The 117,972-nt window shown below is 32.4% G+C and overlaps 14 protein-coding genes, 1 long non-coding RNA gene and 1 pseudogene across 22 annotated transcripts; 10 read left to right on the top strand and 6 right to left on the bottom strand.

Annotated features, from left to right (window-relative positions):
- Positions 1 to 10,898: 10,898 nt before the first annotated feature.
- On the top strand, positions 10,899 to 12,038 carry LOC11436146 (probable 3-hydroxyisobutyrate dehydrogenase-like 2, mitochondrial). Its single transcript, XM_024771714.2, has one exon. It carries the CDS (start codon positions 10,983 to 10,985, stop codon positions 11,904 to 11,906), a length of 924 nt encoding a protein of 307 aa, XP_024627482.1. The 5' UTR covers positions 10,899 to 10,982; the 3' UTR covers positions 11,907 to 12,038.
- Positions 12,039 to 14,017: 1,979 nt separating this feature from the next.
- Positions 14,018 to 17,110, top strand: LOC11433711 (glutelin type-B 5). The gene is made up of 4 exons (XM_003629928.4): positions 14,018 to 14,308; positions 14,450 to 14,685; positions 14,916 to 15,642; positions 15,993 to 17,110. The coding sequence occupies exons 2-4, from the start codon at positions 14,574 to 14,576 to the stop codon at positions 16,102 to 16,104; spliced, it is 951 nt and encodes a 316-aa protein (XP_003629976.2). The 5' UTR covers positions 14,018 to 14,308; positions 14,450 to 14,573; the 3' UTR covers positions 16,105 to 17,110.
- A 2,139-nt stretch (positions 17,111 to 19,249) lies between these two features.
- Positions 19,250 to 21,383, bottom strand: LOC11414628 (glutelin type-A 3). The gene is made up of 3 exons (XM_003629927.4): positions 21,068 to 21,383; positions 19,821 to 20,547; positions 19,250 to 19,551 (listed from the first exon to the last, which is right to left on the bottom strand). The coding sequence occupies exons 1-3, from the start codon at positions 21,261 to 21,263 to the stop codon at positions 19,398 to 19,400; spliced, it is 1,077 nt and encodes a 358-aa protein (XP_003629975.1). The 5' UTR covers positions 21,264 to 21,383; the 3' UTR covers positions 19,250 to 19,397.
- A 5,310-nt stretch (positions 21,384 to 26,693) lies between these two features.
- LOC11414626 (11S globulin seed storage protein 2) lies at positions 26,694 to 29,214 on the bottom strand. The gene is made up of 4 exons (XM_003629925.4): positions 29,059 to 29,214; positions 28,225 to 28,434; positions 27,279 to 28,008; positions 26,694 to 27,150 (listed from the first exon to the last, which is right to left on the bottom strand). The coding sequence occupies exons 2-4, from the start codon at positions 28,418 to 28,420 to the stop codon at positions 26,997 to 26,999; spliced, it is 1,080 nt and encodes a 359-aa protein (XP_003629973.2). The 5' UTR covers positions 28,421 to 28,434; positions 29,059 to 29,214; the 3' UTR covers positions 26,694 to 26,996.
- A 10,848-nt stretch (positions 29,215 to 40,062) lies between these two features.
- Positions 40,063 to 46,818, bottom strand: LOC11413108 (kinetochore protein NUF2 homolog). The gene is made up of 11 exons (XM_003629923.4): positions 46,467 to 46,818; positions 46,166 to 46,390; positions 45,980 to 46,073; positions 45,713 to 45,892; positions 45,316 to 45,405; positions 43,781 to 43,888; positions 42,903 to 42,956; positions 42,253 to 42,367; positions 41,333 to 41,490; positions 40,998 to 41,093; positions 40,063 to 40,385 (listed from the first exon to the last, which is right to left on the bottom strand). The coding sequence occupies exons 1-11, from the start codon at positions 46,634 to 46,636 to the stop codon at positions 40,296 to 40,298; spliced, it is 1,380 nt and encodes a 459-aa protein (XP_003629971.1). The 5' UTR covers positions 46,637 to 46,818; the 3' UTR covers positions 40,063 to 40,295.
- A 600-nt stretch (positions 46,819 to 47,418) lies between these two features.
- Positions 47,419 to 50,547, bottom strand: LOC11422621 (basic blue protein). Its single transcript, XM_003629922.4, has 2 exons — positions 50,160 to 50,547; positions 47,419 to 47,982 (listed from the first exon to the last, which is right to left on the bottom strand). Exons 1-2 carry the CDS (start codon positions 50,323 to 50,325, stop codon positions 47,780 to 47,782), a joined length of 369 nt encoding a protein of 122 aa, XP_003629970.1. The 5' UTR covers positions 50,326 to 50,547; the 3' UTR covers positions 47,419 to 47,779.
- Positions 50,548 to 56,902: 6,355 nt separating this feature from the next.
- LOC11418022 (kinetochore protein NUF2 homolog) lies at positions 56,903 to 61,542 on the top strand. Of its 3 annotated transcripts, none has more exons than XM_024773363.2 (10): positions 56,903 to 56,992; positions 57,087 to 57,311; positions 57,539 to 57,632; positions 57,741 to 57,920; positions 58,342 to 58,431; positions 59,042 to 59,149; positions 59,670 to 59,723; positions 60,278 to 60,328; positions 60,588 to 60,683; positions 61,038 to 61,542. In XM_024773363.2, exons 1-7 carry the CDS (start codon positions 56,904 to 56,906, stop codon positions 59,715 to 59,717), a joined length of 834 nt encoding a protein of 277 aa, XP_024629131.1. In that variant the 5' UTR covers position 56,903; the 3' UTR covers positions 59,718 to 59,723; positions 60,278 to 60,328; positions 60,588 to 60,683; positions 61,038 to 61,542. The 3 variants fall into 3 exon arrangements, with proteins under 3 accessions (XP_024629131.1, XP_024629130.1, XP_024629129.1); XM_024773362.2 differs by having other exon boundaries at positions 59,973 to 60,328; XM_024773361.2 differs by lacking the exon at positions 60,278 to 60,328.
- Positions 61,543 to 63,432: 1,890 nt separating this feature from the next.
- Positions 63,433 to 69,742, top strand: LOC11415887 (putative transferase At1g60990, chloroplastic). 2 transcript variants are annotated; one of them, XM_024773360.2, is made up of 12 exons: positions 63,433 to 63,744; positions 64,951 to 65,046; positions 65,532 to 65,565; positions 65,785 to 65,858; positions 65,993 to 66,058; positions 66,170 to 66,234; positions 66,375 to 66,462; positions 66,537 to 66,602; positions 67,093 to 67,258; positions 68,641 to 68,724; positions 68,810 to 68,937; positions 69,324 to 69,742. In XM_024773360.2, the coding sequence occupies exons 1-12, from the start codon at positions 63,535 to 63,537 to the stop codon at positions 69,507 to 69,509; spliced, it is 1,263 nt and encodes a 420-aa protein (XP_024629128.1). In that variant the 5' UTR covers positions 63,433 to 63,534; the 3' UTR covers positions 69,510 to 69,742. The 2 variants fall into 2 exon arrangements, with proteins under 2 accessions (XP_024629128.1, XP_003629967.1); XM_003629919.4 differs by having other exon boundaries at positions 64,951 to 65,052.
- A 570-nt stretch (positions 69,743 to 70,312) lies between these two features.
- On the top strand, positions 70,313 to 72,677 carry LOC11418021 (probable receptor-like protein kinase At1g11050). The gene has a single exon (XM_003629918.4). It carries the CDS (start codon positions 70,636 to 70,638, stop codon positions 72,511 to 72,513), a length of 1,878 nt encoding a protein of 625 aa, XP_003629966.1. The 5' UTR covers positions 70,313 to 70,635; the 3' UTR covers positions 72,514 to 72,677.
- A 510-nt stretch (positions 72,678 to 73,187) lies between these two features.
- On the bottom strand, positions 73,188 to 74,275 carry LOC112417077 (uncharacterized). Its single transcript, XR_003007542.2, has 3 exons — positions 74,120 to 74,275; positions 73,931 to 74,021; positions 73,188 to 73,848 (listed from the first exon to the last, which is right to left on the bottom strand). It is a non-coding gene; the product is annotated as an uncharacterized lncRNA (long non-coding RNA).
- Positions 74,276 to 77,084: 2,809 nt separating this feature from the next.
- Positions 77,085 to 80,944, top strand: LOC11427831 (probable receptor-like protein kinase At1g11050). 2 transcript variants are annotated; one of them, XM_039829264.1, is made up of 2 exons: positions 77,085 to 79,109; positions 80,408 to 80,944. In XM_039829264.1, the coding sequence occupies exon 1, from the start codon at positions 77,237 to 77,239 to the stop codon at positions 79,106 to 79,108; it is 1,872 nt and encodes a 623-aa protein (XP_039685198.1). In that variant the 5' UTR covers positions 77,085 to 77,236; the 3' UTR covers position 79,109; positions 80,408 to 80,944. The 2 variants fall into 2 exon arrangements, with proteins under 2 accessions (XP_039685198.1, XP_039685199.1); XM_039829265.1 differs by lacking the exon at positions 80,408 to 80,944 and adding an exon at positions 79,472 to 79,911.
- Positions 80,945 to 81,899: 955 nt separating this feature from the next.
- LOC11416139 (protein BPS1, chloroplastic) lies at positions 81,900 to 83,611 on the top strand. The gene is made up of 2 exons (XM_003629916.4): positions 81,900 to 82,382; positions 82,872 to 83,611. The coding sequence occupies exons 1-2, from the start codon at positions 82,014 to 82,016 to the stop codon at positions 83,463 to 83,465; spliced, it is 963 nt and encodes a 320-aa protein (XP_003629964.1). The 5' UTR covers positions 81,900 to 82,013; the 3' UTR covers positions 83,466 to 83,611.
- Positions 83,612 to 84,719: 1,108 nt separating this feature from the next.
- On the bottom strand, positions 84,720 to 88,095 carry LOC11416138 (serine/threonine-protein kinase SRK2A-like; annotated as a pseudogene).
- A 2,269-nt stretch (positions 88,096 to 90,364) lies between these two features.
- LOC11422620 (transmembrane 9 superfamily member 1) lies at positions 90,365 to 96,815 on the top strand. Of its 2 annotated transcripts, XM_003629911.4 has the most exons (12): positions 90,367 to 90,641; positions 92,085 to 92,283; positions 92,367 to 92,471; positions 93,961 to 93,978; positions 94,074 to 94,171; positions 94,258 to 94,410; positions 94,537 to 94,671; positions 94,784 to 94,950; positions 95,144 to 95,238; positions 95,350 to 95,723; positions 95,921 to 96,194; positions 96,327 to 96,815. In XM_003629911.4, the coding sequence occupies exons 1-12, from the start codon at positions 90,558 to 90,560 to the stop codon at positions 96,392 to 96,394; spliced, it is 1,770 nt and encodes a 589-aa protein (XP_003629959.1). In that variant the 5' UTR covers positions 90,367 to 90,557; the 3' UTR covers positions 96,395 to 96,815. The 2 variants fall into 2 exon arrangements, with proteins under 2 accessions (XP_039684643.1, XP_003629959.1); XM_039828709.1 differs by lacking the exon at positions 96,327 to 96,815 and having other exon boundaries at positions 90,365 to 90,641; positions 95,350 to 95,836; positions 95,906 to 96,039.
- Positions 96,816 to 97,709: 894 nt separating this feature from the next.
- Positions 97,710 to 98,459, top strand: LOC11408737 (ferredoxin, leaf L-A). The gene has a single exon (XM_003629910.3). The coding sequence runs from the start codon at positions 97,801 to 97,803 to the stop codon at positions 98,245 to 98,247; it is 447 nt and encodes a 148-aa protein (XP_003629958.1). The 5' UTR covers positions 97,710 to 97,800; the 3' UTR covers positions 98,248 to 98,459.
- Positions 98,460 to 106,380: 7,921 nt separating this feature from the next.
- LOC11414625 (phospholipase D delta) lies at positions 106,381 to 110,490 on the top strand. Of its 3 annotated transcripts, none has more exons than XM_039829471.1 (9): positions 106,381 to 107,587; positions 107,701 to 107,817; positions 108,007 to 108,201; positions 108,347 to 108,625; positions 108,744 to 108,812; positions 108,966 to 109,113; positions 109,240 to 109,562; positions 109,800 to 109,982; positions 110,123 to 110,490. In XM_039829471.1, the coding sequence occupies exons 1-9, from the start codon at positions 106,682 to 106,684 to the stop codon at positions 110,414 to 110,416; spliced, it is 2,514 nt and encodes an 837-aa protein (XP_039685405.1). In that variant the 5' UTR covers positions 106,381 to 106,681; the 3' UTR covers positions 110,417 to 110,490. The 3 variants fall into 3 exon arrangements, with proteins under 3 accessions (XP_039685405.1, XP_003629955.1, XP_039685404.1); XM_003629907.3 differs by having other exon boundaries at positions 109,785 to 109,982; XM_039829470.1 differs by having other exon boundaries at positions 107,701 to 107,821; positions 107,978 to 108,201.
- The last annotated feature ends 7,482 nt before the right edge of the window (positions 110,491 to 117,972 follow it).

Raw genomic sequence — 117,972 nt, 5'->3', positions numbered from 1 at the left:
TTTGCTAGAGAGAGTTCGGGAATGCTCCATTTAGGGAGCTATCCATCTATTCCATTTAAGTGTTTTGATGTTCGACACGTGGCAAAAATATTGAAGGGCTGGGATTAAAAAATTATATTAAGAGATTTTTAATTAAAAAAAAAAAAAGAGCAAACACAATTGTTCCTCTTCCTCTCTTTTTCAGCAAGAGTCACGATACCTCTTCCACTGAACCGCCGCTCACCGCCATCCCGCTCTCTCCAATGCCGCCCTGCACCACCACTCTCACAGGCTGAAAATTGTGCTCTCCATTTTATGCAGAAATAAATATTGCAGCTTCTGTTTTCCTATATTTTTTAATAACGATCAATGAGAAATAAATGTACAGAAATCAATTGTGACTTTTTTTCATGCTTTTTGTTAACAATCCATGAGAAGTAAACTTTAATTTTGAAGAGAAGTAGAACTCGTGAATCAAAGGAATTGATTGGTAATGGCGGCGTGCTGGGGGTAGAAGAAGAGCCGAGGGATAACTGTTCCTTTTTCATTATTATAAAAACTTTAATTTTGATTTTTTCATCTCAGCCATTGGTTTATTTTTTACACATGTCATGCATCAAAGCATATAAATGAAGTAAATGAAGCATGCCCTAAATGGAGTATACTCGGACTCATTGCTAAAAGATAAGTATTTTTTAAAGAATAATTTATTTCAAATCAATTATTGTCGCCTGAAAATAAAAGATATATTTAACTATAATAAGGTACAAAGAAATAAAGATGGCCTTAACTTTTTAGTGAGACAAACTTCAACTTCTCTTTAAACTTTCTTTCTCCTTTATTCATTATAGAGGGGGTAGTTTTAGGTCGTTTTTTTACTATAATCACCTCCTCTAGCCTTTTTCTCATTTTCTTTCAATCTAAATAAGTGGTTTTCATATATATCAAATTTTTCCTTTTGTGTTTTTTTTTTGTTTCATCGTCTAAGTGTTGCGTTGTGTTGTTTGTCGTCCTGTGCGGCGTTTGATTTCGCGTCTTGTCGCGGTGTTTGTTTAATTCCTATTGAAAAATTGACATCAGTCAATTACAAATTCAATCAATGATTTAGGATGCAATGTTGCAAATCCGGAAGCATGAGTATTTCGGCGCTTAGATTTTATCATATTATTTCCAGACATTTATCTGTTGTAGGCTATTAACTTGGGTGTTGTGAGTTTGTTCGTAAACTAACTCTTTACATTTTTTGCAATGTTTGTATTGCATTTTTTTTTGTGGTGGTTGGGGTTCGAACCCCAAACCCTATATATATTTTGCATTGTCTATATTAAATGAGTTAAGCTCACGAGAACAACAACGTGTACTCTATCAAATTTAAATGAATGATTATCTTTTATTTAAAATAAAAAATAAAATAAAAAAAAGTACAAAGAAAACAACTAAAAAGGCATGTGTTAACTACTTTAAAATGAAATCCAATCCAAACCATGCAATGCAAGGATAGAGGGTCCTGTCCTATTATACTTTTTCACCAGCCACATGAAAAAAAGGCTACGGCGTCATTTCAAGTTTAGAATCAATAACACGTGTCAGGAGTTTTTTTCCAAATGATAAGTGGTAGGATAGGATGGAAAAGTTTCACATGTGATCTACCGTGCGTGTTGCTTCAAATTTTATCAAAATTTCAACGACCGACCGACATGTCGCTTTCATGTGCTCTCGTCCATATATAGCTGAGTCGGAGTTTACGGTATTTGTTTTGTTCGATTCAAATTGTGATTTACCTCAACGTGTTTTAGTTTGGATTCAACCTAAATCAATTTGTTTAAATTCAAACTGATTTGATTTTGAATGTTTCATATTTTTTAACATAGTTTGAAGATTTTATGTGTTGATTTAGAATCATTTCAACTAAATTTCATTATTTGTAAAAAAAAAAAAAAAAAACTAAATTTAATTATGAGAATTTAGTCTAAGTGTTTGAGTTTTCATGAAATAAAATGTCACTTAATTATAAAAAATTTCATAAAAAATAAATAATATAGTTTAAAAATATTATGTTGTTTCACCATTCCAATGAAATGAATTAACCCAACCATCATTGGATTGACTTGGTTCGAGTTTGGCAAGAAAAAATATGGATTTCTGACTCAAACTAATAAAATTTAGAGCATTGTTATTTATCTAGAGAGATTTTATCAAGAATTGATAAAAAAAAAATGTATCAATCAATTAAATTTGTTATTGGCCAAAAATGAAGGGAGGTAATGATGTATAATTAAAGAAATGTGTTAATAAATACACTGTTTTTGATACATTTTGTCACTGTATCAAGCATTTCCCTAAGATTTAATTAAGTGAGATAACAGATTTGGCCAAAGTAATTCTAACCGAACCTGTAAATCCTCAGACAACTTGAGATTGATTTGATAAAAAACAAAAGAAAATAAATTGACACCAGTAGTAACGTAAACTTCAACTTATCAAGAGTGTCATCAAGAGGGTCATTTGAGCCACATGTTGATCCTAGATGTCGATATCGACCTAGTATAACCATCATAATCCAGCACCACGACAATGGTGGTAGCTGATGCCAAAGTGCCAACAGTATCCGATACGAAAGTGATAAAGGCCGATGTTAAAGCCCCACTCCACTATTCTGTCTTTTTTCATTTTAACTCGGTCAACATAATGATGCTCATGTATTGTATCGTCGTATTTTTATATTATTAATTTTTTTTAAAATACCCAACCAAGCTTCAAATAACTAATAATAATTCTAACAAAAGAAAATTCAATTCATAATCGTAAGAACCAAATTAACCTTTGTTGAATAACGCTGAGTTACAGCTAGGAATTTGTCACTCGAATGGAGACCTGGACACATTCACATAATTTGTCTGCTAGGAAAACATTGTTAAGGTATAGGGTTTTGTAAAAATACGTAAAAATAAAAAATGAGAGTTAAGGTATAGTGTCAAATCAATTGAATATCACATGGAGCAAAGCTAAAGTTTTAAGAGCTGCTAAAAATTGGTGGGGTTATGGACTTATGGTCTGGAGCTTGTTTTTGCAATAGTAACAGTTTCTTCTTTTTTTACCTAGATTCTTGCTTTTGTTTTAGCATGGTATTATTGGTGTTTCAGTAGTCTTGGCTTGTTTGGTTTTGTGAACTGTTATTAGTCTACATTGATTTGGGGTGGATTTGTTTTTTTTGTGTTTTCTTTGTATCTTTGTCTTATTAGTTTTGGTGGATTAACCTGGTTTTATCATCTTCTAGACATGTCTTAAGCATGTGAGCCATGCTTGTATGGTTACATTGATTTGGACGGATCATTTAAGCATATACACATAAAAAAAATTACATGTCTATCAAAAATATAATTGATTCAGCTAACTTTAACTTTCTGTCTTCTTCTTTTTTTAAAGGAATTTCACTAACTTTCTTATATATCAAAGAACTTGCTTATATATTTGTAACCACAATTTTTTTTGAGGCATATATATAATCACAATAGTTTATGACCAATTATATATACATATCAATACCATTGATTATTTTAATAAGCAAAATCATATATTTTTTTGGAATCATATATTCTCTTTCCTTTCTCTTCAAGTATTCTAGTTGAAATTATATATATCTCAATGCCATTATTTTTTTAGAGGGGATCAATAATACCATCGGTTATTTTAATATATTTTTTTGGAATCATATATTTCCTTTCCTTTCTCTTCAATTATTCTAGTTGAAATTGTTATTAAAACTTTGTATGACATGTGTAGGTGTTTTCTGGAAAACTGTATCCACTTTGAAAACGCACAAAATATGGGTTTCCTTGGGCAAGCATGTCACGTGGTATATACAAACATGTCACGTGTTGTATTTCTGGCACTTGCCATCGAACTTTCTCAAAAATCATGAAATATCAGGGTAATGAATTTTAATTTGTGAGTGTTTGATTAAAGAAGTTATTATATTAGTTTCTTAATAACGATAGATGTGTGCTCATGTGTCTTTACTCAACAGTTTAACAATGGTATTAGAAAGGCGAGAGGGAGAAAGCGTCTTTTATTTTCTTGTAGTACAAATAAACAGGTGCCCTAGGGAGGGGTGGGTACCCTCATGCATGTCGGTTTGAATATCTTAGATTAGTAAATACTGTAGTTAAAAGTTGATCAAGATCAAGATCAGCCCCGCATGTTTTGAGGCCTACAACAACTTTTATTATGAGATCTTTTAAAATAAATAAAAATGACAAAACTTTATGAAAATAAAATAAAAAATCTTAATTATCTTTAGATCAAGGATTGAACCTAGGACATATGGGGCATTCCCGTTTATCGACTTAACTAGAAACATAAATAACTATATTCTCATTAACATTTTTAACCAAATTAATTAAATGATTTTTAAGTCTTTTTTAATCCTAAAATTTTGAGGCGTGGAACCTTGGCTTGGGTCGTTCCTGAAGTTGACTGATAGTTGAAATTGGAAAGGCTAATTGATTGAATTGGTAATATTTACTGTAATCAGTCATTGAACTTGTTGTAAAATATGAAATGACATAAAAATATATTTTTAATTAATATTTTATTATTTTATCAAATTTAGTATTTTATTATTTTCAATTAAGACGATAAGAGTAAAATATTAACAAAAAAAATGATATTTCATTCGGTCTCAATTAAGCAATTTTTAACTTTTTAAATTCATTCAATAAATGATGTGTGTGGTATGTATTATATATCATTTATTAAATGAAACTAAAAAGTAAAAACTTGTTAATGATTGAGACTAGAGGCAGTAACCTTTAAATTATAAGCTCAAAAGCTAATTGAATTAACTTATAAAAAATGGTATAAGCTAATAAAAAAATATTATAAACTCTTTAGAAAAATTGTTACTCCAATCATATCTATTGTTGCCCTATAAACTAATAAGTTATAATTAGTTATTCTCTATAAACTAGAAAATTGGTCTTGGTTAATAGGGCTTAAGAGAAAGAAAAAAAACTACAAATAGCCTTATTTTATTGAATACTAAAAAATGAACATTTAATAAGTAGTGACTAATTAACAAGGATGCAAAGTTGAACTATCATAGGAAATTTCATTAAGAATAATAATCTATAAACAACAATAGAAAATTGGGCAACGAAGATGGAGTGCATGGACAGAGATTCTTGTCTGAAGAGAGAGGTTAGAGGTGGAGCCCCTTACCAAACAATTGTTACAAATAATGCGGTATTTTATAATAGATTTTGTTAGAACCCCAAACTACAAGGCACATTGAAACCAAGATTTATCAGAAAAATAAAGTGGCTAACCATGTTTGAATGGCATTTTGACAACTTATATTGTCTGTATTAATTAGTTTATTGCTTGCTGATTCAGAAAGTTAGTTATCATGCACATATAATACAATAACCGCACATATAGCATCGTATTCTTCCAAAATTGACAACTTTGTTCGGTGTGTGCAAAGTTAACAAAAATCTTTAGTTAATCATGAATTAATAATTTCATAACACTTCACATATACAACTTCGATGGAATGGAAAGTAAGCAAGACTTTTAATTAATTTACTAATTATTGATACGATTAAAAAAAAAAGTTGGTAAGAATAAATGCAATTAATTAATTTTATGATTGTTTATATGGACTTTTATGGGTGTTTTATTATCTACTATCGCTGACTACTAATTAGTGACATGATTTACCTTTTCTTCTTTTGAAAACAAATATATAGTACTAGATGTCACCATGCAACTGCACTTTAGGCTGAGTGCAGAGAAACCAACTTAGGACTGGCACTCAAAATAAATAAATTAAAGTTTCAGTTGAGTGGTTTTCCTTTTCATACATATTCTGTTTATGTCATTGGATGTTATGAAAAACAAATCATAAATTAGAACTCGTTTTTAAAAATCATGGTTCTTTTAGTTGGGTTAATAACACTCCATACAGATGATACTTAAAAATTTTAGTGAATCAACTCACTTCAACCATGAACCAATAGTGTCTAAGGATTGATTATTTGAGGATTCAACCGCAATTTTGCAGCTCCAACGATAGAAAGCAGTTAAATTATGACCCAAACTCTTATTGATTTGGTGTTTGATTGAATTTTTAAAGTAAATTGTTTCGTAGGTGTTGTGAATTCGAATATTTGTTCAATACAAACAAGGACAAAATAGAGCAAAGAACAATGGGAACCAACCAAAGCAACATTTAATCAGAAACAAATCTAGCAACTTATGTGTATAGCAAATCCACGATCAGTATAAATAATAATAAAGATAAAGAGAATAGAAGAACAAACACTCCAAAATTATTTCAATGACGTGACGTGATTATGAACCAATAATTTGACTTGATGGGGAAGCAGGGATGGATTATCGTGTTGGATCAAGTATAAGAAGTCATACATTTAAGGGGAGAGTTAAGCAAACAAAAAACTTACGGTAACGAGACAAAAACTTTGTGCTTTCTATCATATAGTGTGTTTGGGACAAAGGCAAATCAACTTCACCGCACACTTGGAATTCACTGTGAAAAATTAGAAGCTACAAATTGTAGCTTTCCTCCCTTCTCACCCGTAAAATTTTACTGGTTGTTGTAACATTGAAAGAGAGTTTCTTTTTCCTCCCTTCTCACCTAGATCAGATTACAAAATATGAAATGGTGTTGGATGATATATTTAACGTGTTTTTTACACTATTTGGATTATTTGATATGATTTGATATGTTGTACAGCATGCAAGAAATTTTGAGGGTGGGAGAAAAAATCTCATCTTGAAAACGGTTGAATGGCCCATAAATTTCTACTCCTTTGCGAAGGTATCTGGGCCCAAAACTTCTCTCGCAATTTAGCAAGTTCTCTTGGCACCCCACCATGGTTTTTCTATGCCCCTGAAAAATCTAAAGAAAACAAAATGAAGAAGAAGAAAAAATACCCTTGTCCAGATCTTAAAATCCAGGTTAATAGTCATCTCAAAAAGAGACACAAGAAGGGTAGATATTATTAAGTAATCTTAGTTCATCGATCAACTAAGATGGACGTGTTTAGTTCACCCAAATGAAGCTCCATAACAACGATGATGTGAGAATCGTCTTCTTTATATTTGGTAAAGTTAGACGCTACTTTATATTTGGTAAAGTTGACGCTACGTTGGTGAGACTTGTTCATGTTATTTGAAAAAGTTTAATTTGGTCGGGACATACGAAGATATCAGAGCGTGCATGGACACACCTGGCGAAGATTTTGATTTGGTTAAACCATGATATTGTTTGTATTTAATTATGTTGTTGTAATTATTATTGTCATTGTATTATGTTGTTGAAATTGTTGTGCTTATTGTACCAAAAAAAAAAAGAAATTGTTGTGCTTGAATTATGTTGTTGAGGAGGTAGAATATGACTTGATGACAGATTTTTCTCTTTTCTCAGTTTTGAAAATTTTTATATTATATAGTCTCAAATAACCAAAAACTGTTTCGAATTATATAGTCTAAAATAGGCACACAAAAAAGATGTTTTAAATTATATAAACTAAACATGGGCAAAACAAGAATTTTTTAGGTTGCGACAGGTGTGGAGGGTGAGAAAAGAAAATCTCAAAACCTAACGTCAATGAGGAATGCCACATAAAAAATGCACAAGAATGTTGTCCAAGACTTTAATTTTATATAGAACAAAATAATGAACTAAGAGTAACAATTCTTTATATATATTTCCTAAAAAAATATATCTAAGCCTTGTATCTGTTATTCTTAATATTGTCAAGAATAACTCAAGCATTTGAAAATTTATATCAAACTTTAACTAACCCAAAACATCAAAACTTACTCAAATAAATATAAATATGGGCTACAAAATATCCACATGTATTCAAGTATTTCATTAGTAACTTAGCTAATCGATTTTGAAATTCAAAAAGTCACATAATATTCGTACATAAATTATATACTACCTCCGTCCCTAAATATAGGAGTCTTTTGTCAAAATTGCGGAGATTAAGAAAGTTGATTGTAGTATTAAATTTGTATATAATTACTATTGTTTTTACAATTTTATCCTTAAGAGAGAGAGTAGATTTATGTTTTCAATATAATATTTATTGTTGATTGAAGAAAAAATGCAAAATAAATAAGGGTATGTTGGTAAAGAAATAATTAATGTACTTGAAAATACCAAATAGATCTTATAAAAAGGGACAGATTATTTTTTCAAAAGGGTCTTATAATTAAGAAGGGAGGTAGAACACAATTCATTTTAAATTTGATAATTTAAGAGATATCGAGAGTTTAATGCTCTTTGTGGTGACATTTAGCCTGGGTAAGGCAACTTGTTTTCCACCGTGGGAAACTTTGTTTTTTACCTATGGCTGACTTATTGTAGTAATAAAAAATAATAATTAATTAAAACATATTAAAATATCAATAATTCCAATCCAATTGCATTCTTCAGAGAACAAATTACTCCTCTGTTGCCATAATTCCAATCCAATTGCACACTATTGAAACAAAAAATTAAAAGAAAACGGTTCTAATTAAAGCGAAATATTTAACTGTTCAATGATTGCATCTTTCTTATCTCCTCTTCTCCGCTTCTTCCTCCACCATATTTCACTCATCAGAATTTGGATCTGGCGGATGTTGTTTGAGGCACAATAAAATTGGGATTCTTATTTTTTTTGACACAAATTGATTCTGATACAAAAAGAATAGTGAAGTCAAGAGAAAAATAGAAAAATGCTTATGGGTACCTTTGTTATTTCTCAGTGAGTGTTGATGTTTCTCAAGAGGACATTGCTTAATATTTTTTCAACATGCAGAAAATTGTTGAATCAGAAATTTTAATGGTGGACAATTTTTAACATTCTTAAATACAAATTGAAGTTGGGTTTTAATATTTACAAATTTGGGTTCAATATTTTGGATCTTTAAATCAGCTTCTGCATCTTCTTTATCAAACTTCTTCACCGTTTTTGTTCTTGATTCAGAGTTATTTTCTTCTTCATCATTTTGAGTTTTAGATTTCTATGGTTTGTTTTGTGAATGGAGAATAAGAGGAAGAGGAGTAAGCTGGTTTTTCTGGGTTTGAGATGATGAATTATATTGAATTGGTGGGGTCAGTTTTTTTTTTACACAATAACCATATAAAAGTTACAACAATTATCAAGTAAAAGATCTCGGCCATCTAAATAAAGAACTATTAAATCTACAGCTCAGGTTAAACTTTCCCGTGGTGGAAAAGAACTTCCATTTTCCATACTGAACCCCATTGCGCTCTTTGTATCTACTTGGGTGACAAACTAAAGCCCCACAATGTAAATCTGGAAGTATATACCTCGGTCTTAGTCTTTAAAAAAAAAAAGCTTAATACATCATTTGGTCCCTTAACTTATTTTTGGTTTTCACTTTGATCCCCTAACTATAAAGTGTTTCAATTTGGTATCATAAATCTTCTGCCGTTTACTATTTTGGTCATCTCCGTTAATTTTTTAATATCTAATAATTTTGATATGGTTTCAACCATTCGATTGCAGGTCCATTGTATATAATAGTGAACCACCAACATCTGATTTTTTTTTCTTTTCTTCTCCTCATTCCCTCTTATTCCTCTTGATCTTTATCGTCTTAAATATTAAGTTCATATAAACCCAACTTTTTTTAACAAACAAGCCCATAAAAAATAAGAATTGATTGAATCCTTCACAATTAACTAAAATCTCAAATTACTTAAATCCCATTATTAATAATAAAAAAGAAAAAAAACTACAACTATTTGATCATGTAATTTTTCACGTGAGTCCATGAAAATTCTGATGGATTATCAATAGAACAAAGGTGCTTCTTGACAATCTAACAGTGAAGTCATGAAAGATCGATAAGGAGAGGATACGAAGGTGATTGAATGAGAGTGCTTGGGCAGAGCTTGAAATAAAACACAATAATTCATATACTCACTTCTTTCTAGTTCATTTTTTTTTTCCTCCATTACATTTATGTTCTCAAATTTGAAACACATATGCAGAAGACCTAAAATCACAAAACCCATGTGCAATACAACAACATTTACTCTCCTTCTCTTATTTTCACTATAATTCCGTTTTGATGTGAATGAATTGAATCCAGGTGCAGAAGAACAATCCAAATACATAAAATTGAATCCGAATCTGACAGTTTTGATGTGAATGATTTCGTTTTTTTTTCTCTAAGATAAAGGGGTTGTTCTTGATAATCTTATTCTTCCTTCGATTCTTGATGTGAATCTGATTCTTCCTTCCCTCGTTCTTGATAATCTCACTTCAAAAGGTTGATTTTTTTTGTGGGTTTTGTTCTTGGCACCACTGTTCCGGTTAAGATTGTTGTTTTTGTTTCCTGTTACTTGTTGAATTCCAGTTGAATCTGATTGTGATATTATGTGTTGTTGTTATTGATTAAGACAGTGAAAATGATTTGATTTTGATGAAGAGATTTTTTTTTCTCTGGGTTATATGAAGATTGATTAATGAGTATGAATGTGATGATGAAGGAGATGAAGGAAGAAGAACAAATAAGAAAAAAAAAATTAGGTGTTGATGATTCACCTTAAGATACAACAGACCTATATGATCCAACGGTTCTCCTTTTTAAAAAAATATCAAAGGGTTAAAATTAAATGAATTTATAAGTGTATGGTGAACCACCTTTAAATATGGTTCACTTTAGATATTTGATGTTAAAAATTAACAGAGAAGACCAAAATAGTAAACGGCAGAAGATTTATGAGACCAAAGTAAAAATCAAAAATAAGTTAAAGGACAAAATGATGTATTAAACCAAAAAAAAAAATCGTCTTACATTAAGTATAAGTTTTCATAAATAAAAAAATTATGATTTTTTAAAGGAAAATAAAAAAAAAATTATGATTGTACAATTATGGGTTTGTCATACTGCAATAATTGAATATACTGGGACACTCCCCCGCCCCGTGTAAGATTCCAACTTACGGCAGCATGGGACGCAAATACCCAAACCCAATCACCACCTCCACAACCCGAATCGGATGGATCGGAATCGGAGTAATGGGCGGCGCAATGGCCTCACGCCTCATCTCCGCCGGTTACACTCTCACCTTCTACGCTCGCAACCCATCCCACCCAAATTCCCTCTCTCTTCAATCCCTCGGTGCCAAACTCGCAAATTCACCTTCCCATCTCGCTAACTCCTCCGACGTCGTTTTCACCATGCTCGGTCACCCCTCCGACGTTAAATCAATCTACCTCGACAAAAACGGCGTCGTTTCATCTCTAAACCCGAACACCGTCACTGTAGACACCACAAGCTCACATCCAGATCTCGCTAAAGAAATCTCCGTCGCAGCACGAGCTAAATCCGCTTGGTCAATCGATGCTCCGGTATCCGGTGGAGATATTGGAGCAAGAGACGGAAAGCTAGCAATCTTCGCAGCAGGCGAAGCCGCTGTAGTTGAATGGCTACAACCGTTGTTTGAAATAATGGGAAAAGCAACATACCTGGGGCCTGCAGGGTGCGGACAGAGTTGCAAGATAGCGAATCAGATAACGATCGGAGCAAATTTGATCGGACTTAGCGAAGGATTAGTGTTTGCGAAACGAAGTGGGATTGACTTGGAGCAATTTTTGGATGCGATTAAGAATGGTGCCGCGGGTACAAAGGCATTGGAGTTGTTTGGGAAGAGGATGATAAATAAGGATTTTAGGCCTGGTGGTTATGCTGAGTATCAGGTTAAGGATTTAGGAATGGGTGTTAATTTTGTTGAAGGTGATGATGATGAAGTTGTTGTTTTGCCTGGTGCTTCTTTGGTTAAACAGATTTTTACTGGTATGGTTGCTAATGGGGATGGGAAGCTTGGTGGTCAAGGTGTTATTTCTGTTATTGATAGGATTAATGGAAGTTAACTTTGTAAGAATAACTTATGTTAAAATAATTCAAATTTACTTTATCAAGTGATGATAATAAATTGATTTTTCTAGGTTGAAACATGTTTTGCTTGTAGTTGTTGTTATGTTTTCTAAAAGTTCTTTTGATCATGGTATGGGACCAAAATGAAGCTTAGACTTAGGATCAGGAGTATTATTTTTTTTAAAAGATTGGTAGAAATTATATCAATATTTGTTCAATTTCACATTGTGCTTCTGTTTTTCTTTTTTGGAACAAACATTGCGGCGCCTCTTCTACTGCGTTTTTGTTGCTCTCTTAGCATAGGCCATCATAGTCTTGTTAACAACAAACATTGGATTAAACAGACTCATAAAATTATGATAGCTTATTCACGTTAGATTCCACACCTTTTCTCTTTATCCCAATCTTTCTCCTCTTTCTTCATCTTCATCTTTTATGATGAATAGTAGTCATGCATCTCTCCTAAGTATCAAACCATGATCACATCACTGATCACTCTTAAATTTACTAGACGATGACGTGGTTAGCTTCAACTATGGTTGAAACTGTGGGGGCTAGCTATATATGGAACCAGTGATTTGATTAATTTATACAAAGTTTTTGCCTTCAAAGGTCTAGGTTTTCTTCCTAACTAGATGTGTCAAAGCTTTGTAACTTTGCTCCGATTGAGATTTTACCAATGAGATTATTGTTTGACAAATCCATTACACTTAAACGATAAATTTGAGCTAAGCTGGAAGGAATCAAGAAACTCGAGTGTTTTCAAATTCCCAAATCCCATATATTATTTCCCTACTCAAATTGTTTCTTGAAAAATTCAAAGACACCAATCCGAATAGGAACCCTATGACTTTGTGGTGCCGTTTAATTTGGGAAAGCAAACTTTTTTCCCATCATGGGAAAGTAAATTTTAACCATTAGATTCAATAAAGAATACACTTTTATCATACTCCCTCAATACTAGATTTTTCTCCCTCTCTCTTCAACCACACAATCATCAACCATTTCTCACTTTCTCTCTACATGCTCCTCTCTCCTTTCTCTCCGTACAAGACCATCATAACCACCACCACCACCATGTTTAACACCTAGATCTCTCCTTTAGTTGGAACTGCAACAAACCCTATGACTTTGTGGTGCCGTTTAATTTGGGAAAGCAAACTTTTTTCCCATCATGGGAAAGTAAATTTTAACCATTAGATTCAATAAAGAATACACTTTTATCATACTCCCTTAATACTAGATTTTTCTCCCTCTCTCTTCAACCACACAATCATCAACCATTTCTCACTTTCTCTCTACATGCTCCTCTCTCCTTTCTCTCCGTACAAGACCATCATAACCACCACCACCACCATGTTTAACACCTAGATCTCTCCTTTAGTTGGAACTGCAACAAACCCTTTTGGAAATGGATATTTTTAAGGTCCTTCTAAAGCACCTCTTGAAGCTGCTTCAACTTGTCCTGATGTTTATGGTAAAGGTGCTTACCCTGGTTATGCTGGTGATTTGCTTGTTGGTTCTACTACTGGTGCTAGTTTCAATGCTCATGGTGATAATGGAAGGAAGTATCTTCTTCCTGCTTTGTATGATCCTTCTACATTATCTTGCTCAACCCTTGTTTGAAGAACATTGCAATTGAAATAGCTTAGTTACTCTTCCACTGTTGTTGTACAAATAAGAAATTACTTAGGATTAATTCATTTATTATTTCTATAATTTTTTGATTATGCGGATTTTGTAATGATAAACAAGCAAATGTACTTTTGTTTGATTTTTTTTTTTAAAATATATTGGTATTTTTAGTAGATTATTAACTTTTAGGGGAGAAGGGTGGTGGTGGAAGATGATGTGGAAAAAATTTGATGTTGAGAGATCATGATAAAATTGTGTACCCTATTTAATCTAATTATTAAAAATTAACTTTTTCATGGTGAAAAAAAAATTTACTTTTCCAAATTAAACAGCATCTGACTTTATAGTCTGCCTCATTAATATTTAGTTTTTAAGGTGGGAAAGTCCTCATGACTTTGTAATACCGTGACATTTTCACCTTAAAATCATCAAATCATTCAAAATCTTCTGCTTCTTAAAGTCGCCTCTAAACTCCTAAAAGAAACATATAATCATATACGGAGACAAGTATTACACACCACGGCACCATATAATTTGGGTACATTTGCCTACTTTTTAAACAGTGGCAATCTAGTTACGTAAATCTAGTTATGACCATGCTATCTTTTTATTTTATTTTTTGTTTACAAAAACTATGACATCCTAAACTCAATAAATAGCTCCCTTTTATTCCTCAGCGTGACCTGCTTTTATAATAATCACTCAAAAAAAGGGAGGAGTTATAGAAAGTCTCTTCAACATTTTTGTCTCCTAATAATCACTGGTATGCACTTGTCTTTTCTGAGTATATTTCATTTTTTACAGTGTGAGTTTGGGTTTGATGGATTTGAATTGGATCTTTAAGTGTATAGATTATTTATTGGTTTGTTTCTTACGTAACTATTAATTATTATGGGACTAACAGAAAAAATGGAGTTGGATTTAACACCGAAAACAGCAGAAACATTGTTTGAAGGAGACGGTGGTAGTTTTGTTCAAAAAAAATAAAAGGAGACGGTGGTAGTTACTACGTTTGGTCGAGTTCTCAAATGCCAGTGTTAGCCTCAACCAACGTTGGTGCTGGTCGCCTTGTGCTTAAGCCTCAAGGCTTTGCTCTTCCTCATTATGCAGATTCCTCTAAAGTTGCTTATGTCATTCAAGGTCAGTCACTCCCATCTGTATTGTTACCAAGCACTGACACTTCTTGGATTAGCCTGTCCCGTTGTCTGACACGCATCGATCGTGTCCGATATCGAAACGACGCCAACACATATAATTACAATGAATTATGTGATTTTTTCGAATTATTAGCGGTGTCGACGTGTTAGTGTCCGTGTCGTGTTTGGTGTTTGTATCCGTATCCATGCTTCATACTTTAGTAACATGTGTAGGTACTGATGGTGTAGTTGGAACTGTACTCCCCAACACTGAAAAAGAAGTTGTTTTGAAACTTAAGCAAGGAGACATCATACCTGTACCTATTGGAACCATTTCATGGTGGTACAATGAAGGTGGCTCAGACCTTATAGTTGTTTTTCTTGGGGAAACTTCTAATGCTCATGTTCCTGGTCAATTCACCTATTTCCTTCTAACTGGAGGTCAAGGAATTATAGGAAGTTTCTCCAATGAGCTCACTAGCAAAGTGTATAATTTGAACAAAGATGAGGTTAACAAGCTAACAAAAAGTCAAACTGGGCTTTTGTTAGTCAAGCTAGAAAAAGACCAACCCATGCCTAAGCCCACAATGGACCTCACTAAAAAGCTAGTCCTTGATATTGATGTTGCAAAGCCAGGAATTGAAGTACAAAATGGTGGATCAATTACAACAATAACGGAGTCAGAATTTCATTTTATTGGGGATGTTGGGTTAAGTGTGATCAAAGTGAAACTTGAATCAAATACTATTAAGGCACCATCTTATTTAGTCAATCCTCTGGTTCAGTTAATTTACATTGCTAGAGGATATGGAAAGATTGAAATTGTGGGCTTGAATGGAAAACGTGTATCAGATACTCAAGTTAAGCCTGGTCATTTGATTGTTGTACCAAAGTTCTTTGTGATTGCTCAAATTGCAGGTGAAGAAGGAATGGAGAGTTACTCTATTGTAACAACTACAAAGTAAGTTGTTGGGATTTTGATTCGATAGAGTGAAGTTAAATTGATTTTAAAGAATCTACATAGTTGCACATCATAACACAAAATAACATTAAAAATTGTTGATTAAATTATGGACAACAAATATGTTTCATACACATACGGTAATCCGGTTAATCACATGCAAAAATATGTTTAATTCAGTTGAACGGATGATTAACTCAATTTACATTGAAAATTGTGATTATGACCGATGATAAATCAAAATCAATATAACATGTTCAAAGTCAATCATGTTTAAGCTTTGTAAAGTCTAATCTATTCTCATCTTTACTAACAAAAGTGATTGTGCATTTGTTTTCATTTATTTCTAGGCCTTTGAGCGAAGAATTGGCTGGTATGGCATCAATTTGGATTTCTGCTCTTCCCCATGTACTTTTCGTTCGCGCCCTGCAGCCATTCCTAAAATACCTTTGCGCTAGTTAACTAACGCAAGTGTTAAAATCTGCGCAACTTAGGTCATGCAGCGTGAGTTAAGTCACGCCGGGGTCAAATTCATTTTCCATCTTTTTGCAGCAAATTATCCACTTGCACAAAAGTCCAAAAACCAGTGGGTCTGGATATTATAGTTATTACTATTTGATTTGGAATTTAATTGAATCGGTGGGTTTAGTAACATAGAGATTGATACATGTGAAAACACCACAAACTTCAGGCTTAATGTTTATCCTCATGGTTGGAGGGTGCACCGTATATCAAGCATTTATCATCCACTCTTTTTTAACTGCTCTTCTTTGTCGTCTTCTTCTCTGGAATGGTTAGAGGCACCGTATATCATATTTTTTGAAATGTTTAAAACCAGCGTGACTTAATTCACGCAGCGCTATTTAAATTACGCATAAAATACAATGTGCGTTAGTTAAGTCACACTGTGTGACTTAACTAATACAGGGGTAATTTGGGCAAGGCTGCAGAGCGCGAGTATTTTGTGCTGGGGGAGAGCAGAAATCATCAATTTGGGGAGCCTTATCACCTTTATTGCAACAAGTGGCGCTTAATGTGGATTCTGAATTTCAAAACCTTTTTATATCAAAAGATCAAGGAAACTACAAATGTGAGCCCCCTACCATTTAGTAGGACTGTTTCGTAATATAATATGTTCTAATGTACGCTATGTTTGTTGTTTATAATATCAAATTTTGATCATATGAGCTTGGCATGGGAACAATTAATATAGTACTAATTCTAAAACTTGATGGAGAATAGCTCAACCCGATATACTCAACAAGAGAAGAATGTGGGTGTTAATGGCTTGGTCAATATTTCCTACCAATTTGTGCCACGTGACTCAAAGTTTTGTATCTTGCATTCTTCATTTTGATAAGGTGTGATAAAGATTGGTTTGCTCATTTATTTGCATATACATTGTATTTGATTTGATATGATACGAAAGTAAAACAAAGATTGGTATAAATGGAGTATATCAATATGTGATCAATTTCACATTGTGCCTCTTTTAGTTCTCAATTGTTGCTCACACAACTCCTCTTCAAATTGCTCTGCTCAACAAATTCTTCTATTCACTCTCCTTTTTTTAGTTACAGTGATTTTGGATTGATTGGGTGCTCAAAGTTGGATTGAATTTTTTTTATATAGGAAATAAATGAAATGCTTTAATGTCACATATTAGAATAAATTAAACATCATAACAATAGCGGCAAATCATAATCATAAAATACCATGTCATGATCAATTAACCATGAATCTAATTGCATGAATTTAGAATATCATATATAAAGATAAGAAGGGACGACAAAATTTATCTTTTCAAGATATATTTTAAATTTTTTTTATGTTCTTGAGTGTCTATCTTGAATGATTATAGGAGAGGAATGATTATTTTTCAAAACGGAAATACTATTTATCGCGAGAGCATATTTCACGAGGCATTCCGACACATCTAATAGCCGACTCCTTAATATTCTGCAATTGTTGAATGGTTATTAGTGGGGCCTTTTTTTTTTGTACCATTGCAATTAACATATCAGGATAAATTCGCTATAAATTCTCTCGTGATGTTTAGCATCACTCTTTTCAAAAAGTCACTCAAGTGGTTGTCTATACATATATTTATTGAGAAAGTGTAGAGGATGTCTACCCTTTCATGTAGAGTAAAAATGGTTCTACCAACTATTTTATGTATAGTCATAGGTATCGATCAAACCATACTCTTTCATGTAAAGTTGCAATGCTTGTATCAACTATTTTATGAATATTCATAACGTATCAAACTATACCCTTCTTATTAATCATAAAAAAACTATTTTTTAATGGCAAAATGTTAATATAATAATTGTTATATTATCGTTTTTTTTTGTTGGAACTTGAACCCTATTTTTTATTTTTCAACTCCTTTATAAAGTTATGATACTTGTAAATTAAAATATTTATCCAAATATGATCTAATCTCGAATCAAATCAGATTGATATGAGACTCTTGCTTCTTTCTAATTTCATCGCACCAACGATTTCGTGTCAATAATGATGAGCATGTAAGAGAGGCATTGAAGGCCTGAGAACATTTGCTTGTTTTTTTCCCTCACTCGACATCTATGAATTGTTTACTTCTCCATCCCAAGTGATCCACTTTTTTTAAAAAATATATATATATATGTTCCAAATAAATGACATTTCTTAGTTTCAAGACATTATTAATTATTTGTTTTTTCTCTCAAAAAATTAGTTATTTGTTTTTTAATTTCATCATCTAAACAATTTTATTTTCATCACTTCAATCAAAGATAATATATTCCACTATACATGATAGTGTTGATTACACAAATCCAAAATAAAAGATAATCCCTCTGGTCTCAATTATAAACAACTTTTTACTTTTTAAAATTATTGAATAACTGATGCATTTGATCTATATTACAAACTAAATATATTAGTTATTCAATAAATTTTAAAATTGTTATTTTTTCTTTATAATTGAGATTGGATGGAGTAATTTAGTAAAAGTATCACATTTTTTTATTTATTTATACACTGTGAAGTTACTCTGCGTTGATTTTAAGCTTTACCCAAAAGAACGAGGAAAAAGAAAGTTGTTCCGAAAGATAGTTTTTTTTGTTGTTTAAATATCATTACTTGGTTGTATAATAGAGACCCGAAACTTGGTTGCCCCACACCACACAGCTATTGTTGTACCTTGTTAATGTTGTTTTCCGTCATTCAGCCATGCACGCATTGAAGGTCCAGGCATAGCAGCTATCCCATTCTTATGAAATTATTTTGATGTGAAATAATATGTTATTCGATTTTTATATGTATTTAGTTTATGGTTGTCCCACACTACACAGCTGTTTTCCTTAATGGTATCGTAGCTATCCCACTCTCATGTGTGTGTTCATTCCATTCCAAACATCATGATGCAGAAGCAATTTGTCTTGGCTAGTAAATTAGGAATATTTGCAGATCCAAAAAAAAAAAGATGGGGGCTAGCTTTTAGAAGAATTTGACTTGTCAATGCATGCTGCACTGGCGTAGCAATAGCTGGAACACACGCTCAAAGACTTTGGATTTAAGTGATTAGAGTTAAGTTGAATCAATCAATAGTTTTGCTTAGGTCCTCTTCTACAACATTCATGTTAGACACAACATTCACAAACTTTACCCACCATATAGGGAGGGTTTATTATTAATTCAAAACAAACAAGCAAATTACATAACAAATTCCACACATAAGAAATTTATTTGAATATATAAACAAGTCCAAACTAAATGGTAGGGAGAATGAGATTTGTGGTTTTTGTGCTCTTAGATATGAAAAGGTTTTGAAACTCGGAATCCACATTGAAAGACACCTGTTGCACCGTAGGTGATAAGGCTCCCCAAACTGATGTATCTCCGGCTAACTCTTCAAACAAAGGCCTGCAATAAATATACAATTATTTTTGTTAGTGCAACCCACCCCTAATAATGTTAGACTGAAAATTAACTAAACCAAATAAAAAATAGTTTTAGATTGATATGATTATCAACTTGATTCACGAATCAAATGAGTTTAAGTAGAATAAAAATTGAATTATTCGGATCAATAAATTCAATTTAAACAATATATAGTTTATCTCGTTTGATTCATTTATGTGTGATTTTGATTTCTCAAACAAGTTATGTTAATGTTTAAAACTCCAACTTACTTGGTAGTTGTCACAATAGAGTAACTCTCCATTCCTTCTTCACCTGCAATTTGAGCAATCACAAAGAACTTTGGTACAACAATCAAATGACCAGGCTTAACTTGAGAATCCAAGACACGTTTTCCATTGATTCCCACAATTTCAATTTTTCCACTTCCTCTAGCAATGTAAATTAGCTGAATCCCAGGGGTAATTAGGTTTGAAGGTGCCTTAATAGCATTAGGTTCAAGTTTAACCCTAATCACACTTAACCCAACATCCTTAATAAAAGGAAAATCTTTCTCCGTTAAGCTTGTGACTAATCCCACATTTTTTTCCTTAATTTCTGGGGCTTTAGCATCAATGTCATAAACAAGGTCTTTAGTTAGGTCCATTTGTGGCTTAGGCATAGGTTGGCCTTTTTCTAACTTGATTATTGTAACCCCAGTTTGGCTTTGTGTTAGCTTGGTCACCTCATCTTTATTAAAATTGTATACTTTGCTTATTAATTCACTAGAAAAACTTCCTAAAAGTCCTAGAACACCACCTAGGATAAAATATGTGAATTCCCCTGGAACAAGAGCATTTGAAGTTTCCCCAAGATATATAATTTTAAAGTCTGAGTCACCATCATTGAACCACCATGAAACAGCTCCAATGGGTACTGGTACAATGTCTCCTTGCTTAAGCTTCAAAACTACTTCTTTTCCGGTGCTGGGGAGTATCATTCCAACTACACCATTAGTCCCTGCATGCATTTGAGGACATTTGAATAAATAACTAAACACATTCATTATAAAAAACTTAAGGCTTAAATATGTATTTCATCGTTGCAATTAGATATCGTTTAAAAATTGGTCTATGTATTTGCTAATCCTTGCAAACTAGCCTTGCAATCATTAATCATTTAAAATTTCGTCCTTTGACCAACTTAATCACTGCCACGTCACTAATTTGATGACGTGGCAATCACTATCACACGTGAAATTCCAATTTTGCCTTTAAGAAGAGGACAAAATATTGAAGAGAGAATTGGAAGCTCAAGGGTAAAATTGAAATTTCATGTATGACAGTGATTGTCACGTCATCAAATTAGTGACGTGGCAGTGATTAAGTGGGGAGAGGGACGAAATTTTAAATGATTAAACAATGCAAGGGTAAATTGTCAGGATTAGCGATTACATAGACCAATTTTTAAACGACCCTTAATTGAAAGGAAATACATATTTAAGCCAAAACTTAATAGTTTAAGATTTCTCTAATATTACCTTCTACGACGTAACCAACTTTGGAACAATCTCCATAATGGGGAAGAGCTAAGCCTCCTGGGTGAAGCACAAGATGGGCAGCACCAACATTGGTCTTAGCCAAAACTGGAACTTGAGAACTTAACCAAATGTAGTAACAACCACCATCTCCTTCAAACAATGGTTGTGCTGCCTTAGGTGTTAGGTCCAACTCCATTGAATTTTTTCTCCCCTAAAAAAGCTTTTCAAAATTTATAAATATCAGTGTTCCTTAGTTCAAAAATATAGTGTGAACGCGCAAGCTCAGTTCATGAGTTCAAGACTGAGGGAGGTATATATATATATGAAGTAGGATACTGTTCCAAGTTGTTGATTGCTTATGATTGGCTTGGAAAATAAGAGAGATGTAAAATAGGGGATAGGTTATAATTGATAAGTTAATTAAAGGGTTGTAAAATTAGCGGTTTAATTAGAAGATGAATATAAAATAACATAAAATAATATCCTTAAATCATAATAAAATGTATATCAAATAATACTAAAGTATTTAGAAATTAGTGACTTAATTTATTAATTTGATATATCTTTTATATATTATTATTAAGTTAATTTAATTCGCTAAAATTGTATATTTATCTTCATTTCATTGTTTATACTTAGTGAAAAAACACTTAATCATTAACTTTTTGTTGATAGGTCTAAAGTGAGGGCATTGGCGGCATTACTCTTGGATCGACCTTTGGAATAAGTTATAAATTTTTAATAAAATAGAAATATCAAACAAGTTTTTTTTTTTTTTTTTTTGTCATGTGAGCTTATAAATTATAAATTAAGAGTCCATTTCAAATAACTTTTTGAAGGGAATTTTTTTTTTTTAATAATTATTTTTAAGAGTATTGCATCTATTTTACAACTTTTTAAAAAGATATAATATAAAAACAACTTTGAATTAGAAGTTGTTAGAAGTAGCTTCTAAAAACCAGATTCTTCTAGATGAGAGAAAATAAGTGTGAAAGATTGAGTTAATTTTGTAACATTTCTTTTTTAAACAAACGCAAAATAGATCTTAATTTTCCTTTTAAATCTCTAAATTATTCACTGATAAAATCACTTTTATTTTAATTTATAACAAACAAATCATAAATTATTGGTTTTACCTGATACACACAATATTCTTTAGTAAAAAAACAAATATATGCTAGAATTTAAGCCAAAATTTTTTTCGATTGATGTAATTTGGAAAGCTTGTGGTAATAATTGTAGATTTGTTTTTCTTGTTGTAAAGAAAAATGTTAGAAACACTCTGTTTTTAGCTGTCTCTTTTAACACTCAATTTCTATTGGATGAACCCATGTGTATTATCACTTTATGTGGGATCCATTTTAAATGTGTTGTATCCACATGAATTTTATCCGATAAAAGAGTAAGTGTTATAGATATTGTTAAAAAGAGAGTGTCAATACCCCTTTTCGTTTTACAAAGTGATTCAAAGATTCTTGTAGATATGATTTGAGATGAGACATAACAACATGATTAAGAGGGCTGCTCCTCTTGCTTTGATGTGTCGCATTCATTGTATGTTATTCTTGAGTTGGCATGTTTAAATTAGACATTTAACATATTTTATAGAAGGAAAATCAGAGTGTTGGTTAGCTTGTTAATTTTATCATTTCGACATAATCAAGAAACATTCATGTTATGAAAACTTTTCCTAACGAGATTTAGAATTTTTTTTTTATAATATTAAATAGGCTTATATGCTTAAAAATGTTAAATTCATGTTTTAGTTTGTTCTTTGTTTTCTTTGAACGCTAGTCCTCTTAACTCTTTTGTTAAAGAAGAAAAAGAAAACTCTTTTCCTCAATGCAAACGTACAGAGCAATAATTCAATCAAGTGAGTGGCGTCCCTGCACAACATAGGATAGGTCACTGTAGCGTCTGAAAAGAAATTTACTGTAATAGGACCATATTACCTAGTTTTGTTTTGTATGTAACAGGACCAAAACATAAAACAGGAAAAAAGCAAAGTTTTGGTCATTTAACAATGTATTAATTTTTTGAGAAATGTTGAATGGTACGAATTCGGTGCATACTAAATTTCACGGATGAGCAAAACGGTACGGCACTCTCTTTTACCAAATTTCGTAATTTTTTTTTTATTAAATATACTATTTATAATTTCTGAACATGTCTTTTAAAAACCTATTAAAAAATTTAAGAGTTTAGATTAATTAAATATGATTTTTTTCAAGGAAAAAAGTAACTAAAATTTAGACCTAGAAATAAAATTTGAACTTATTTTTATGGAGAAACTTTTTATAATATTTAAATATTTTAGCAAAAAATGGTTTAAAAACATAAGAGTTGCGTTAAAGAGTAATTAAACATATTTAATTTTATCAAGGACTAAGACTGTGTAGAATTTTTTTGAAAGAACTAAAAGAACAATTAAAATTAAGTAAAATTAAATTTAAAAGGTCTTCATTTTGTAGGGACAAAAAAAATATTTAACTAATTTTATTTTAGTCCTATAAATAATATTTATTATGTTGAGTGCTACTAAGAAGAGTGAGTAATCTATCATGGGTCCGTCATAGTCTGTCGTAAGTCCTTCTCAACCGAAGAAGGGTGGTGTACTTACACGTGCTATGACGCTCAAAGAGTGAAATCAAATATTAGGGAAAAGAGGGAGATAGATGATCCAATATTGTGCAATAGTATATATAGTGGGTAAATGGGCTTTTGGCTGTTAGGCCTTCACTTGGACATGTGTCCTGAATGGTGTTCTAGAAATAATCACGACATTGGATCTGAACTGGACAGTCCATGTTAAAGGTTTAGACAATGATCTAGTGGGTTTTAGTGCATGTCCATAATATGGATTCACTCTGCAATGAATCTCAGTTGGAGTCGGGTCTTAACCGAGATTGGGCCTCGGCCTAGTCCGGAACAACAATCAATCATCTTTTCACCGTGTGTTTGATGGGCTTGGAGACACCGAAATTTGATGTGCTTGAATAGCAAAACAATGTCCTTAAACCGCCTCTTTTTCAATATTCAATACGGTAGAAGTCCTCAAGTATAGCTTCTCGTACAATGTTAATGTTGCTTCAGATGATTGTTTAATCAAGTGGAATAATAGTAATCATCAGTGTGTCATTCTAAATGTGGATGAGAGTTGTCTTGGGTCTTCATCCAGGGCTGGTTTTAGAGGCGTCCTTTGAAATAATTTAGGTTTCTTTTTATCGGCTTTGTCAACTCACCTTACATGTTCTTTTTATATTATGTTCGCTGAACTTCTGAAATTTACAAAGATTTCATCACTGCCAAAGACTTGGGTATTGATGAGTTTGTATACTACTCAGATTATCTTCTCTGCATTAACCTCATCAATGACCCCTTTGTGAAGTATCATTTCTATATTGTTTTAATTCAGTACATTAAAGAACTTATTTCTTAAAGCAAAGTCTTTATTTATCACACCCTTAGAGAAGGGAACCATGACTTGTTAATTCATGCATCCCCTCCAAATGGTCTTCTCAATTTGCTAAGGAACGTTGCTTCTGGAACTTTCTTCCTTAGGGAGTAATTTGTTTCTTTTGTTCCGTTTCTTTTCTTGTTTGGTTTGTCTCATTCGCCTTGTAAACAAAAAATTACAATTAACATTGTAACAAAAAATAAAATTTTCAGTTAACATTGTACCATTGCATGTATATGTCAGTTGTCAGTCAACAACAACAAGGTGAAAAATGATAGGTTTCGTCGGTGAAAAATACATTTATTGATGCAAAATGAAAATGTGAGGGGTTCAAAATGAAAAGAAAAATTAAAAATTTTAAAGTGTACAGTTGCATCCCCTCAATAATGAATTGGTCCACCTCTATTAGATCAATTGAATATTAAATAAAAAATTTAATATTTTTTATATAAAGTCTAATGTTTTTATTAGATTATTTCTCAACGTAATAAAAAATTACTTTTAATACTATTTATTAATTAGGATCCAAATTATAGTTTCGTTTTAGGTCATCAAAATCTTAAAAACCGTTGAAAATCAAATGAGTAATACAGACTTAGTTTTCTTCCTAACATTGTCCAACACAGCGTCAATAATAGAGACACCGAAGTTGTCCCATTCAACATACACCATATATACCCTTTTGTATTTTCCCTTTCAATCATGATCATTCTTACATTGCACCATTGTCACCATATATACCCTTTTTATTTTGTGCAATCGTACTCATGCTTCATCACATGTGCTTTTATCCTATACTTTTACAATCTTCATCTATAAATATATAGGGTCTTGTTAACTCTTTAAGAACCATAAGTAGTAAGAATATTATGAAAATGCATGTAATTAATGTTTTGGAAATCGAAATATTTGACTTTTTTAAAGAATAATTTCTTGTTTTTGATAGCTTAAAGAGTACCCCGGGAGCACTCGTTAACATTTTTCTTTTATATTTATTTATTGCTAAAATTAAAAAAATTGAGAGTAATATTAAATTTGGAATAATTTATATTTATATTAATTTTTTTTCAAATTTATTATTAGAACAGAAAATTAATTTATCTTCTCATTATAGTGCAATGATGTGAATAAAGTTTGGGGAAATACTAACCGCTGCCTCCGAGGCACTGATTAAGGATATGAAAAAGGAAATTATATAATAGTTATATAGCAGAACCCTAAAGTTTGTTGGGTTAAGACCATCAATAAAAGGGAGGCTTAACTTCATCAGCCTTTTATTCCTAATAGACACCCTAACTGGATAGAAAAGTCAAGTGAGGTTTATAGAGTAAATGAGTTTTACTAAGTCATCTCTCTAAGTGGATCTTACGTCTCTTTAATATTTTAAAAAATAAAATATAAAGACATAGAACTATTGATAGATGTTTAGTTGGTCTTGTTTAAGAAATGTGTGTGAGGTGTTGGGTTAGAGATTTGAGTGTTTTTCAAATATTAAAAAATTATATATAAGTGGTGTGTAACATGAAATCCTTTCAAGTATCCAAAAATAAATTTATGTCAATAGGTTGAAACAATCCTCATGATGGTTTGATTTATGTCAATGGACGTTTCTCCTTACGTTCTCTAATATCTCTAAAGCCCGTAACTACCATATTTAAGAGACCTTAGAGGTATTGAAGAGTCTAAAAAGAAATGTTCATTGTCAATTGAGAGGTCTGAAGACATACATCTTAATTGATTAGCAGACGATGTAAAACTAAGGAAGGACACATCAATTAGATTTTGGAGGGATTTGTGGTTGCTTTTTTATATATAGATATTTAAAGAAGAAATAAAACAAACAAACTCAGAGACTAATTTCGATAAAAGATACTTTAAAAATGAATACATTAATATTCTATTTATAGAACATACTTGGAGCATACCCCTTAAAAACAAAACATATTTGGAGCTTAACTAACCAACCAAGTAATTAACTAATCACCTAAACTACTAACTAATTATCATTATTTTCTAATTATCATTATTTTTAACAACACCTTCAGACTTTGGGTTCAAGTGATAAGAGTTAAGTTGGATTAGTCAATAGCTTTCCCTAGGCTCATAACTCTTCTACAACATCTCATGTTTGACACGACATTCACATATACTAAGATCATGTTGCGTATGTATTACCAAAATACATTAAGCTTATCATGGTTGGATGTCCATGTAGTTTCACAATTCACATTAATCAATATTTATACTTATCATAGAACTTTTTTTTTTTTCCGATAATTAAAATTTATAAATGGTGGTGCCTGGATGTAACATCATGGCATACAAACTCTACCCACCATTTGGGTAGGGTTTATTAATTAACAAAAAAAATAAAAAAATCAAACACCTTATTACATAAATTCCACACATATTCAATAAAAGAAATATTCCACACATAAGAATATTATTGGGGTATACTATAAACAAGTCAAACTAAATGGTAGGGAGAATGAGACTTGTGGTTTCTGTGGCCTTAGATATGAAAAGTTTATTAAACTCAGAATCCACATTGAAAGACACTTGTTGCACATTAGGTGACAAGGCTCCCCATACTGATGTCTTTCCGGCTAACTCTTCAAACAAAGGTCTGTAAAAAATATACGAATCAAATGAGTTTAAGTTGAATAAAAAATTGAATTCGTTGGATAAATAAATTCAATTTAAAATGGTCGAGTTACTTGTGATTTTGATTTCTCATTTAAAACTCTAACTTACTTGGTAGTTGTCACAATAGAGTAACTCTCCATTCCTTCTTCTTCACCTGCAATTTGAGCAACCACAAAAAAATGTGGCACAACAATCAAATGACCAGCCTTAACTTGAGCATCCAAGACACGTTTTCCATTGATTCCCACAATTTCAATTTTTCCACTTCCTCTAGCAATGTAAATTAACTGAATCCCAGGGGTAATTAGGTTTGATGGTGCCTTAATAGCATTAGGTTCAAGTTTAACCCTAATCACACTTAACCCAACATCCTTAATAAAAGGAAAATCTTTCTCCGTTAAGGTTGTGACTAACCCCACATTTTGAGCCTTAATTTCTGGTGTTTTAGCATCAATGTCATAAACAAAGTCTTTAGTTAGGTCCAATTTTGGCTTAGGCATAGGTTGACCTTTTTCTAACTTGATTATAACAACCCCTTTTTGGCTTTGTGTTAGCTTGGTCACCTCATCTTTATTAAAATTGTATACTTTGCTTATTAAATCACTAGAGAAACTTGATAAAAGTCCTTGAACACCAGTTAGGAAAAAATAAGTGAATTCTCCTGAAACATGAGCTATAGAAGTTTCCCCAAGAAATATAATGTTAAGATCTGATTCACCATCATTGAACCACCATGAAACACCTCCAATAGGTACAGGAATCACATCTCCTTTCTTAAGCTTCAAAACAACTTCTTTTCCAGTGTTGGGGAGAACCATTCCAACTACGCCATCGGTCCCTGCGTTTGACAAATTTGAGCAAATAAGTGATGTTTGCGATACATAATAATTTGGAAGTAATGTGCAGAGTATTAATTGGAAGGTACAATTGAAAAGAAAAAATTATTATTGCATTGAAAATTGAAAGTGACGTTCATTTTAACCCACTTTGTTTGAATCTGCATTTATTGCGTGTTGATGTTGGTAAGAAAATAAATAATGATTAATTCTCTAACCTTCTATGACATAACCCACTTTGTTTGAATCTGCATAATGAGGAAGAGCAAATCCCCTTGGCTGAAGAACAAGTTGACCAGCACCAACATTAGTCTTAGCCAAAACTGGAACTTGAGAACTTAACCAAATGTAGTAACCACCACCATCTCCCTCAAGCAATGGTTGTGCTGTCTTCGGTGTTAGATCCAACTCCATTGATTTCTTCTAGCCTTTGCTCGTTAAATTTATGAATCAGTGATCCATTTTTAGTTCAAAAAGCAATACTAAATATATATACCACTTCAACACACAATATATTCTCTATCCGGACACAATTAATACTAACTTTCACACTTATTAATTTTTTTAACCAATTGAGTAGTTAATTTTTGCTTATAATTGAGTTTAAACTTTAAAGAAATCTAAACACCCTTATAATTGTGCTGTCTTCGGTATTTTATGCTGAAATAATAAGCAACTGCAACAACCAATGTTTTGTTTTAAATCTTCTGTTTTTGGTGTACTTGTGATTGAGACATATTCCTCCTATATTGAGTTTGTTTCTTAGCTTAAAGATAGAAGAAAAAATTCCTGGACCACGTAATTTGTTTCTTTTCATTCCTTATTTAGTTATCCGTACATCAATGTCCTTGCCAATTAGGATTCATTTTTAATACTACTACTTGGCTTAATTATGTTGTAGAAAATAATGCATCTAAAAATTAGAAATATCAAGCATAACTTAAAATTAGAAATTTCTTATGCAGTAGCGTCCCAAAAGTTAAGCTGAATGTAAATATCAGAAAAACCAAAATTATTAAATTCATATAAGTTATAAACAAAGTAGTATATACCTGCGATTGATCTAGATGCGTAATTGAGAAACTGAGAATAAGCAACGAACTCGGCAATAATTGATGCGTGAATGCGTTGAAGACTGAGGCTATAAATAAAGTGTGATTTACTGTAAAAAGTTGTAATTGATTTTTTTTTTTTTAGTGACAAGTTGTAGTAATTGAATTTGTTTTTTGTGGCAAGTTGTAATTGAATATTGAATAGTAAAAGGAAAGATAATTGAATACTTATATGATTAGCTGGGAAAATAATTCTACGTTATTCTCCTATCTCCCTTGTTGTAAGCATAAATTGGATATCACAAATATTTTAAAAAATAATTAGAAAGATAGATAATGTATTAAATTTATCTATTGATGTATGCCAAAGTTGTCATTTAATTAACGTTTTTTCGGAATAAAAGGTTGATTCAATGGTTGAGTGAGAGATTTCATTATAGAGAGGACTCTAAGACCTATATTTATATGAAGTTCGATAATTAATTAACTAAGAATATTTTTATAAATAAGAATATGCTAATAAGCGTCCCTTATAAATAAATTACTATCTTTATTTTAAAATAAATATTACAGTCAACCACTTTACACATGTTAATACACACTTTTTTTTACAAATGTTAATACACACTTTTGATCGCTAATATCTTTAATTATCTATAGTAAAAAATTATAAAAATTGAATATTTTGAAAATATTTATCCAAATAAATTGAACAACATTTTCAATACTAATATTTATATTTATATATTAATTAAAAATATGGTTAAAATAAGTTATATGAATAATGCAAATCTTACAAATGTGACATGTGTTATAAAATAGTGCACATTGTACATTAAATAATTCAAAAACACACTTATGGAGCATTTAGAGACGAGTACTTTGCAAAGCTTACTTTAACCATAAATTCGTGGTAATAGAAAAATGCTAACTAGTGTTCGAGAGTGACATTAGTTAAGGAAAAAAGTATAGTATAAAAAAAATTATGTGATTAAAGATTATATTTTTTTTTATCAAGTAAAATGTCACTACTAACTGAGTTAAGATGATAGTGACATTAGTTTTTTTTTGTGGTGTTTAATGTTCGAACCTTGAACCTTACATATATTATACATTGTTCTTACCAACTGAGTTAAGCTCACGGAAACAACTAAGACATTAGTTAACATAATGACTCTAATAATAATAATTAATAATAATAAGAGCTTCAATGAGGACACGTGGATGCGAAAAACATGTGGTACACATCATATCATATCATCACCTACTCCAAAATAATTGTAGATTTTTTGGTCAAGTAACCTAGTTAGGGTTGGGAATAGGTCAGGTTGACCTATCGAGGCCTACGGCCTGACCTGTTTAGGTCTGACCTGATCTGTTTATTATAAAGGCTAGGCTTAGGCTTTTGAAAAAGTCTATTTAAGTAAATAGGTTAGGCTTAGGATATCAAAAAAGCCTACGAAGCTTAATAGGTCAGTCTGTTTATGCATATTATTAAAATTTATTTTTTATTAATAATAAAATATAATTTATATTAAACAGCAAAATAAAGAAATAACTCAAATAATAGACTTTTTAAATAGGCTCTAAGGCCTTATAGTGAAATAGGCTTTTAAAGCCTTATAGTGATAGACAAGTCTTACAATAAAATAGACTTTAAGGCCTATTTAGCCTACTTAGAAGTAAATAAAATAACATGTTTAATGACTTTAATCATAAGTAGGCCTGTAAATAGGCTTTCAGGCCAGGCCATGCCATAGGTCAGGCTCAAGCTTGCAAATTTTTTTATAGGCGAGGCTCATGCCTATCAAAGTCTAGCTTGGCCTGGCCTATTCCTAACCCTAAGTTTAGTGGCTAGAGCTCACACAATTTAATTATGGAGAAATGGAGTGTCCGAGATTCGAACCCCTACCTCTACATATAATATGTAATATCCTTACCAACTGAGTTAAGCTCACGGAGATCGTAGATTTTTTTATTCTAAAAAAAATGCAGATTTATTTTTTTGCTCATTGCAAATTACAAGGATGTCAATAATTCATTATTATATTCTTTAAAAAAAAAAAAGTTCGGCACCACCTGATAGCGAGGAGATATGTGGTCGACCTAAACTACAAATTAATTTCTCAAAAAAATGTAAAGTAGATCCACTTGGTCCTTGTATTATTTCCGGTTACTCAACAACATAATTAAAAAGGACAACCTTTTGCATTAAAGCTCTCGCATACATAGGGTTTGGGAAGGAATCCTACTATTTGGTGTATTGTACACAGCCTTACCCTGTTTTTTACATAAGAAATTGTTTCCAGAACTTGAACATGTGACCTTTCAGTTCCATAACAACAATTTTATGTGTCAAAATACAACATAATTATTCCAGTAAAAAAAAACGACATTAATTGAAAATGAATTTAATCAAATAATTTCTCGTTCAAATCGTTTTCGTAGGAATTTTCAAAATTTGAAACTCCAGTCAAATTTGATGAAAAACTATTTTTGTTAAACTAGAACGTGATCAATACAAGTGTTATTGACTTCCCTAAAAATAAAATAAAAAAAGTGTTATCGATCGTTCAAAGGTCTATGTTTACATCGGTTCAAGTTTCCGTAACGTTCGATGGTTATAAATCTTGCATGTATCCGTAACTATCGAACAACGCCTATAAATGTTGTAACTACGTCAACCGGCGTCTCCTCTATATAAAGAGATTTTACATAGTCTCCAAAGGTACATATTATTTGACACTCAACCCCCCTTTTATGCTCATATATTGATTTGAGCATTAGAGTGTCCACAAATACAATACCTCTCAACATTGCAAGCACTCAACTAACAATAAACTCATTACACTAGACGCCGTTCTATTGATCAGGTCAGATCAACAAGCTTGATAACTGTTAAGAGTCTCACATCAGATAGGTAATGGCCTGACAATGTATTTATAAGTGGGGGTAATCCTCACATCACAAGTCAGTTTTGTGGGGTTGTGTTAAGCACAACCACCATTTCTAAGATGGTATCAGAGCCTCTCCAAGATCCATTGAATCACCCACTATTAGGTTTCCGTTATCGGACCATCCACCATTTATGTCCACGATCAAGTGATAGTCTGACAATGTGTTTATAAGTGGAGGCAATCCTCCATCTCACAAACCGATTTTATGAAGTTTTGTTAGGCTAAATCACCACTTCTAAGAATAATGTTTTAGTTTTACTCAAATCACGTGAAGGGAAAAAAACAATTCAAGATATATCCCCTTTTTTTTTTAAGGAAAGATATATCCCTTAAAAGTTTGAAGAAATTAGAAAAAGTAACTAGAGGACATAGAATTCAAACTAGGCCTCTTGATTTAGTTACATTTTTATGGATTATAAAGGTTTCGTTAAAGTGTGATGTGTCTATTTCTTAGTGCACTCCTCGCAAAGGAGAGGAGGAGGTTAAAAGGAAGTTTTCCTTTTCCTTTCAAATTTCAATATATTCAGTAATAATGTTTCGAGGCTTTTAAGTATGAGATTTATTAAATGTCCAACATATAAAATTAGCTACTTTTGAAAAATAGTATGACATTTTGACATATAAAATAAAATAGCATGACATTTCTTTTTTTATGGTAAAAAATAGTATGACATTTAAATAATTATATTTGGTTTTGTGGTACTAACACCTAATATAGACATTTTTACCACTCACAGAAGCTTCTTCTTAAATAGATATCTCTAAATATACCATTCGGTCACTATTATAAGCAAAATTTTATATTTTAGATTTATTTATTAAATAATGTATGTGGTCTATAATAAAGACTAAATATATCATTAATTGAATAAATCTAAAATGCAAAATTTTACTTATAATAGTGACCGGATGATGTATATTGTCAACAAAAAATAATGACTATATATGTGACAAATGAATATTTAAAAAAAAAAATGTGTGACAAATGAAATATCACATCTCAAAATTGTGTGCTTATAATACTAATGCACATCCACAAAATATATATTCTTTTTGAAGGTGTATTTTAGGATCTTACAACTTTTTACTTTGGACTTAAAAGCAATTTCTTCCCTTTTTAAACAAGCTTAAAAGAAAGGGTAAGTGGGTAATTTTGTTTGTTTTTTTGAAAGCATACAATTAATTTTCTCATTTTTCTCGCAAAGAGGCTTTGAACTACTGTTCATCGTGTTTTCTCTCCAAAAAAAAAAGAATTATGCTATTTATCCAACAAAAATTGCTCACTTTCAATTGAAAAGACAAAAATACTCATGCGCATGTTAATTCACATTAATGTTAATTTTGCGTGAGTTAACTCACGCTAGTGTAAAAATGGTTGTTGTAATACATAGATAGACCTCCCTTGGTTTGAGAAATAAGTAAGCACTATATTTATAATTTATTTACTTCTTCTGATGTTTGCCCTGTGGTCTATTTGTGGGTTGTGGTGTTTATATAAATGGAATCTAGTGTGTAAATTTTTAATAATTTTTCTTTTCTACAAATTGACAGCTTTAATAAATTTTAGTTTCTTCTCTACAAATTTTTTAAATTTGTCTGTTGAATGATTGTCTGTTTTACTTTGGTTGTTATAAGAAAAGTGTTATAGGTTAACTATGCAATAGGAGCAATTTTTATTTTTATGTGGTCACAATTACAAATATATATTTGGTTTAGACACACGTACAATACAATAGAAATATGTAAAAAAAGAAAAAATATTAATTTATTGTTGTTAATATTAAAAATATTAGTTAATGTATATTGTTGTGTGTGTCTAAATGATTTGGATTTATATTTGTGCTTATATTAGAATTTCCCATGCAATAGTTATACGTCGGTTAAGTACTACTCCCTCCGTTTTAAAATGAGTGTCGTTTTAACCAATTGCATACAGATTAAGGAATGGAATGAAATAATCATTAGACATAATATTTTTACTAAATTGCCCTTGTTTTATATGAAAAAGACAAACTTAAAGTTGCATTGAAAATTGTGAGAAAAAATGTTGAATATTTATTGAAGGTAAAGTTGGAAGAAAAAAATTAAAGTTGTATTGAAAATGTAAAGTGACATTCATTTTGAAACAATTTTTTTGACTAAAGCGACACTCATTTTAAAACAGAGGGAATAGCCGTAGGCTGGTTAAACTTAGAAACCATTACTGATAACCTGCACATGTATAAATGATTAGCAGCTTTATATAAAGATGTAACCATTACTCATACACCAACCCTTTTTCTAATTCACCTGAGTTAACTCACGTTAAATTTTACACTAGCGTGAGTTGAATGCGTAGGGGTATTTTCATCTCTGCAAAACACGATCACCCCTTTTCGTTGCCGGAATCCAAGCTAGTGATGATCACATATCCCATATCTTGTTCTACTAGCTACACCTTCTGTTTTGTCATCAGATGAATGTTAACAACACATTTTTTATCATATTCTTTTTAATTGGTTAAAATTCATATGGGTTCCAGCAGATCATGTGAGGCCATATAAATTTGGTTGAATCCATGTGAATTTTAATCAATTAAAGATAATATGTTGAAAAATGTGTGTTAAAATGTATGTTTCTAATATTTATTTTATCATTATATGTTAAATTTGTCTTCTACCAAAAAAATGCTATATTTGTTCTTTTGATATTGGAATTAAAATAGCTTTAGTTTTGACACAAACTGTTAACCTTGTGCTTATGAACAAAGAGGGAAGGAAGATATTTATGAAAAATCATGGAGGGTGGTGTTTGGTTTTTTGTCAACAGCAAACACCCTTCTTGATAAAAGATGATCGAAAGAGAGAAAATAAATAAATAAAATATATGAAGGTTTTTCGTCTTTTTCATTTTCTTTGAACCAAGTTGTTTGGATTTTAGCGGCAAGAAGCTCCTTCTAAGGACGTACTCGGGAAATATCGAATTCGATTTTCAGGAGGAACAACGCTTGATCAGTGCACATATCACTATGCATGAGTTGGATTAGTCATCCACCATTGGTGGGTCGAAAACCGGTATGAAAGAAGAAGAAAAAAAGTTTACATGATTGATTTAGTCATTTAGAGCAAGAGAGAGATAATTATGAATATGGAATAACAAAATTACTTCAAAAGGCATGTTTTTAGGGACAAATTAAGAAAGAGAAAGCCTACTATGTGTCCAAAGCAACAGGGGGTAGGAATGTATGATACCAATAGACGCCTTCTAAAATTAATTTAAGTGGATGTGCATTAACGTTTGTATGTAAGTTAATATGCTTAAAATAATGAAAATGTTAATTTAACACAAAATACCAAGAACAAATAATAAGAATGGGTATAAAAATAAATTATCAAGTCTCTTTAATACGTTTAAAATGTTTTCTTTTTTTAGTAGAAAAAAGTTTAGGTGGTTGAGCCCTAATGGCTCATGAAAGTTAGAGCAGAACTCAAGGCTCAAATAACGTTTACATAAATACTTACAAATCATTACCTAAAGAAATTATATTGATAGTGAAAGTTGAACTCACAGTATTGTGGATTAAAATGTTTTCTTTATTATTTAGACTTTATATTTTTTTATAATTAAGTATGTGTTGTCTCATAAATGTAGCTCAATTTATAATTACCATAGACATTGTTGCAAAGATGGAGTTCAAACTTCAAATTCCTTATTTAAAAATGTGTAAATCTAATCACTAAACAACTTGAAAAAAGAAGTGTTTAATATTTTAGAGTAGATCTATCTCTATTGACCTGAATTATTTTAATCTCCACATGTCAATTGTGAGATCACGGATAAATTTTAAAAAGAGATTCGGTGCCCCATCAAATCTCAACTCTCTCTCAACAAGATTTTTTTTCTTTTTTTTTTCTTACTGGAAATGAGTAGACTATGAAGTTTCAACCAAAATCATCACTACTTCTATTCAACAATATATGATTCATTTTACAGTTGAGATCTGTTCCGTACGAAAAGGAAAAAGAAACTGTAAACATATTTTACTAAGATTGAGATCACTACTATTCAACAATATCAAGTTTTTTTTTTTTTTTTTTGGTCTAAACAATATCAAGTTTTACAGCATTGTAAACAATAAGTTTTACTAATTCAACCGTTGGTTACTGTTATAATATATAAATAAGAGAAGTGTTAGACCATGTTCAATGGTGTGTTTAATGAGTGTTGAATTGGAAGAAAGAGGAGAGAGAGGATGAATAGATTCAACTGTGTTGAAAGCAGTCCGGAATGCCACGCGGCGCGCTGCAATTGGCTGAAAGATGGCGCGTGCAGCACACGTGCCGACAGGGCGCGTGAGTGTTCAGAGACGCGGAGAGAGAAACGAGTTTTGGATAGATAGGGACACGTGGCGCGTTTTAATTGGTTGTCCGGATTCTTATAATTTTAACAATTGGACCTCAATTATTTCGTTGTAAATTAATTTTAAAAAAATAAAAAAAAATATCAAAATTCATGATTTTTTTTTCTCTATAAATAGAGACTTGGTTCATTTAATTTGGACACAGAAAAAAAAACCAAGTTTTTCACTATATTCTTCTTATTATTATCTTTCTATTAGCAAACTAAGTGAAGTTTTAATCTTATTTTTAGTGAAATGGATCCCAATAATAACCATTTCAACACCCAAAATTATTCTAATTACCCATTTAACTACGAAAATCCCAACAATTATCCAAATCCAAATGAATTTTTCAACCAACGTCCTCAAATTATTTGCATTGCATTTTAAGTTATTTGTGTGTCGTGTGCTTAGTTTGTTGTACTTGCATTTTAAATTAAGAAAATAAAAATAAATTATTTTACAATTTTTTTTCTTTCCAAAAATACTAAAAAATAAATAGTTAATTGTATTATTTTAATTTAATTATAATCGATAATTTTATGTAATTATAAAAACAAAAATTAAATAAGAATAAGAAATAAAAAGTGGTGGGGTAGAGTGTTGAATGAAAAACCATTGGAGAGGGTAAAAGTTGAATGAGTGTTGAATAAGAGAGAGAAAATGATGTAGAGTGTTGGGAATTGAAAAAGTGGGTGTTGAATGGTGTTGAATATGTTGAACCATTGGGGATGGTCTTATATTAACAACCAAAAACCAACAACTTTTAGCCACACCGTATCATTCCCAAGGCAATTCAAGCTGGCACGGATTTCGAGATTACATAAAATGAATAAAAAAGATCAATTTATACTACTTTACCGTATTAAAAGACGGTGTGGACAACCTCAAGGTTGTTCATATATCATTCCTGTATAAATAATCAAGCAACATTTATTTACATTTATAAAAGTTTGTTATAAGTCAACTATTAATTTGAGAATGTTATGAATATATATCATTAGATGTCCATCTATAACGCTTCCACATGCTTGTAACTCCCACTAGTAAATTCATTAGTAAGTGGGTTGTAATGTGATCATTCATGTACCTATATGTATCCTATAAATAGGACCTACATTACAATGTAATGACACACTTCTGAAGAGAATAATAAAAAGTGTTTTCACCTTCTTCTTCCTCTTCTTCTTTGATCTTGTGCTTTTAGTTTATTTCATAACAGAGAATAAATTAGTGAAATTTATTGATTATAAAGAATTATCGAGTAGAGTAATTTATCTTATAACTACTCGTGACGTGTAATAAAAAAAAGTACTACTCCTGAGTCAACATATCCTGGCTCTTTAATATTTACATTATTAAGACATTTTTTTATGTGAACCGATAATATTAAATTATCGATCACGTTTTTTTTATTAACTCTCTTGTTTTTAGGAGAAAGATGTTATCTTCATTTGAAGTTTAGTCGTTAGACAAGTATAGTTTAGTTAAGATTTTCTCTATTTAGAAATTGAACTCGAATTCTTTCGATCAGTTTATCGTTTGATAGAGCTCATTAACCATTTGAACTAAGTCACTTAGTTACTAATCACATTTCATTAAACAAATTCATCCTTTCTTGAAAAGAGGTAAAAGGAGTGTTAAAAAAAGAAAAGAGGTAAAAGGAGTCTTAAGAACACTCTTTTTCCAACACTTTAATACTCACACTTTCATCAAAATGAATACTCTCATGTGCAATTTATACATGTGAGTAAAGTGTGATCTCTCACTGTTCATCAAAAGAGATAAACACATGCAGAATTTAGATGAAGTGAGATAGAATGGTGGCAGATTACATTTTACCCTCTCAATTGCACATGAAAAAATCTATTCCCCTCGTTCATTAGGTGACAGCAATGCTTGTCCCACATTTTAGATTTAGAAATGAATTAAACATAAAAAGTGAGATCTACACTAATTTTATCTTATAAAGAGTGTTGAAAAAAAGAATATTTCTATGGGCTTTGTTTGGTTGAAGAGAGAGTAGTTCATTGTTCTATGTGAAAAAACTAGGATCCACATTTTATTTTTTTGGTATTTGAGGTTCGAACCCCGCACTTTGCGTATATTATGTGTTGTTCCTACCAACTAAGCTAAGCTCACAAGGACAACATCCACATTTATTGAAGGACGTTAGTTTAAACATATTTTATGATATATAAAATGATTTTACATTATGAACCAAAATTTTATTGAAAAGACCTAATTAAAATTAACTTCCAAGTTGCAACTAAACAATAAATTTTATAAACAACTCAATTCAGGTTGCAATCCAACCATAAATTTTAGGATTAAATATGTTTTTATCCCTATAAAATTGAAAACTTTTAAATTTAATTCTTACTTAACTTTGATAGCAATTTTAACCCCTACAAAAAATATTTACATTCAATGTTAGTCTCTACTAAAACAAAGTTTATTTCCTTAAAAAAAAAAAAAAACAAAGTTTATTTAATTTTCCTTAAAATCTTAAATTTTTTAACGATTTTTTGTAAACAAGTTTAGAACATTACAAAAGACTTATTTACTAAAATTTAGATTTTTAACATGACATGAATTAAATATGAAAATTTTCAAACGAAAAAGTTTGTGAGAAAAGTAACTAGGGGTGTTCGCGGTGCGGTTTGGTTTGATTTTGAGCATAAAAGTCATCAAAACCGCGAGATAAAAAAGCATGCGGTTTAGTTTGGTTCGGTTGATTTTTAAAAAGTCATCCAAACCAAACCAAGCGGCTTGGATTGGTTCGGTTTGTGCAGTTTATCGCGAGATTAAAAAAATATTACATTAACTCTAATATTGCCAACTTGTTACAAAATAGACATACGTATGACCATTTATTTTGCTGTTTATATGATCAAATATTATGTAAAACATATATCAAAATATGTAAAATTAAGAAGAAACATAATCATGAAACAAATTATTGGGAAGTAAAGGAAATAAATTCATCACCGAAAATGAATTGAAAGAGATGGAAATGAATTAGAATCAAACCTGATGGTGCAACAATGGAAAAATGGAATCAAAAAGATTATTCTTGAGCATGTAATTGGGCTAGTACATATATTCATTATTCTTGCGGTTTGGTATGGTTCGGTTCCTGAGATGCAAACCGCAAACCGAACCGAACCGCGCAGTTCAATGCAAAAGTCGTCTAAATTCATCCGAACTAAGTGCAGTTTTGATATGGATTGGTTTGGTTTGCGGTTTTTCTATTGGGTTAGTTCAGTTTTGAACACCCCTAAAAGTAACAAAAATTTGGAGGTAGAAATCAAATTTTAAGATAATTTTTTGCGGAGAAACTTTAAATAACGTTCTTAACACATCTGCAAAAAAATGTTCAAAATAACTGAGTAGGGACTAAAACTAAGTAAATGAATTTGTTTATAAGGACTAAAATAACTATTGAAATTAAGTAAAGACTAAACTCAGAAAGTCCTAATTTTATAAGGAAAAAAAAACATATTTAACCCAAAATTTTATAAACAACTCATTCCTTAATCCTTGTAAAGGTGTGGTTCCAAGTTTCTAACCCACAATAACTCACTTCTCAGCACTGAATATGAGTTTCACTAATACACTCTTTGAACACAAAACAAAAAGAGAAAACAACAAAGTGCAAACAAGAAATCTAAAAACGAAATCTGCTGCAGCCTTAAGGATCAAAAAGTAACTGTTGATTTGAGCAAAAAATCAACCACTTAAATATGTCTTAACAAAGGAAAATAACAGATATATACAATAATTTGAACATCTATCAGGCATAATAGTCATAGATACAACTTTACACCTATGTCTTAACAAAGGAAAATCAAACGTGCTCAGCATTGCTGTGCAAGTCTAGTGCCTAATTAAACGGAATCTTAATTGTCAAATCCAGCTCTTTTAACGGTTGCATTCTTTAGCCCAGATTCAACCACACGTGCATCAAACGAGTTGGAATACTTACGAAACTACAACAACCCAAACATAAAAGTTTAGTTATTTCTTGTTCACTATCACAATAATTAACACAAGAATCATCACTCAAAATTGACAATCAACAATTCAACATTAACACGCAGTGTGTAGAACAAGGATTGGAGCTCAATTGACATGATAAACAGTAAAAGAAACACATAATCTATTTACAGAAGGAAGAAAAATAAAGGTAAAGTCTATGCGAAAGTTGCAACTTGCAACTGACATAGAGCAACTTTGAATTTGAGTTACAATTTTCATTTCCCTCTTATTGAATTTCAGTTCAAATTTTCATTTCTCTCTTATGACTCAGGTATGGATGCAATTTGAAGTATTGAAACAAAGCAGAGTATTTGTTAAGAGAAATTATAGTGATATCTTTTGATGATAGATTAGCTATAGGAGATTTCAGCTTTATTATAGGAGATTTACATTACCAAATTAACTATTGCTGAGTTGTATATATATATGCCCATATTGTATTCTTCTAAAGTCAAGCAAATAGAAGCACGATCTATTTTACAGTATTTTCGGATTCAACTTTCTGTAAATGGCATTATACCAATTACCAACAAGCTTCCAAAAGAAGATAAATGGCAACATACCACTTCGAAAAGCTCGCTGCATTTAATTTCCATCTGATCCACTTTAAGTGTTGCAGATTCTTTTACTGAGGTCTCTCTACTGTTTATGACATCCACCTGTCAATTGCAGACAAGAAATAACAATGTATTCTTTCATCAAACTTCATTTTATTATGAAAAGAAATGCAAACAAGTGCCTAAAGAATATTGATTAATTTTCTGAAGCTGTAAAGAATACTAGTTATGATTTCAAAAATATAAGTATTTAGATAAGAAGTAATGTTTTCTTTAGTTACGCATATATTCAGTGTTTATACTTTCCAATGGAGTTTTCAATTCCACTTAATAAATGGTACCTTCGATAAGATAGCCTCAACATTTCTCTGTCTTGTTTCAATGTCACGTCTCTTTGATTCCGCCTCTGATTTTATACTGCTTAGGTATTTAGTTCCTTCATCCATCATGAAACCACATTCTTTCTCTGACTGCTTATTCAACCCTTCCGTATGTTCAACTGATGAGGGAAAACACAACAAACACATATAATATACATGTATAAAGAGCAATGCTATACAGCATTAAAGTTTTTGGGAAATGTTAACTAGTGCCCCGGGGGCACTAGCTAAGGACTTTAAATAGTAACTTTTTATAAAAGTTTGTGTAATCATTGCATTGGAAATTGAAAACTTTTAAATTTTGAAAGATAACATTGCGTAGTGGCATATGTGCCACTTCAGTCGGTCAATGGATTCACTTAGGGCCCATTTGGATTGGCTTATTTTAGAGCTTATGCAAAGCAGTTTATGCAAATAAAGAAGTATTAATGTATTATTTATTTATAAATTTGTTAAGGTAGTTTATGAAAAAACAACTTGTGAATATACAATTTTCGTTAGTAAGATCTTATGAATTAGCATAAAAGCTTATTTATTTGCATAAGCTCAATCCATACAGGCCCTAAGACAAGATGATGATGATCGTCATTGTTAAAGAGTCCCACGTCAGATAAGAGATGGTCTGACAATGTGTTCAAAAGTGGGGGCAATTCTCACATTACAAGCCAGTTTGGTGGGGTTGTGTTAGGCCCAACCACACTTTCTAAGAGTCATCATCATAATAATAATAGTTTGATAAAAAAAACATGCCACAATGCCAGGTAATTTGTCAACAGTTTTTAAAAAAACAATCACAAAAAATATCATAACTCATGCTTACACAGATATGCTGGCCATTTGGAAATGGGGCACCAGCATTACTTGCTTGCACAAGAACGTACCTTTAGTTTGCTTTTCGACCAACTTGGCCTCAAGTGACTTCTCCAGTACTTCTTCGTCACCAAGTTTTGCCTTTAATGTTTTAAGATCCTTTTCAATAGTTTTAGCAGAATTGACCTAAAGGAAGTGCTAAAGAAATCAAACAAGAGGTTTTGCACAATAATAACTATCTTTGAAGGAAGAAAAAGCCCGCAGATCATAATAGAACGTTTCATATCGGTCTTGTAGAAAATGTATTTGATATATTTCAAAGTTGTTAATAGAGAACAACCATTAATTAGTTTAAATATCTTTGAAGGAAGAAAAAGCCCGCAGATCATAATAGAACGTTTCATATCGGTCTTGTAGAAAATGTATTTGATATATTTCAAAGTTGTTAATAGAGAACAACCATTAATTAGTTTAAATAGACTCTTCTAAACCTAATGGGCCTGATTAATGGTGAAATACAATTATTACTAACAATTACAAATATACATTATTTACAACATATCTCCAAGACACCACCACCATCATGAGCTTCATTCAAATCCAAAATAACAAAAGAAAAAGCTTTTCCTTCCTCCATATACAGGGACAAATTCATAACAAAATTTCAATCGTCATGCTAAATGACAGAGCATGAGTCAAATAGCCATAGGACAAGGAATACCTGCTCTTGTGTAACCTGCACCTGCTTGTAGTGCTTTGACATTTTTTTGTGTACCTGACAAGTAATGGATAAAGTGATCTGTATTATCTAGGACAAAACATTACATTGTGAATAGAAGTCATAAACCCATGAGATGCAGTTTACTTTTTTTAAGGCTTTGTTTGGGAGTTTGGAGGGGAAGGGAGGGGAGGGCTTTGGGAGGTTGGAAATATATAGAAAAATGGACAAAAAAAAATCACATTTTTTGAAAGAACGGTTTTTCAGAGAATGATAAACTAATACTTATGATTAATATACTTTTAATTTTAAGAATATTATGACAACATAGATTGGATTTGAAAAATTCATATAAACCCTCCATAACCCCCCAAAACCCTCCCCCAATACAATTTTTGAGTTCCCCCAAATGAGGGGGATTTTTTATTACGAGTAAAAAATTAACCTCCAAAGCCCTCTCCTCCCAATGTCTTCTATTTCTTCCACTTGCTCCTTCCTTTTTTCCAAAACCCTCCCCTCCCCTCCAAACTCCCAAACAAAGCCTAAGTTTCCTTTCTAGAATGAGTAAATGGCTACAAGGTTAGTGCATAGATTTGTTTAACCAATATGAATAATGTTGTTGCCAAAAAGAAATATGAATAATGTTGAAACTGAACGACAACATCTGTAAGGAAAATTCTAAAAAGCAGATTAAGTGATCCCACTAGCCCTATTATGTTGCAGCTTATTCTTCAATGCTCTTTACCAGGGAAAATTCAACATGGTATACAGACAAATCATAGCTTGTGGATATTTAAAACACCCATGGTTTTGATACAAAATAAAGATTCTAAAAACACCATAGTATTGTATGGAGGGAATACCGTCCTATGACAACATACCTTGGAAATAACTTCAACAAGGGCAGTCTTCTCATGGAAATTGTGCATGGCTAATCTTTCAGCATTTCTTGCCTCCTCTCGAGCTAATTTCTTTTCCTCTAGAGCTCTCTTCATGCAAGATAAGGGAAGCAAATTTAAATAGGTAGAGGCAGAAAGATAAAATCAGAGATTACTCTACACAGCAAGAACATCTTAAAATAAGCATGCAGTGTTTGTTCACCCGAACAGTGATAATAAATTCATGGTTAAAATAAATGTTAGTGCCTCTAGTCTCCTCTTACTTTCAATTTAGTTCCTACAATTTGTTTTCTTTTCAATTAAATTATCACACTTACAAACATCTTCAACAGACTGATTTAAAGGAAAAGAGCAATTATTTCAAGCAAATACCCAAAGGCTGAATTCATGAAACATGCTAATAACACTGTCAAATACCAGAATAACACTAACAGTGACCTGTTTTACGTCAAATACCATTTTTTAACATATGAACTATGAACCAATGAAGATAGTTTTTGGAAAAACGTATAAAAGAGTCTATTTCTACATTTCCATATCTCTGTCCTTCTCCCTTGGGTCTGCCTACCTATTTCCTACTACTACCAATTTCTTACAATTTCACCTCAAATCTCCTACAGCAATTACCACCGGAAGCACCCACACACAAAATGAATCAATGACAATTTGGTAGGAAGCATTAAAAACAGAACCACGGTGGAAGATTCATCATGATGTCCACCCACCGAGCCCACAAAGAGCTTTATACCAATTGATAGAAGATACGGGTATATTATTAGTTATTACTGAAAATGGGAATCCCTTTGATTACAAACAATGGCAGCACATTGAGGGTCTGCCTGCCTATGCTAAAAGGCCCTATTCCTCTCAAATGGCAAGATGATTCCATCTCTAATCCTCCTCTCTATTTATAGGCAGCATGTCTTATTTGGCCTAACTACCTCTCAAGTCTCAACTCAGCTACTAACTACCCATTAACCAATTAACTAACCTCTTAAATAACTACTTAACTAACAATAACAGACCTATCAAGCAGCCATTATGTTGTGACTTTGGTGTAATGCAACTATGAGTTATTCTTTTATGTTGGGTTGTGTAAACAATTATGCATTTTGAGATGCTACTTGTGTAGTCACAATTTTTTGATACAATAAAATTATGGAATATGAAGGACATAAATTATGTTGGATGATTTTTTCTCTGTTGCTGATATTGTCAGTAGCTCCTTGTTTTGCTAAGCGCAGGTGTTATGTTACAGCAAGCTTACCAGGCTAAATATGTATTAAGTTAATGTTAGCATGTGCACCGGTCACTACCCAAGAGAAGGTTGTGAGTCGCGAGAGTTTTCCACTGTGGTAACCACACAGAGGTAAGGGCAGTCCTATAAAACACATTTACAATATTCACACAGGAAGATGGGGTGGAAAAATGCAATGTCCATTACATTTCAAAGCTAAGATTGTAATAAGTTAGATTTTGTGAACAGAATAGACTAATAGCCAACATGAAAATGATACCTGTACTTTATCAGGCGATTGAGCAATTTTTGAAAGTAGATTTCCATGCTCTTGAACATTTTGTACCAGTTTATATTCAGCATCAGAAATCTGAGGTAATAACAAAAGGAAAATCGAGTTAGAAGTAAGAATTGTCATCAAGTAAAATAATTTATCACCAAGTACCAACACAGGAATTAATATATATTATAAACTGATCAGATTAAGCTGCAGTCTGCAATATATGTTCAAGTTACATAACTGACAGGGTTAAATGTCCTAATCCACCATTAATTATTCACATAAACATCTATGCCTTTACTGAAATGTATTCCATATACTACTCAAAAAACCCAACATCAAGAAGTAAGACTATGCAACTCATTATGCTAAACTTTCACTATCGGTTAAAGCATACCTTATCATCCATTTCCACAGTCTTCTCCTTCAACTTCTTTATTGTACTTCTCAATGACATCTGTTTATTGTTCAGGTTCGCAATAGTTTGACGCAACTCTTTAACTTTTGCATCCACCTCCTGAACAGAAGGCAATTCCCTTTCCCTCGCTTCATTGCATTCAGCAATCGCCAATTTCAACTATAACAGAATGAAAATCTATCAAATAAAACACCAATACCAACACACACAAAAAAATAAAAATAAAAATCATTCAATATTATAAACCTGTGTAATATTATTCTCTTCAATCTCAACTATCTTCTGTTCCAACGCGTTGAATTCGTCTACGATTTCTGATATCGCATTCAATCTCCCATCCCTGATTTTAAAAAATTTAACAATTAGGTTATGTTTTATTTTTCCTTGATGATTTAGCAGAAATGGTTGAAGAAGTGAGAGTAACGAACGAACCTGTCGAGACAGAAATTGAGAAGAGCTCCAAGGAAAAACTCGGTTCGATGAGGATCGGGTTTGAGAAGATCGGCAAAGTTAAATGTGTATTTCTTAGGACATTCAAGTAAGTTAAGCATTTCCTTGATCTTGTTGTAAAGCTTGATAGCATGAATAGATCCAACGTGAAGGTCGGGATTCTCGAGATGCTCTAGTGCATCGAAATCAAGCTGTCCGTTGTCTTCGCTGTGAGAAATTCAAAAAGAGAATAAAAATGAAGCGCGTGAAGCGAAGATTGAAGAGAAGGGAAAGGGATAGTTACTCGTGGAGAAAATCGAGGTAGTTGAGGATGCGAGTGTAGAGATCCAAAACGACGCCGGTTCTGGGGTTGGAGATGTCGTTCTCTGTAACGGTAGCAATTTGAAAGTTGTTTAGGAGTTGAACTATTTCTGGCCGGCGAAGCCTTGGGTATTCGTAGTTCGACATCGCCATGTTCTTCTTCAACCGCTACTCAGACGCAGAGATTGTTAAAGTGACCGTGTGTGTGATTCAAAATTGAAAATTGAAAATTGAAAATTGAAAATTTTGAGTCCCGCCCAAAGTTTTTTAGTATTTAGTAGAGTGATACACGAGCAGTGCGCGTCTGTACGGATCAAATCTATACAAAAATCAAAATTACTGGTGAATAGACAGACTTATTGCTCCTTCATTGATTTTTGTTCAATTGTACAAATTGAGATTGAACCAAAAAATAAATAAATGAAATTCTGGATAATTCTATAATGTAAAGATTTTTTTTAATTTTATTTTACACACTCTCAAGCTAGGTCTCTCACACAAAACTTTTTTATTTCTACAATACTCATTTTCTATTTTGAATTTCTAACATTGACTTCATTTCACACGTCACCGCTCATCGTTCCTCTAGTCCAATCTCATATCGTCACTTCTCTAACTCATTCTCATATCATCGCAAATCTCATGCAATTTATCTTCGGACAAACCCGATTATGTTTTCGTATTGTCATGTACTTGTTGAACCCAAATCTCATCAAATTTGATCGAATTCGTAGACATATTTAAATTTAAAAATTGGTTCGATCTAATGTGAATACCATATTCAGATCACATAAACCCGACTTAATCCGTTCTTTTTTTACCCTTAATATTCATATATTAATATCATAACAGCTACACCCAAATTATTATTACTATTATTATTATTATTATTATATGAAAAGACAGATATTGATATCATAATGATTGCACCCAAATGAACGTGTAAGGATGTAACATTACAAGCAAAGCATAACAAATGTAATTTATCTAACAAAAGTACAAAAACTCTGAATAAATTAAAATTAATCACCAAAACAGAACTTACTTCCCCATAATACTACTTTCATGGAGCCACCCAAAACAACACATCACAAGGCCCAAACAAACTTATTCTCTTGAGACAAGATCAGTCACCTTGATTCAAACAAACAGAACCGTAGGAAAAACTGATACTTAATTTAAGGAAACAGCTTCTGCATGATTCAACTAATATGAAAAGAGCAACTGGTATGAAATTTGCAAGGCACGCATATAAAAGTTGAATACATTATTGATACTTAAACTCTAGTATAAAAATCAAGCAGCATTGATGGCAATTTTCACACCAGAACCGCAGTGACCTGGAAAATTGCACATGAAGTAGTTTTGTCCCTTAGCAAGCCTGACCCGATCCTTCCCTGACCGATACACTTTAGATCCCCTTCTTGGAGTACTGCACTTATCATACACTTCTTTGGTTACTGCCACCACATTGTGAGTCCCTTGCCTATAGTTGAACACTGCACAAACATATGAAAAATTATATTTACACTCAAGAAATTGGATAATTATTAAAAGAGTCGTATAAAAAAATATCTTCTGTGTTATATTTTTTTTATTAGAATAATATTAAGATGCTTGACATAAAAGAAAAGAATAATGTTATTAACCATAATATTAAGAGGAAGCATTGAAATATGGATAGTGCCATATATATATATGGATTTGCTAAAACACACCCACTAGTTTTTATGTGGGAGTGTTTTAGCAAGCTACATCTTAAGGTGTATTTAACTACTTTTTAGTTAGGCTTAAATATGTAAAAGGTCCCTGTAATTTAGCGTGTTTTTGTTTTTAGTCTCTGTAAGTTTTTTTTTTCTAAAACAACCCTTGTAATTTCGAAACCTTTTGGAAATCATCCCTGACGTCAGGTTCCGTCAACAAAAAAGCATTGTTGGGTAACAGAGACACACGTGGCAGTTTCTGAGTTGGCAAAAGTTGCTGACGAAATGTTCATAGGGACGAAAACCAAAAACGCAAATGTTCATAGGGACGAAATTGAAAAAATGTAAATATCAAAATTTCAAATTTAAAAACAAGATGATCTTCTTCATCATCCCTCTTTTTTCTCTTGTTCATCTCCCTTCCCTTCCAATTTCTTTATCTCCCTAGAAAAAACTCATCCCCTCGTGGCAATGTCTTCTCATTCCAATTGTGAATCTCCCTTCCCTTGCAACAGCTTTTGAGGCTACTCAATCTCAACCAAATGTGAATTCAGTTTTGACAAACACACCCAATTACTATACTTAAAACAATTAAGTGATTCTGCATCTTTTGAAGCAGTTTTATTTATGTATATAACTTTATTACAAATTATCTTATTATTAAGTTTAATTACTATATTATAGAATTGTGTTTTCCATAGCTTTTCTGCTATGTGACAGTCAAACAACAATGTGGCAACTGCCTCCGTACAAACCTCTACACAAACTCAATCACATAACATTGGGGATACTGCCTCTGCATAGACTCAATTACCCACCAATGAGGCAGCCTAAACAATAAATTAAACATATTAAGCTTTTAATTAAATTAAACTTTGTTAAAATTATACAACAAACATAGTATTATAACAACGAACTCACCGTAAAGGTTGGACATTTTCAATATCTCCTTTTAGGGTTTTCATTTAAATTGGAGATGAACATCCTTATGATTTTGGAGATGATGTATTAGCAATGGAACGAGAAGACATTGCCACGAGGGGGTGAATTTTTTCTAGGGAGATAAAGAAATTGGCAGGAAAAGGAGATGTAGAAGAGAAAAAATAAGGATGAAGAAGAAGAAGAATATATTGTTTTTAAATTTGAAATTTTGACATTTACGTTTTTTTCAATTTCATCCCTATGAACATTTGCGTTTTTGGTTTTCGTCCTTATGAACATTTCGTTAGCAACTTTTGCCAACCCAGAAACTGCCACGTGTACCTCCGTTATCCACCAATGCTTTTTTGTTAACGGAATCTGACGGCAAGGATGATTTCCAAAAGGTTTCGAAATTACAAGGGTTGTTTTAGAAGAAAAAAAACTTACAGGGACTAAAACCAAAAACACGCTAAATTACAGGGACCTTTTACATATTTAAGCCTTTTAGTTATAACTTGCTAAAACACACCTTCTAAAAAATAAGTGGGTGTATCCTAGCAAATGCGTATAGGAGTTGCTAACATACACCCACTTATATTTTAGAAGGTGTGTTTTAGCAACATTCACCTTAAGATGTGTATTTAACAACTTTTTAGTTATATCTTTACTAAAACACACCTTAATAAAAACTAGTAGGTGTGTCCTAGAAAACCCCATATATATATATATATATATATATATATATATATATATATATATATGACTTTTTTTAATCAAGGCAGAGAGAGTAAAGACTTCCCTAGAAAAAACAAGGAGATGTGTTGGGGGGGGGGGGGTCACCAATATGGCCCTCATGTCGAATAGTATTAGGACAAAATAGCATCTTTGTATTTTTTTTTTGTACGTTTTCAGTTCTTAGGAGAAAGGGACTTTGATCATTTTAAATTTGATTGAAATGTAAGTAAAGTTTGACAAATAATTATTATAGATTTATGGTCACGATTGTATTAGAGTAAAATTTAATAATTCTCTAGTGATTGGAAGATACATACCAAGTGTGTCACCAGCCCTAAATCGTTTTCCTCGAGACCACCCAACCGTGTTAAAGGTCCAACCTACAGTACCTCCAACATTGTAGGTAGCAGCATGAACAAGCTCAGAGTTAAGAACAAAAAAGCAGACTAGTAGAACCACCACACTGCCTCTTCCCAGAGCCATGTTTTCTCTACTAGTACTTGCTAGAAAGCTGTGAAAGAAAGGGATTTGGATGTAAGAAAATTTGGAATAATGTGGTAAGGTTTTATAATTGAGGAATGAGTGAAGAGGTCTGCAAGAAATCTTATGGGAAGTTGGTTAGATAGTAGATACCATAGACGTGGGTCTGCCCAAAATATTCAATCCGTAATGATTCTTGAGATGTATGATTTTTAGCACAAGTTGTAATTGATAATTAAGGTACTATCAATTTATGATAATACTAGTATTATGATAGTGGTTCAAGTTAAACTCCACCAGTTCTAAATTGTCGATAGTACATTTGACTTTAAATTTGGTTTCATGGCACCAGCTTCGCACGTATGCCTGAGTGCTAACCCATTTCCTAAGATGGAACTCAACTAACAGCATATGTCAACCTCCCATGGCATAATTTTTCTTTGAAATGTCCTACAAGAAAGTACATTAATAGATGGTGATGTCATGGTTGACCTGGACTTATATTGTTATATAGTATTTCTCATTTTACTATTTTTTTCTGTAAAAAAATACTTATATGATCACAATCTCATAAAAATTATTTAAACACATATTTATTTATGCGTGTCTAAATGAGTTTTAGTTAGGTTTATGAACAAGCAAGTGTGACTCTACTACAAGAGTTTTTGGACATTTTGCTCGTTCACAATGGTTTCATAAATTTAAAAAGGTATAAGCAAAATAAAATACGAGGATAATAATCATGAAGGAGAAGTTGAGTATGATGATGAGGTAGATGATGAACCTCGATCTTATGGATGAAGATGCGTTGTCTAATTTTGATCAATATCTTGCTTTTTTTCCATTTAAAAAAATGACAAAATTTACATACAATTCTTTATATGCTTTTTCAAATGGTTCTTAACTAAAAATACAATATATTTTTTTTAATATAACAAACTCTAAAAAAATTATAGATTTGCTAAAATCACAGTGAACTTAGTTAAAAACCATAATAATAATAACTTAAGGAATTGTACCTAAGTTTTTCCTTAAAAAAAAATATATTTTTTTTCTTGCTAATGCAAGCAATATTTAAGAAAGCAATGCATTTTGCTGCCAATGTAAGCAATATTTTAATTTGAAGTTGGTTTGGCATCATCAGGTTCGTTCCTTTGAAGGTGTCGGTGTTTCTTTGGCGGCTCATTCATGATCATTTACCAACCAAAGATAATTTAGCAATTCGCGGGGTTATACCAACATCAGCGTCTTATTGTGTTTCAGGATGTGGCCACGTTGAAACAGCCGAACACTTATTTCTTAATTGCACAACTTTTGCATCGTTACGGCAGCATATGCGTGAATGGATTGGTTTTGTGGGGGTCGATTCTAATAATATTTCCGATCATTTGTTGCAATTTACATTGATGACAGGTCCTGGTAAAGTTAAACGTTCATTCCTGCAGCTAATTTGGCTTCTGTGTACTTGGGTTGTACGGAACGAACGATACAACCGGTTGTTCAATAATGTTGTAACTGTAGTCCCCCGTCTGTTAGACAAGGTTAAATTGTTGTCTCTAGGGTGGCTTAAAGCCAAAAATGTAATGTTTGTTTTTGGCACGCGTGATGGTCAAGCCCTTTTGCTTGTTTGGGCATTGGCTAAACACTTGTATGCCCACCTTCCATTACTGACTTACTCTATTGTACTGCAGTAGTTTTCTAGGCACACCTTGTGCTTATAATCTACTTTTTGTTTGGTTATATAATTCAATTTTGGCTTGTTCAAAAAATAATTAAAATAAAAAATATGACAATGAAGTTAAAAGGTTTAGGGGAAGAATGATGGTGTATGTTATAATTTTTATGCATAAATTTAAGTATATATTTAAAATTAAATACACTTCAAAGATTATTTAAAATTAAATAATTATGAATTTTTATGATCAATAAGTGTAAGCCACTTGATGCTTATAAGAGATATTAGACATGAGAGCAAAACTCGCGCGTGTCCATAGTTAACCATCCAAACCCATTTCTTGCTTTGATTAGGTATGAGTATGAATTTGAGTTTTCCTCGATTTCAAGACATATGTATGGAACGGGTAGCAGGATATAGGTAACCACCCCGAACCCATACCCAAATTTGTCACGTAAAAAATTGATATTTTGGGTATATGTTGATATGTCATTTTTTTAGAGGGTTGATATGTCATTGTTATCCGATTTATAAAAGTAAAGCATATTGCTGGATAACGTATACAACACTACCATTGGGGCTAGAAAAAAACTTTTGTTTATATAAAAAAAAAACATTCAATACAGGGACATGACATGGAAACACGAACCTCTCAAAACGTGAATGAGATTCAATTTCTTATCTCATTGACTATGAGTAAGGTAATGGATAAATATACGAGAGTTGAGATTGGGAACAGGGAAGGTGAAATTCGTACACACCCGGCCCTATTGCCATGCCTAAGAGATATCTTTATACTAACAATTTAGAGTTTTTAGAAATAGTCTATTTTAAATTCCTTTCCTCTAAGGATGTCCACCTCATCAAAAGCCTACTTGGCATATGTTCCCAAAATTCCTCCTAATTTTTAATACAAGCTTAATAATTTTAATTATTATTAAAAACCGTTTTTTATTTAACATTAAATTGTATATAAAGTAAATAGTTGGTTACAATCAGATAATGATTAATATAATTACTGTTTCGATTAAAATTTATATTTTACAATAAAAATTTGAACGTTACAAATCAAATAACTATTAATCTAATTAGTATTCAATTAACATTTATATGTAACATTCAAAATTTGGTTGGTTACAAAATTATAATAAATAAACTGAATAAATTATATTTTGAATTTTGGGACGTTACACTAAGGCATTAACCTACTAATTAAAAAATTAATTGTATTAATTAGTTTTTAAGGTTATATAATTAATTTTTGTTTGTTACAAAACTATATTACATAATTATTTATAAGATATTAATAAATATTAAATTAAAATTCAAATGTTATGAAGTTAATTTTTTGTACGTTACATGAAATATAATTTAATCGTTTAATGCACGTTTTATAATATTAAAGACGTTGATAATATTAATTTTAAAACGGTTAAATTGATAATTAATTTATATTAACCGTTATGGTACTATTTTTCTATATAAATAGTGGAGATTTTGGATATGAGTACACAACAATCACAAAATATAGTTCTTCGTTTTCTGTTCTTTGGTGCTCTGATATCTATATTCTAAACTATTTCTGTAATTTTTCTATTGCAAGTGAAAATGTCTACGAAACACGACTTCATCTCTAATGTTTCGCCAAGAAAACAATCGTGGACATTGGTTGTGAGGGTTGTTCGTGCTTGGTTTGGTCAAGACTACAAAAATAAAAAACTACCATTTTCCATGGAGTTTGTTCTAATAGATCGAAAGGTACCTTTTTCATATCGTTTTTCTTTTTTGTTTTTTTAGTATTTTTTTGTTTAAAGTATAGTGTTCTCATCTTTTTTATCTAGGGTGATCAAATTGGTGCGTCTATACGAAGAACATTGATCTACAAGTTCAAGGAGCAACTCCAAGAGGGAATGGTGTTCACGATTTCCTCATTTGATGTTGCTAGCAACAGTGGTTCGTATCGACCATCACACAACGAATACAAACTGAATTTCACAATCAACACAAAAGTCAAACTATCTAAAACTATTTTGGTCCCAATAAACGTGTATTCGTTTACACCTGCACCTGATGTTTTCAATGAATCTTACGACAACAACTACTTAGTTGGTAAGTGACTATAATTTTCTTCATGTAGATTTTTTAAAATATTATTTTTGCTTACAAAAATAACACAATAATTTATATATTGAATTAATAAAATGTTTTGTTTAATATGATTCAATTGTACGTTATATTCTTTTAATAATAAATAGTAATTTGATCGAAATTTTAATGTGTGTTATATATGCAGATGTAATTGGAGTCATAATTGGAGTTGGAGTTGAAAGAGAGTACGAAAGAGAAGGTACAAAAACTAAAATGAATGTCATTGAATTGGATTCAAATGGGTAGGTTTGATTTTTTATTTTTTGTAATTGTAATTTTTTTAAGACCTATTTTATAGTATTTTTATTAATATTTGTATAATCTTTGACAATTTTAAATAGGTACCGTTTTAAATGTACTCTTTTTGGAGAGTATGTTGAAGAGTTGAACTCTCTCCTATCGTCCGATGAATCTCAAAATGTTGTTGTAGCCATTATGTTGACAAAAGTTAAATTGTTTCAAGGTAATAATTTATGACTAGCAATTGTGATTGTTTGTTTATACGAATATATATACTTGATTCATATACTTTTGAATCTTAATGATAGGAAAACCAGCATTGCAAAATGCACTTTCTTCCACTAGAATCACATTCAATCCTGAAATTGGTGAAACAAAGGAACTAAGGAAAAGGTATATATATATTTTTTAATATAACATTTTTTTTTCTTAAGTTATAATATTATTGATTGATACTTTTTATTATAGCTTTCTTAGTGGAGTAAATAGTCAATTTCCCCCCTGAAATTGTAAGTTTCATCAATTACCCCCTGAGATTAACAAAACTTCAATTACCCCCCTGAAATTTCACAACGTTAGTTAATTTACCCCCTCCGTCAAATTTTTCTGTTAGTGAACATGACGTTTTGCAAATACCCCCCTGAAGTTTTGCACTTATGTGCAAAATGCCCCCCAAACTTAAAAATTTATATTATTTTTTTCTTAAAAACAAACAATTAATAGTTAAATATTAAAGCTAACTATTAATTTTGGAGTTTGGAAAAACTACATACATATTTACATCAAAATAGGGAAAAATGTGTATTTTTAAAGTGACAATAATGGTTATTTCTAATAGACAAATTATTATTTTTAGAGGTTTATAAACAAATTAATAATCAGATTTAAATTTATATTTTCTCCTTCACCATCTTAGTCTTTTAACTCCTCCAACTCCTTCAACAATTTGCTCAAACCATTTAAACTACACAACCCCCAATATTAATCCACAAATCATCCCATTATTGTCACTTTAAAAAATACATATTTTTCCCCATTTTGGAGCCTATTTTGATGTATATATGCATATAGTTTTCCCAAATTCCAAAATTAATAGTTAGTTTTAATATTTAACTATTAATTGTTTGTTTTTAAGAAAAAAATAATATAAATTTTTAAGTTTGGGGGGCATTTTGCACATAAGTGCAAAACTTCAGGAGGGTATTTGCAAAACGTCATGTTCACTAACAGAAAAATTTGACGGAGAGGGTAAATTGACTAACGTTGTGAAATTTCAGGGGGGTAATTGAAGTTTTGTTAATTTCAGGGGGTAATTGATGAAACTTACAATTTCAGGAGGGAAATTGACTATTTACTCTTTCTTAGTGCAAATACAAATTCTCCTGCATCGGGATTGATCCAGTTACCAAATTCATCTCGCATACCTGTAAATGAGGAGTTTCTCTTACTTACTCCTAGAACCACTATTGAGGAGTTGAAGAATGTTAATAAGGTTTTTTTTTTATTTTTTATTACAGGTCTATTTTGGTAAAGTTTGTACACCATTTGGTATAATGTTATTTTGTATGGTGATGTAGGGCACCTCTTTTATTCTCTTGGGAATTTCAATTTTCAATTGAACAAATTGTTTTTGTTGCATGTATTGACACTTCAATAAAAAAAAAAAAAAGTTTTCATATTTACAATTTACTTATGTCTTAAACTTTACACAAATTCTAAAGTAAATACAAAAATTAAGTTTTCCTAAGTGTGAATAATTAGCGATAACCTATTATTTTAAAAATATTGTTTTTATGTTTTAAACTTATTTTTTGTTCACAAATATAAAACCAAACATGATTTGTTAATGCTTTTTTTATATTCAAAATTTAACATAAAAATTCATTTTTTTTTAATGAAATACAAAATATACATATATTTATGAGGTAAATTTTATTCAAAAATGTGCTTATTTTGATAAATTAAAAAAATAATGTCAATGAATATTATTTATGAAACCAATTAAAATAATAGATGTAACTAAAATTTTGAATTTAGGTTTTTATTTTATTTATAATTGCGATCATAGAGATCATTGTGATTAAATAAAAAATTAATATTTTTATTAAGAGTGAAAAATTAAAACATAGGTAATCATACCCATTTGATATATTGAATGACTGATAAACCAAAGCTAACCATAGGTAATCATATCCATTTACTAATTAGTTAATTTTTTAGAAATATATTAATTATTTATAGTATTTTTATCTTTTGGGTTTAATTGTACTTTTGTTGATTATTTTATCACTCTTACAAAAATAGTCATCTATAAAATTTAACTTTTTGATCTCAATAAATGATTATTTATTGTTCAATTTTAAATACGAAGATAAAATACCACATAACGCCAAAATTATGGATAAAAATAAACAAAAACAATAATATTTAAAAAATCTGTTAAAATTTAAATCATATTAAAAAAATTTAAATAAAATGTATCCCGTGTTTGGCACGGGGCGTTACACCAGTTATTTACATGTTGGGGTTCAAATCCAAATTATCCAACCCTAAATCCAGCGTCGTTTTCCATCTTTATACTCACATCCTCAACTATCTCCTCCCCGAGTAACTATCTCTTTTCTTCTCTTCAATCTTCACTTCACACGCTTCCTTTCTATTCTCTTTTTCACAATGCGTTTCTCTCTTTCATTTCTCACAGGGAATACGACGAACAGCTTGAGTTCAATGCCCTAGAGCATCTTGAGAATCCCGATCTTCACGTTGGAGCGGTTCCTGTTATTAAGCTGTACAACAAGATCATAGAAATGCTTAATGCTCTTGAATGTCCTCAGAAATATTCATTCAACTTTGCTGATCTTCTCAAACCTGATCCTCGTCGAACTGAGTTTTTCCTCGGTGCACTTCTCAGTTTCTGCATCCATTGGTTACTCTCACTTCTTCAACCACTTCTGTAAAATCATCACATAAGCAAATAATGTGATACTCCCTTCGTTCACAGTTATAAGCAAAAATTCACTTTTTTTAGATTACACAATGAATCTGAAAAGGTAAATTTTTGCTTATAAGTGACCGGACCGAGTAAGCAAAAAGAGAAGAAGAAGAAAAAAAAAAAACTGAAACATGACCTAATTGTCTGTTTTATAATATCAGGAATGAGATGATGAATTCCACATCACCAATTATTGAAGAAATCAACACTTTGGAAGACGAGAGAGCCAAGATTGAAGAGGATAGGATTATGCAGGTTTAGATTACACTCATAACAATAAAATTTTTATTTTTTTTAGATATAATTTAATGTGTGTGTTGGTACTGGTATTTCATTGATTGATTGATTTTCATTATGTTATAGTTGACATTGGCGATTGACGAATGCAAGGAAGCGAGGGGAAGGGAGATGCCTTATGTTCAGGAGGTCGATGCACATGTGAAAGAGCTGCGTCAAAATATTGCAAACCTGAACAACAAACAAATGTCGTTGAGGACTGATTTAAAGAAGTTGAAGGAGAAAACTGTGGAAATGGATGATAAGGTGAGTTTGTTGTTGTCTGATGGAATACAATCTTAATATGCTTTGACCAATAATAGAAACTTAGCAAGTTAGCATGATGAGTTACATAGTCTTACTTGATATTGAGGTTTTCGAATAGTATATGTAATAGATTTCATTAGAGGGATAAAAGTCTACGTGAGCAATTCATGTGGGATTAGGACATTGAACCTTTGGATTAGTAGATGAGAAGCTTGTGTGAATAGTTTATGTTGGATATGTAACTTGCACATATATTGCAAGCTGCAGTTTTGGAAGGTGTTCACTATTAATTTTTTTGTCTGGTAACAATCAACAATTAAAGCTTAACCGGATTAGTTCATTGTATATTAATTCTTGTGCTGGTTTTGGTGATATATTATTTTACTTGATGACAACTTCTATTTTCCTTTTGTCACTCCAGATTTCTGATGCTGAATATAGACTGATACAAAGTGTTCAAGAGAATGCAAATCTACATTCAAAAATTGTTCAGTCGCCTGATAAAGTACAGGTATCTTTTTCATTTGATTAGCTCCAATCATTAGAATCAGTTGCCAATATTTTTTTTCCATGTTAGTTTTTTGTCTATTCTATACATTTAAAAAAAATATAGCCTATTCTGTTCTCAAAATCAAACTTATTACATTCTTTCTAGTTGGTACACAATGTAATGTACTTTGATTTCTCCACCCTATCTGCCTGTGCGAATATTGTATTTGTGTTTTATTGGACTGTGCTTACTTTTGTGTTTTTACCACATTGGAAAACGTTGGTAGTTTGAAATAATGTCTCTTTTCCTTTAAATCAATGCATGCTCATTTGATACCTTTTTTACTGAATGTCCTGTGAAGGCTGAATTGATGATATCATATATGAAAAATGGCGGTGGAGATTATTTTGAAGATGTTTGTAAGTTTGATAATTGAGTTGAAAAGAAATTGTAGAAACTAAATCGGAAGCAGGTGGAAACTAGAGAGACTAAAATTTATTTTAGCAAATAAAAATATTATCACTGTTAAGATGATAAAAAACTGCATGCTTATATTATATTTTCTTCCTGCGTAGATATAGGATTTTATTTTCTGTCTCTACCTATTTAAATTTGCTTGTCTTGCATAAAGAGGGCTTTGGAGGAAAAGAAATTAGCTCGAGAGAAGGCAAGAAATGCTGAAAGGTTAGTCATGCACAATTTCCACAAGAAGACTGCCCTTGTTGAAGTTTATGCCAAGGTATGTTGTCACCGGATATGACTCCCTCCATTCCAAAATATGGTGTTTTTAGAATTTTATTTGTTTCAATATCAAAACACTGGGTACTTTAAATATCCATGAGGTATGATTTATCTTTGTTTCCTAATTATTCCCTTGATATAAATAAGATGATATGTTTTTATGATTGGTGGGGCCATCGGCCAAACTGCGTTGGACTTATGCAAATTGAATTTTCCCTTGTAATGGGGCTTAAAGAATAAACATGAACATAAAATTGAATAATTAGAGTACTGAGTACCTAATCTGCTTAATAGAATTTACTTAATATACTTAATAGATACTGTGTCCATTTACTTAATAGATGTTGTCACTCAATTTTCAACATTATTTATATTGGTTAAAAATATCTGATTACACTGATACTGTAGCCATTTACTCATTCCAGAAAATTATCTATATCTCTTTGGGTTTATGACTTTTTTCATAACATAATGTTTTGTCATAGATAATATAGATCACTTTATCAAATCCTTTTCAGGTATACAAGAAAATGTCGAATCACTACAAGAAGGTGCAGGCTATATAAGAACAGGTATTCCCTGTCCTCTTGTTATTTGACCCGTGCTCCTTTGTTTAGCACGATGATTGAAATTTTTGTAATGAATTTTCCCCTGTATATCAAAAAAGGAAAAACTTTTTATTTTTGGATTTGAACGGAGCACATGATGGAAATGTTGTATTAGAGATATGAGATATTCTACTATGATCTGTGGGCTTTTTCTTCATTCAAAGATAGTTTTTTTGCAAAACCTCTCGTTTGATTCTTTAGACCTTCCTATAGGCCTATTCAGCTAAATCTATTGAAAAGGGTCATAAAGCATTAAAGGCTAAACTTGATGAAGAAGAAGTTATGGATAAGTCCCTTGAGGTCAACTTTGTTGAAAGGCAAAGTTATAGTAAATTCTTGTGCAAACACGCAATGCTGGTATTCCATTTCCAAATGGTGTTCGCTAATTACCTTTCACTGAGGCATGATTTTTATCATGTTGTTGTTGTTGCTGTTGCTATTGCTGTTGCTGTTGTTGTAAACAATTTTACTAATCTTGTAAAACTGTTTAATATGTATTCTGAAACTATTTGGCAAAGAGCTGTGACATTGAAATAAGAAGGAGACATGTTGAGGCTGAGTATTCAAAGGTATCTTTTATTAATTGGAATATAATCTCTAATGGAAAGTATAAACCCTAAATACACCCATAACTAAAGAAAACGTTACTTCTTATCTCCGTCAACACTGGTTTTGATCTGTGTATGAGAGGGTTTGAAGGGCATGGGTTCAAACCATTCATCCACTAGGTGACTAGTATTCGTTAGGCAATTGTTTGCATTTTATTTCATATTAAGTCATTAAGTTTGATGAAAGAATAAATTGTTATTTTTTGTTTACAATTGACAGGTGGATGCGGTAAATAGTAGAATTACCTTGGCAAAAGAATCTGCAACAAAAAAAGTGGATCAGTTAGATAGTAAATGCGAAGAGATAGAAAAAGAGGTATGTGGCCATTTATCCTATTTTGGAAGCATGTGTGGTCTAAAAATTCTAAGACCCTATTTGGCTTCAAAATTTCAAATTGCAGCCATACCATAATAGGAAAATGGAAATTAGAACTGAGATTCAAAGTTGCTCTATGTCAGTTGCAAGTTGCAACTTTCACATAGATTTTACTTTTTCTGTTTTTTTGGTAAATAGATTATATATTTTTTTACTGTTTATCATGTCAAATGAGCGCGAATCCTTGTTAACCACACTGCAATGTTGATTTTCAATTTTGAGTGATGATTCTTGCATTGTTTATTGTGACAGTGAATGATAAATAATTGACTTATTATGCTTCGATTGTTGCAGTTTCACAAGTATGCTAACTCCATTGCACATGCGATTGAAACTAGGCAAAAGTGCGACCATTAAGTAGCTGGATTTGACAATATGGATTCCATTTAACTATGGACTAAGCTTGCCATCCAATGTTGAGCACGTCATCCAAACTCCGGTAGAAATCGTAGTAATTTTTTATTTCTTACCCTAAGACACACGTGTAAAGTTTTATGACGGTTGTGTTTGTTAGGTGTTCACTTAACAGGCCAGTCAGTGATTGTGGTTCTAAGTGTTTCTCAACTTTATATTTCAAAGGGAAACAAGGTTCTTCTCAGATTTTTAAAGTTTTTAGTAATTGTAAAATAATGTTTAGGAAACAGTGTGTAAATGTAAATAAACAGTGAGTAAAATACGCTCCCCGCTCCTAAAAGATACTAATATTACACTCCCTCCCCGCTTGTTTGAAAATGCACACTCCCCTCACTTGCTAAATAAAATGTAATACAATTTGATCCAATTTTAGATTTTCTGTTAACTTTTCTTAACTTCCGTTAAAACAATTGTCAAACCATGTTTTTATTTTATTTTATTTTATTTCTTTTCGATCCTTTTCCTCCTGCTTGGAACGTGGATTGACTGCAAATCTGCAATTACACTAAAAAAAAGAAACACCGCTGCCTAATTTCTTCCTAATTTTGTCGATAGGGAACATGACAGAACCGGTAACAGAACATCACTGACACTCTCGTATGCTTGAAGAAGTATGGAGAAGGGTAAGAAAGAATTAGGTAGACGGTAAGTTATGGTTGGCTTTATACCTTTTAGTGAAGAATTTAAGTTTTGGTAGTTGGAGTACTCAAGAGATCAATTCAAATATTTTTGATGAAGATGGAAATTTGTAATAGAAATTCAAGCAAAAAGACCTGTATAATTTACGATTCCAATATGCCATTAATCCCTTCACATCAGATAAACTAGTAATTGCGATTATTTTGACAGGGAAAATTTGAGTCATAGCACGTGAGAGAGTATAATATTCTTAGGTAAGTGACGGAAACTATAAAAGACTTAACGGAAAAAGTTAAAAAATGATGAAATGTAACATTTTGTAAATATCAAGAGAGGGGAGTGTGTGTTTGAAACTATGAGGGGAGGGTAGTGGAATATCACCATCTCCCGAGGGGGGGAGGGAGGGGTAATTTTCTCACAAACAATCAAACATTTGTAATTATAGGAAACAATTTTTGGTGTAAACCGGTTTCCTACATGTGGAGACTAATTCCTCGAATTTTGTTGGACCCAAATGAACGTTAAATTATCTATAATAAGAAACTCGTGTCATCTCATCTAAACGCTATTGGATTATAAAAAACAATTTGTAGATTATATCTATTAAAATTCACCAAAAAAGAATTTAAATCTAATAAAAGAATTTTCTCGTTAAAATAAATATGATATTAATAAGTGTAGTTTGATAAGAATCTCTAAAATATAATATTTATTCAAACACAAATCAACTTTACTTTCTATAATAATCTCTAAAATATAATATTCATTCAAATATGCTATATGAAAGTTCTTTATAAATAAACTTTTTTTTATGTAAAAAGTAAAAAAAATTTATGCGAACTGTTTAAAGACCCCTTCAAAAAAAGTGTATTTAAAGAAATACATTAGTATTTTGTAAAACATCACATATACTTCTAATTAATTACATATATAGTATATACTCCCTCAAAAAATCTAATTACATAGATTCCAATTCTAATTTAATATATTACTCTTTATACTAAATAAGACAAATCAACCGGTTGAATCTTGAACTAGGTACGAACACGATTTTGTTCTAGTTCAACCGATTTAAGGCGGTTGGACTATGACTCATGGTTTTAGGCTAATAGTTTGATTTTTAAAAGATTTTTACAAGACAAATTTTATGGTACATCTAAAAATTTGAGTATATCGGTACACCAAATTATTAAATTAATAATTAAATATGTTATATTTTGAAAAGAAAAATTGTTTTCTATCACCTATAATTATAATAATTAAATCTTATTTACCAAAAACGTCGACGAAATACAATTTAATTTTTCTGAATTTTTAGTACTCATAATAGAGAATTTTGATTATATTTTACAATAAAATGTAAAAAAAAATTAGTATGATTTTTATAAACAATGAAATGATGTTTTTCTTATAAAATAATATTTTTTTAAAATATAAATATCAACAAATAGCTCTTTATTTCAAAAAAATGATAGTTAATTTATATATTTTTAAATTAAGAGTACCGGTACATCTTATTTTGCGGATGTATCGTAGAAATTTCCTAATAATAAGTATTAAAAAAATATTCCTTAAAAAAAAAAAGTATTAAAAATATATCATTAGTCATAACAAAACTCATGTTTGTCTCTCTCTCTCTCTCCTTCTTGTTCTAAATTTGATATTCTGGTAAAAACTGCACACAGGAAAAGAGTGTGCGTGTGTTTTTCTTACTCTGTTATCAATTACCTAATTCGCGATGACAACACTGTCACTACCATCTTGCTTCAACCTTCGAAACCAACCATGGTCTCCATCTTCACTATTCCTCAAACCTTGTTTACTCCCAAACCTCAGTTTCTGCTCTCACCAACGCAACAAGAAGAACAAGAATCAAATTTCTTACTCTATTTCTGCTCAATCTTCATCTTTTGACCTTTCTCCTCCACCCATCGACCATGACTTCCTGGTAATTTCCAACACTTCTCAATTATCATTTTTTTTATTTATTTATTCTATTTTCTTATGCTAGTTGATTATCCTGAAGATTCATATAAAATAAGTAGATTGTACTTTGGATGGTGATTTGAGATAATAGTAAATTTTACTGTTGAATTCATTTGTTTGGTTACATATAGAATATATAATTTTTTATTTATGCATTTTCTATATAGAGAAATGATATTTGAAGTTTGAATATCCATTTTTTGACGACTTTCTCTCTCATACTCACATTATTTTTACTTTATCTCTTTATTGCTTTGATTTTCGTGTCAATACCTACTTTTTCTTTGTAAATTATGGTTGTCCCATAAGTTGTCCACCAAATGGTTGTTCAAATAACACTCCTCTTCTATATAAGAAGAATGAATGGTATTCAATACTTTGATTTGATGATAGAGAATAATAGATAGATAAAATTACCTTTTCAAAGTTTGGAGTGCACATGTCATTAACCAAGTAATTGACCTCAAGTGTTAATGAATCCGGATATATCATTTTCTTTCATCACGGCTGTGCCCTCCTATTTTCATTGACAGGGATTACGTTCTTCAACGACAAAAGTTTTCTATTTAGACACTACGCACAATACTTTTAAAAAAACAAAACAATACTTTTTAGTTTTGTCCTCCCCACCTCAGCTACTAAAATGGCTGTGAGATAGGATTCAGAACTTACAAATTTAGCTTATGATATGCTCAAAGTTACTTTCATAAGCTCCTTGTAGGCATCATAATCATATACAAGGATCGAGAACCTACACCTATGGTTCTTATACATGATAGTCATTTTCAATTTAGGGGGTGTTTGAAGAAACAACTCAATCAAACACTAGTTCCATATGCGCTTATAGTATGAGTGCATATGTACAAGCCTTTTCATTTCTTCAAGAAAAGAGAAAAAATTTACACTGGTACAAGGATTAATTTGAGTTTGATAACTATGAATATACACTGAGTTTGTACGCCAATTTTACACAGCTGTCTATTGATATGTCCTTATTTCCTCTTATTACAATATTACTTCTTACAACATGTAAAACATTAAGCCTTTTTTAAAATACCCAAATGATATTTCTTGAGAGCAAAAAAATTAAGGAGACTAAGCATAATCGGATTCTTGATACCCAAATAATTATCCTTTGATTGTTTAATTATTACCTTTACTGTTGTAGGACACTGTCAAAACTGCAGGTGCCGAGGTTTCTGGGGAAGGGATCGTTGAAACATTTCATAACGATGAAGAAGCACTGGACGCCGCAGACAATGGGGTTGTTGTAAGCATTCTATTTTCTTATTTTTTTTATGCCTGTAGCTAAATGCATGTTCTCATTCTCTTTGCACGTGCATCTTCATTTGGTTGTAGGAATATGAATGATCAGAATCAATGCCTATTCTAATTCTGTACTTATTCTAGTTCCTTGAGTTGATTAATTTATGGTTCTAAAGATGCTTCATACTTGTATCTTGTTTTGCTTAAAACTCTTGTCTTGTACTATGAAATTTGATAAGTCAACTAGCTTACATGACTTTAATGGGCTTGGGATGATATTAGCTCAGGCTTGTGAATTAATTTCACAGTTTATACATAATATTTTGCAGTAACATGCTGTTGATTTTTATTTAACCTAATACAGTGTTAAAGTTCTATATTTTAATGCATGTTTATTTACTTATCTAGGTACATTACCACTCTCTTAGATAATGGATTCAGTTGTCTTCTTAATTTAATTCTCTGTTCATTCTAATAACATAGGTTGTGGATCTTTCACACTTCGGCCGGATAAGAGGTACTTGCATTTTCTGTACAATTGCCTTTCCAGTTTCCACATAAGAGCAATGCATTCACAAGGAAGACCCTCCCAAAACTTTTAAATTTAAATATTTTACAAATTTCAGTTACTCTTAATCCATACAGTGTAAGCAATTGGGAGAGTTTGTACTTAACATGATTTTATGCTTTCTTAATTTTAACACGAATATTTTGGATAACTTGACTTGAAATACAGTTAGTGGAGATGATCGAGTTCAGTTCCTTCACAACCAGAGTACTGCAAACTTTGAGGGTCTACAGGCAGGGCAAGTACGTGGAAGAATGTAGCATTGTTTGACTGCATTTATGTTTTATTTGCAATTTCAAATTCTTGTCAATTCATTTTTATATTTCATATTATAAATACAGGATTAAGTAATCGGATCTCTAACTGAAATCCCTAGGGATGTGACACTGTTTTTGTAACACCAACAGCTCGAACTATAGATATTGCACATGCATGGATCATGGTAATTTTCTTTTTATCTCTCTTTCAAAATTCATTTTTTACTTGTCTTCTCTACAATGTAATATATCTTAGCTTTCATTTTTTACACTAATTTCTCTTGTTGCTTTGACAGAAAAATGCAATAACGTTAGTGGTTTCAGCAGAGACTTCTAGGACCATTACTGAAATGCTGAACAAGTAAGTGCCTTATATATTGTACTGTTAGGATTCTCCGACGGAGGTTAAACCAAAAATAAGATAAAAGAACAACTAATTGTCATTCCTGATGAATATTATCAAAAACATTAACTAAATGATTTATATGGAATGATTTCAAGGTACATATTTTTTGCTGATAAGGTAGAGATTCAAGATATCACGAAGCAAACCAGCTTATTTGTTTTGGCGGGACCCAAAAGTGGCCAAGTAAGATACATTATCACAGTATTTAGTTGTGAGAATGACAGAGTCGGAAATTTTTAATATAATTACATGAACAGGTGATGGAAAGCTTGAACCTAGGTGATCTTATTGGAAAACCATATGGCACTCATCAACATTTTTATGTAAGCTTCATCTTACTGGTTATTTTTTTGTAAACTTTGTAATTACTAGTTGTCTTGGGTATCATCAGTTTCTCTCGTACAAGATATATCTGGTTATGTATGTTTGATGATGACTGCAAAGTTATGTCTGTGTGCCTTAACCTTTCTTATTTTTAACAAAAAACACCTTACATGCTCAATCGTGTCATCCATGCTTTTATACTTCATGTATTTGTTTCTCACAAATACTTCCCTATGTAAGAAAGGCATGGATAATATATTACTGACTTTTGCTTTTGGCAACATTTTCCTATTATCCTATGGCTACCTCTTTTGCATAACTTGTATTATTAAATTTAACTTAAATATACACAGCTTCTGGAGCAGTAAAATTTCAATAGCAATACCAAGTATTTTCATCTTTCCTTTTTGGTAAAAAGCTTAAAGACCTACATTATCTGTTAATAGTCTTGTTAAAAGTTCTCAAATATATATATTTTGGAATTTGTAGGTTGATAAGCAGCCTATAACTATAGGAGTTGGAAATATCATTTCTGAAGGTGGTTTTTCATTGATGATGTCTCCGGCAGCTGCTCCATCTGTCTGGAAAGCTATTCTTGCTCAAGGGGCTGTTGCAATGGGTTCTAATGCTTGGAATAAGTTGCGGGTTATCCAAGGTACTAAATTGTTTAGAGTAGGTGACAATTGTATGCCTATATCTTGTAGTCATTTCCTTTCATTTTTCTTAAGGATGTATATTTGTTTCGAATGGCAATGCTAGTTTAGTTATGTATTTGATAGAAACTGGATCAGATTAAGTGACAATGACATATGCATGATGTATTATTCAACTACCAAAACTGACAATAGTGTATGTCCATAACTTTAAGATGTATTTAAAATGGAACATTCAGAACAAGATATCCCGGGCTTTTGAGAGGCATTGTACTCTCCGACGATCTTTTTAACCACTCTTTTCCTTCCCCATTTCTCTTTCCCTCTCCTTATACAATTACAAGCCGTAACAAATTTTCCCTCCCAAATCCCCTGATTGCCACCAATGTAGTCAGGTTCAAGTTTTTAAGTAGGATCGGCAGGCTGGTGAAAGATCGTAAACGCGAAGGTTGTAACACGATTCGTAAGTAGGACCGGTTGGTTGTTGATAGATTTGAGAAAAAAAGCAGAGAAAATAGAGGAACCAAGCAAAATAACAGAGACAGTAGAGGAGAAACAGAGGAAACAAACAAAAAACAGAGGAAAAACAGAGAAAACAGAAGAAAAACAGAGCAAACAGAGGAAAACAGAGCAAAAACGAACCTGAGTAAAGTTGAAGCACAATTGAGGTGCCTTGGGACGTAGGATCGAACGATCCTACAAACCAGCACTCTATCCTGAATACAATGATTGTGACGCTTACAGTTTATCACGCAAGCCGTGCCCATTCTGTTACACCTTGGAACCCCTGATCCTATACATCCCTTCTGTTCTCCAGTAGCGCACACCTTCATATCAGGGAGTTTATTTGTCTCTATCTAATAATGAGTAGTTAGACACTTTCTATATCCGGTTAGGGCTGTAATTTAGAAGTCTTGGCTGCTAAGTCATGTACGTAGATAAGTATATGTATGTGTTTTCAAAGGCTCTGGAATTTAACAGAGCCGCTTCCCTATAGGCCTGTATCGATTTCAATAAACCGTAACCTCCAAACTATCTCGGCCATGTTCCTTGTTACATTGTTATTATTTACCGGCAAAAGTTTCTCCACATCTGTAACAGTTTTCCTCATTTTTCGGCTTTATTGCATATGGCTTCGGAGAAAGTCAATTCGGGAGTGCCGAACTTGCCTTCTGTTTAAGAAATAGCCAGTGTTCAGATTCCCCTACAAGATTACTAAGCATGTAATATTTTTTGAGGCTGAAAGCCTTGCATAATGAAACTGGGTAAATCATTAAAATGAAATCATTTGAAATATAATTTATACTCTTTTTTTTTTTTTTTTTCATGTATATATATTGTTTGATTGATTCAATATGATTTTGATTGTATCTTGACTTCTCAGGAAGGCCTGCTCCTGGAATGGAGCTCACAAACGAATTCAACGTCATGGAGGCCTGTCTATGGAACTCAATTTCTCTAAACAAGGGTACATTGAGTGCTCTTTTTCCTCTACCAATCTGCATAAAATATTAAGCCTTGCCTGATACTTGGTCCGATTCTGATTTTCTCAGGTTGTTACAAAGGACAGGAGACTATAGCCAGGCTCATAACATATGACGGAGTCAAACAAAGGTTATGGGGATTTCATCTTTCTGCAGCCGCAGAACCTGGTAGCATTATTACTGTTGATGGAAAAAAGGTGCTATGATTTTCTTTTAAAAAATGTTCACATTTTTTTTCTTTCAAACCTAATGTCTTCTTTAGTTGAAAATATGGACAGTCCATAGAAATTCCCAGTTGAACCACACCTTGTGAAAACTGCTATTATAACATTAGATAAGGAACATTTAAAATGAAATTGATTATAAATTTTTCTATTAAGGCTATATCTATCATTGACAAAGTTCAAAATGCATCATAATAGTAACCGATTATAAATTCTGTATTATTAACGTTTATCTTGAGAAACCATCTTGTAAATTAGTTAGCAAGCTAGCGATAGTGATATTGAGATGCCCTTTGTAATCCTACAATTCCCTCTCTAATGGCCTGGCAGAAAATTAATGGTTTTTGCAAATTTTGCAGGTTGGGAAATTGACTAGTTACGCCTCTGGAAGGAAGCCATCGGAACACTTCGGATTAGGTTACATCAAGAGGCAGACTGCTTCAGAAGGAGACAGTGTAATTGTTGGAGACAACATCATTGGAACAATAGTGGAAGCACCTTTTCTTTCTCAACAGCGTCCGCTATCTGGAAGTTCAAGTTCTTGATTTTTGGGCATGAAATGTTGACATCATCGTTATTATGGTCAAGTATGATGGTAATCAATAATTATTGTTGGGTAGTAGAAGTGAAGATATTCATGCATAGCAATCAAAAAAAAAAAAAAACGAAACTGGGCGTAGTCAAAAGTACATGCTCGTGCAATTCGCCGGTGAAGCTTATGTGCCATGTACTATCATGTTTTTTTAAATTTTTTAAAAATATTAATTATATGTCAAAATATAGATGTTACCCTCTTAAAATCTTCAAAAATCAACTCAGAAACATACTACTCTAAGAGATCAAAATTGAAGGTTTATTTCACTCTACCCAGTCAAGCAGCCCTGTCATAAGCCTCCAGAGCATTATTAATTCTTCTAACCACAACTAGAGCGGTGTGCAGAAAGACACATTATAACCTCCACAAATATCATTCACCCTCAAGGCCAACCAACTCATTAATTAGCATCAGTTTGCTCAATGACGTCTACCACGGTATTGTTTTCAAAATGGCATTGGCTCCAAACTGACCAGACTATAGGTTGTATCTTAATTTTGAGTCAACCATTCATTTACACCAGTTGGATCTTAATTCTATCATTAAAATAAAATTTCTATGACCTTTTTTTAAAAAATCAAATCTGAAAAATTAACCTATTGAAATCTTTATTTTCATTGAGGTCAAATTAGACCTGTTCCATAAACACCAGTCACATCCAATAACAAAATAACACCTATTATAAAATTAAATCTCACTATAAACTTAACAAGCATATAAAAAAAACTTTAAAAAAAAAATAGTCACTTTCCTTCAAAAAAAAAAAATTAGCAATTCACTTTTCCTTAAATGTGTATTCACCCTTTTTATTGGCACATGTCATTTTCTCAAAATTCATTGCAGCGTTGAACTCAGTTTTCTAGCTAAACAAGAATTTAAATGATGAAACAAGACCATGACCATGACCGGTTCTTCTGTTGTGTAGAATTTATTTTTCCAAACAATGGTATCACCAAGTGTCAATGAGTCAAGTCAACTATACCCCCGATCCATTCTCACACCACATGCATAAATACCCCCAAAAAACACAACCTTAAGACAGCACAATTAGATAATTTTCATAAAGTGTCATACATATGGAGACCATTTTTGTGGTTCTAGTGATCTTTGTTATTGCTACAAATTCAATCTCAGCAGCACCCTCTCTCTTTACCAAAAATTCTTCATGTCCAGTTGACATGAATTACGTGTTAAGAGTTCCTTGGAACACCTCTACATGCCTTAACTTCCAACCCTTGCAATCCCAAAACAAAGCACAAACAACTCTATGTTGTCAAACTTTGTTGTCTCTTTTTGGCATAGCACTAGCAAAAAATCTCAAGAAGAACTCTCTTTTCCAACTCCCAAATCTCCCTACCTCCACTTCATGCCTTCAAGACTTCCAAACTAAGCTCAGTTCCCTTTCACTTAACAATGACCTTGTGTCTTCATGCTTTGATCCACTTCAGTTTGTTATCACTCCTAACATATGCGCTCGTGTTCAATCTAAGCAAGATTGGATCAGCAGGGTTGGTCCTGCACCATTGTTCAACACTTCTTGTAAACCAGACCTTAGTGTTTCTACCAATTGTGATGCATGTGTTAACCAGGGACTAAAGGTTCAAGAGAAGCTGAATCAAATTGATGGTAATAGTTCACATTCCAAAGATTGCTTTTACTTCACCATCATTTATATTGTTGGAGTTGTGAATGAGTTTGGCCCTGAAAGCAACGGTGCTATGTCATGCATTCTTGAATTGCCTCTTAACTCTCAAGTGGGTTCCAGAAAAAAGAGCTATCATGCTCTTGTTTTTGGGTTAATTGGAGCTTCAATCGGATTCATCGTTATCATGTTCTCTTTGTTTGCCTACTATTTTTGGCACACTAGGAGGATAAAGAGAGTAAGTACTGAAAATTTTCTAGACCTTGCTGATCCAAGTGAACAAAGGTCCGGACCAAGATTGAGACCAAAAACAGGATCAATTTGGTTCAAATTTGATGACCTTGTAAAGGCGACCGACAATTTCTCGCTCCAAAACTATATTGGTAGAGGTGGATTTGGGATAGTTTACAAGGGCATTCTACCTGATGACACAACTGTTGCTGTTAAATGCATGGAAGAATCTGATTTTCAAGGGGATGATGAGTTCTATACCGAAGTGGAGATTATTGGCAACTTGAAACACCGCAATCTAGTGCCATTAAGAGGGTGTTGTGTGGTTGATGACGATCATAATCAAGAGCACAAAAATAGGTATCTTGTTTATGATTATATGCCAAATGGTAACCTTGAAGATCATATCTTTCCATCATTGGACAACGAAAATGAACAGAAATTGTTGACTTGGCCTCAAAGAAAAAACATAATCTTGGATGTGGCAAGTGGGTTGGTTTATTTGCACTTTGGAGTTAAACCTGCTATTTATCACAGAGATATCAAAGCCACCAATATACTACTTGGTGCAGATATGAGAGCAAGGGTTGCAGATTTCGGGCTGGCCAAAGAAAGCAGTGAAAGTAGGTCGCAGCTAAATACAAGAGTAGCTGGAACATATGGATATCTTGCCCCAGAATATGCACTCTATGGTCAGCTAACCGGGAAGAGCGATGTCTATAGCTTTGGTGTGGTTGTTTTGGAGATTATGTGTGGAAGAAAAGCTCTTGAGGTGTCTTCATCAGGAACACCTAATTTCTTGATCACGGATTGGGTTTGGTCGTTAATGAAATCAGGAAACCTAGCAGAAGCTTTCGATGCTTCTATCTTGGTGGATGATGGAAAATCCAATAGTAGGAATATAATGGAGAGGTTTTTGCTGGTTGGAATTCTGTCTTCTCATGTAATAGCTGATTCAAGGCCAACAATTTTGGATGCATTGAAGATGTTAGAAGGAGATATTGAAGTTCAGCCAATTCCAGATAGGCCGATGACTCTTGAGCACCACATGTTTACCAATGGTGATTCTGTTAAACAGTGAAAATCAAGATGTATAAAAAATTAAAAAATATTAAAGATATAACAAAAGTGATTGAAGTGTAATAGTTGTTATTATCATAATGATCTTAGGGATCAAACAGAAAGACAATAATATTGCTTGTATTACAAGTAATCTATAACTCAAGTCAATTTCACTAATATAAATCATGGTTATCAAGAATTTGAATTCTGAAGCCATTTACAGGGACCTCAAAAATTGTAGTGTGATGAGCCTACATCAGCATACTGAGCTATCCCCCTAATAAATAGTAAATATTTTTTTTGCAACTCAACTCTTCCAACAATCCAAATGGTCATTTTCATTGAGGTTCAGACCAATAGTATAACATTTTTCATCACTGTTGGCTGCTGCAAACAAGTTAATCGGTTTATCTCAATCGTAAGTATTATTTTCGTAAGTATTATTTTTTCCGGTACAAGAGCATGCCAGTTAAGTACAAGTCAACACATGTAGCTTGAAAAATCCCTGATCACGCACACGACATGACCCATTCTTAATTTTAAAAATACTGATGCAACTTAACACTACAAATTTTCAACTGTTGAGTTGTATAATGAGAGTTTTAGCTGTAACCAAGAATGGTGGAAACTATGAAAGTAACAAACATCAAATTCTGATGACAGATAACATTAAACTAAGCATACCGTCAAGAATCATGCCATATACACAAGAGACAACATTACACCAATCTAATCTAATTGTTGATATTCATGTTTCTAACTGTAATCATATTTCTTTTGAGACTAATGGCATCCATTATAAGAAGATGAGTATACAACACAAATTTAACAAAAACATAGGATTTCTCAGTTTTCAGCCAAGTGTGCGAAAGATATAGAGGAATTCTAAATTTGATCCTTTAACTAGAGATTTTCCCAATCAACATTCCTCAGCTCATTATACGGTGGTTGTGGTTAGCTGTGTTTCTCTAGGGCAATGATGTTCACAAATATGCACATTTGGATTGCATATGGTTTTAAACCATTGAATATATTCGGCGGTTGGTCTTCTCCACGTGGGGTGCGGCATGCCATCTAAAACCAATTGAAGTCGATTCAAGCAATGTTCGTACTCATCTGGCCATAATGATTGATATGAGACGTTCCATTGCTTAGTTCGCTTGTCTACATGGTGGTACGATCGCATGTCCCTAGGGGGAGCTGGTATATCTTGGGGCAAACCAAACTGGAGTTTGACCCTATCTGTTGAATGTCATTCTACTTTGTCAAAACAGATAAGATATGTGGTTGCAGTCCATAACCAAAAGTCCTCTGGAGTGTCATACTTAAGTTAACGGTATGGTTTCCATACAAACTGGCATACAAGAGATTGGTTAGTTTAGTGATATTGATTTTTTTAAAAGAAGTATATGAAAAAGTGAGGATATATTTATTACTTGATCATGTTGGATGTGGTCAAGAAGTAGCCGGAAGCTCTGGACGGAATGCCTTGGATTTTTATAGTAATTTGCACCACGTCCTGTCCATCTAACAAAAAATATATAAATCAATAACTTAGTTAAAATGAATTTCTGAAGGGAAAAAGTGAAATGAAAATGACTAAAAAATTAATTAATTATACTCACTTTGTTGCGAATGGAAATGTGAATTCTTTGTGAGTTTGGGGATCTAGAATATGCCCAAACTTGTAGAAGAAAAGTACATCAGGACAGAGTTGCATACCCAGCTTGTGATGTGATGCTTCGCACATGCCTCTATAGGGTAGCCAAAACTGCTGATCCCCAACTATATTGCCTTGTTTGGTTAAAATCAGACAACAGAGTCAACCAACTACAATGTACTGTATCTCCAGATGTATTTGGAAATAGGATGTGCGCTCTAGTATGTTGTATTTTTTTGTCCCATCTTCAGTGAGACCTATAAAGATTTTTTTTAGCCACGGTATTTTCAAAAAATTACCATCTTTCGCCTCCGTTGGAATTTCAACTCCCAACAATTAATTCTTTACACCATGACCAGCCAATGCTTGCCATACCAGTCACAGGGAAACCTCCAACATTTAAACCTAATAACATATATACATCTTCTAATGTGATAGTACATTCACCCGTCGGAAAATAAAAAGTGTGTGTTTCCGGTCTCCATCGTTCAATTAGAGCTGTTAGGATACCTTTATCCATTTTATAATTTTCTATTTCACAAACATGATCAAACCCAGCTTGTTCTAAGTAGTCTCTGAAATATGGACTTGGTACATGATTGGATTGCGTACGAGACACCAATTTTTTGCTTTGATCATCCTAACAGCAAAAAAAAAAAGAAAGACATAATATAATAAAAAATATAATTAATAAATAAGTAAACAAAAATTATTAAAGCTTTGATCTCTAACTTAGCACATTACCATATTAGAACTCCCTAAATTTCTATCACATTTTTTTTTTTTTTTTTTTTATATATTTTCGTTTTTATTATTATTTCAGTTTAATTAATAGTTTAAAGCTTGGCGGGCACTAAAATGAGTTTTCATCTTGTTTTGACATGGCTCAAAATAATTTAGAGTAATATTCAATGTAGAGTAGAGACTAATTTCATAAATAACATTTTTTAGAGGGACCAAAAACCTAAGGAATATTTTAGAGGAACTAAAATTAAATGTTGGCATATTTTAGATCGCCTCTTTCTTGACATAACTGCTTTGCAAAATTAATCAAACAAAAAAAGTATAACACATAAAAATCACTTTTACCATGGTTTAATATACAATTGTAAATAAATTGCACACAATTGGTTGTTGCAATGTATGTTTGGTTTGAATTTTGAAGTTCATAAAAGAGAAATGATATTTGAACAACAATTTTTTGACAATTTTCTTTAACATGTTCACATTGTTCTTCTATTTTCTCTCTATTATTTTGATTTTTGTACCACTATCTAAATCCCTTTATATAATTTGGTTGTATAAAAAATTATCACAATAAAGGGTTGTTCAAATAACATTGCTATTTATAAAAAGTGTACTAAGGTGTATTGTTTTTTGTTTAATGCAGTCCTTAAATTCATGAGCCAAACTAACATAGTAACATTTGCATTATAAAAACTAAGTTGGCATGAAAACAAATTCCATGATATTATTCTTTAAAATGCATTATTACTCAATTAAAAACAACCTTCATGGAGATTTAATACACATAAACATTCAACTTCGCTCTTTAACACGCTTCAAAACATATACTATGTACCACTTCTTATGTGTCTTAAATTATAATTTGCTTTAGACATTTTATTTTATACATATTAAAATATGCATTTATTTTTATTATGAATTGTTTTACAAATTATCTTTAACGATACGAGAAAAATAAATTAAAAAATTAAAAGAAAAGAGAATAATATAAATAATTAATAATATAATAAAAAAAAAAGTAATTAAGTTAGTAGATTGTCATGTGGTAGTTAAATTTATAGCAGCAGCTATGAGCAAAAAAAACATTTGTGAAATGAGATATATGAATTAATTTGAGAGACAGTCCTCAAGGACCTCAAATGTGGCTCTTCAAGCCGGTGGTGAGTGTGCATGTGACATACTTCCATGTGTGATCCCCTCACTCACCCCAACAACAAGCTTATGTATATGAATAATAAAGGCAGTAGGAGGGAGGGTGTCGGTAACTCGGTTGAAAATAAGGTCACATTAAAGTCACTTTTCTAATATGTAATTCTTTGAATCGTAAAATTGTTAAAATCCTTCTCAAAGTAGACTATTTATTTTTAAATTAATAAATATTTCAATGATATGAAATTCACAATATTATTTAGGTATTTTCAACTTTAATTTTGTCCTTTCTAAAAAGTGTTTTGTTGAATTAAGAAGTGTGAGTGTTGCCTGTAAACTATCATCGGTCTCGATACCGTGTAATGTAATGGGAGAATTTTGGTGTACATACATGAACAACAATTCCCAAATTGAGGCTAAGGGAATAAATAGTCTGATATTTGTGACTATATTATTAGAAACTTTCCCTCGTTTTCATAGACCGTGCCAATGATCCAAATCGGACTTGAAGACATTGACAAGAGTTGATTGGATGCAGTTGAGGAGAGTGGTTGGCGTACAAACTTCAACACTTGAGTCAGTCTTGGCTCCTCAATTTATGGATGTTAGTTAGATTTGAATGTGACTTGGTTGTTGTTGTAGTGCATGTTTGATTTGAAGTTGACAAAATTTTGTACTAGTGTGTTTTCCTTTGTTTTATGTTTAAATTCACGAGCCAGACTAAGATTTGCTTCATAAAAACTAAGTTGACATACCAAGCTATTATTCTTTAAAATGCATTATTATTCAATTAAATATAAAAAGAAACAACCTTCTGGAGATTTAATATAAATGAACGTTCAACTAAACTAATTTACTCTTTAACACGCTTTAAAACATAATCTAGTAGATTATTATATTAGTTAAAAATTGTAGTAGGCACTTATAGACTTTAGTTGAGTAATTCATTTTTTAAAAGAAAATGTCTACCTTAGTTGGTGCCTTTGATCTTTATATTAAATGATAAATATAAATGTCCACCAAACAAATTTGTGACAGGAGAATTTCATTGTTTTTTCTCTTTCTGTGTGTGTATTCAATCAAACTTACTCCACCACATGGCATATCAACCACAACCACATGCAAAAATAGAAACAAAACATATCTAACCTTTGTGTCCATCACAGCTTTTTTAAGCTTCCAAACAATGAAATCTAGTTTGGTTCTTTTCCTTGTTTTTCTCATCTTAGTTACAACAGATGCATCAAACTCAACAACATGTCCAGTGTCCATGAAATTTGTCTCAACAGTTCCTTGGAACAAATCTCTTTGTCTTAACTTCCAACCTTTAACATCCAAAACAGAAACACAAGAAACTCTTTGTTGTAAAACTCTCTTATCTCTCTTTGGTATAGCACTTGCTGAAAATCTCAATAAGAACTCACTTTTCAATTTTCACAACATAACTACCTCAACCTCTTGTCTACATAATTACCAAACTAGCCTCACTTCAATTTCACTTCCTAACAACCTTGTCTCTTCATGCTTTGATCCATCTCAATTTGTTGCCACACCAGACACATGTGCTCAAATTCAAACCAAACAAGATTGGCTTAACAAAGTTGATTCAACAGATTTAACTGTTCTTGATAATGTTTGTGAACCAGATTTAACAGATTCGGATCATTGTCATGTTTGTAAAAATCAAGGGTTTAAGGTTCAACAGATGCTGACTAAATTTGATGGTAATAGTTCACATTCTCAAGATTGTTTTTATTTTACAATACTATATATAGCTGGAATTGTGAATAAACTTGGTCCTGAGAGTACAGGTGTTTTGGCTTGCATTCTTATTTTGTTGGTACCACATGAGTATTCTGAAAAGGAACATCATCATCGTGCTCTTGTTATTGGATTGGTTGTAGCTTCATTAGTATTTGTGTCATTTTTGTTAGGGTTATTGTATTTTTGGTATGTTTGGTGGGTGAAGAAAAAAAACAATGAAAATTTGTTACCACATAATGGTGGTTCACAAGAGCCTAGTTTTAGTTTAAGAGTTAGGCCTAAAAGTGGGTTGATTTGGTTTAATTTTAAGGATCTTGTGAAGGTTACTGACAACTTTTCGGCCCAAAATTTCATTGGAAGAGGCGGGTCTGGTTCGGTTTACAAGGGGGTTTTACCGGATGAGACGATTGTTGCGGTTAAAAGGATTGAAGAATCTGATTATCAAGGAGATGTTGAGTTTTACAGAGAGGTGGGGATTGTTAGTAGCTTGAAACATCGCAATTTGGTGCCGCTAAGAGGATGTTGTGTTGTTGGTGAAGATGAGAATCCTGAGTACTTTGGAAAGTATCTTGTCTATGATTATATGCCGAATGGTAGTCTTAAAGACCATCTTTTCCCTGAAATGGATAACCAAAATGAAAAACAATCTTTGACTTGGTCTCAAAGAAAAAACATAATCTTGGATGTGGCGAACGCGTTGGTTTATTTGCACTTTGGAGTTAAGCCTCCTGTTTATCACAGAGATATCAAAGCTACCAATATACTACTTGATGCAGGTATGAGAGCAAGGGTTGCAGATTTCGGGCTGGCGAAACAGGACTACAGTCAAAATATGTCTCAGCCAAATACTAGAGTAGCCGGAACTCGTGGATATCTAGCTCCAGAATATGCACTTTATGGTCAGTTAACCGAGAAGAGTGATGTCTATAGTTTTGGCGTGGTTGTTCTTGAGATAATGTGTGGAAAAAAGGCTCTTCAGTTGTCTTCGTCTGGAGAGCCTAATTTCTTGATCACGGATTGGGTTTGGTCGTTGATGAAATCTGGAAACACAATGAAGGCTTTGGATGCTTCTATATTATTGGATGGAAATTCCACTAGAAGCATAATGGAGAGATTTTTGATGGTTGGAATTTTGTGCTGTCATGTAGTAGTTGCTTTAAGGCCCACAATTTTGGATGCTTTGAAGATGCTAGAAGGGGACATTGAGGTTCCATCAATTCCAGATAAGCCAACAACTGTAGGAAATCGCATGTTTGCCAACGGTGATTCAACTTATGGTTTGCTAAAAGTTTAAGGTATTTTTTTTTCAAAGAGAGGATTTATTTGTATGAAGAAGTTTAGCATATTTATGTATTTTTTTTGTAAATGATAGATTATCTACTTTACTGTTAGATTGGAAATTGTACAACAAGAAGTCAAAAACAACAATCTTTTCCCACCAGACAAGTTTGGTTAAATTAATCAGTCAACGCTGTAAAGTTTTGTCATGTATTTGGTCTAATTAAGACAATTTACCTCCAAAAGTATTTCAATGGTTTGATTTGACCTATAGGATTTTTGGTCTTCTTTTACCTCTAACAATTGGAATATTCTACTTACTGTAGTGTTTTTGTTTATATATATGACCAAAGAGATTTTATCTTCTTCTCTATTGTAGGGACATCCCTAATTTTGTCCCTTACATATCTAATCCTATCTTGTCTTCTGGAACAAGTCACTATCATAATGTTCTATTTATGTGTTAACTCTCTTCCTGTTATCGCACGTGTATTGTTGTGATCAAAATGGCCATTTTCAACAGAGTTTAATCTCTTTTTGTTTGAAGTGCAGCATCTAACTGTAGTTCATTTTGTCTTTTATGTTATCATTCATTTTCATTTTACATTTTTTAGCCAATTGTGAAATTTCCATGTTATGGAACATGTTTGTGGAAGTTGTAATACTTTAGCTTATCTACTTGTAAGCTTGCTGTAACTTCCCTGTACTGGTTGTAATATGTAAATATCTGAAAAGACTTTTCTGGGACTTCATTGACATTTGACCGAATGTTAAGGACTTCATTTTGATCACGTTTATTATGAGTCAATCATTTTGATACACTTTATGTTAGTCATCTTGGGACCATATATGGCTTTAGGGATTTTCATGTTGCTCTAGTTGAAGCTTACAAAGAGGTGCATTCCTTAACTTTCTTTTTATACTTTTAGTTAACTAAATTTACGACAGTTGCATTATACCACATTAGCCTCCAAAATTATGTTGCTTTCATTATTGTATTCCTTAGGATCAAGCCATGCAAACATAATCATATTTCGATAAAGCCTGTGGACACTTCAATAGAAAGGATATGAAAGGAGAAAAACTGATAAAAGACGTGTGAAAAAAATGAGAATAATTTACACATTATGTTGATTGAAGGCTTCTCTATAATGATTTACCTATCGCACAGCGACTTGTGAATTGTAATCAATTACAAAGCCAATCTTGCACTTAAAGAAATGAGTTGAAATAGGCGAATATTTTATTAAACTTCTGCAGTTCTCTGTAGTATTGTCTGAGCATTTTTTAAAGTTATTTGAACTTGGACCTGTAGGGTGCTAAAACAGTAGTGGCACTGACCTTGATGTTGAAGCAACAAGATTCAGTGCACAAGTTTTAGGCGCTGATCAAGAATCAATGCAATGCAATCTCCTAATCATTCAAAGGATTTGACTAATTAAGATCCATTGAATGAGGACATGGAATTCATGGTGAACAAGAGAGACAATGTTGTGTTGTGCACGTTGATAATTGTTTCAGAAATCTATGATCCTTTCTGTTGTGCATCACTGTGTCATGATGTGTAGCATTATGTCTTCTACTTTTCTTTCCAAGTTCCAACCAATCCTCCCAAATAGGAAACTCTGTTGGTGAATTAAGGGATATTGAAGGAATTTTAAGCAGTGATCCGGGTTCGAACCTTAATACTAACATTGTCATTAACTTATTAATGCGTGACTTTTAAAAAGAAACTTTGCCCACCCCAATGTTGCTAAAAACCTTGGGAAGTGTATCTTCTAATAGAACAAAAACTGTATTTTTGTACGGAAGTACATGTCCAGACAATGTAAACACTGTGTTTTTTTCCGAACATGTACATCCTAAGTGGTTTTGGGGCGGGAAAAATTTCTCTCACCCCTCTGAGCCGTTTTATACTTGACCATTCTTGCGTACTAGAAGGGACCACCGTGCATATCCATGTATGTGGAAGCTTGCTGTTTTGAGATCCATTTGCGCATGTTTGGGGTGGTAAATGTAACTCATGTAAATGAGGGGGCTCAATTCTTTTTCTTTATGTGCACATAATAGAATGTTGAGTGCTAAATAAGAAAAGAAGAGTCTCCATTGTAATGGACAAAATGCTAACGCTATCATTTACTATTCTTTTTTTCAAAAAGAACCAAATTGTACTATATACCACTTCTTTTAATAATATAAAAATATTAAGAGAAGCCAAATGAAAGTTTTTTAAATCCAACTAGAATCTTAATAATGTGATTGAGTTGATTAAACAATGCTGAGTTTGTGGAGAAAGATTGTGATTCAATCTCTACATAACAGCTGTTGGAGATGGATGAATAGTTCTAAATTGCAAAAGTAACACTCTAATGGAGATTAGTCTCATATTTAATTCAAATAAACAAAAGTTGTGAGAATATTATTATGTAGAACCCATGAGATATCAAAGACTCTAATCAATGAAGTTTCTTATCCAAAAATATTCCAACAAGAATCAAATCAAAACTGAGGAATGAAAAGCAGAATCTCAAACTAAGCAGTCAAATTCACTTTCAAAACCAGGAAGCATATGCTAAAAACTTGAAGGAATAATAGACATATGTGTATGAAAACTGTTTGATTTAGGTGCTATGCTCAATACATGATCTATAATATACTATATTTCTCTTTTTAAGATTATATAGTTTCTTTTAAGGCAAATTATTTAAGATTCCTAATCATCCTCTCCACTCTATAAGGAACAGTCATAATTACACCCAACAAATAGTAACTTAACACCATAAAAGGTTAGAAACCTCTTAGATACCCACTTGTTTAATTATTGCATCTTTTTTCCCGTAATCTTCCAATTATATAAATCTATCAATCTCCATCAACTTTACTTCAACTCCACTCTCTTTTCCCTACCTTTCAATTCCATCATGTCTTCTAATTCATGCACAAACTCTTCTTCAATCAATGGATTCTATACCTTCCTTACTCAAGGACTAAATGTTCTTCACCAATCCTTGATCCTCTCACATAACTTCATGTCTATCCAATTCATTTCTGAGGTGCTTTCATCTCTACAATCCTTTCATTCTCAGTTAACACTTTTGGTACAAAACCTTTGTTTACCAATTGGAGGGAAATGGTTGGATGAATACATGGATGAAAGCTCAAGGCTTTGGGATATTTGTCATGTACTTAAATCTTCCATTTCTGGAATTGAGAACTATTCTTCAGCTGGCTCTAATATTGCTACCTCGTTGGATGTATTCCATCATTTGACTCCAGAGGTTTCACATCAGGTTGGTATACTTTCACACAAAACCTCTTGAAAAGAAGGTTTACAATTGTAATTTTAGTCGCGCCGTCAAGGTTTCTGATGTCAAATATCATAATGTGACCGTGATTGCGACTTTGATTTAGAATCTTTTTGCGGGGATTTGGTTTGTCTGAAGACAACAATCCCATGCATTCATGCGGTCAACATATCGACAGTTATTGGATTGAGATCAAACAGTTCATATTTCAATGCAAATTTGATTTTTTTTTAATCTAAAATACCAATTCTCGAAATATGGATCGTTCAATCTCGACCAACACCAATTGATAAACTGACCGGATTGTGACTTTGGTCAATCCAAATCCCTTTTTTAGAGGTATAAAATTATGCTCCAAAGTTCTGTCAAAAGCTTTTGTTTTTTGTTACAAATTCTTTTAAAAGCTTTATGTATTGGAAAAACTCAATCAAGTTTATTCAACATGTCTAACATACATACATATTTTATATGCAGGTTATTAGAGCAATGAACATTTGTCAAAGGGAGATTATAGGAATGGAAGAAGAAAATAAAAGCATGATGGAAACAAGAATTCAAGCATTGTCTCAAAGTCTAAACCAGAACATGTCTTTGGAATCAAATTTAAACGAATACAACAGCTTTCGAGGTGTTCTTTACGCGATGAGAAGAGTTAGTTCATTACTACTAATGATTTTGTTAAGTGGTGTTGCATATTGTTGGTCGTCATCATGTTTTGATCATCAAGGTTATGAGGGGAACTTGGTTTTTGGTTCAAGTTTTATGGTTTCAATGGCAAGATTGCAGCATAAAGTTGGAAAGGAGATAGATAGGATTAATGTGCAGCCAGGGGTTTTGCTCTTTGAATTTCAACAAGCAAAGGTTGCTATGGAGGAATTGAAGGTGGAGTTGGAGAGAATAGTAGTTTATGACGCAGAGTTTGAGATTCAAGCAAAAGTTGATAAGTTAAAAAGTTGCTTTGGATTGTTGAAATGTGGTGTTGAGAATCTAATAGGGAAAGTTGATGATTTCTTTGATGAAATTGTTGAAGGAAGGAAGAAGCTTTTGGACATGTGCAGTCATAAGTAGTGTTGTTATAATTCGTTGTGAAAACCACATCAATAACAAACTTGATGTGTGGAGCAAGTGATAATCAAGCAACCAAAACAAAGTGTATGGAACAATTATAAACAAAAGCCAAAAGTAGAAAACAACGAGAGAAAGAAAAAAAGACAGAACACAAGAGAATTTGTTTACCCAGTTCGGTCCAAATTGACCTAGTCTTGGGGGAGAGAGCAGCATTCCGTTTCACTATAATGATGAGTAACTTTACAAAAGAGATATTAATGGGTTACAAGAATAAGTCTCCCGCCTAATTCTACCCAAAGTTCCAATCTCTTCCCGTGAAGAGACTCAATCCTAATAGTGTTTCCCAAGGTGAATCAACCCTCAAACCCTAATGTTTGTTGCCAAGAGACAAACTCTATACAAACCCTAGTTTTGTTGTTGCCTTTCTAAACCCTTGTTTCAGCCCCCTCTATCTTAAGGTTTACATCTGATACAATGTCTATATTTATAGTAAAAACATCTATCATAAATTGGAAACAAATCAAGCCCATAAAAATACGTTTTATTTTTATTCTTCTTCGCGAAATCGTGCTCCAATTTTGCCAGACCGTGCTCCGATTTTTTACGAATGGAAAGTGCCAATTCTGCTCCAAAAATCGTACTCCGATTTTGACAACTTCAGCAAAACTTCAATTTCTCCAATTTTAAGTCACTTTCACAACAAATAGCCCTCTTAGAAGGGGAAAATAGTTGAAAGAAAAATTAAACATTTACTTGTAAATATCTCTTTAAGCGTTCTTTAAGACTTTCTTTATTAGTCTTGAGATCCAACTTGCTTTATTTTTTATTTTATTTTTTTACAAAAATAAATCTAAGGAAAAAGAAAAGAGCAGTGCTATTTGTTACAAAAGATTTATGCAAAAAATGGTAGAATGCTTAAAATTATGATGTTTTACTAATTAGATGCTGCTACATATAATTGTGTTTTTTGTCAAACATCTCTCGCAACAATAAACATAAAAATAAAAAATAAAACACTAAGGAGTTTTCTTATCTTACATTATTTTAAAAAATTTCTCCTTGTTGGTAATCAATTGATTAACAAGCAAGAATTGACTATGAGCATGACATCTTGAAGAAGCTTCAATGATCAAATTCGAAGAAATGGAAACTTCAGCGCAAGAGAAGAGTGTGATTCTTGCTTGCATTGGAGAAAAACATTACTACTATGATAGTTGAGAAAACATGCTAGTGAGTTGCACTTATGTGTTCAAGTTTTGACAGAGAGAAAAAATTAGCATAATAATTAAAATACTAACATTAGCCGTGAAAAAAAGTTTAAATTAATGAAGAAAAAGGTGGACCGAAATCTAATGTACTATCTACATAACTGAATGTTCTAAGCTTTCTTGAGTTTCTTCTTCTTTATTACATCTAATTTCATCAACAACCTATGCCTTCTTCTTTAGTTACATCTTCTTTAATGTCTCTACTAAATCCTCCAATTGATCTGAACTAGAAGTTGTGGGTAGAGTTTTAGCCTCATCAACAATGTTCATGATATCTTCTATACTTTGAAGAGATGAGATTCTATTTTCTTCAATGTTGAAGACATCTTGCGCCTCTTTTGTTGATTCCTTAGGCAAGTTCACTAAAAACCACGGGTGGGACTTAATTTCTCTCATGGTGATTCTCTACAATGAAATTATTATATAGTTTAAGACATATTACTTGCAACAAAAATAAAAGAAATAGGAGATGTTATGATATGTGTTTTCTGCTTTCACGCAGTCATAAGTCATCATATCGATGATCATTAGATCTATCTAGATGTCAAACTTGATATTTTGGATGCTAAAAATACAAATTATACATGTATTTTTTAGTGTCTGATTTCGATATAAAGGTATTGTGCTGACTGCGAGAATGCAAGATATCTATGTTACTCAGCAACAAAACATATACATACTCTCATTGGATTTGCAACAAAAATGCGAGACATTAGATTGCTACAATCTTGAGACATGTGAACGGTGTTTGGGATCTTGTATTGAACAAGCATAATTTTCTGCAAAAAAAGTTGCATCACCAGTAAGAATAGTCATGTGATAAATCTATTTACTAGGGTTGGAAAAAAAGAAGGAAAATTAAGTACATTCATGATTTTCTTGAGATTTTGCAGATCCTTTTGGTCCCCAAATGGAAATTCTCCCACTAGCATTATGTAAAGTATCACTCCACACGACCATACATCTGCTAACTGAAGGAAAACACATAACAAGCCAAATTAAATCTCCTTCAAAAAAAAAAAAAGCCAAATTAAATCTTTTTTAGGCTAAATACACCCCCCCCCCCTAAATTCCCCCATTAGATAATTAACTTGAGTGCTTTATAAACTTAAACAATTGAATCTTGTATACAATGAGTATGAGTACTACATTTTGTTTTATACTATCAATTGATGACAATCAAATTTATGTCTAGGTAGCTACAAGCTATATTATAGTCAAACATTTTTTATGATTTGATAATTTATGATTGATGGCAATGTAAATTTTTTATACCAAATTACCAATACATAATACATATCAACTAATTAAGTTTAAAACTATATTACCTTTCCATCGTATTCTTTACGGGCAAAAATCTCTGGTGCTATATAGGATGGAGTTCCGATCATTGATTTGGGCATCGAATGAAGTACATATGACTAAAAATAAAACTTGTTAGTTGTAAGATTATCACTTATTAAATCTAATATTATGTCATTATGATTACTTATTTAAAACATTCAACATTTTAGTATAAAGAAACAGTCAATATTGATACTATGATATATACGTTTTGTCAAAAAAATTATATATGTTGAACCTTAGAATAGCCAAAATCACAAATTTTGACATGATTTCCATCTAATAATGTGTTCTCCAACTTCAAGTCGCGGTGACATATATCCTACAAAAAAAAGACAAAATTATATTTATTATCTACATACATATATTGAAACAAAAAATGTTTAATTAAAACAAACAATATTTCATTTACCATTTCATGACAATGACTAACCCCTGAAACGATTTGTTGGAAGAAATACCGAGCCTAAAATATGTGAAGGTAACAATAGAGCAAAAAGAAATGTATATAAAGAATTAATAGTGCTAAGAAATGACATAAACATATTGACCAAACAAGAAATGACATATATAAAACATTGTAATCTAGTGCAATGGCATCAGCATTCAGCACACTTTTATAATAATTTTAAATTGAAGGGTCCTTTGAAAAGGAAGGTGTGAATCAGAGAGTAAACCTCATCTTCATTTAATTTCCCCTTACTGCAAACATAATCAAATAAATCTCCACTAGATGCATACTCCATAACTATTGCAATATGTGTTGGAGTCAAATACACCTGCAATATATTAATCGAATAAAGGTGTGTTTTTTTTTTTTTTATAATAAATAAAAAAACAAACAAGCAACTTAGCTTATAACCAGCTAGCTATTGCAGTAACGAATATTTACTTCTTATATTAAATATTTCAAATTACTATTATCTTTGTAAACAAATGTATCATCCACACACAATTAAGGGGTTTATTTATCTCTCTCAACAAATTTTATACACACATGTTAGAGATTGAATCATAAATCAAATGGTTAAAAAAGTATCTATCAACTGTATCACACTTCGTTGGTAATATTTCTAATTATTTAAAGTTTACTAATTTTTTTTTAGAGATACTAGTTTTATTCAATGTAATTGTTATCATACAATGTAGGAGAAAACATTTCCAAGTAAAATACGGCATAAACATACCTCCTTGAATTGAATAATATTTGGATGACGAAGAGTTCTATGGTTTATGATTTCCCTTGCCACCCTTTCATCAACCTGTAAATATATGTTAAATTCATTTAAAAATTAAGAAATACTAAAAAAAGTCATGCACAATCACACAACTCACAAGCCGATGCATAGTTGCACAACACAAAGTACATTTAATTAATTTTTCTCTCTGCATCTTTGCCTTTAACTAACCACCTAAGTGTGGTTAAATTCAACTCAAGTAATTAACGAGTTTCAAAATGAATTGTTTGGAAGCATATGATATGAGTTTAAATCCTCCAAATTCTAAAACTCTTGGAACATAGTTACGACAGACACTAAAAATAATAAGAATAAAAACACAATTTTCTATACTTTTTAGGAACAAAACCAAATAAGAAATCTGATACACTATAGTTTGTGAGAGACAAAAATCAAATCAATATTTAACCAATAGCAAGTAGCTACATACCTTGTGGCCTCGTGAGATATACTTGACGGCAAAGAGGCATTTGGTCTCTTTGTGGCGAATAAGCTTCACAACTGAATAATTCCCATCCCCAATATCCTTCACTTCCTCATACTTCTCCATAGTATAACCTTCTTTTTGTTCTTAAAAACTCCAGTTGGTAAAGATTGATGAATTCAACGGAATAAAATAATTTGTTGTATGTGTTTCAATTTAGATATGTGTCTTCAAAAAATATTCTTTAATGGAAGTGACTTTTGAGGCATTCAATGGCGTATAATTGAGGTTGTGTACTGTTAACTTTTTACTTTATGAGTGCGATTCATGGCAAGGCTATGAAAATGTGTGGAAAATATCTTATTCATAGTGTGTTTAGAGCATCTCAAATTGCTAGATAAAGTTCCCTTTTTTAAATCATTTAATAAATATGTTGTGAATTTTCTGTAAGTTATATTTTTCAGGTCTTGCTAACCCGTGTTCTCGAAACACCGGTTAATAATTTAAAAATAGATTTTTTGTCTTCAATTTTTTTTTGACACAATTTTTTGTCTTGAAAATATAAACTTTCATTTTTCATCATTTAATAATTACATTAATTTTAATAAAATTTACTTTTTTTATTTTTAATCAATGCATGCCCTTGGGGTACTTTAACTAACATTTTCCATATTTTTTTAGGAACTCTGTTTTAAATTTCATAGACTACTAATATGCGGTCTCATATTATCATATCTTATTTTATTCAACTGATGCACATTTTTTTGCTCAAAAAAAAAAAAACTGATGCACATTTTACCTCTAAAGAAAACACATGCACAATTTTCTTCAATATTAAAAAACATATGCACCACTTAAGAAACCCACATTATATATATATTTCTCTATTTAATGTTGTCTCACAAATATTAATTGATCAATTTGTACTTTACCGTATGTTATTTAACATAATCCAATGTAACTCACTTTGCTGCATCATGTTCCTCCAATGAACTAAAAAACTAGTATACGGTTTTCAGCTTATGAAACTCTATATGACACTCTTTTTTTTTTTTTTTGTAGGAACTATATCACACTCTCGTTGGGGATGTTTTCAAAGCGTTCTAATATTAAAAGAAAAAGTTATGAACCAAAAAGACTGACATGGTGGTTGTGTAAACTTTGTAATCTACAGTGTGCTTCTTTGTATATTCGAATCCTACTTTAATAATTTATATATCAATAAATCATGTGTTAGATTAGTCCATATAAATTTTTGCTCGGGATTCAATTGGATGTCGACTAGTTGTTGAGATCGGTCAATGGTTAGTTTTGTCTTTGCTAATTAGAGCTTAATTCCATATGGTTAGTTTTGTCTTTGCTATATTGTATTAGATAAGTTGCAAGGTTTTTTTTTTTTAATTACTTTTTTCTGTTAGCCAAACTACCTTTTTGACTTCACCAAAAAAAAAAAGAACTATATTTTTTTGACTCATTAACAAATAGTTTTTTTTTTTGAGCAATCATTAACAAATAGTTGAATTATGTTAAAAGTGGAAATTGCAAAAAGAAATGTTAAATTAAAGGAATAGTTGATTTAATAAATTAGGATTTTTTTATGAAAGAATTTAATAAATTAGGATGAGATTTAAAGTGTATTTCTCCTGGATCTCAATTTCTCCGAGTGCTCCCAATTTTTGTGTTAAGTCGATGTATTAGGCTCTGTTTGGTAAAAATAAGCTATAAGCTAGCTGATAGTTGAAAAACTTGTTTATTAAAAATAATGTGTTTGGTAAAATTAACTGTTGAAGTGGCTGATAAGTATAAAATGACATAAAAAGACATGTTTTTTTTTTTAATATACATATAGACACACATTTTTTTGTAATGTATTTATTTTTTAATATTTTTAATTATAGTTAAATATGTTTTTGGTCCCTATAAATATTCAAACTTTTGGTCTTAGTCTCCATAAAAAAATTCTTCAACCTTTAATCCTAAAAAAAAATTCACCGACAATTTTGATCTCTACTTTATGAATCCCAAAAATAAAAGAAAGGTGGAAACAAAATGTGAGCTATAATATATAAAATTTTACATCGTACAATAGACTAGTTATTTTTTCCTTTAAAAAAAAAATAGGCTAGTTATTTTTTTTGCGGTGTACAGCAGGTTAGTTATAGCAAAATATAAAACATTTCCTTATATATATATATATATATATATATATATATATATATATATAAAGTGTTCCTTAAAAAAAACTAATGTGGCATTTTTTTAAGGGAAAAAATGGAGCGGTTATAAAGATGAACATAGATAGTTGTTTAATTAAAAAAATAATTAATTTAAATTAATAAGGTTAAAGTTGGAAGAAAATATAAAAAAACTATCAGCTATAAGCTAAAAAGCTACTTGAAATAGCTTTTCAAAAAACGCTATAAGCTCATGAAAAAAACTTGTTACCAAATAGGTCACGTTTTCATCTAACGAGCTTATAAGCTAATCCAACAAGCTATAAGCTAACTTTTTGGGTTAGCAAACACAACCTTAGTCGATAATCGAATTTCGAATTTGCAAGACAAGACAAAATGTAGACTAAATTGCATTTGACCCTAATTAATATTTTATTTACCCATAAGACCAAAACCACCATTCATCATTTCAATTGAATGAAAACCTTACCTTCTTTTCTACTCTTCAATCTTCAACAACGTTAATTACTATTATAGTCTTTCTTCTGTTCAGTTTCTCTCTTTCTCTTCTCGTAACGCTTTTGTGTTGTGTTGTGTTGGGTTCTCTCTTCAATCCAATCCAATTCAACCCATCCTTCACCACCATGTCCTTCCAATCCCGATCCATCTTCTTCCTCTTCTTCTCTCTCTTCATTTCTTCAACCTTCGCTTCAGAATCAGATCACAAGGTAATCATCAAAATCCCATCTTTTTTTCCCGATCTCATGATTTGATCTGCTTTTTTTTATGCTCAATTGTGATTTGGATCTGCTTAATGCGTACCCTTTTAGCTTTTAGCTTCGATTTTTTGTTTTGGAATTGGTTTTATGAATGTTAAGGTTGTAAAGTTGTGTTTTTTAGTGTTGGATCTTACTGGGTTTTTGGTTTGTGTTTGTATAATGTAGGTGTTAATTATGCTGTTCAATGCTTAACAAAAAAGATTTATTTTTTGTATTAGATTCAACAATTTAGCTTCTTATTCACTGTTTAGTTCTATTATTATTCAGTGATCTTGGATAATTTATATCTAATGTTGAATAAATAAATCACTGTAGTGTTGAGGTGGTTTAGTGTGCTTTGAGAGACTTTACATTATGTAGAAGTGTGAGGTGAGATTAATGTGGCTGACTAATAGGCTTTGGTATCTAGCTTGCTGTTGCATGCATGGATTCAATTGTCGTGGAATCGAATCTGTGGTTGTTTGGTTGTTTAAGTCTTAGCGATCATGGAAGCAAGATAGTTTTTACATTACTGTGAGTCTGTGATATTTATCGGTCAGCAATCTTTTTATGTGGAGGACAATAATCCTGTTTATTTACTTTTTGGTTCATGATTCTACAACAGTGAGGTTGACAATTGTTGGTCCTCTCTGCTGACAATATTGAAAAATTTCAAACGGGAAAGATTAATCTGAAAAGAACTGAGTCTGTAGGATTCTCTTTGCATCGTGCGATTATGTTGAATTCTGCCCTTAAGTTTTTAAATCTTGGATTAGTTTGATTGACTTTGATATGTGTTTGATCCCATAAGTGGACATTAAGACCAGGACATCATCTGATGTGTTATGTTTATTACTCCGTCTAACTCAATATTAACTGATTATCTGAATATCTTAATTGCATTCAACTTTGGATTTTAATTTTTTAGCTAATTAGATCGACTTGATTCGGACAGCCATTGAATTGTCTAATTACACATTTACATGAAAGTTTTAAATATGAGTGTCATGCTTTTCCAATCTATGGTGTTGTAATTTTGTTTCAGAAACCAGCAATAAATTAAACAGTTGATTTCTTGATTATCATACATCGGACATTGAACTCATACATTGAACTGAACTTCAAATTATAAATCACATTCACAACTTAATATCCTCTGCTCTCTATCTTTAACTAGTGGTTGTTTTATGATTCTGCATATCATACATATAACTTTGCTTACTCTATAGGCGTGGTTGCATACTTGTAAGCATCCTTAATTAGTTGTAACTTTTAAGCCAACCCCTATATCTATTAGCTTATAACCTTTTTCCCCGATGAGCTAGTGAAGCAGATTGATGCATCTTGCATTTGTAGTTTCAAGTAGTGTATGGCTTCTATTTTTTTCAAAGGATTTATTTTATTTTATTGCAGTATCAACGGGATGATCCAGTTAACCTTTGGGTGAACAAAGTTGGACCCTATAACAATCCTCAAGAAACTTACAATTATTACAGTCTCCCATTTTGCCACCCATCTAGTACTTCTGCTGCTGCACACAAATGGGGTGGTCTTGGTGAGGTTCTGGGTGGCAATGAACTCATCGACAGCCAAATTGAGATCAAGTTCCTAAGTATGAAAACTTCTCCTGTACTATTTATATGATAGAAGAGCTGTCAAAAAGAAAACCAGCTTTAACGAATACTCTTCTTTCAGGAAATGTGGAGAAGACTGTCTTTTGCCAGATGGTTCTTGATGATGCAAAGGTTAAACAGTTCAAGCATGCAATAGAGAATAATTACTGGTTTGAATTTTTCATGGGTATGTTTTGTATCATTTCTTACAGTTGTTATGTTGTTAAATCATACAATGATTGTACTTTCAAGAAATGTTGAAAGCTAGCATGAAGTTTTCCTTAGGCCAGTACACTAACATCAAGAAAAACAGTTACAACTTACAACGTAAAAATAACAGAAGCAGTCAGAAAACATCTACAAACTAAGAAACACACATCGGGGAAAAATATCCCTTTGAGTAAGAGTATAAACCATAGAGGTTGGTGTAAATAATATTTCCTTTCAGAGGACACAGCCCCATGCCTGCTGTCTTCGCTATCCAATTGAATGAATTATTTTACAACCTTAGAATCAGCATCAGGGAGATCTCACTAGAAGAGGCTAGCAGTAGTTACAAGTCATGACATCTTCTAATCAATCCTAGAGGAGACTAAACAAGCCATGAAGTGGTCTTGACTTGAGAATCAGTTTCAAGACTTATTTATGTGAACAGAAGCAACATCATGATGCCCTATTACGAATCAAAAGCAGTCAAAATGGAAATGAAACAAGAAACAATCAATCTGAGAAATGTTATCATGAACAAGTTCTCTTCAAAACAAATAAATTATTGAGGAGTGTCACTGAACTGTTTTAGCATCCAATGGTACAATGAGGAAGTCTGAAGGCATCATCCTGCAAATGATTCATCAATAGGTGCAAACACAAGCATGTTTGCACAACTTGTGTTTGCACAACTTGTGTTTGCACCTATTGATGAATCATTGGCATATGATGCTCTCTTGCTACCTTCTGGCTTCATCATCATACAGTTGGATCCTAAAATAGTTCAATATTAGTTTTGAATGAACTCGTTCATGAAAACATTTTATTAGATTGATTGTTTTTTGTTTCATGAGCATTTCAACTGCATTTGATTATAATAGGACATTATGATGCTACTTGATTCTCGTAGCCATGAAGTGGTCTTCACTCGAGAATCAGGGATATAGTTACACCAGGCCCAGATCCCCTCAGTTGTCATGTGCTAACTGATGTCTGTACAATAATGCTTTGGCCTCTGGGGCGAGATAGACACTACCTGGATCTGAGCTTGGGTGTCAGTGTCACTATCTCATTCAACCACACCGATAGCTTACTGTTGATAACAGGACCAATGTCTGTCAAAGAAGTATGAAGTTACATTGACAGCTTACTGTCTACATGATGACATTTATGTATGGTTTTGGCATAAAGAAGTATTAAGTTACAGATTATATGAAGCTGTTTCTTAACTATTCTAGACTACCTTGGTCAGTGTTGGTTTTCAGTTTTATAACCTCTAGAACCGAGAAGTATGGAATCAAGAATTCTTTTAAATCCAATAGTGTTTGTTCTGATGGTTGATCCTCATTCCTTGTTTTAAATTTAATAATTTCTAGTTTTTTTCCCCTTCCATTTTTGCTGTATAACTCACTTGTTTTTTTGTTGTTATTTCTCTGGTCTCCTCTGCAATGCGCTAAACACAAATTCAGATGATCTTCCTTTGTGGGGTATGCCTAGAACCGCCTCTTTCTCTTTATTTGGTGTGATATTGTATTTCATTTGTTCATCATTACGAAAGATATATTTTTTTTTAATGTTAAAGGATATGTTGGTGAGCTACATCCTGATAAGCATAGTGATAATGGCAAGCACGTCCTTTACACACACAAGAATATTATTGTTAAATACAATAATGATCAGGTCAGAAGTTATTTACACATCTAATCCTATCTTATAAGGGGTTTTGGGATCCGTGGAGTTTCATATTTAGGTCTCCTTCTGTGCAGATCATTCATGTTAATCTCACTCAAGACGTCCCAAAGCCTTTGGAGGCAGGAAAACATTTGGATTTGACATATTCTGTCAAATGGGTTCCTACTAATATCACTTTTGGACGCCGCTTTGATGTCTACCTGGACTATCCTTTCTTTGAGCACCAGGTACAATCCATTTTTTTAAAAAATAATATTGAAATATTTATTTTTGGTTAATTGCTGTGTTCATCCATGTTGATCCTGCCTTAGCTCTGTGACTGAGAATTTTGCTCCTCCTTTTCTGTCTCATAGATTCACTGGTTCTCCATTTTCAACTCTTTCATGATGGTCATCTTCCTTACTGGATTGGTATCAATGATATTAATGCGAACTCTAAGAAATGACTATGCAAAATATGCTCGGGAAGATGATGATTTGGAATCGCTGGTGATTGTTTTATAAATTTTATCTGTTCTTATTTATGGAATATGAACTCTTCATTCCTAGAGAATTATGTTTTTCTAATCACAATTTTCCGTCATTGCTTACATGTTTACAGGAGAGAGACGTTAGTGAAGAATCTGGCTGGAAACTTGTGCACGGTGATGTTTTTCGGCCTCCTCGCTATTTGGTTATTATTTCAGCTGTAGTTGGCACAGGTGCTCAGCTAGCACTGCTGGTTCTTCTTGTCATCTTACTGGCTATTATTGGGATGTTGTATATTGGGTATGTGCATAGCATTTAACTAACTGCAAAATTAGTCTAATTAATGAATTCAATTATCCTGTAGCACGTGGAAATTCCTGCATGCATATCTCAGCTATGTATGCGCTGTTCTAGTTTTTTGTAATGGACTTCATAATGTTTGTCCATTGCTTTTCATTCTCTGCCAACTAACATTCTCTTAATTGTGTCTCAGGCGAGGAGCAATCGTCACAACCTTCATTGTTTGTTATGCTCTCACATCGTTCATTTCTGGTTATGTGAGTGGGGGAATGTACTCACGAAATGGGGGTAGGAATCTCTTTGAATTTTTTTTTGTGTGGCTTTGTCTTAGCTCAGTTTTCTCTCTCTCTCTCTCTCTGGTTTTGAATGACTGTATAACTATTTTTATTTGTATGTTAGGTAAAAGCTGGATTAAATCCATGATCCTTACAGCTTCTTTATTCCCATTCATGTGCTTTGGAATTGGATTTGCCTTAAACACTATTGCTATATTCTATGGGTCTCTAGCTGCTATCCCATTTGGCACAATGGTGGTTGTTTTTGTCATTTGGGCTTTCATCTCTTTCCCTCTTGCACTTCTTGGTACAGTTGTTGGAAGAAACTGGAGTGGTGCTCCAAATAATCCATGCCGTGTAAAAACTATTCCTCGTCCCATTCCTGAGAAGAAGTGGTACCTCACACCTTCAGTGGTATCTCTGATGGGAGGACTGCTACCCTTTGGCAGCATATTTATTGAAATGTATTTTGTATTTACTTCCTTCTGGAATTACAAGGTGAACTTCAGCACCATGACTAGTTTTAATTATGAAGTTCCTTTTATTTGTTGGTTTTGTCATAACAGCTACTCATGCCTTTATCAAGAAAAATGACTTAGATAATGACCCTTTTAAGCAAATACTCTATGTTTGTATTTAGTGAACAAACACACTGTTGGCTTATATATAACTGTTTCCTCCTTTGTGACAAACAGGTGTACTATGTGTATGGCTTTATGCTACTGGTTTTTCTGATTCTCACCATCGTTACTGTTTGTGTGACAATTGTCGGGACATACTTTTTGTTAAATGCCGAGAACTACCACTGGCAATGGACGTCTTTCTTTTCAGCTGCCTCAACATCAGTTTATGTGTATTTATACTCAATATATTATTACTACGTGAAGACAAAGATGTCAGGGTTCTTCCAAACCAGCTTCTATTTTGGATACACTTTGATGTTTTCTCTTGGACTAGGAATTCTATGCGGTGAGTCTCGTATTTCACTATGGATTTTCATCTTGCAGATGTGATAGGATATCTTATCATATGCGGAATAAATAAATGCTTTTGCTTTTATCACCTGAACTGTTGGTTGAAAGTTTTTCTTCCAATGTGCAGGAGCTGTAGGTTTTCTTGGTTCCAATTTGTTTGTGAGAAGGATCTACAGAAACATTAAGTGCGATTAAGGTTTACTGAGGCATTCTGGAGCACTTCCATAGGCTTGTTGCTGGAGACAATAAATTCTTGGAGGAAGCCTCTGGTCATGTGTGGGGAACCCAACAATGTTCACAGGTAGAATCACAGGGTTTTGGTAATGAGGGTGTATTCTTTTTCTATGTTGGGGAAAGCCATGAGATTTTTTCCCCGGCTGTAATTGACTGTCTTTTTTTATAATTTTAGAGTTAGCACAATATCGGACTCTCGTTACTGTTTCATCCCTTTATAAAATAGGGGCTCCATTGAAGGACTTATGTCTAATTCCCCAACATGGTTTCAAGTTCCAACTACCCAATGTAATGTAAAGAGGGGAAGAAGTCTGAAAAATGAATTTTGTATGAAGATCACTGAATATCATTCTTATATGCTTCGTTCATGTTTAAATTTCAATTATTGCTTGCATTGTATTTAAGTTACCTTATTAGTTTTTCTTTGGGCTGAGTAAATATTTTATCATCGTTGTAGAAGAGCCGAAGACATTGTGGGTCAAGTTTGAGACCGTCCGGACCACTATTAATCTTTATATGCAACACCTTAAGCTATATTGTGTAGTGGTTTTGGCGAATAACAGTTGTAATTAGATATACAATTTATGCTGCTTGTTCTTCATGACAGTATGGTTTTCGTCAGTTTTTGCCTTATTCTCTGGATTTTAGTGAACCTTGGTGTGTGAAATGCAGCTTGGCAAGGGCAAACATTTAATGGAAGGTGTCTTTTTCCCACGCTTCAGAATACCCCTTAAAAAAATAAACATCACAATATTTTGATAAGAAAGCCTCTTTCAATTGGTTATATCTGTATTTGACAAGTGTTCAGATAAGAAATACTGAAAATTTAAGTGAAAGCACCAGGTAAATATAATGTTTTTGCTGATGTTAACAGCCTAACATAGCTGCGCATTGTTAAATGTTTGGAGAAAAGACCAAAGTAATGTGGTAGTTGTGTAACCACTGGCCATTATTACTTCCAAATTGGGACAAATGTTTTGCTTGGAGAATCTTATACTCCTTGTTCCATCCCTTTCTGTTTTTAGTAATTTATTTAATGTTTTAAATAAATCTCTTTGCAAATGTGCCAAACATTTAATTAATTTTTTTCATGGGGAAAATTTGGTTAGCTCTGGAAACTTGTGGAAGGAAGATTGTGCCTACCACAATCACCAACTGCCAGTGATAATAACAATAACAATGGATAATAAAACAACTAATAAAATACTGCCACGTGGCAGATAGGATTCCATGTTACTTGTTTGTTTGTTACAAACGCACTATTTCCACACAAAACCCTACACCCAAGATATCATCAACACAAACATTTCCTGTCCTCTGCCTTGGTCTCTACTATACTAGCACACTTTTGCACCCCCACTAAAGTCATGGCCACCACCACAGCAGCCCTATCAGGAACCATGGTGAGCACCTCCTTCATCAGGAGGCAGCCAATGAACACAAGCCTAACAGCATTCCCTAACGTGGGTCAAACTCTATTTGGTGTGAAGGCCGGACGTGGAAGTCGTATCACTGCCATGGCCACTTACAAGGTGAAGCTCATTACCCCAGATGGAACTAAAGAACTTACCTGCCCGGATAATGAGTACATTCTTGACGTAGCCGAGGAACAAGGCATCGATCTTCCTTACTCATGCAGGGCTGGTGCTTGCTCTTCATGTGCTGCAAAAGTTGTAGAAGGGGAAGTGGATAATTCAGATAATAGCTTCCTTGATGATGATCAATTAAGTGCTGGGTTTGTTCTCACATGTGTTGCTTACCCTCGTTCCGACCTTGTTATTGAGACACACAAGGAGGAAGATCTTGTTTCTTAAGCATGATATTTGTGTGTTTGAAATTAATGTTTTTATGTGATTGCTACTAGCTTAACTTTCTCTAGGTGTTCTATGCTGTTTTTTTACATTTTGTTTACGTTTTTGGGAAGAAGGAAATGGCTACATTGATGATTTACTTCTTTCTTTTGTAGTAGTATAATATGTGAGAAGGTTGAATAAGAATATCGACTTTGGCTGAGAGTACAAGCTTACATACCACCTGTTCAATCACTTATCGTTTTTTCTTAAAAGAGAAATGATCAATGTGAGCAACAAGATATAGAAAAGGGACCTTAAACCGAACTAAAACCGATTAACGGAACAAAATGAAACCAAATAAATAGTTAAGGAGCTAAAAAAGTAATTTAGCATATATTTAATTGTTGTTTTGTCGATATATGAAATGAAATAGTAATAACAATAATTTATGATTTTCATAAATAAATAAAAATAAGATAAATATGAATAAAACTGAAATAATAAAGTAATAAAAATTAAAATTAAAATAAAATTTGAACTATGCTCAGTGAGGTGTGCGCCAGTCAATTTTGTGATAGAGGAAGAGGGTCAGCAGTCTTTGCCATTAAGGAATAAACTTAGATGCAATCACTTTACATTCTTTCTAGGAGATAAAATAATTACATCCAAACCTATTTATATAGTATTTATCATTTCCTAATTACTATTTAGTGCTTGGTGCATACGGCCATTTATCTCTTGATCACATCTTTTTCTGACTTTCAAGATCCAACTTCAATGCTCCTATCACAATCACTTCTATGTTCTACCCCAAATATTGCGACAAAACTAATTCAGCTTCTCTTGTTACACTCTACAAAAGTAATAGAAGAGAAAAAGTAAGATGAGAAGCCATGAATAATTTACATACGGTGAAATACATCAGAAAATTTGAGTGCAGGAGTCATACTACTCTTATTATTGAGGCACTTACATTCTTCTAATGCCATAATTTTTGTTTGTATTTTTATCAAAATTAAATGATTTAACATTAAAAAATGCTGACTGTTGCCCTCGGGGCACACTGAATAAGGATGCAAAATAAGGAAATTATTTAATAATTATTGCCTTGAAAATTGTATAATTACCTTTTTTGGCATCCTTAACCAGTGTTCTTGGGACACCGGTTAGCATGATCCTTTAATATTTTGACCTAACTGTGCGAGCTTTGTTATTGCAATTTTTTAATGTATCAAAAGTTTAGAGTTAAAATCATTTCTATTTGTTAAAAATAAATAGACAATACCGTTAAGTAAGAAATATATATAAAAAATATATATATAGTGGGTTCTACCATTAAATAGGTCCCATTAATTCTCTCAAGAAAAGAACCTATTATTAATTATATTGAAGACCCTCTTTTATTTTATTTTTTTACAATAAAAGGTTCTTTTCTTGAGAGAATTAGATATATCTTTAACTGGTTTGGTATAGCTGCTTTGTGATCAGTATTCAGTACCAGTAATTCAATGCTAGCACATTGTTCAGGATAGTTATTTTTTGGAGGCTTTATTTGGTCAAGGCTGGGCATAGGATTGTGGATTTTGATATTGTATTAATATTCTGGTGAAGAATTACCTCTTTGAATATGTATGAATTTAGTATTTTGAAACTGCCATTACATGCTCAAAACCGATAATCATCGGAGGCCTAATTTAGTTAAGGTTTGGTTTATTGTTGTGGAATTTGATGTTACATTAAAAATCTGGCATGAATTTAGTACTTTAAAATAATTAATGCATTTGGTAGCATTAGTAACAACAATCTAGGTCTCTTTATGGTCATGTAATTGTCCTGTGTAGATTAAATGAGGTGTCATTTTGTTTATATGAACTTCAACATTAAATGTTGAGGGATGCTAAATACGAGGAAGCATTATAAAAATTTGAGTCTGTTTTCGGAACAAAGCCAGAAAGAACCTGATGAAGCAGCAGTTGCAAGTTATACTGTTGCATGTTGTTACTCTAAAGGTAAACCAGGTATATTCGTTTGTTCAATTTACAGATTATATATATGCTGCACTTCACTGATTGTAGTTGAAAATTGGTTTTGGATCATACTTTTTAAGTGTATTTAGTCTTTGTATAACTTCCAGATTAGATTTAATCCCTCTAGACATGTGCGTGACTAATTTGCTCTATTAATTCAAAAGTTTCGGTCCATAGTATGCCTAATGTACAAATCAAGTCAACCATAGTATTCCAACTTAATACTTTACGTATGGGATCCATTAAGTCCCAAATTGGCTACAATATGAGACAACTATGTGCTTATAAAATCCATTTGGGGTTGGCATAGTGGTTGACTTGGGTTTTTGGAGTTTGCTCCTCTCAAGGTTTTAGATTCCATTTCCTCTGGTGCCAATTTCGGTGGGCTAAGTCCATACGGAGTTTGCTCGGGCTTTAAATGAGGCACCACAAGTGGGCGGTGGGATTAGTCCCCTCAAATTAGTCGGTTTTTGGATCGGATACCAAATTTTCAAAAAAAAAAAAAAAAAAAAAAAAAAAAACTATGTGCTTATAAAATTTTGACACGCTGAGCTGAGCAGCGCTAGCTTGTGACCCAAGCGGGGCATGAGCCATGGGACTGGAGGGTATAACATGAGGCTGGTGAGGACACAAAATACATCATACTCCTAAAAGTGAACTATTTTATTTCAGTGTGCAAAAGATCAGATTATGAGACATATTGTTCTTACTATGATGTACCAACAACACTCCTACGACTAAACAGTTGACTAATAATACGTTTGGAACCACATTGCGTTCATATTAAAATATTAAACCAAGCACCCCACTCTGTAGCTTAAGGATTTTTGTGGTTGAAACAACATCGGGACATGATAAATGACAATTGAACGCGAAATCAAACATAGCATAAGTCCATAAATCATGAGAAGAGTTTTTGTTTGTATTTTTATCAAGATTAAATGATGGGTCGTTTCAAGGTGTGTGTTCACATGGGAAAGCTTAATCCTTTTCCACCATGGAAAAGTTGGATTCAATGATTAGATTAAGTGAAGAACATATTCTTAACATTCTCAACACTAGATTTTTCTTCACACTATTTTCCAACAATTTAAAAATTCTGAAAATTAATTTTCAGAAATTAAAAAAATATAAAAAAAGGCCTTTGGAACAAAGTGTATCCAATTAATTTCTACTAAGATCTAAAATGTTAAAATTAATTATAATTTTATACAATTGATCATCCGACTGAGGTATTAACCATAAAATCAACATCACTCAATTAGCCGGAAGAAAAATGGTATTAATCCAAACAAACAGTAAATGCCGGTCATCATATCCAACCGTAATTTTGTTTTATTATATAACCAAATCTCTCCTATTCTAGCGTTAGTTATCGATGTGGGACAATAAACTCAGTCATTCTTCGGTATGTGCTTGTGGACTCTTGGAAGTTGGACTTCTAGTTTGATCCCATATCAGTTTCTCTATAACTTTCACTTGATATAAAAAATTTCTCTACTTAATTACCATAAGGCCTGATATCACATTCCCAGTTTAGCAACCGTCAAAGTTGTTGTCAAAACCTACTCTGTGTCATTTCAAAGTTGATCAAAGAAACCTTCACTAATTTAAAGGTAGTGTATTGTGATCATTCGAGCTTCAAAGGTGAGTATCGCACATTAGCTTCAACCACTTGCGAATGGCAATGGTAATGTTTCTTGCTGATTTTGGGTTCACTTTCTCTTTGTCGCCGGTGTTGTATTGTGATAATAAGAGAGAACTACACTATGCTTCTACTTGTGTGTTTAATTGAGATTGATTGTGATGTGGTTCACGAGAGACTATCACTTCGTTTCATGAAGTTATCGCCAGTCTTCAGCTAATCAGATAGCAATCGTCTTCACTATGGCTCTTGCTCCTCAGCCATTCGTCCATCTTATAGCCAAGCTCAGATTGATGGACATTTACCGATCTTCGACTTTTGGGAGGGTATTACACGGTTGAGTTGGTTAGGATGGTTAGTTGTATGTTAGGGAAGTCAAATTCTGTTAACCAAGTCTATTGCAATTCTTTGAGAAATCTACTAGCTGATCTTGGGGCTTATTCGAGGATAGCAACACATTGTTAGGGAACAATTTCGAGTACCTAGTTTTGTAAGCATACAGTTAACATGTCTACACCACTAGATTTTAAAGTTGCATGTTAAAGTCGCATTTATCGATTTTAAAGTTGCATGTTATCTAAATGATTAGAGATTTACTTATCTATATTGTAAAAACTATGGAGAATGATTTTATGAATTTACAGGATTCTTTTTTGCTCAGGATTCTTTTCTTATTTGGCTCTGGTAATTTCACTAGCAGCGGAAGCATTCAAGTTCCCCGTTGGAGATTGATTATGATTCGATGGTGGTACTACCAGATGCGAACACATAAAAAGAATAGTGTGCAACCTATGTTTGAATAGATCAATATTCATATTGTGCAACTCTTTTATACTCAATTATAGCTTATTATTGTAATTAGATTAGATTCACTACAAAGAGAGAGTTTACTATTCTAATTTTTCTGTTATAACTGGTACAACATATCAGCCCCATGTACTTATAAATATAGGGATTCGTCCCAAAAGACGACTTCATCCCATTTTCTCCCTGGACTTTCTTTTTCGTTTTATAGCTTTCATTATGTTGTCCAACATTCATCACAGGTCCTGAATTTTATCATAGGAATCTAACAATAACAAAAACAATTGTTTATCTCAAAGGAGCGCGATAAATGTATTCTAACGGTTTGCTATCAAGAATTGATTTAAAGGAAGAGTCTGAACGTTCATGCATGAAATGCTTCTGGTAGATACATTAATCAAATATATATATATGAGAAAATAATTAGGAGTATTGGTTGTAAAGATAAACAATATTTTTTTTACAAAAGACTCACTTGTTAAAGGATTGAGGGAGTATTTGACAAATATAATTATACATGAATGACCTTTGATCATTGTAAGGGATTTTTTTAACCTAGCTGTCTGCTGTCATGATATTAAGTGTATCCCCTAAGTTCTTCACTACTGAGCTAATTAAATCAAGTCAATAAGGTAATAGAACCATACCAACCATCTCACTCAACTAGCTAGAATAAAAAACCGTTTAAAACTAGATAGGAAGTTTATGCCCGTCATAAAATTCAACTGTTCTTTAAATCTCTCCACGGCCTTTAACTATATAATCAAGGCTCCTCTCTATTCTACCATTAGTTATCGATGTGGGACAATAAACTCCGTCATTCTTCGGTCTTTGCTTGTGGACATGTGGTTTTGTGAATAGAAGAAATTAGGAAGCCTAAGGATAAATGTGATGCTTTTGTATTGGGAATAGGATTATGGTTTAAGTTTACTAGACCGTAGGTTTCTTTTATTCTGTTTCATTACCTTCTTCACACCTGTGCATTAATTATAAATATCGACGTCATAATATGTACACATAATTTGTTACACCTAATAAAGTTTGAACTAGTTATTGTGTATTATGGTGTCTTAAGTATCTCTGCTTACATCAGGTTCTATGTTCAATTTATGATTCCTGGAAAGAAAATAACTCATCCAATGTGTTTCTATTTATGTTACTTTTATTATCCTCATTCCAAATAATACAAGTTGCACAATTAAGTTTGTCATTTTAACTCTCCAGATATTTGATTTCTAATCTTTTAGATGACACCAAGGGCATTGTTTTGAGCTGATGTCCCGATGGTCTCATGGTTGACATGAGTAGCAGCCACTTAGATTTACAATAATGCAGACACACACAAAATAGCACGTGTCAGGCGTCGATGCACCTGTTTCCAGGGCTGATGTACAAACTGGGAAATCTTTGCACAATTGCAGCCGGGGAATGTGCAGTTGTGAAATGATATCAACACTTGCTTGAGCCTTCTCTGTTATGTAATTTTAACCATTTTCACGTCAAAATTATAGACATTACTTCAAATGATATTTGAATTGGAGAGTTAAAACTTATGATCAGCAGTGTGATTTAAAAACTGGAAAGTAAAACACCAGAACACATCACATTAAGTTGTAATATAAGTTTGTTTTAAAAATTGATTTTATGTCCAAAACTGGTTTCATTTCAAAGCTGATAAGAGTCTTGGTCACATTGAAAGGTAGTGTATTGTGATCGTTTGAGGTACAAAAATGTGTTTAGCACATTAGCTTCAATCACATGCGAGTTGCAATGGTTGGTTATGTTACCTTGCTGATTTTGGATTCACTTTCTCTTAAGTCGCCGTCTTGTATTGTAATAATACGAGCGAACTACACTATGCTTCTAATTGTATGTTTAATTAACGTACGAAGCAACTTGAGATCGACTGTGATGTGGTTCGAGAGAAACTGTCACTTGGTCTCATGAATTTACCGCGTCTGTCACTTTAGGGTTAAATATGTTTTTGGTCCCTATAAATATGTCAACTTTTCGTTTTAGTCCCTCTAAAATTTTCCTTCAACTTTTAGTCCCTATAAAATTTTCAATCACTACTTTTTGTCTCTATTTTTAATTTAATTTTTGTATTTTTTTAATGAAATTGTGCAGAAATGTGTCAAATATTCTAAAAACAATTCTTAAAAAAAATTAGATTTTTTTAACAAAACACAAATTAAATATGAATTTTTAACCATAAACAATATAAAAATTCATATTAAATTCTTGTTTTGTTAAAAAATTATTAATTTTTTTTGGAGTCATTCTTATAATATTTTGAATTTTTCTGGAAAATTTTATTAAATAATATGAATTCTACATATGAGTTTACTTTAAAAGATGGACCAAAAGTGAAGATTGAAAACTTTATAGGGACTAAAAGTTGAAGGAAAATTTTAGAGGGATTAAAACGAAAAATTGACATATTTATAGGGACCAAAAACATATTTAACCCTTTTTTTTATCATGTAATTTATCAAACCCTGGGCACTTGTGTTTAAGAGAATCAAGTTATTAGAGGTATAATAAATTTTTCTTATGAATAGGTGTACATGCTAATAATCCTTTTTTTAAAGGAATGTGAAGAATAAAACAAAAAACTCAAAAATAATTAGTTTTTAACAATGGAGAAAAATCCATAACCTCCGCAATTTCACCATTAAAATACCAATAGAGAGAATAGAGTCTCATAGATAGGAGAAAGGTGTTTTTTTTTCTTGTCTAACGGTGACAAATTTAATTGAGTTATCACAAAAGCCGTTTAAATTAAGGGTTTGTTTAGATTGCCAACGCATTAAGGATCAGATTATTTCGCATGTTTCTTGTTTTGCTTTTATCGTAACATAAAACATTACGCTTTAAAAAATGACCACTAATAAAAACGGTAGAGAAAGAAGAAAAAGTATTTCAAAAATTTTTAACTATTGATTGTTCAAATATCATTATTCCTTTTTTTAAAGGAATGGAGAAAATTTAACGGATTTCTTGAGAGATAAACCTCTTAGATCCGATATTGAGACCTTATATATGTAATCATCCATCAAGAAAGAAGGTTTATAGTGTTTGTAAACTTCAAGCTCCTTGCGGATTATATATAGGACATGTGTTCTTCTGCTTTTATAGACTCTTCGGTGTGGGACTCTTTTTGCGGTTTTGGGATTTTGGCTATTCATTTGACAGACACTTTTTCCTTTCTTACTTTGAACCTCTCCAAACTATTTAACTAACTTTTCTGCAATAACATCAAAGCTTATTATATAAGTATATATCAATTAAACTGGTAGATAAGATATACCAAAATAATCCAAGTTATGTTGTTAAAACCAACAAAATGGATGATATAATCTTTCACAGCTTTTTTAACTTGGACGGTATAATCCAAATTACTTTGTTGAATGAACTCTGTGGAAGGGGCTGATATTTTCAACTTCTATTCTTCTATACACATTAGTTATAGTAAATCAAACTTATGACCACATAATTAAGGACCAATGTTGGTTAAATAATTTTGTCAAAAAAATGTTGGTTAAATAATAATAATAATAAATTTATTGTTAATACTTTCTCTCATGCATATTTTTCGTTTTGAATTTGCCAATTTTGGAAATGAAAAATCAAATGAGAGATAATTGAATACCAAACTTACAATTCCTCACACCATTTTCGGCCTGCCAAACCTCTCTCTCTTGCTTCCAATGGATGTGGTGTTGAACTTTCCTCTGTCTGCAGAATTGAAATTTGATTTAACCTTGTTGCTATCTCAATCTCAATCCATCTAAATCATCATTTAGTTTCTTTTCCATAATTCATTTCTTATCATTGCATTCTTCTCCTTAATCTCCCTTTTTTTAATGAGACATAAGTTTTTGAAAACCATTATTATGCCTCTAGAATTTTATTTCCATTTTCTGAAAAAATAAATAGTTATGTAGCTTAGGAAAATTCAATCATATATATTGTTGAAATGGATCAAGTTCAAGGTGGTGGTAATGAGTATCCAGTTTTCTTACATGGTGACTTAGATCTATTTATCATAGAAGCAAAATCTCTTCCAAATCTAGATTTATCAACTGAAGCAATTAGAAAATGTCTAACTATGGGAAATAGTTGCACACCACCTTTTGTAAAAGGACTCAAAACCCACTCAGGAAAAGACAAGATCATAACAAGTGACCCTTATGTATCTATTTGTCTAGCTGGTGCAACCATAGCACAAACAAGAGTCATTCCGAATTGCGAAAACCCTTTATGGGATGAACATTTTCTTGTTCCTGTTGCTCATCCTGCTCACAAAATTGAATTTCTAGTAAAAGATAATGATATTCTTGGTGCTGAACTCATTGGAGTTGTGGAAATACCTGTTCAAAAGATACTCTCTGGAAACATTCTTAATGATTGGTTTCCAATTATTGGTCAATATGGAAACTGCTTGAAACCTTATCCTGAACTGCATATTTCAATTCAGTATATGTCTATTGATGTTAATGAAGATAATGGAAGTGTTAATTATGGCGTTCCTGGTACATATTTTCCTCTTAGAAGAGGAGGGAATGTCACTCTTTATCAAGATGCACATGTACCGGATGGTATGCTACCTGAGATCGAACTCGAAGGTGGAAAAATGTTTCAACATAGTAAATGTTGGGAGGATATTTGTCATGCAATTTTGGAAGCTCATCATATGATATATATTATTGGATGGTCGATTTTTCACCCTGTGAAGCTTGTTCGAGAGCCAACAAAACCATTGCCGTCTGGTGGAGAGCTTTCACTTGGAGAACTTTTGAAATATAAGTCACAAGAAGGGTTAAGAGTTGTTATGTTGATTTGGGATGACAGGACTTCACATGACAAGTTTCTTTTGAAAACAGTAATCCTCATTTCATGGTTTAATAATGTAGACATAGTTGCATTTTAATTTTGATAACAATTTTCTATTCATGTATCAATATACATAGATATAATTGATTTTGTTGATTGCAGGAAGGTGTGATGCAGACTCATGATGAAGAAACTAAAAAGTTTTTTAAACATTCAACAGTTCATTGTATATTATCTCCGCGTTATGCAAGCAATAAACTCAGTATTTTCAAGCAACAGGCATGTAGTTATTTTCAGAACGTAAACTTTGAAAATATATAAGTTGGATAAAGATATTATCTCCCATTTTCACTGTGTTGTTGTATCTTTATTAGTTGGAAGATTTCACATTAATTAAAAAACATAAACAGATTAGATATATTAGTGTACATTGTTTTAGTACCAATTCTGTTGAATCTTTTGGACCAGGTTGTGGGAACACTCTTTACGCATCACCAGAAATGTGTGCTTGTAGACACACAAGGTTCTGGGAATAATCGGAAAATAACCGCTTTTATTGGTGGTCTTGACCTGTGTGATGGCAGATATGATACTCCTGAGCATAGGCTTTTTAGTGATCTTGATACAGTCTTTCAAAATGATTTCCATAATCCTACATTTCAAGTAAGTGGTTACCATAAATGCTGAAGATAATCAAATATTTCTTTTTTATGTACCCTTCACAACACTGTCATAGCTGATAAAAGAATATCGTCATAAAAATTGACATAAGTAGTACTTTGTTGGAATTGTATGGTGTATGCTGCAGTTAAATTCTAACTCTTCTGCACCAAGGCAACCATGGCATGACTTACATTGCAAAATTGAAGGTCCGGCTGCATATGATATATTGACCAACTTTGAACAAAGATCAAGGAAGGCCAAAAAATGGCGCGACTTCAGGCTCAGAAAAGTAACAAACTGGCATGATGATGCTTTGCTAAGGCTAGATCGTATTTCATGGATTGTCAAGCCATCTTCTGGTCCTGATGGTGATAAATCTGTTCGTGTAACCGAAGAAACTGATCCTGAGAATTGGCATGTGCAGGTATATATACACTACTAATTTAATTGCATACACTATTAGTGTAAATATTTTTAAAATTGTCAATCAATTATAATAGGTCAGATCATTAAAAATTATTATGAACAAGTATTAAATACAGGTATTTCGGTCCATAGATTCAGGATCTGTGAAGGGATTTCCAAAGGATGTTGACAAAGCAAAGGCTCAGGTGAGAACAAGATTGTACGTGATGTCCACTTATGCCTTAAGTGCTTCATTATTTTCATCAACTTAATTTGCATTGTGGTGTGATTTCTAGTTTTCTACTGAATTCAATTAGTCTTTATGTTTAACTTCTCTTATTATTATCAACTTTCTGCAGAATCTTTTATGTGGAAAAAACTTAAAAGTTGACCAAAGCATCCATGCTGCTTATGTAAAAGCAATAAGATCGGCTCAGCGCTTCGTTTATATTGAGAATCAGTATTTTCTAGGCTCCTCATATCATTGGCCTACGTATAGAAATGCAGGTGGATAAAGTTTAACATTGTTACAGTATAAATGCATCTATAAAAAGTTTACAATATGTTTTTAGGGCTTATAATAAGCACCTAGACATGGGAGTTTTTTATTTTTTGATATCTTATCTTCAATAGGTGCAAATCACTTGATTCCAATGGAGTTGGCATTAAAAATTGCAAGCAAGATAATCGCACATGAACGATTTTCTGTGTATATAGTCATACCAATGTGGCCAGAAGGAGTTCCAACTAGTGCTGCTGTTCAAGAAATCTTGTTCTGGCAGGGACAAACAATGTCTATGATGTATAAGATTGTTGCAGATGCACTTGCAAAAGCAGGTCTCTCTGAATGTTATCATCCACAAGATTATCTCAATTTTTACTGCCTTGGAAAGAGAGAACCTCATTCGCGTGAAAGTCTATCAACACAAAGTCAATCATCTGAAAATCGCGCCTTGGTATGCTAGGCTACCCTTCTACTTTCAGATTCCTGGCTGCGAGGGAATCCTGCATTCATACATTTGAGACATCGGTAGCTTAGTATTTTGAATTATAAGATAACCAGTTCATTCTTGTTTGAGTTTAATTTCATTTGCAAACTTCTTTTATTAGTAGTTAGTTGGTAATTAGAACATTAAGATTCACATTTCAACTTATTTGTTCTCTCTTTATTTAATCAGGTATCAGTTAAAAAGTTCAGGCGTTTTATGATTTATGTTCATGCTAAAGGAATGATAGTTGATGATGGATATGTAATAATTGGATCAGCAAATATTAATCAGAGATCAATGGATGGATCAAGGGACACAGAAATAGCCATGGGGGCTTATCAACCAAAACATACATTGGCAGAAAAGAACTCTCTTCCACGTGGCCAGGTTTGAATCTCGAATAACACAACTTGAAAATGAACATATTGATTCTCTATCAATCTTGAAGAAAAACCTAGAAATTTCAACATCATTATCTAGTTCATGTAATTTCATATTATTTTTCCACAATTACTGTGTTGATGTAGGTGTATGGATACCGAATGTCACTTTGGGCTGAGCATCTTGGCGGTATTGATGGCAGTTTTACTGAACCTCACACCTTGGAATGTGTTAGACGTGTGAATAGAATTGCTAGAAAAAATTGGAGCATATATGTGTCTGAGGAAAGTCTTCAAATGAAGGGAAACTTAATGCATTATCCAGTTCATGTGAGCAGAAATGGAAAAGTCAGTACACAAGAGGGTCAAGAGTATTTTCCTGATGTTGGTGGCAAAATTCTTGGATCACAAAATTCACTTCCGGATGCACTAACTACGTGATTAACCAATTTATAGCACTCTTTAAATTATCTTTAGATACATAGTAACATTCATGATGCAGATAAATTATTCTCTTTTGCATGTAAATTCCTTTATTGGACAGTGTGAATAAATCTATACATTTATGTAGATAAAATTGACAAATCACATAGTTGTTATGATCATAATACTTATCTCCTATCTAGAATTGAAAGGGTTTCCTACTCTTTTTCTTATCATATAGATTCTGAATGAAAAAAACATCATAAAAACCAAAGAAGGATTCATTTTTTATAAAGTTAGGTGATGTTGATTAACTAGTGGCATTATTGTTTTCCTTAAGTTAAAAAATAATTCCCGTTAATTAATTTAAATTCCTCACAAGCATTTATCCTTTATTATAAAAGCTAGAGTTGATTAGCTAGCATGTTTGCCCTAATCACTAACTTTTTTCCCTCCTAAGCATGTATCTAATCTCAGCCGTTGATTCAAATTCATTGCTAATCTAATCTCAGCCGTTGATTCAAACTCTATTTTCAAACTACTCATTTCCTCTCTCATACAAATACGTCATAATGGTCATTAAAAACGTAATTAATGCTAATCAAATCACCATTATTATAAAAGCTAGAGTTGATTAGCTAGCATGTTTGCCCTAATCACTAGCTTTTTTTCCCTCCTAAGCATGTATCTAATCTCAGCCGTTGATTCAAATTCATTGCTAATTTAATCTCAGCTGTTGATTCAAACTTTATTTTCAAACTACTCATTTCCTCTCTCATACAGATACGTCATAATGGTCATTGAAAACGTAATTAATGCTAATCAAATCACCATTATTATAAAAGCTAGAGTTTATTAGCTAGCATGTTTGCGCTAATCACTAGTTTTTTTCCCTCATAAGCATGTATCTAATTTCAGCCGTTGATTCAAATTCATTACTAATTTAATCTCAGCTGTTGATTCAAACTCTATTTTTAAACTTCTAATTTCCTCTTTCATACAGATACGTCATAATGGCCATTGAAAACGTAATTAATGCTAATCAAATCACCATTATTATAAAAGCTAGAGTTGATTAGCTAGCATGTTTGCCCTAATCGCTAGCTTTTTTCCCTCCTAATTAAGCATGTATCTAATCTCAGCCGTTGATTCAAATTCATTTTTAATTTAATCTCAGCCGTTGATTCAAACTCTATTTTCAAACTACTCATTTCCTCTCTCATACAGATACGTCATAATGGTCATTTAAAACGTAATTAATGTTAATCAAATCACCATAACTCTTAACGATTACCATCTCCTACCATCATTTTTATGTACAGAAACTCTTAACGATTGCATTCTCATTATCCTCTCCTAACATCATTTTTAGATCAAGACAATTAAGACTTACCCATGGAAAGTGATCCATTAACTCTCTTGTTTGTGAGTTTGGAGGGGAAGAGAGGGGAAGGTTTGAGAAAAAAGGAATAAATAAGTGGAAGAAATAGAGGAAAATAGGAGAGGAGGGCTTTGGGGGTTAACTTTTCTTCATCTCGTTTGAAGGAACTAAAAAATTGTATTGGAGGAGGGTTTTGGAGGGTTAATAAGAATTCTTCAAATTTAATTTATGTTGTTATAATATTTTTAAAATTAAAAATAAAGTAATCATATGCATTAATTTATCATTCTCTATAAAACTACTCTTTTAAATTTTTTGAAAGATTTCTCTATTTTTCCTCATATTTTGCACCCCTCAAAGTCTTTCCTTTCCTTCCCCTCCAAACTCCCAGACAAAGTCTTACTCTCCGATGCGGGATTCCTTTGAAATAATAAATAGTAGTTTGTTGGAGTATTCTAGTGTTGATATAGGTAGATAGATAACAGTAAACCAAGGCAGGAGGGGAAAACACAATGCAACGCACGTTTCAGCTCAAAACGATTATTAATATATTCATCAGCAGAAAAATTATGCAAACATGGGCTGCGCAGAAAGAAAGGTAGATAAGAAAACATTCTTGTTTCATATACTAATCATCTTAATTGTGCATTTTACAGATTATAGCCGAAGTTACTAATGGGGTATTTTGTGCATTTGAAGGCTTTTGGAAATAAGGCTAGTAAGAAAATATACTTTTGAATTTAAAAATCAAAAGTATATTTAATTGTCCAACTGAGTCGTTCCCTCTTTATTGAAGGGTTATTATTATTCATGCACTTCTTGTTCTGTCCGATCTATATTCAATACTTCGGCTTGTTTGATTCTCCATCGACACTTTACTCAAACCATGTGTTATACCTTAGAATCAGTTCTGAAACCGTTTTTCCTCGGTTTTGAGTGAAATCGGTTCTCCTAATGTTGATATGTGTCACATGCTTTTATCTGTTATAATCCATTTGCCTACCTAAGAGAATCACTGGCTACTGTATTAATAATAATAACTCCTCCAAAAAAACTCATGTTTTATCATTCCATTCAAGAAACTAGGTTTCAATATACACTAATTTGCATACATCTCCCACATTGGTTATAATATATGACACCAGTAAATGTTTATAAAGGTCTGGCATGCTAGTTTGACAGTTGGGCTGCGTAGCGTCAGCTTGTGACCTAAGTGGGGGAACCAAGGTGTTGAGACATGGCTTTGGCTTAACTTTAACAGGGTTGGGTACAACGTACTGAGGCTCTCATGCATTATCACGAGCCACTTCCCCTCAATCCCACAACACCTAGTGAGCCTAGATCATTATCACAAGAACAGTTGTCAAACTCGCGCACACACATGTTGAAATCCTCTATAGAACGGTTTTAGGATTGAATATTGTATTGATTTTGTACTTCAGCCGAGATCCTACTCTATCATGTGTATGTGTGAAAACTGAATCACAAAATATTAAGCTATCATCAGATCAATTTCTCCTCATCTATAATTTTAAGACACATGGAAAACTTAAACATTCTTGTAATTTATGTGTTAGCCTTTTTCTGCACCTCATTTGATTCTCTGTTATAATGTAATTAATCTACTCAACTCTCTAAAATGTTCGAAAAAGCTAGGCAACTTCCCAAGAAAATTTACCGTAGAGAGAGACCCGTCAGCTTAAAGAAATGAAATTCATAAATTCACACTCTTCCAATGTTCCTTCAAAATCAACCCAGCACACTTATTTTGATGTTAAAGTGTTTTCTTGAAAGGTCACTTATACAAAGTTAATGTAACGGATATAAACATGAGCACTTGAGAGATAAAATTTTGAACTAGCTTTGGTGGCAATTGTAGTAGTGCAAATTCAAGAGCGACACTTAAGAAACTTAGTGGCAAGCAATAATTTGTGATGGCTTCTTCCCCTCAGAAAATTAAATTAATGGGAACTTCTATGGTACACTCACAATTTTGAGTGTACCGGTACTCTTGTTTCACAAAATATATAAATTAACGATCACTTTAATGAAATAAAAAGGTATTTGTCAATATTTATATTTTAGAAAACATCATTTCATAAGAAAAATCATCATTTCATTGTTTATAAGGATCATACTAAAGAAATTACATTTTGTCATAAAAAATAATCAATATTCATTGTTATGAGTAATAAAAATTCTTAAAAATTAAATTTTATTTCGTCGAATCTTTTGATAAATAAAATTTAATTATCTTAGTTGTCAATGATAGAAAATAATTATTTTTCTTCAAAAAAAAAACTTATTTATTATTAATTGTACGACTTGGTGTACCGATACACCCAAATTTATTTGGTGTACCATAGAATTTTCCTAAATTTATTGGGTGTACCATAGAATTTTCCTACTAGTAAATTCAATTACTATCATTTGTTTAAATTCAAGTGTAATAATGTTACACTTATTTTTCACATATATTAAAAAAGTAGTTACTGAATTTAATTTATTTTTTTCAATAATAGTTAATGAATTTAATATTTATGTGTGTGTGTATATGCATGTAGTAAAAATAAATCAATTGTTTATTGAAAGTTGAAAACAACATTCGTTTTATTTTTTGCTAATTTCTGGCAGAGATAAATATATTATAATTAACTGATTTATTTATCCTTGTAAAACACTTGACTGTTTTAGTCATTGCCCCGATCATATAAGACCTAACGAAAGGTTCAAAAGACAGATGCGGATGACACATTTAAGCACACCCAACAAGCTCTCTTATCGACACTATACAAATGAGCCAACGAAGTTTTTTTATTTTATCATATAAAAAATATGGGAATGATGGCGTGAATGAATTGTTAATCTTTCTCATGTCTCCGATTATAAATTCCGGAACCATCATCATCACTTGCCGTCATAGTTTTGAAACCTGGCTCGGACCGGTTGAACCAGGAACCGGTGGTATAGCCGGTTCGAGCAGCAAGTTGGATCGGTCATGTAATTGAACCGGTGTGAACCGGTATAACTTGGAAAAAATCGGTGAAAACCGGTAACTCGGCCGGTTTAGTGAACCGGACCGGGTTTAAAATTTTAATGATAAAATCAAAATTTGCAGGCAGAGTTGGTTGATTCATCACTTCATCTTCTTTATTTATCCACCTCCATGATCAGCTGTGCATTTGAAGGTATAAATCGTTGCACTTTTCATTAGCACGAGGTAGAAGATTGTTAGTAACAGAAGTACAGTAGGAGGAAATAAGGAATGAGAAGTATAAGAAAGGTATTAGTGTTTTAAAGGACACATTTTTTAGAAGACAAATCAAAAGTAAAAAGATAGTTCTAGTTTGCTTTATATAAATTGAATACTGATAACATAAAAATCTTGGAAAGTTGGAATAATAAATTATATGGGAAAGTGGTTTTCATTTTGACGGTGGGTTTTGAGTGGCATTGGTCTGTGTAGCATAAAATGGTTCGCAAGAGAAGAGGAAGAGTTATGCATAGTGACTAGTGTATGTATGGCCTTTATGAATAGGGAACAGGGAAAAGAGATGTAAATATTTTGTATAGAGGCAATATTTTAAAATATTTTTGCTCTTTATTTTTAGAGAGTAAGTCGTATGGTGTTAATATTTACACAATAATAATAGCTATATAAATTTAATCTCAAGATCGAGTTATCTAACTGAGTCATTCGAGTTGATCCGGTTCAGTCATGCGGTTCGATCAATGATTCAGTGGTTCGACCATTGACCCAATGACCCAGTACCCCTGCCGAGTCGATGACCGAGCCGAGTTTTAAAACTATGCTTGCCGTACTTGGGATTTTATACAATTGATTTATGTCTACTCTACCTTTAACTTAACCTGTATAAAATATAGATTATTATTTTTCCCACCATATGTCTTTCCTCGCGTGCCCTATTTTTTTTCCAAAATACTCTTTGTCTGAATTACATAATTCGGACCATATTCCGGAATATAAATTCCGGATTATTTTGTGGATTTTGGAACTTCATCACCATGATGGATGAAGATGTCAGTAATGAATAGATGGATCCGAATTATATAATCCGAACATTTTATATCATTTCCGGATTATATAATCTGAATAGTGTAAATCACCCCATTGAAAGTTAACAAAAGTGGATGGTGGACGATGGTTCCGAAATTTATAATCGGGAATGTTATAAATCTGTCCGGATTTTATAATTCGGACTACATCAGTACAGAGACAGAAGCCATCTATTTTGGCGCATTTTGCTTGCTTCCAAACAGACATATCATGCCAAAGACATGTTCTAACAGTAAATCGAACTTATAAATCATCAATAAAACATAATTTTGCAAACATAACATTAATCAAATATAATTAAAAATCATCCAAGATTACATAACATTAAAAATTATCCAAGTGTTACATAATTCAAAAGCATCCAAAATATTCAAACATTAAAAGTAAATAAAATACAATCAATCCCTAATAACTACACCCCTGCCACCCTCAGTAGCTCCCTGACGACGGTAAATTTTCCCATCACGCACCTCTTTCAATGCATCCTCCAAATGTTGTCATTCCTCAGTCCCTTTCGACACCAGACCACTTCTCATCACAGCATAGATGTGGTCTCTGATGCGGCTCATCGTTCCACTAAGCTGTAAGTACACAAGGTCTCCATCCTCTTGAGCAGCTCGTGCATCAAGGATCTCACGCTCTAGTGGCCTCGGCATCGGTACCGACATGTCGGGAAGAATCATGCATGGATGGGAATGTCGATAAAACCAATCGATATATTCATTTTCTGCCTCCACACCATGAACTGGAGGCTCTCCCAACTCTTGAGGTGTCAGTGCATAATCAAGTGCACAGAGAAAGCAGTTTGTGATCTCCGCCAAATTAACATCAACAGCTGCACTCTCAACTGGATGTCTCGGTATGGTCTGAACCCATCCAAACTGACGAAGCACCCTCTCCGGCAGATATCTCACCATGCGCCCTCCGAATCTCAGCCATCCAGAGTAAAGGTTGACCCGCTCAAACTGATGTGCCTGACGGTGCACTCCATATGGGGCCATGACAACCCTCGTCAAATCCAGCACATCAAAATAGTTTCTGTAGTTGTCCGTTGTGCCTAAACCAGACAATGGTAAAAAAAAGCATCGCGCGTGGATAGTGATTCTCTACATATCCTTCCCGGACATCCTTGCTTCCCATACCTGAGAAGTGATGAAACACACAAGCCTGCACCAAAGACAACCACATATAAATATACAAACCATACAAACCATATACTTACATTTTAAAAAATAAAACATTAGTTTTTAATTTATACCTGCAACAAAGTCAGGTATCTTGCCACCTGACTGCAGTTCCAACGTGCAGCATTGTTGAGCTCCTTATACAACTGAGCTAGTGCCGCAGCTCCCCATGAATAACCAGCAACAAGATCAAGGTCTTTGAAGTACTTCAGGTAGACAACTTCCACAGTCCACTGGCTCTTGTCAGTGAAGATCGTGATCCCAACCAAGTATAGCAAATATATGCGGACAACCTGGTCCCGCAACCTCTCCACCTCCTCAGTCACACCATACTCAGCCGTCAAATCCCTCAACTCCTTCAAACGCTCCTTAAATATCACCTCCAAGTAGCTAAATCGGCAATGTGCACCTTTGATCCTTGTGACCTCTCTAAGAGCATCACCCGTATCAGACCCCAAGTACGTCTCCATCAATTACACCGCCTCGTCCCGTGATATGGACCCGTGGGACAGGAGCATGCTGTCAATGGGGATATGCAGCAAAGAGGCCACATCATCAAGTGTGACTGTCATCTCCCCAAACGGAAGGTGGAAGCTGGAAGTCTCCTCGTGCCACCTCTCCACAAAGGCACAGATCAAACCATGGTCAATCATGCTGTAGCTGGTATCCTAGAGCCAACCAAGGTCGGTGTCATGCAATTTATTCTCCCCCACCGTGCAGCCATGATAGGTCTGGTGTCATCATCATGCATCTCTTCTATCTTCTTTCCGTTGTTGATGCATTTTAATTTTCCACGCCATTGCAAATAATTAAAATTAATAAAGTGAGTTTAAACTTATGGCTTCAGAAACAGATTTAACATTACATAAACAGGAAGTTTCACAAATATCAACATCATTTTCACACAGATTAACATTAATAAAGTGAGTTC

Source organism: Medicago truncatula, chromosome 8 (genome assembly GCF_003473485.1).
Source record: "Medicago truncatula cultivar Jemalong A17 chromosome 8, MtrunA17r5.0-ANR, whole genome shotgun sequence".
Lineage (NCBI taxonomy): Eukaryota > Viridiplantae > Streptophyta > Magnoliopsida > Fabales > Fabaceae > Medicago > Medicago truncatula.
This window is presented reverse-complemented; position numbering and strand designations above follow the sequence as displayed.

Coding starts and splice junctions, on each gene's coding strand:
- LOC11433711 (XM_003629928.4), top strand. CDS start 14,574: ATGCCAGTGTTAGCCTCAACCAACGTTGGTGCTGGTCGCCTTGTGCTT. Junction 14,686..14,915: donor AGTTGCTTATGTCATTCAAG/GTCAGTCACTCC, acceptor TAACATGTGTAG/GTACTGATGGTGTAGTTGGA. Junction 15,643..15,992: donor TCTATTGTAACAACTACAAA/GTAAGTTGTTGG, acceptor ATTTATTTCTAG/GCCTTTGAGCGAAGAATTGG.
- LOC11413108 (XM_003629923.4), bottom strand. CDS start 46,636: ATGGCGATGTCGAACTACGAATACCCAAGGCTTCGCCGGCCAGAAATA. Junction 43,889..45,315: donor AATCGCCTGATAAAGTACAG/GTATCATTTTCA, acceptor TCTTGCATGAAG/AGAGCTCTAGAGGAAAAGAA. Junction 41,094..41,332: donor TTGAGGCTATCTTATCGAAG/GTACCATTTATT, acceptor TGCAATTGACAG/GTGGATGTCATAAACAGTAG.
- LOC11408737 (XM_003629910.3), top strand. CDS start 97,801: ATGGCCACCACCACAGCAGCCCTATCAGGAACCATGGTGAGCACCTCC.
- LOC11436146 (XM_024771714.2), top strand. CDS start 10,983: ATGGGACGCAAATACCCAAACCCAATCACCACCTCCACAACCCGAATC.
- LOC11414626 (XM_003629925.4), bottom strand. CDS start 28,420: ATGGAGTTGGATCTAACACCGAAGACAGCACAACCATTGCTTGAGGGA. Junction 28,009..28,224: donor AGTGGGTTATGTCATAGAAG/GTTAGAGAATTA, acceptor TGTCAAACGCAG/GGACCGATGGCGTAGTTGGA. Junction 27,151..27,278: donor TCTATTGTGACAACTACCAA/GTAAGTTAGAGT, acceptor TATTTTTTACAG/ACCTTTGTTTGAAGAGTTAG.
- LOC11418022 (XM_024773361.2), top strand. CDS start 56,904: ATGTTGGGGTTCAAATCCAAATTATCCAACCCTAAATCCAGCGTCGTT. Junction 57,312..57,538: donor CTCAGTTTCTGCATCCATTG/GTTACTCTCACT, acceptor TTATAATATCAG/GAATGAGATGATGAATTCCA. Junction 58,432..59,041: donor AGTCGCCTGATAAAGTACAG/GTATCTTTTTCA, acceptor TCTTGCATAAAG/AGGGCTTTGGAGGAAAAGAA.
- LOC11418021 (XM_003629918.4), top strand. CDS start 70,636: ATGGAGACCATTTTTGTGGTTCTAGTGATCTTTGTTATTGCTACAAAT.
- LOC11427831 (XM_039829264.1), top strand. CDS start 77,237: ATGAAATCTAGTTTGGTTCTTTTCCTTGTTTTTCTCATCTTAGTTACA.
- LOC11415887 (XM_003629919.4), top strand. CDS start 63,535: ATGACAACACTGTCACTACCATCTTGCTTCAACCTTCGAAACCAACCA. Junction 66,059..66,169: donor TTGCACATGCATGGATCATG/GTAATTTTCTTT, acceptor TTGCTTTGACAG/AAAAATGCAATAACGTTAGT. Junction 66,463..66,536: donor CGGGACCCAAAAGTGGCCAA/GTAAGATACATT, acceptor TTACATGAACAG/GTGATGGAAAGCTTGAACCT.
- LOC11414628 (XM_003629927.4), bottom strand. CDS start 21,263: ATGGAGTTGGACCTAACACCTAAGGCAGCACAACCATTGTTTGAAGGA. Junction 20,548..21,067: donor AGTTGGTTACGTCGTAGAAG/GTAATATTAGAG, acceptor AAATGCATGCAG/GGACTAATGGTGTAGTTGGA. Junction 19,552..19,820: donor TCTATTGTGACAACTACCAA/GTAAGTTGGAGT, acceptor TATTTATTGCAG/GCCTTTGTTTGAAGAGTTAG.
- LOC11422620 (XM_003629911.4), top strand. CDS start 90,558: ATGTCCTTCCAATCCCGATCCATCTTCTTCCTCTTCTTCTCTCTCTTC. Junction 94,951..95,143: donor ATTGGGATGTTGTATATTGG/GTATGTGCATAG, acceptor ATTGTGTCTCAG/GCGAGGAGCAATCGTCACAA. Junction 96,195..96,326: donor TGGACTAGGAATTCTATGCG/GTGAGTCTCGTA, acceptor TCCAATGTGCAG/GAGCTGTAGGTTTTCTTGGT.
- LOC11416139 (XM_003629916.4), top strand. CDS start 82,014: ATGTCTTCTAATTCATGCACAAACTCTTCTTCAATCAATGGATTCTAT. Junction 82,383..82,871: donor CTCCAGAGGTTTCACATCAG/GTTGGTATACTT, acceptor TTTTATATGCAG/GTTATTAGAGCAATGAACAT.
- LOC11422621 (XM_003629922.4), bottom strand. CDS start 50,325: ATGGCTCTGGGAAGAGGCAGTGTGGTGGTTCTACTAGTCTGCTTTTTT. Junction 47,983..50,159: donor TAGGGCTGGTGACACACTTG/GTATGTATCTTC, acceptor ATGTTTGTGCAG/TGTTCAACTATAGGCAAGGG.
- LOC11414625 (XM_039829470.1), top strand. CDS start 106,682: ATGGATCAAGTTCAAGGTGGTGGTAATGAGTATCCAGTTTTCTTACAT. Junction 107,588..107,700: donor ACAAGTTTCTTTTGAAAACA/GTAATCCTCATT, acceptor TGTTGATTGCAG/GAAGGTGTGATGCAGACTCA. Junction 108,813..108,965: donor TTGACAAAGCAAAGGCTCAG/GTGAGAACAAGA, acceptor AACTTTCTGCAG/AATCTTTTATGTGGAAAAAA.